We start from the raw sequence: 144,179 nt of genomic DNA, 5'->3' as shown, positions 1-144,179 counted from the left end.
CAGCGACCGCATTGGTGAGAGGCTTCTGGGTCACTCCGCTGCGCTAGCGCGCTAACCGACTGAGCCACGGAGGCCCCACACGGCAGATTGAAGATATCCCGCTAAGATAGCATGGATTCAAATTCACTTCTTTACCGGGACGTCTCAACAATAGTAAAATCGGAGAGCCACGAGAAATGTTATTGCCGTATCAACGAGGGCAGTATGGTACAGGAGAATACATTATATGTAGGACCTGTCTGACGTCGCACGTCATTGGAATAGCGAAAGCCTTTAACATAAAACTTGATGGCCATGCATTAGACTTTGTATGGAAAGGAAATCTTAACCGCGCATTTATCCTGTGCGGGATTTAATGCAGGATAACAACACAAAGACATTAGAGTGCGGCCACTTAGCAAATTGACGCCGCTAAGAAAACCAAGTTAAGTTAAGCACAGTGGGTCAAGAAAATACTAGGCCTTCCATTCTGAGAGAGCGATGATTAGGTCCATATTTACCTATGCTCACTAACTAAATGTACAAGATTGAAACTAAATCTCCTCAACAAACAGCAAGCTCTTATTCGGTATAAGTTTTGCTAGCATATCCTTAATTCGAATAAAAGCTGACTGTTGTTCCAACGCTCCGGAAAATCACGGAATAGTTCATATTAACATCATGTCATAACGAATTCGACGTTGTGAATTTTCTTCTTGGGATGTTAGCCTGTATATCGATAAATGATTTATCTCTATCAAAAAATGATTTATCGATATCAATAAAGGATTTCGCTATATCGGTAAGTGGTACCGATTTATCGATATCGTTAATTCATTTATCGGTGTCAATAAATGGTTTATTGATATCGATAAATGAAATAGAGATATTAATAAATATTTTCCGATTTCGTGATATCTATAAATAGTGTTTATTGTTGGTGTCAATGAAAATGCTCCCTCTACGATGTTAAGAAAGACAGGCAGAGAAAAACGTATTTACATTTACAACGGCCGACGTAACATGGTCAGCCATCGAAGAAGTAAGGCAACAGAATCAGGGCCGTCTGACCTACGTCGGTGATTTGATGCAGCAGACTGCGCAGTTCTAACGACAGACACACCGCAGCATGAGGGATACAGGTATTTTGTTATAATACCTGTAAAAATTGGCAAATTTCATTCGTTTTACTCGGTTCTACTAAAAATTTTCGGTTAAAAAAATCACAACATGTCAGAAAGAGCAGCAGAAAGCAAACAAAGCGGAATAATCGATATCGATAAATAGTGGTGTATATCGATATTTATTTAGCGGTTTCGCTGATTTGTTTAACGATACCGCTAATTTATTTATTGCTATCGATAATTCATTTATCATATATCGATGTCATTAAATCATTTATGCATATAGATTCATTTCTATCGATAGCGAGAAATGATTTGTCGATACAAATAATTCTCCATTAAATGTTAATTTGACCCCTCATGAGGACGAGCTAATTGATATCAGTAATATTTTAATCGGGAAAAGTGCCTTTATGTAAAAAGATGATTTTCCTCACCTTTTTAATGTCTCCCGAGTCCTGTTCCCAAAATAATGAAAAACACTTGTGGAACAGAAATCGAATTTTAAACAAAATTGTGTCTTGATGAAGAAGTAAAATGCCAATCACTCAGAATTCCAGCGTCCCTGAGAAGCGGTAGTGCAATGAATTGCAAAGATTATCATGCGATGCTTAGCGCATCTAGAACATCCCCTGAGATATGAAGCTTTCACCAGACGACGTGGAACAAGTAACAGTTCACTGACCACCAGTTAAATTATCTCAGTCTCCTGTGATAAAGCGAAGAGATCCCCCCTATACTAAGAACATAACAATATTCATAACTGTTGGACACGCCAATAGAATGCAAAGGTTATGACAGTATGTATAGCAGTAGCTGGAGTCTTTCTATTTTGCGTGAAATAGAGGAAATTAAACACAACCGCAAACGACAAATCGAGCGTGGATCTGCTAGTCTGTGGCGTCTTGTTTACATCAACAGCTGGTCTTCTCCTTCCCATCTATAATACCCGTCAGTCTAACAGAGGTTTTGTTTGTCATTTTTCATCCATTTTGTTTTTCTCAATTTTACGCAATACTCTTGTCACTTTGGGAAAAACATGTCCCACAACATTAAGCTGACGTAAAATATCGTCTCAGGGAGCAATAGTAACATTGTGGAAATGATAGTTTCTGCAGTTGTTCTTGTCGACTGAGAGATGGATACTTCTGCCGTGTTGTATGTTATTCATGAACTACTGTAACACAAGCTGAATATGTCGAGGTATGAGATCAACATCATCTTTGACAATGAGGTAAAACTTTTAACTACCACACAGTCGTTGCCGCTCTGGTTGTACTCCATGGGCTGTAGCTTTTAGGTGCGTTGAGATTCCACTTTTGTTTGTTCTCTTTTGAGGTTTGCAGAGGCATTAGCAGGATTCACGGAATAAATATGTTCTCCCGTGATCTCGCATGATTATCGCGTGATTTTCGGTGGGTCAAAATCTTGTCTAGCTAGCACAGATTTTGATGTAGCCAGTAGCAAGGATATATTGCGACTGGTCGAGTGCCATGCAGTTTATTTAACGCAAATGTTAATTACACGGTAGCAATCAGAATCCATGGGTGAGGCATTGTCCTCTCCACACCCACCTGTCACACGTACAATTAACGGTGACTATTAAGAGGGGCGTGGTTACCCAGGTTGTGTTCACTGGGGGAAAACGATCCCGTGGATTTCAATGTCTTGTCCTTTTGTCTGACGAAGTAACAATACCTGAACATCAAATCATAGGCACTCAAGAAATTATTATCAAAATTTAGCTGCCTTAATATGGATTCCAGCGGAAATGTAAGTGAGACTCATGACTCAGGACAATGAAGACTGAGGAGACTCAGGTTAATGGAGCCTCATGACTCAGGACAATGGAGACTGAGGACTCAGGACAATGGAGACTGAGGAGACTCAGGATAATGGAGACTCATGACTCAGGACAATGGAGACTGAGGAGACTCAGGATAATGGAGACTCATGACTCAGGGCAATGACTGGAGTGTAAGTCAATACCACGGTAGCTACTTACGCTTAGTCTGTTCGGACTACAGTGGCAATGTAACATTGGAAGGGAGAACAGTTGTTGTTATTGCTGTTATCCAAAATGTGCACATGGTTAACTATTTTTTCTTCAAGGTATTCCGGTATCCACACTATGAAACTCTCAGCCATCGTATAAGTCAGAAAAAATGATTTTTTTTTTTTTGGATTGGTGTTTTACGCCGTACTCAAGAATATTTCACTTATACGACGGCGGCCAGCATTATGGTGGGTGGAAACCGGGCACAGCCCGGGGAAAACCCACGACCATCCGCAGGTTGCCGGCAAACCTTCCCACGTACGGCCGGAGAGGAAGCCAGCATGAGCTGTTCTTGAACTCATAGCGACCGCATTGGTGAGAGGCTTCTGGGGGACTCCGCTGCGCTAGCGCGCTAACCGACTGAGCCACGGAGGCCCCCAGAAAAAAAAATGAAGAGTACATCATAAAACACCATCGTGTTAATCAATAAGTCAATCAATTAGTCAAGAACAAAAAACAACATGATGTTGGCAATGGCTCGTCATAACAGTCATGTTTACACTGACCCCGACCCTGAAATTGACAAAGCCATCAGGTTTGAGGGTTGCAATTCTGTGGCCACAAATAGAGTTTCATTAAGGAAGATGGGTCCTTCGGGAGATTTATATTCGGAACGTATCAGGGAGTACTAAACTGACTCAGGTCGTGCTATTCTTGGCTTGTCACTAATCTAGCCGTACTGAGTAAAGTATGTTGTGCTAAGATACATGTATATAACGTATATTCCAGTGTATTGGTGCTTTTGTTATTCATATCGGTGCACATCTGCTTCTCACAGACATTCAAATCATTGACTGGATAGACATTAATTTTGGACAGTTCAATCATTCATAATAATTGGTGCTTTTGTTATTCAGATCGGTGCACATCTGCTTCTCACAGACATTCAAATCATTGACTGGATATACATTAATTTTGAACAGTTCAATCATTCATAAGAATTGGTGCTTTTGTTATTCAGATCGGTGCACATCTGCTTCTCACAGACATTCATATCATTGACTGGATAGACATTAATTTTGGACAGTTCAATCATTCATAATAATTGGTGCTTTTGTTATTCAGATCGGTGCACATCTGCTTCTCACAGACATTCAAATCATTGACTGGATAGACATTAATTTTGGACAGTTCCATCATTCATAATAATTGGTGCTTTTGTTATTCAGATTGGTGCACATCTGCTTCTCACAGACGTTCAAATCATTTACTGGATAGACATTAATTTTGGACAGTTCAATCATTCATAATAATAGATTTATTCTTGATACGTGGATCAATCTACATCTATATTATACTGTCACTTAGTCCCAACATCCCAAGGTCTCTGACTGTAAGTGGGAAGGTCTGTCAGTAATCTTCGGATGGTCGTTTCCCCTGAGTTCTTTCCGGTTTCCCCCCACCATAATGCTGGCCACGGTCGTATAAATGAAATATTCTTGAGTACGGCGTAAAACACCAATCCAATAAATAAATACATAAATAAACATCCCAAGGAGTTAAATACACAAGACAGACGGTCACCCAAACACCCCAACACATACTCAAGAAATAAAACGTAGTTTGAGCATGGTAAACTACGTTTTATGTTTGTTCTAACATGCTATTATGAAATAATGGAGCCATTAGGAGGAAAAATAACACCTAAACCAACCGCTCTCTTCTTTTTGTTAATATGTAACGTTCTAGATTGTTTTGTTATGACTTTGGGCAAGTCCATGCCAATGGAATGGGTGGGGAATAAATCATCCAATTAAAGCGAGGTATGTGACAGTTATTGACTAAAAAATGCACATTTTCCGCCAGCACCTCTCCATGTCAGTTTGAGCTCTATATATGGACATAGTAGTTTTGTGGCTACAGAGGAATGATGATTTTAAGTCAAACTAATCAAAAAACTGTCAGAAGTGAGCAAATTATTTCGTGGAGAAACTTGTAGCTTCAGCTGAAGCTTAAATGGAAAGTGCTGCCTGCTGTGGTAGCATTGCCGAGAATTTGATGATCATGTGGAGCCAATTTCGGCAGGCTGACTTCTTCAACTCGGGTCACACTTTGTCTGTGTCTGGGTGACGGTAGCTATGGGTCCAGAAGCGCCAACACAAGTACAGGGGCATCCAGCGACTGGGAGGAAACAACAGTTGAGTGTAGCACACTGCTCAAAGAGCGGCGTTGTTCTTCAGACGGCCTCAAGCTGTATGTAACTCCTCAGGCTTGGCTTGATCCTGTGGCCAGTTACGGACATTACCTCCTCTGTTCCCACACCAGCGTGGCTCTGAACAGTGGCTGCAGTGGCGTGGAGACAGTGGTTTGAGTATCGCCGACTGAGTCCTGCATCACGGGAGATGTCTGCCACCATCGAGCACAAACTGTTCACTCCCATCGCTTGCTTGTAATAGCACTAATCCAAATCCAATAGTATTTGGTGGATTTTCAAATAAATAAATGTTGAAAAAAAGGCATCGTTGCCCATTTGCATTTACCCAGATATACTAGATGCTTGTTGTTTGATACCACCTCTGTATCTCATACACGGGATAAGTGCCTATTGGCCACATATACTAGATGCTTGTTGTTCGACACCACCTCTATATATCTCATACACGGGATAAGTGCCTATTGGCCAGATATACTAGATGCTTGTTGTTTGATACCACCTCTACATATCTCATACACGGGATAAGTGCCTATTGGCCAGATATACTAGATGCTTGTTGTTTGATACCACCTCTACATATCTCATACACGGGGTAAGTGCCTATTACCCAGATATACTAGATGCTTGTTGTTTGCTACCACCTCTACATATCTCATACACGGGATAAGTGCCTATTGGCCAGATATACTAGATGCTTGTTGTTTGACACCACCTCTACATATCTCATACACGGGATAAGTGCCTATTGGCCAGATATACTAGATGCTTGTTGTTTGACACCACCTCTATATCTCTCATACACGGGGTAAGTGCCTATTGGCCAGATATACTAGATGCTTGTTGTTTGACACCACCTCTATATATCTCATACACGGGATAAGTGCCTATTGGCCAGATATACTAGATGCTTGTTGTCTGATACCACCTCTATATATCTCATACACGGGGTAAGTACCTACTGGCCAGATATACTAGATGCTTGTTGTTTGCTATCACCTCTACATATCTCATACACGGGATAAGTGCCTATTGGCCAGATATACTAGATGCTTGTTGTTTGATACCACCTCTACATATCTCATACACGGGATAAGTGCCTATTGGCCAGATATACTAGATACTGGTTGTTTGGTACCACCTCTACATATCTCATACACGGGATAAGTGCCTATTGGCCAGATATACTATATGCTTGTTGTTTGCTACCACCTCTACATATCTCATACACGGGATAAGTGCCTATTGACCAGATATACTAGATGGTTGCTGTTTGATACCACCTCTACATATCTCATACACGGGATAAGTGCCTATTGGCCAGATATACTAGATGCTTGTTGTTTGATACCACCTCTACATATCTCATACACGGGATAAGTGCCTATTGACCAGATATACTAGATTGTTGCTGTTTGATACCACCTCTACATATCTCATACACGGGATAAGTGCCTACTGGCCAGACATACTAGATGCTTGTTGTTTGCTACCACCTCTACATATATCATACACGGGATAAGTGCCTATTGGCCACATGTTAGGGTAAAGGTAAATAATTCACTTTAAACCTGACTGCCTGGCCAGTTATATGTAAATTCATTTTGCCTTTGTCCTGGGAAAATGGGAGCTGTCAAATTGTGAACAAAAAAGACTTTCCGACAGCACAACCAAGCCTCCGCCCCCTGTTTTTTTTTTTAGCGAAATGGAACAGTCCCAGCGCCCATGACGAGGACGGCAACTGTGTATAGATTGTCAATTTTAGCACACTTCGCTCACCATTCCTTTTTGGTGTCAGAGTTTTTGGAGGTATGTCAGAATTAGTCATTTATGTATGACCTGGGGTAATTTAACAAAACAGTCTATAGCGGGTCGTCAGTGAGGTGTCACTTACCCTGTTCATTAGGTGCAAGCTTCATATCCCAGGGGATATTCTGGTCGGGTTAATAGTAAGCATAAGCATAAACATAATAGCCTTATCACCTCATTACGCTGCCGCATATCATGTACACTGGAATGTTCTGTCATTGGCATTTTTCTTCTTTATCAAGACACAGTTTTGTTTAAAATTCGATTTCTATTCTACAAATGTTTTCCCGTATTTTGCAAACACGACCTGTGAGACACTCAAAAGGCGACGAAAATAATCTTTTTTAAACAAAAGCAATCAGTTTAGCACAACAGAAATATTACTTAAAATAATGAGCCCATATACTTCTTCAATAAAGTTTCCTTGGCAATATTAGCTTCAAAAGTTTTCTTCATTTGAAAAAAAAATACCTAATTTTCATGGTTTGTTAAAAATCTTTCCGCCGTTTATTTATCAGATTGCTGTATTGTATGAAGAAGCTCTTCTTTATAGAATGGAAAGATTGATGAGTTCGTTGAAGTGTTCTAGGAAAACTTAAGTGTCAAATTTTGAAATTCTTTCTTCAAAAAGTGACATAAGTATGACGGTTTTTTTAAGACATAGTTAAATGTTTTCTTTAAATGCGTCTTGAATGCAATGGCAGTTTACAAATAATTCTTTAATTTCTCCTAAATTCTGAAGAATTTTGGTGACGGGAAGCCCTATTCTTCTTCTAATTCTAATTTATAATGTTAAACTCGATAAGCCTTGTTTCGACACCAAGAAGTAACTGTCTTAGGTGACGTCATAATTATTCAGAAACCAGTGTCATGCTGGACACTGCGCGGGGTCCTGTATGTATTGACGAAAGGCGACGCAAGTTACCTAAACTGATATCGATTTTGATTTAAATTCTGCCCCTGACACTAAATATTTGGCATTTTGCGCATGTTTTAATATAATATAACCTACATAAATGAATTATATTTGATCTCTTGTAGTATATGATCTCACAGCAGTATGGTTTTAGAGGTGCCGGTTGGGAAATTCTGTTAAAAGGAAAAGTATAGTCTATTCGCCAAGTCTATTCGTGTAGCTGTGTTACTGCGTGGAGTTTGTTCTAACTGCACCTTATATTCGTGTAGCTGTGTTACCGCGTGGAGTTTGTTCTAACTGCACCTTATATTCGTGTAGCTGTGTTACTGCGTGGAGTTCGTTCTAACTGCACCTTATATTCGTGTAGCTGTGTTACTGCGTGGAGTTTGTTCTAACTGCACCTTATATTCGTGTAGCTGTGTTACTGCGTGGAGTTTGTTCTAACTGCACCTTATATTCGTGTAGCTGTGTTACTGCGTGGAGTTTGTTCTAACTGCACCTTAGTGCAGCCATTGTAAAACAAAACTCTCGACGTCCATTGCCCAGGATGCCACTTGTTTTTGAATAATTGCAAAGTCACCTAAGGGAATGGGTTTTTGGTGTTGAAACTAGGCTTTTTGGAGTTTAACATTATAAATTAGAAAAAATATTCCAATTGCATTTTTTGCAATAATATGAACATAACGTAGATCATAACAATGTTCAGAGTTCCTGTTGTTACCTACGTGTTACTAACGAAAGGCAATATTGGTCGCGAGTATGAATGATTGCTGAATATAGGCGACTTGCTAAAAGAATCGGGCTACAGTATATATGACAGCTCAACTCAGTGTCTTGATGCTGTGGCGTTGGTCTCAGTGGTGAGGGACTGTAATGTAGCTCACATAAGGCACATTGATACCTCTCATCACCAGATTTCACTTAAAACTCCAAGTCTGCATTAATTATTCACCAGATATTTAAAGCATTACAAATGTACTTATAGCGAAGAAGCACTATCACTGTTGGGGGGTTTTGTTCCACCTTCGTGTTCAAAAGGAACAAAGAATGAATGAAACAGGACAAAACAATATAGGTGTTCCTATCTTTTAAATTAAAGGAATGTTGGTTCTAGAGCAATGAGGAGTACGTTCAGTAAAAGCGTTACGTGCATTGTATATACATGTGAATGTCTTGATAGCTTTGTATGTGCTGAAAGATCAGAAGCTTTTCATCGCCAGTCGAAGCTGACCAGACATTAACTTAAATCCATTCTTGTTTGCACAGAGCTTGTCATTTTTGAGAGATGCGCCAAATTCAAATGGGAACGATTTACCTCATTTCTCAAAAGAAATTTTCATATGCCGAATTCGTGATGATACGTTATTAATCAAAGCTCTTTCATGATTTACTATGGCATTGGAACAACAATCAGCTTTTATCTCAATCAAGTAGGTGCCTGTAAAAAATCCCATTCCGTATAAGAGTCTTGTCTGTTTCTTGAGGAGAGTTAACTTCACTTCTGTATACCCAGCTGGTGACCGTAAGTATTACCATATTCATCAGTTTCTGACAATGGACCATCTAGAGTTTTCTTCACCCACTGTTTTCACCTTCACTTGGTTTCCATAGAGGTGTCCATTTACTAATGTCTTCGTGGTGCTTCGCATGCTTCGTTTTCTCTAATCACAAATACATTTCTGCCAACGACAGAAATCAAACGTGATTAAATGAATAAAGTATATTCTATTTCACAGTCTTTCCTTCTCTACTTCGCTTTTTGATGATCGTTGTTGTCAGACATACTCCTTACAGCGCATGCGTCGCTTTCTACATTTGCTTTACATCAGTGCCACCACTAGCAAAACTTGTACAGAAATGTTGCACAACTCCGAGGTCATTGGGGTCACGGTGATGAGGCAGGAAGTGACGTCTGAAAAACAGAAAGACTATCTCAACCGTTGTTTTTAATAATACTTTATACACATGCATTCTTTTCATCTAAAGTGTATACAGCATGACAACAGCTGAAAAAATGTAATTGGTAAATACTGGTTAAATAGTTCAGTCCGAGGGCATCAGTGATGAGACTATGTCGACGCAAGCCTGTGTGCGTCTAACAGGCTCCAAAAGGTCACGTGTGTTTGGTGCTGGCAGTGATTTTAAACGAGCGTAGTGAGTGGTACATTCGCTGTAAGGGTATGGTTGTCAGTCTGACTAACATCATCCTAGCGACACTTAATGGCCACGTCAGTCGTTTTAGTGGGGGGAAAACCTATGCAGAACATGCAGCCCGTGGTCACTTGGTCGTAGGGGAGATCCGACCTACGCCAACTCATTCCTTCTGTTCATAGTTGTCACGTTGTCATCTCAGTAGATAAAACGCTCAGCCTCTATCAATAATGTGTACATCAGTATCAAGTGTCAGCTTGCCTAGAGCCCCCGTATTTCTCTGACCAAAGTGTTCAGACCGCTATCATTGCACTATGTGTGGTTGTCTTTCGTCTTCTGAGAGTCACAGCGAATATGCAAGGACATTTGCACGTCAGCATCCGAGCGGTCAACAGGCAGGCATGGTGATCTCCCACATCGTCCTCAGTGGGTATAGTATTCGTCCAAAAAATCATCTGCACAAACAGCACACCGCACATCAGAATCGTTAACAATTTAAGCTTCGGATTTTGCTTTTATGTTCATAAGCAGGAGCCTATAGTGTTGAAGTTAGAGTTCAAGCATTGAGATACTTATACGAACGTTCTTAATGAAAATCTTAAAGCATGTTACAAATAGTGCGAACAAAATAACCAGTAATTCTCAGTGCTCCGAACCTTTGTTGCGTGAAATCACTGGAATCGAAAATGTATAAATAGCAATTACCGGTTAAGAATAAAATTCTCCTGAGTAATAGGTCGTGAAATTGACCGGAAATCAAAGTGTTGGATTCACAGGGGAAAATTTGAGGGAGACAGCTGCTGCAATCAATCCAGAAATCACTGAAGTTTTCCGGTACAGGATCCTTGACAGCAAATAACATGTTTAAAATCCAACATTCTTAACACAGCCTACACACCGATACGTCCATCTTGCAGCAGATGTCTTCCTGGATTTGGTCGCCTGAAACAGTATTATGTCTACTGTGTACTGTATACACCACTATATACAGTACTCAGTACACATGTCATAGCTATAACACCCACCCCATATCTGGAAAGAGGACAGCCAAGGCACACCTTTACCATATTTGGATGCTGTATGGCCACACACACACACATTTTGTTCACGGTATGAGGTTTAGTATAATGAGGTATAGCTAACTTGTAACCCTGATGTTAATGTTGCATGCTACAATAGTTATGTCATAAGATTATTGCCTTGTAACGGGATGCCTAAAGCATGACACAGAACGTCCTGTCCGTCGTAGTATAGCGACATACAAAAGCAGACAGAACGTCCCGTCGGTCGTAGTATAGCGACACACTAAGGCAGACAGAACCTCTCGTCGGTCGCAGTATAGCGACACACTAAGGCAGACAGAACATCCAGCCGGTCGTAGTATAGCGATAAAGTAAGGCAGACAGAACGTCCCGCTGGTCGTAGTATAGCGACAGACTGAGGCAGGCAAGGTTTTCTCCCCTTACACAACATCTGGCGGTGAATTACTACAGTTGCCAGTGTCTTTACCGCACTCAGGAATAAACCCAGCTTTTGCCGTCCCAATAAAACAGCCTTTTCGGCAGTTGTCATTTTCAGACCAGCTGAACAATACCCATGTTTCGGGCTAAAGAAGGTCGACATCGGCGTCACTAATATTCCAAGGTACCAGACTAAACTTGGACGTAATTGACACTAATTCTAAAGAGCGCCACCTCCATCAAGAGGTAAGTTAACCCTATGCCGACCACGTAATGCGATAAGTGGAAACAGAAATCGGATTATGATTGGTGACTGTCATGTATTATTATTAATAAGTCATGCAAGTCTGGATATGCGGACACTGATTTACCACATACGTCCAGGACGGAAGCGGTCCACAGCAGCGGTTAAGTAGGTCACAACAAAGACTCCTACTTACTGTAGATAGACCGTGCACCACTTTCATTTTCTCCAAATAATTTTGAATAGACATACTATATATAGGATGTACGCTACAAAAACATGTTTTCTTCCACATTATGAAGTAATTATGCATTAATATCGCAATACATTTTGTAATTAATGAAGACCATTACGTCAAAATTTATATTCATATATAAATCATCACAACTTCGCCTGCCGCCATTTCAAATCACATGATAGGCTTACCGTCATGAATGTTTGCTGCCCAACGCCCGAGTCGGCTATACTTGATAACGTCCAGAAAACAGAATATCACGGAGATCAATTTAGAACTGACTGTTTCATTTATGCATTGGTGTTCTGGTGTTTATTTTTCACGAGTAACTAGGCCATATGATGTCAAATTTACTGTAGGATTAACGGAAACATGTTTTTGTAGAGTACACTTTTGATAAGCTGAGGACAGCACACCCAAAAAACAGAGTTCCAGGTCAGCGAATGGAGTACAGACTTTGGAGTATCACCTTCAGTTATTCTTTTAATAATACGCAGATATAATAATAATAATAATAATAATAATAATAATAATAATAATAATAATAATAACAGCCTGTGTAAAAGACTAAAATTAATTTTTGACAAAAAGCCGGGGCCAGCCGAAGAACCTGTTCACCTAATTTGTAATGGTGCACAACAATGTTTGCATGCCGAAGAGGAGACGTGTATTAACGGCTATCAGGTTTCACACTTTGAGGACAACAAAGCTGTGAGATTTGGGTGAGTTAATTTCTACTATTCAGAGCGGTTAATATGGAATCCGGCCAGCCAAGCGAGCCCATGGTGTAGTCTAAAACATATGCTTCATACCGATGATGTATCCCTTTTGTTTTTCAAAGAAATGCCCACTTCTCTCGACATGTACTGAAAGCTGAGTTTATCAACTTGGTCTACAATAAGATGACAATGGACACATCATTTCATATTTATAAATGCACAGTTGAACTAACGTTTTGTTGGATTCTACAGAATGGTAAAACAAATAGAAGTGAATAGCACACTGCGACAGACTCCTATGGCAGCATGTTTTCTGCATGTGTGTGATAGTGGGTGCGGTGGTGAGGTGGGGGGAGTGGGGGGTCATTTGCTTTTGATTCAGCATTTACATGAACAATTAGAATAAAATCCTAACTGTCGTACATTAATAAGGCCGTACTTCACCGGCTACGTATGACCATTTACCTACTGTATCAGTATATAGCGTTGCTGATCTGGTTTTGCTCCCTGTGCTGTCAGACTTTTATTATATTCTAATGGCAAGAAGGTTATAAATGTCGACGTTAAACTTTCGCCGACTCAAGTCATACTTAGAAATTTAACCATAATCTGAAGTGGTGAGATTGCTTTTTCTTAACAATTTTCTTAACAATTTTAAGGTGTCAGGTAAATAAGATGACACAAGATGTCCAGGAGGAGAGAACTGATTGCACTTTTATTAGGCGAAGTTGTCGAAATAAAACGGTCTTCTTTGGAGATTATACCCGCATTTCTTTGTCAGTGGTATTGGGTTTTACGATAATAATAAATGGTAATTCAGGCTCTAAATTTATTGTGAGGGCACAAAGGTCTACGAGAAAAGCTTGTGTAATGTTCGTCAGTAAACAAACAAGAACGCATGTAAGTAATTTGCCTTTTTAAGAATAGTTTGTTTGTTAATCTGCAATAAACAAACTAACTATGACATGATATACTTTCTGTGCTAATAGTGAGAAGCTATTTATCTCGTTGCTGTTAGAATCAATGCAAACTCTTTAAACCACTTTATACATACACTGATTTCGTTGCTAAGGAAGAAAAAGTATGTTAAAACTCCTAAAGATCCTGTGGATATATAAATGAATTCCAATTGATCTATATAGCCATGTTAACGCCTTGACTTATACATGTATCTTGCTGACGGACGTGTGCTTGTTTGTATCCACTAGTAGTGTGCTTCTTTTAACCTGTATTCTGCCCATACTCGCTACCGAAATGCTTTTCCTCACTGACATCTTACACCACATGCTCTACACATCGACATGTTTGAATGAGGGTTAAACAGCCATGAACATCCAAATATTCCTCAGCCAACACTCAATGTACTCGGACTAAATATCAGTTTGTAAGTTAGGTGTCTTGGTGTTGCGTGTCATTGACTAAAGGCAATTTTGATAATCAGAAGGAGTGCTTTTAACAGAGAGCTGAAGATACAGAGAGCTTTTCCTACCCTGAAACCACATAACATGGTTCTCCGTTCCCCGTGAAGGATGGTGCAGTGGTGTACGTCAACCTCTTCCTTCCGTTACTGTATTTCAAAATAATTGATGCTTTCAACTTCCACGTATGCAATTATATAACTGTAAAGGAGATAAACACAGCCGTGCCAGATTGGCCAGCAAAACAAAACACTTGTTCCAGCAAAATTTGCTGCCTGTAGTAGAACTTTATTAGCATTGTCACCCTGTTGCTATCAGTAACAGATGTTCAGCCACTAGAAGAATTCTGTCACTGCTACCAAAAGTAATATCGGCTGCCCCAATGGAGACATTTGCATTAATTAAATTTTAGGGGATATTTGGATTCACCAAATAGGCGATATGCTGTTGAGGATGAAGAATACCTTTTTAAAGAATGCACACTGTCTCCCAACATATGCTTATGTGTGTGTTAATTTAGAAGGCAGTGATGTTCGTCAGAAGCTCTGGGAATAGGTGGCTTAGTCTTTAAATAGATCACATCTTGTGCCAAAGAGGCAACCGTGTCTAAAGCTCAGGATAATTAGGTGTTTTGGATATCAGCATACTAAAGTCAGTGTGGGCGACTTCTGAATGTATGGTAGGAAACTCACCACGTATAATCTTACACGATTAACAGAGAATGATTGAGATTTAAAAAATACACATTATTCAGAATGCAGTGCTTTAGGTTTATGAGCTTTAAAGAAGTTGTGTTAACAGCTATTGCATGCTTATGCATGGACTTCCAGCCAAGATGAAACACGTGCCAATGGCATGTTTACTATCGATGAGGGGCGCAGAGGTTTCCATTAATAATGATGTTCGTATCTCCATAGTACGTGTCATGTAAAACTTCTCAAAGAAAAAAGTACCACGTGAGAAAGCTACTGAATAACAATAATTGCATACCAACAATTAAAACCAGCCATAAATGTTAAAGATCACAGCGAATTGTGAATATAACACAGTCTCCTTCACCACCACGTTGACGCTGAACACAGTTTTCACACATAGGGCTAATAGCGTTGTGTCATTATTTCAAGTCCGTTAACTGAAATGTTTTGTTTGTATTCTTTTGGCTGCGACAAGACGCCCGTAGCATCGATTAATAGATGTAGTAATACCAAGAAATTACGTGTGGCATAATTACTCTTTAAAAATGCCTTATATTCCAACTAAAAAAGGATTATCTTAATTATTATATAACATAGCATTAATTATTATATCACGATTTTATACCGATTTGTTAGCAGTACGTAAAAATGGAAGCTTCGTCATTCAGCTATGCAGCATTTCAAACATATCACTGGTTTCTAATCTATCACTTGTTAGTCTGTTTAGAAGACGCTTATGTAAATTATCAGCCACTTAAGATCTGATCGCTGATCTGAGAGTTGTTTCTCACCTTTTACTCTCGGATAGTGGTACACTTATAATGTCTTCACCTCCGGTTTAGAAATTGAAAAGGTCACCACATCCTTCTGCCCCTCTCCCTACCTTTCGCATCATTATTCAGTTGGTCTTCGATTGGAGATTACCACTGAGAAGCAACGACTGTAGTTATTTACAGAAGAACGTGGTACAGAAAGCTTTGGGGTACTGTGACGACAGCAACAAACTGTTTGGCTTCCAGCAACAAAGCCTCTCTCGTAACTATGAGCAATGATTTATTTATGCTTCTGATTATTTTTTAAAACTATAGTCACGGATTTTTCACTTATACATGTACGATGAAAATAGATAGTGTAATTCAGAATTTAAATAGTGAGGGATACTTCGTTGCTAACACACACCCACGCCCACGTATAGGCCATCTTGGGGCTGAGAGGTTAGAGCAAGGAGCCATGACTGGTTTGCCCGGTGTCAGTATAATGTGAAAGGGTTATGTGTCATGTCTGGTGTGTCTTCGGCGTGATTCTTCAGTGGCGGCAGCACATTGGCCACATGGCGTTGCCCTACCACAAGAAGACACAGTATATCTACACATACCTATTGAGTGAATATCAGTTAACGCCACATCGGCATTATTTCAGTCATATCGTGGCGATACATACCTAATGACTCGTCGCCATAGGACTGAAAAATTCTTGGGTTAAAGCCAAAGCATGCATGCATGCATGCATGCATGCATGCATGCATGCATGCATCCATGCATACATACATACATACATACATACATACATACATACATACATACATACATACATACATACATACATACATACATACATACATACATACATACATACATACATACATACATACATACATACATACATACATACATACATACATACATACATACATACATACATACATACATACATACATACATACATACATACATACATACATACATACATACATACATACATACATACATACATACATACATACATACATACATACATACATACATACATACATACATACATACATACATACATACATACATACATACATACATACATACATACATACATACATACATACATACATACATACATACATACATACATACATACATACATACATACATACATACATACATACATACATACATACATACATACATACATACATACATACATACATACATACATACATACATACATACATACATACATACATACATACATACATACATACATACATACATACATACATACATACATACATACATACATACATACATACATACATACATACATACATACATACATACATACATACATACATACATACATACATACATACATACATACATACATACATACATACATACATACATACATACATACATACATACATACATACATACATACATACATACATACATACATACATACATACATACATACATACATACATACATACATACATACATACATACATACATACATACATACATACATACATACATACATACATACATACATACATACATACATACATACATACATACATACATACATACATACATACATACATACATACATACATACATACATACATACATACATACATACATACATACATACATACATACATACATACATACATACATACATACATACATACATACATACATACATACATACATACATACATACATACATACATACATACATACATACATACATACATACATACATACATACATACATACATACATACATACATACATACATACATACATACATACATACATACATACATACATACATACATACATACATACATACATACATACATACATACATACATACATACATACATACATACATACATACATACATACATACATACATACATACATACATACATACATACATACATACATACATACATACATACATACATACATACATACATACATACATACATACATACATACATACATACATACATACATACATACATACATACATACATACACGCACGCACGCACGCATAGACATACATGTACATACATTACCTACAAACGCCAACATACACAAAATGCTTCTGCTTAGCAGATGTACCCAGTTGACCGCTGCTACACAGTAAACCCTCGATCACCGCGTGGCGCATCCAGTATCCCGCTCGTGAGGTAGACACAGTAAACGCTCAACCGCGGCATGGTTTATCCAGTATCCCGCTCGCGAGGCCGACACAGTAAACGCTCGGCCACAGCATGGCCACATGTTGATATAGTCCCTTTCATTCATCAGTCAGAAAACTATTTCATCACTAATGAAGTCAAGGCTAATATTATTGAACCCTCGGAACAACTATGAGTCTTAAGCATTATAACTATTTTATCTATACTCGGTCAAAAAGTTATTGTGTATCAAAGTTAGCAGTATTTTAAAAACGTCTGAAGGAATAAGATTGTACAAGAATGTACATCCTACATTAGTATTCGTTATAGGCAGCCCGGAAAACGCATTCACAGAATCCATTACGCGTTAAATGAAACACACGCGTTTTGACTTGCCAGTCTAGTGTCACAGGACAGTCACACTTAAGCCGTTGCAAACGTTCACCCATTCAGTTTGAAAGGCATTACGACGTCATGACAAGACTGACCTGAAACGAAAATAATCAGGCGGTTTGTATGCTTGCCGCTGGATTAAGGCAACATGAGGTCGTGAGGGGGATGCATTGCCACAGAAACAACATATTAGCGCTCGACTAACACCACAGAATTTTCAGGACGTCCACGGGTCCTGCGAAAGATCGGTGGATTCGTTTTTGAAACCGTTCAGATCATTCCAAACATTCGTTGCATAAACCCACAAACCGTGAGAAATCTCCTGCGGGAAATTGGGTTGCGCGTATGACACGTCACGTCGTTGACGCTACAACATCGTAAAGCAGAGGTGCAGATAGCACGTCAAGTGCCCGGCACACTGGTGGCCAAATGTACTGTATATGGACATATAACGTTTCCACCTTTCCCATTCAGATGGGCGTAAACGCGTGTATTGTCGTCGGGTTGAGCGCCGCTATGACGCCGGTGCTATCTAGAGAATGTTGCCAATGATGGTGTGGGGAAGGTTTTCACATTTCGCCACAGTACTCTTCTTATCGTTATTGACGGTGACTTGAATGCTGTAGGTTACCCAGACCAGATCCTTCAGCTCGTTGTTCTCCATTTTCCAGAAGCATCACGGCCTCGGGATCAAAACAATGCAAAACAATGCTGGCAGTGACGCCAGCGCCATATCGCTGACGCAATGGCTAGAGAACTAGGAAATTGGTGGAGATTCATCAAGCATTTCTTGCCTGTGTGGTGACTGCGGTGAGGCGGCGATGCACAGAAACCATCGACGCTCCTGTTGGACACAACCGTTATTGAATCTGCCAACCTTCGTTTGACCCTTCGAATGCGTGACTTGAACGTGACTTGAATAACAATTCATTAGGATTATCTGTTACCTCTTGACATCCGATGAGAATGTTCTGGTAAATTTCCTCAATTCAAGCAGACGATTTTTGTCTGGGCCATCTGCCCCTGGGTGACCGTTCTTACATGTACATAAGTGAGAGTGACAACCATGGTAAGCCCACTGGTCGGAGCGGTGCTCCTAACTCTAGAGAAGCCTCGGTTAACGGAAGACAAATCGGTATGTCGGACCTCTTGCGGAGACAGTGATTAAAATGAGAGAGATATGCTTGCTCTGAGAGAGCCAAATATTGTCCGTTCGGCTCGTGACAGGTTGGTCTCTGCGGAGGGACTGGCAGTCGACAGTTTTCTGTATCGTAAGTGTTTGAAAATGTCAACCACTTCACTGTAAATTTGTATAAAGAGGTTCTATCTGTACTCCATGGATTTCATACTTTGGTGTACGTGGCTAAAAGTAAAACGGTGTGTGTGGATGCAGACGCCCGTGTGACAGAGAGCAGCTCCTGCATCGAGTTTACAGTCCCTTCAGGAAATGGAACATTTCAGACGAAACATAATGCACCGCTCTGATTTAATATGGACCGATTATGCTTTTTCCACCCGCAATAATTTCGATTAGACGTGCAAGCCAACACCAGCAATGCTGCCACGTCTGAAATAGAGACGTGTGGAGATTTTTCTGTGTTTCGGCACTCGCTGGGTCTGTAATGTTATTGTAACTGTCACACAACGAATGGTTAATTTCTCACTTATAGGATGTCATACACTGTTTAATGTCCAGCAAGAGATAATGTTTTACGCGTGAATGCGGCAACTCCAGATACAGATATCTGATCGTGATAAATGCCTCACTCACCGATTGTTTGACCTGGTGACTCAGTCCTGATAACATGGTCATAGCAACAACTACACCTCTATACACCTAGTCATGCATATCTTCTATTATTAGTCTGTCAGCATAGCCTTTTTTTCAACTACTGTCTAGTCATAAAAGCACGTCAGTTCTATCATTGTTATTTTAATGAGAGATTACTTGCATGTGTAACAATTGGTTAAGGTTTTAGCTTTGTGGCCAATTCACAACAGAGCTTATCAACTGAATTACAGATTCTTCGGAATAAATTTTACACCCGTATTCTCATACGAAATAAGGTCTGCGCTGTCTCGAATCCAACTGTGCGTTTGCCCGCAGTTGAGTAGCATGGTGAGGTTTAGTCGTTTAGATGTTCTAAACATACAACTTAATGAACCGCTTGGTAGCCTTTGGCAGTTTTACGGTAAACTCAGCAACGTTGAGTTACGTTTTAACTGTTCACTTGGCGTGAAGCGTGAATCGTGGCACTTTAAACGTGGCAACGTTTAAAGTGCTACTTTAGTTCTAAGAGAAGCTAGGCGGAAATATTAAACCGACATGAGGGATACCTCAGGGGAGAGAGCAAACAGCAGGGTTCAAAAACATTTACGATGGATAACACTGTATAACCCGTATGAGTCTTCAAAAGCAAAATCTTCGGCAATTTCCGTAAAAATTTCCTGATGTGACGTCATAATGTTCCTTATGTGGCGATGAGTGAAGCAGAAGTGACGCCATGTAAGGCACTTATGCTGGAATGACGTCATGCGCGTTTGAAAGTGTGATGTCATTTCTTGCTATACGTCAAAGATAGTGGCGCCAAGTGTTCTTGGACGTCACAAATGGCAAAATTTGAAACGACAGAAAATTTTAGTTTCCACACTATTCTCCGAAATTAGGGACAGTGATTTTAATCCATTGCTATTTTTAACAATTTAGAAAAGCAATTCAGACAATCTCAATTCTTTAATTTTTATACGTCTTTTTAAGATCTTCAGATCTCCACACTGCAGTATCTCCTTAAATATGTACCAGCTACCTTAACTTACTGGCAATGGCTGTAATCAGTAAGACATTCTCATTTATAAGATGTACGGCTTTCTTCTGTGTACATTTGCACTTCTAGGACAAGCTGTTCTCTGTCAGACAAAAGCAATGTGAATGTTGGCTTGGAATGAAGATTTTGCTCTTAAGCAGAATGTGAAAATGGATTCGGATATCATAATTTAAGACTTGAAACGTTTTCACGATCGTAGCCCTTCCCATTGTATACAGGACCTTCGATGAGTGTACTTGGTGTTGTGACGTAATATGATGTAGGTTCTCAGCTCTCAGTTTACGAGTATATACTAGAGAGCAAAGTTATGAGAAAATACCGAATATATATAGATTATAAGCGTCATATCAAGAACAATATTTAATAAAACTAACGCTCGATAATATGTTCCGACACTCCTATAGTGTACAGTTATATCTGTGCATTTACATGCACAGTTAGAATAAATCCCTGACTGAGGTAAACTGACAAGAGGCCGTATTTCACCCGCTGAGTGTGACCATTTGTCAACTATCTCGTTGTCGTCGTTGCTCTGCTTTTACTCCCCATGCTAATAGTCTGGCTGCATTCTGCAGCTCGATGTTCAGTCCAGTTTGTGAGGTCGATCTCAACGGTCTGTGTCACCTGTTTTATATTCAGACGGATTGTGAAACTCGTCTCGATCCATCATATTCCGATATTTCCCAATCCGTTCCAATCTGCGAGACGACTTGCCGTCCACTCCATTTAGTTGCCACCTCTGATGGAATTCATAGTATAGCTCCACGCCTGTTCTTATCATTCTTTGATTTACTAAATTAAGTCTTGATGAACCCATTGAACTGAATAAACCACGTGATTTTCCCTTCCATCCACTTATACCTTAAAAAGCACACCAAAGAAATGAATACACGGAGTAATAAGCGACTGGTAACCTTTACTGCCTTAGGCTTTTTCAACGTACGACTAGAAAAGACAACACCTTATTCGTAATAGTAATACTATAATTTATTCTCATGCCAGACAACATTAAGCTGAAGGCAGGTTTCAATGGAGAGCACATGCCTGTGCGCTGGGAAGATAATTAAATTGGTAACTTGTTTGTCTCAGATTTAACAAAATCATTATTTCGAGAAGATGGCTCATCAACTGTAATAGATCTTTTAATTAATTCATTTTAAGTTGAAGAGCTTTTACTACATTGTAATTCAAACCATACTCTGAATTTGTATCCATATATAAAAATGACTTCCTTCTGCCCAATGCGAAATGCAGGCAATAAAGCACATAATGACTTAGGCCTACATCCCCTACAATGTCTGAGTGACATACATATTATTGGTTGCTTATGGTGTAATTAAGGCTGGTTTTACAGTTTATAGCTTTCAAACCCATGAACAAACAAATCGTTTGCTTTCAATCATTTCAACATAAAAAAGCATATTTTCAAGGATTGATCGGTAAATGTTTGTAGTCATAGTTTGTAAATTTAATGTACAGCCAGATAATAACTCTCTTGTTTACATGGCGGGCATGGTGAGGACAGGTCAAGCTAGAATATATATTCTGATATTGATCCTATAGACAAACTAATTTTAGTGAATGTAAGCGACAGGTAGGAATGCTCCAGCCTGAAGCCTGGGTCTGATTAACAATGGCTCCTTGTCTTCTCATCTCTAATACTTGTAATATGAGATTTTTCAACTTTTCACACATTTGTCTTTTTCCAAATTTACATAATGCTCGTCAACTTGCAAGAAACATGTCACACAACATTAAGCTGGCGTAAAATATTGTGGCAGGGAAGAATGGTAACAATGTGGAAATGATGGTTTCTGCATTTGTTCTTGTTGATGCACACTGATGGCCTGCCATTTTGCCATCTGGAAACAGAACTGAGAAATGAAAATTTCTGTTGTGCTGTGTGTTATTTATCAGCTGCTGTAACCCGCGGCAAACGAACAGTCCATGTGGAGCTTCTCGCCAGAGAATAAATCAAGGTTATTGGATCATTTCCGCCTTTGGCAGATTATACAGCCGGGTGGCACGACTCCTGTGATTTCATAACGCCTAGGACTATCGCCAGTTCTGAAGGGCCTGATTTAGTGCATTAGGCAATGTCTAGAAAATGGAAATTATTTTCATTTTGATGTTAGCCTTGATAAGGAGAATATCGGGTCAATACGTTTGCCAAAGGAGAAAATGCATTAAATATCCCGCTATTGTCAACAAAGAATTGACTCATGGAACAGATTTACATTCAAGCAGCAAAGATGCTGATGTTTCCTTCCTGACTATGCCGTCAGATATGGTATTCCTTTACCGTCAGTTAACCATTAAATGACCTATCCGGCTAAATACCATGAGAGATGAAATGCGACAATTAAAGGACAAGTGCGAGTTAGGGGTATATTTGCTGCGTTTCAGATAGTGATAAAGCAATGTACCGGTACATTCACAGAAGAGACGTAAACATGTGTAGGTATACGGAGATCATATTTTAGCCTGGACATGATCAGCTTCTTGTTGTTTGAAACTGAGTTAAAATGGCTCGGATATTACTCAAAGCACAGTTTAAGTCACTGTAAAAATATCTACAATTTACGGGTGGAATTTCCATCGTTAAAATACAGCTCCAGGAATCACAATCGTTTTAAGTGTTTTCAAATAAAATTTCTTTCTCTCAGCAAATTATTACTTTGCTCCCAGGAGTTATATCTGCAAACGATAGAACAAATTATCAACTGCCAATAATATCTGTTGCGACGTGTTGTGTAGTGGATACCGTGATTTTCAGTGTACCAAATCATCGTTTATATAGTTTTCATATCTGTGAGAGCAAGAGTCAGTTTGCCTTACGTCATTGTTATTTACACAGTATCTCACACCTTGGGGATGTAATACTTTTATGTTACCATCTTTTGACGTAAGAAAGTGTAAGTAAATAAAGGACTCGAAGCAGCGCCTCCTTTCAGACACTCTATTCCACTCACTTCATCACCTTCAGCAGTCCCGCAGTATCTTACTTACGTATTATTGGCCAATCGCTATGCTGCAACGTCATGAATATTTATATAGGGGAGCTGATCATGTGATGTAAACATACACATGTGCTATGATGTAAACAAATGCACGTGACAAACTATGACAATATCACAGGGGACAATGACATTCTCCTCTCCACGCCCACCCGTCACAAGGACAATATATAGTAGCTATTGAGTGAGTGAGGGAGTGAGTGCTTGGGGTTTAACGTCGTACTTAACAATTTTTCAGCCATATGACGAAGGAATCCTTAGGGTGTATGTAATGTGCTCTTGTCGCAGGACGTCTTTACACCGCTCTTTTATCACCGAGACGACTTATCGAAGGTAAGTAAACCGCCCCTGTCTATAGCTACTACCGGCCCGGATAGCACAGTTGGTAGAGCGGTAGATCCAGGGTCAGTCCTTGGTCGAGTTCTACCTAAGACTTTAAAAGAGGAAGCTGTAGCTTTGGCGTTCAGCGTGAAGGAGACAGAGCAAAGACTGGTTGACCCGTATTAGTATAATGCTCGTATTTGTAGCCAAAAGAACCGTTTAATACCACTGTCTGGAAATCCTATGTGGTGGAGAAACTGACGCTACTCACTTTTGATATCATCCATGAAGTCCTGTGCATGCCGCAGTCGTAAGTGGGACGGTATGCAAGCAACCTATGGATGGTTGCGGCTTTCTTCGGGCTCTGTCTGGTTTTCTCCCACTATATAAGGCTGTCCGGTCTGGTATAGGCGGACGTGTGAAATATTCTTGGGTACGACGTAAAATCTCCAATTAATGTTTTGTCATCCTAAATTAGATCATCTTCATGCTCAAACTTAGCCGCCGTTGATCCATTTGTGTGGATGGCTGATACACCATTCCCATGTTGGAGAATGCCTGACCAATAAGTCAGTTCTGCGGTACTGAGATACACTATATTTTACAGTTCTCAAGTATTTTCCGTCTTCCTGTCAGATTTACTGATTAAGCAATACTAGGTATACGACAGAGGATGGTGGAAACTTCATGGAAGTCAACAAACACAATACATCTTTGATCGGAAGAACGAATGGGTGGGAAAATGTATTCCATTGTTTCCGGGGAAATTCATCTTGGAGCACACAAATAATACGTCAGTAACAGACCGTTATCGGAACGGTCTCCAGTATGGGTAGATTTGTCCTCTTATACAAGGATAATCGTCAGTTTATGGCTTACACTAGCAGAACTGGAGAGAAACATTGCTGATTTACGGTTCACATGTCCGTTTACCGAGTTATCTCCACGTTGGCATTTCCAATCTTTCCATAACCACACTGACAGAGTCGATGGAGGACATAGGAGTAATTCATTCAGTGACCCTCCACTTGATCTCGATTTGATAAATTCCTCACTTCACTGGAGTCAAACGGCGATGGCAGCAGGGCGATATTTTGACGCCAATATGCTTTAGGCGGCAAACTGTACAAGATTTGGACGTTTTGAGTCTATCGATAAAGGAGAAGACAGTTACACACGGAGATTGATGTGCTATACTTTCTTCTTGAGGTGCCCATTGCTAATATACTTGATAAAATGACCGGATGTAGCAGCGTTGGGTCGCAGTCATGATATATGGACATGATCAGTTATGCAACACAGGAGACGGACCTTTTTGGTTAGATGTTTTCCTCTCTTACAAAAAATACTGAGCATACTATCACATTCTAAAAATTTTGAGATGCAGATCACTAACAGTTTTTTTGAAATAAAATGCGACGGAATCATATTCAAAATACAAACTCAAAAAGTTGATACATTTACCTGAGTACAGTTTGTTTTACGGTTGATTTCATTACCACACACCAACGGTTTGGATACAACGGCACCTAAATCAAATTACTGATTACAGAATGATTACAAATTACTGATTCTGTCGTGAATAAAATTCAAAATATTCAAGATTTTAAAGAATGGTGATGCAAAAGGCACACCTAGTGTTCGGTATCCAACACAAGCGAAGATTCAGTCCTCTGACACGAGTTTCTGACAATTTCTGCAATTGGTCGTGAGAATGTAAATACGGGAGTTTACACAATTCACATTTGGACAGAATAGGACGTTCGCTTCATATGGCCACGAGAGGATGTAAAGATGTTTGCCAACTGATAAGTACATAAATAACTGGACATGCGCAGAGAATACAACTCAACCATATATGTACATAAATATCTGCACATAAACCATCGAAGTGGAAATAGGTAGGACAATTAAGGAGCACGCGACCTTCATTTGAATGGGGAAATTGTCAAGACACTCTCGGAACCTCTAGACACGTGAGCCAAATGTTGTGATATTAATGAGAACTTCTTCCCACCAGAATTCCTATCATGTCATAACTGTCTACGAGGTTGACGAAATATAACGGTAACTTTGCCGGGTGAAGCAGACAATTAACAATTCATTCAACAGTCATTCTTCATAAGAAGTTATTGTAAATGTCAAGTTCTGCTGAAATTGTTGAGGGGTGTGGCCGGGAGAGACGACTGATATCACTGACCGTCCGTGTGTGGGCGAAACGGCTAGGGAGAAGAAATGAAACAGCTGGTCGATGTTGGATAAGTAGGATGATGATGCGGGGCGGAGTTAAGTAGGTTTCTATGCAATGTATAGCGCCGCAACAACCAAGCCATTTGACCGTAACATAGGTAAGATACCACTCCCTCCGATTGACTAATTTCCATATATGCTTAATCTCACACCTCATCCACTTTGACATTTTTCTTCTTCATCACCGCACAATTTTGTTTAAAATTCGATTTGTTCCAAAAATATTTTTCGTTATTTTGCAAACAGAAAGTGTGAGACACTGAAAAAGCAAGGAAAACCCTCTTTTTATATAAAAGCAATCACTTCTCCCAATTAAAAATATTACATAAAGAAATAAGCTTGTCCTTATTTTTCTTCAATTAGGTTTACTAATTTTTTTTAAATTTTTTTTTCTTCATTTTAAAAAAACACATAATTTTCTTAAGTTTTCAAAAAAACTCTCTGCCGTTAATTCAGTGGATTGCTCTGTTGTCTTATGCCGTGACATAATCAATCGGTATTCTTCTTAGAATGGACGCGTCACACCTAAGACCTTAAAAGAGGAAGTTGTAACTTCCTCGCTTAGTGTTCAGCATAAAGTGGATAGTGCAACGGCTGCTTGACCCGTATCAGTATAATGGCTCGGGGCTGCTTACCTGCCTTGGGTAAGTCGTCTCAGTGAAGCGGCACTAGATAAAAGAGCGGTGGAAATCCGCCCTGCAACAAGGAGGCACATTACATTCTCTCTAAGGATTCCTTCGTCGTCATATGACTGAAAAATTGTTAAGTACGACGTTAAACGCCAAGCACTCACTCACGCTTAGAATAGAAAGACTTGTTCGTTAAATTTTCTCGGAAAACTTAAGCATCCGATCTGTGAAATTCTCGTTTGCGCAAAACATGGCACAAGTGTGGAAAGTTTTCGTTATAAGACATAGCCATTTTTTTTCCTCATATGCTTCTTGAATTAAATGCCAACTTACAAAAGACACCTTTTTTCGGTAATTTTAAATTCTTCAGATGCTAAAGAAAAACTCTAAGTTATATCTATGAATGTTGTAATGGAGATCTCTAAGAAAAATCGCCTCCTAATTGGTTATTAGAATTGTGTTGTTGAGAAAGGACTTTTTCCACACGACACGATTCCATAAAAACTCAATTTGAAGAAAACCATATTCCAAAATCCTGTTTTGAAAACATATTTTAAGAAGTCGTTATAGTTTTCTCCATGACTTATGCACAAGAACCCGCATGGTACTCTCTAATATCTCATCTATAAGGTACACGTACACACTATACACACGTCGCCCTATCACTCATATCCACTGTATATCGCTTCACTATCACTACGCTCTAAAAATATTTTGTATTTTGTCCCTGTGGTCAAATGATCCCTAAAGAGAGGTGTTAGCGTTGTCGCTACATAAAGCGACAACGTGGCGTCAGTTTCCAGAGGCATCCGACAATTATTCCTGTATTACCCCCCTCCGCTCAGTTGGGAGCACCAAAAGATTCAGATAGACTTGATTAATTCAGATCCGACTGGCCGTGTATATCTCTACCAGCTTAGTACACATGGACACGACCTTAACTCTGGCTGTATTCCACAGCTCCAATAACTCAAAGGAAAATCCACTATACGGTCATCACTTTATATTATCCCCGACAAGCTGACTTCAGCATATAGCACCCATAGGAGCTCTGCCTGGGAGCACCCATAGGAGCTCTGCATAATGTGGCCGTATCTGTGTTAGAGGCTATATCTGATGTATTGACAGTCCTGTTTCCACAACACTGTCGAAGGTGTTTAGTGTTCACTAGAAGCATTGATCACTGTTATACCATAGCTCAACTGGCTGTCTTCGTGTTGTGTGATATGATGACATGCGCTCTAGCGTTGGATATCAACTGTGCGTGGCTTCAGTGAAGTTGTATTGTAATGTAGCTGGTTATGGGCACATTTATTCCGCCCATCACCAGTTTTCATATGAAAACCGAAATATTACTTCCTGTGTTTGTAACAATATAAAATTGTTCAGATAAACCTTGGCGTAAAATCCCTTAATTTCCTTTATATTCCGTAATTCGCTGCCAGAGATTGCAAGCATTGAACGTAAAACATTGACAAAAATATTAACAATACTGGCACAAGTAGGTTTACTAGAAGTAAGTTTATCCTCGTTTAATACATAAAAGTGAACGAAGACTGAAACGATGAAAGAGGATGAAATAAACTTTGCTAGGAGGTGTTACCCAGATAAAAGGCAATAAGTAATCTTGTATGCAGGAAAGACAGTTCCAGTACTATATTTTACGGCGCACGCTCACTGAAAGCCTCACTTACATTGTATATACATGTAAAGGTCATTTTTCTTTATATCGTAAAGGTCAGCAGCACGTAAGTATATATGAATGCCCGATAATTTTATTCTGATATACTTTTAGAGGTTTTGAAAAGATGCTTTTCCTGAACAAAACCTTAATTTTATTCCAGTCATTTGTTCCCAGCTTTTCGTTTTTTTATTAATGCGCCATTTCTAAGTGGAAGATGAATACTTTTTCCCCAAGAATTTGTGATATCTGTTTAATGAGTTGTACATAGACAGACTTCAGACAAACGTAAACGCCCTGTTTAAATGGAATGTCTAGGTTACCTTGCAGGTAAAAAATGTGCAAAATGCCGAATTCGTGATGACATGTTATCAATCAGAGCCCTTTCGTGATTTCACGAGGCACAAGAAAAACAATCAACCGTAATCAGAATTAAGCAGGTGTTGGTAAAACTTATTCCGGATAAGAGCCTTGAGGAGAAATACTTTCGCTCCTGCGCAACTGGCTACAGTGACTGTGAGCATTAACAAATATGGACCTATTCATTGATTTCTTCAAATGGAAGCTCTTTCGTTTTTCTTGACCCACTGTTTTGAGCCTTCGCTGGGTTTCCTTAGCGGCGTCAATTTGCTAAGTGGTCAAACTGTAACAGTTTTTTGGTGTTATCTCCAGTATTTAATCCAGAATAAATACAGGCTGTTCCTTTCCTTCACGCACAAACTCTAATGAATGGTTGTAAGGGTTGGTAATAAAGAACTCAATGCACGTAGTTCGATTTCTTGGCATGTACTGATATAATTTTGGGCTACATTCTGTCCGTCAATGCTCGGCGTTTAGTACGTGATACAGTCAGTATGTGATACTTTCAGTATGTGATTGTAAACAAAATAAACGACAACATTTTACATGTCAGCTTTACATCACACATTCTCCGTTATGACAAACAAGAAACAGTAGAATTTGCGCAAGTACTTATATGTTATTCACATACATGATCAGTTACATAAATTAAACCAAAACAGATAAAGTAAAAACGAAGAAAGGATATTGACAGAATGGCTCGAGAATATTCGCACTTCACTGCGCACGTTTAACGCTGTTTTTATCACACTCAAATGTACCTCGCATAAAGTGGAACAACTCGGGGTTAAACAAAGCCAGCAAGGCGGAAATGCAGTGCACAGTTAGGCGAGAGCGAGCCGTATCAACGAAGAAAACTATATACTTTAACCCAGGAAAGTTACGCCGCTCATTGACACAAAATACATGCGACTTGTACACAGAAATGCACATGTAAATATTTGCATGTTCCATTAAGACAATAATAAACTGCATACCGTTTTGGGGGCTTCATTACGTTCTTCCGTTTTCACGCTGTCTGAGTTAGGGATTCGCCATGTTTGTGTCTAACATTCCCACGTTCAAACAGACGCAAGCGACACCTAAGGAGATAGCCTCCCTTAGCCAGCTAACTGAGGATACGTGAAATAGCATGCACTAAAGCAAAACACAACACGTCACTTTAACAAACATAAAAAAGGCATTTCGGCCATTACAATGGTTCTCGAGTTCCCTGATACTCTCCAGTTTCACCGATGAGGAGAAGTCCCAGAAAAAGAGTGAATTTGAATCAATGGTATCTTGGCGAGATATCTTCAATCCGCCGTATGGAAGAGCACCCGCTTCAAAAGTGGTAGATCCAGGATCAATCCTGGGTCGAGTCATACCTAAGACTTTAAAAGAGGAAGTTATAACTTCCTCGCTTGGCGTTCAGCATGAAGGGGATAATGCAACGACTTCTTGACCCGTATCAGTATAATGGCTCGGGCGGTGCGGTTTACTTGCCTTAGGTAAGTCGTCTCAGTGAAGCAGCACTAGATGAAAGAGCGGTGGAAATCCGTCGTGCAACAAGGAGGTACATTACACACACCCTAAGGATTCCTTCGTCGTCAAATGACTGAAAAATTGTTGAGCACGACGTTAAACCCCAAGCACTCACTCATTCACTCAATCCACCGTATCTTGTTGAACGGCGCATTAGTTGAAAGTTATTTTGTGAAACACTAGCTAATATATTACTGCCACACGTAGAGAAATTAAACGTAACTAAACGAATTCAAGAAAAAGTAGATATTATTTTGCTCTCTTTCCTTCTTGATGTGCACTGTTTATCAAAGGCTAACATTATTCTATAAATGTACTAATATGCTGATGTTTATCACATGGCTTAAAGCAACTATATAGTACAAACAAAATAACAAAAAATCCCGGCAACCCAAACCTTCGTTGCGTGAATACATTGGAATCGATAATGTATGAATAACAATATCTTGTCTACGAAAAAAATTCTCCTGGGTGATAGGTCGTGAAATTGATCAGAAATCAAAGTGTCACATTGGGGAAATCTGATCTGGACAGTTGTTGCGATAAATCCAGAAATCAGTGAGTTTCCCGGTGCATCACCCATGAACAGCAATTAACATGCCTGAAGTCCAGCATTCTTAACACAGCCTACGCACAGTAACGCTTATCTGACAACAGACGTCTCGCTGCGTTTGGCCTTGTGAAACAGTATTATGTGTACAGTATACACAACACAGTACACAAAAACACACAGTTGGTCTGAGGTGTAACAGACAGCGCGAAAGACAAAAATTATACAGTTCTATATGTCTTAATTTTGGAACGAACGCCGAGTCCAGCGTAGAAACCGAGTCACGTGATCCGTAATGAGAGCTGACGAGTGTTGCATATTGCCAGACCCAAATATCGCGCTGGATAGATTTTTATCAGCGTTACAGTTGATTTGAGTCACAAAGCACCACGTTGAAGTCAGAACTACTTTACGCCTAAAAGTAACCTGTGAATGTGTCTAAAAACCTTCACAGTTGGAGGAGAGAAAAGCTGAAACAGGTCAGTTAAATCAACGATTTAGAACGGTTATTGCGGAATGTCTGATAGGCGGACTACATATGGACAATTTCTATGTTAAAAAAATGACCATCTGTAGTCCGACTTATTAAACAGTTGAGCTTAAAACCTGAAATGAAATGAAAAAAAAAACCAACATTAAACTTCTCATGTATCCTCCCATTTTCGGGTAACAGAGAGTTGACTTTAACATTTCTTTGCTTTGATCATATTTATACATATACCTATGAATAATACACAGATCATGAAAACGTGTTGAATTTTGTAGGTCGGTAAAACAGTGGAAGTCAGTGACTGCATGTTGTTTTATCACAAAGCGATAGACTTCTACAGCAGCATGTTCATGAAATAATAATGAACATGCTGAAACTCTTTTGACGACTTGTAATCTCCTCATCCTCTTCAGCGCATGTCTTTGTACATGTAGTTTCACGAACGACGTATAAATGCCCCCTTCTATCCATCGTCGACCCATGTCATTTCTGCAAACATAACCAAATCAGAAGATTGTGGGTTTTTTTCACCGTTTCCTTACCATTTCTCATGCAGTCGAGTAAACAGGACGACAATTTGTCCAGAAGGAAGCGGTTTTTTATTTCTTTGAGTGAGCTTTTATAGGGGAGCCCTTTAAAGCTCCTACAGTGAAGTGGTCTTTTATTGGAGATTATCTGGATTATTTGCCAATGGTAGTGGGCTTTACGATGATTAAAAGGAGCAATTCACTCCCCAAATTCCTGGTGCGCAAAGGAGAGCTGTTAAAACCGTACTCATCAAGTCCGGTTTAATACTTCTCGGGAATTTCACCAGCAAACAGTACAGTGTCAACATTAACTGCTGGAGGGCGGGTTGCTGATAGGTATTTGTGTATTGGAGCATTGGATGTTGAGTTTTTCATTTAGAAAAAATTAACCAGAGCACACGCAATGAAATAAACGTGTTTGCAATTAGTGTAATACATCCAATGTAAAATGTCTTCATCTAAGAATGTGAGCAACTGGAATTTTCAAGACTAGCTTGTGAATTCCTCTACATTAAAGAAATAAAACAGAAGAACGCATTAGACATCATTTCTGTTCTAGAAGTTAAAAGCCATTCAAATTATTCTTGTTGGAATAATGTCTAAATATAATTAAAGACTACAGCATAGAGAGTAAAACCAGAGAAGCGACGGTTGTGTGATAGCTGGCAAATGGACATATTTAAGGGGTGAAATACGGCTTCTTGTCAGTTTATCTGAATCAGGCTTTTATTCTAACTGTTCACGTAAAAGTATAAATGGAAGCAATTTACACTCCTTCTAGCATCATGGTTTAAGCAGAATTGGGTAAAAAAAAGCGCAGTGATGTTAATCGCAATTTTGTATTAACGCACGCAGTTCAATGACACATCTGAGGCAGTCCGCCCAGCAAGAAAAGTACTACCTTCTTGAAACTCGTTCGCGACATGTGTCAGTTGAATGTTTTCATCTCCAGACTTTTGTGTTGTTGAGAATGCAGAATACACGTGTTTAAAGAATACTTACCGATTCCCACTGTGGTTTCACAAGAAGCTCGCAGCGGTTTTTGTCTTCATTTATAAGCTTATGATGTTCGTTAGAAGTTCTTGGAAAAGTTGGGTTTGTGTCTAATTAGACAGTAAATTTGAGCCAAAGACAGACAGACGTATTTTAGACCTGGTATACTAGTTAGGGTTTAGACAATTTCAGACTTCTGAGTATATGATAAAAAAACTCGCCATTTGTAATCACACCTGATTAACTGAGTAAATAAGTTGTCACTTAATAATGAAGGTCTGATCTTTATCGTATCTAATATCTAAAGTATATTGTAAATAAAGTGTAGTAATTGAAAAAAATCTACTTTATATAAAAACGGTTCCATACAAAAAATTAAAAATAGCAGTCGAAGTTATAAAATCACAAATCCTGTAATTACCAAACTTTCTCATTCATCACCATTTTTGGCTTGAACAGCTTTCAGGCATTTTAGGCCCGCAGCGTTTTGTCATTTTTCGTTATCATTTAATTAACTAAACTGTTTTCCTGCACGCAGTAGCTATATTCTTTATTTATGGGTTTGTGGCATAATAACTGTTTATATATGCGTTCATATAGCAAAATAAAAACGACACTCATGATAAATAAATGATAATGATAATAAATGACTAAACAACAAGTCACATACCCTTACCCGAGAGACAGCATGTTCTAGTCATACGTGTACCTATAGCAGGTTGCTGGCAACGTGGCCATCAACGGGAAACTAATTATCTGCAGATGCTGCGGCACAACACACCATTCACACTTCATCGGTAAAGAATATTTCATCAACTTTTCTGTGCGTTCTTTGCATAGAAAGGAGATCTAAATTAGACTTTCCCGATTTAAATTCATTTGGAAAAAGGCCAAAACTTGAAAGTGAAAGTGCAACACCAGTGTAGGCAAAAACATTTATAGCGCACACAATCCTCAGTATCGAGTCCCATGTTTAACTAATTTTAACGATCTGCCTGTTATAAATTCTGCCTACTTGCATATTTTTCTTGATTTATCTCTCTGAAAATAACTTGTTTATAAAAAGTTTGGAAAGATGTCCTCACCTCTGGTTTTGAACAGAGAAAAATCCCCACTTCCACCCGCAACTCCTCCTCCCTCACCTCCCCTACCGTTTTGCAGTGTCATTTTTTGTCACGCATGCGCCCTCATAGACGAGTAACTGGAAGCTCGAAGTTTTCGTTAGTTTCGCACAGTATGACACATTGCACACTTGACATAAGATATCAGACGCCATAGATATTTACTATCGCAGCGGAAATTACAACGAAGCAAAGCCAAGAAAGTTGACAATTAATACACGAAAGGTTAATCTGCTTACAGCATTGGATTTGTCACGTCTGGTGTGCGCCTTTCTTAATAAAGTATATACACGATCAGTCAGTGATATATCGGGTGGGCATAAAAAATAGGCCGTACTTTTGACACCCAATATCTCCGAAACCCTCTTATGTCAGCTTCAAAAATACATGTTTCAAATGATGTTGTACCTTGTTTTACTTGAAAAGGTGATCAATTCCTTGTCCGTCAAGAATCATCTTGATTCAGCAAAACTTGTACCTATCTGGCAGAAGGGTTTCTCTGACACTAGAGCCAGACAATTTTTCCAGACGACACTTGATTGACGCGTGCACACAGGTGCAGCGCGCTCTCAACTCATGACACCTGAAAGGTGATGCAATGTGGGTCACCGGAACTTGTGTTTAGGAGGATATGTTTGCATTTTAACCCTGTGTACAGACTACTCACGCTGTGACCTTGAAAACTGGCCAGTGTATTAACAAAATCATGCCATTAAGTGAATGTCTAAAGTTTGCAAGGGTTTCACAAAAGGATAATGGAGAAATACAGCATCAAAGTAGGGGGAGACATTATTGTAATTTATGTATCATAATCAGCAAATCTACCTGGTCGTCTGACTACTCTATCCTGTGAAGTTCGTACTACGGGTTGATTTTGTACAGGGGAGTAAGCACGTTGTGACAAAAGTGGGTCAATGTCCTTGTCAGGTGCTTTGTCTGAAGAATGTACTGGAATAAACTCATCACTACCAGCTTTCCTATCAGCTAGCTTCTCTGGCACACTCTTAACAGTCTCTGGTTTCAGTAACTTAGCTGAAGATGGTAACAGTGTTATCGTACGACGACCAAACAGTCTTTGGACAGGAGAACTACCTGCGCCTTCTGTTGGTACATTCCTCATTTCAAGCAAAGCTAGGAACGGGCCGCATTTAGCAGTAAGACATTTCTCCATCAAACATTTCTCAATGTTTTCACTGCACTTTCAGCCTTTCCATTCGACTAGGGGTAACGAGGAGAGGATGTTACATGGTCATTGTCATAAGTACTTGTGAACCTTCTGAAGTGAGATGAGTTGAAAGGAGGGCCATTATCAGAAATCATTTGGAAATTATGTCTGGCAAACTGAGCTTTCAATGTTTTGAAACTCAAACAAATCACATCCAACCACTTCCCATGGACGAGAAGGAATTTCGTAACTGATAGGTGTCTCCTTAGACTGACTGTGCTGAATAGTGTTGCAAACTTCACACTGCTGCACAAGTTCGGCTAGTTCTTTTGTCATATTAGGCCAATACACCAACTCTCGGGCTGTATGGAGGCACGCTTGTAAGCCGATATGTCAGGAGTGCAGACGAGTGAGAATTTCTGGTCACAAGTTCAGGGGAAGGACCACCCTTTCGCCTTTAAAGACGATGCCATTTTGGGGGGAAAGTTCATCCCGAAATGGAAAATACATCAGGACAGAGTTTGGTAGTTGCTCTTTTTTCTCTGACCAGCCCTGCTGAATCACAATCTTCAAGTCTGTCATAGTTGGGTCTGTTTCTGGTGCATTCTGTATCTGGCTTTCTCTCTTTTCTGAGATAGCCAAATGTTCAATCATATTTATGGACTCGATTTCATTCTCTGTAAAAGATCGGGTGTCAATTGTCATCACATGGCCTGTTGAACCTGTAATGGGTCCACAATGGGGTAAGTACGTTCGACTCAACGTGTCAGCCAAGAACATCTCCTTACCTTTCTTGTAGACAACTTTGTAGTCAAACTTCTGCAGCCTTAAGAACTTACGTTGCGATCTCTTGGGTGAGCTGTGGAGACTTGTACAGACGATGGCTTCAAGAGGCTTATGATCTGTTTCAATCGTCATCTTCTTGCTATATACATACTGCTCGAATCTCTCCATACGTAGAACATCTCACGTTCTATCTGAGCATACTTCTTCTCGGCAGAAGTTAGTGAACGAGAAGCATATGCTACAGGTTGTCCGTCCTGCATCAGACAGGCACCAAGTCCACTCTGGGATGCATCACATTGCAACACAGTCGCACATTTGTCATTAAAATACTTCAGGACTGGTGGACTTGAGAGCATCTGTTTCACATCGTGAAGACATTTACCATGGAGGGGTTCGTCCCAAACAAAATGCGTTTGTACCTCAACCTTAGACTGATCCACTTTAAGTCGAGACGATGTCAAGGTGTGTCCCATGAAATTAACGGCATTTAAACTTGAACGTCTGAATTCAACTTCATGTTCTTCTCTGAACATCTGTCGAGGAAGGATCTCAGTTTCTTGTCGTGGTCCAGGTCCGCTTCATCATCATTGTCACCAACACCATAGATAAGTACATCGTCGTGTAGTGCACGGACACGATTCAGTCCTTCCAAGGCCACATTTATGCGCCGTTGAAATTCCTCGGGGGCAGGTGAAATACCGAAGGGCATGAGCCGCCAGCGATACCTCCCCCAGTGGGTTTCAAAGGTAGTCAGCAGGCTACTTTCTTCATTCAGCTGTACATGCTAGAAACCGTTTTTGGCATCTGCATGACTGAAGACTCTGGCCTTACTCAAGTCTAGGAGCAGGTCATCCATAGTTGGAATCGGGTAGTGATTCCTCTTCAAAGCCTCGTTCAAAGGTTTTGGGTCGATATACAATCGTAAACGTCCATCGGGCTTTGATACCACCACCAGAGCAGAAATCCAAACGGTAGGCTCTGAAACATGAGCTATAATGCCTTTTTGGGTCATTAGATCTACCTCTTCCTTTAATTTCGGTTGAAGAGCAGCCGGTACTATTCTACAGGGTAGTTTAACAGGAGGTACAGTCTTGTCTAATTCTGAATGGAGTAGGCCATCTAGTTTCCCATCGCTACGGAAAACATTTTTGTAGGTAGAGATACCATCATTCCAGGAGTTCAGTTTATCTGAGCTTGCAACAGCATACGAGCAAAGATTCTCTTCGGATACCTTCAGGACTTAACATGAGAAGAGTATTCCTTGGAATTCACAACCATCACAAATTCTTCTTCTGACGATTCACTATCAGTATCTAACTGTTGGACTTTCTGTTTATCAGTTCCTTTATTCGGGCATTTTGCAACAAAATGGTTGGTTTTCTGGCATCTGGTGCATGTCTTACCCCAAGCTGGACACTTTTCCTTAATGAACTCATGCTGTTTTCCACATAAAAACAGCTTATTGGTCTGGAACCTCTTTGCTTATTTGCAGGTTTTCCAGCAGTAACCTTAGACTTTTATCACGCACAGCCTGAACTTCTTCTGTTAAAGCCATGCTTTTGATTTGATGAGCAGCACTCTCATGGGCCCTACACACATCTATGCATGTCTTCAAGGTTAACTTTTGTGTTATACAAACACGCATACAAACCTATCTTTTTTTTCAAATCTGCCTTATTTGCCTGACCAATTTTCCGAAAAACTTAGTTTCAGTTCAGTATTAAATTTTAACATTTCACTTGTCCGGCAAACACTAGGAGTCATGCCGACAGAGCTTTCAAACGGATAACATAACGTCAAACGTCATATAATATCATATGTGTGGATTTTCTCAGTCTCCCAGGCATTTTGTCCATTTGATTGGCTCTCTCTGATAACTGGGGCACGAAGCTGTTTTAACAAAGAATGAAACTATATCAGTGGACGATCGAGTCAAGAACGATGACTGTGCCACTGTGAGACATTGGAGCCTGCCAGGCTGACACAGTAATCTCTCGTCCATGGAATGTCGCATCCAGCCGTCATTGATAGTTACAAAATTACGAGAATTAAATATTTTATTGTTATCTAAAGTCGAAAACGTTTATGTTTATTAATCGCTAGGAGTGAAGAGCAGAGTGTTTTTGCAGTTTGTTCTGTTGTGCAAGGAGTATTAAAGGATTTGTCTCAGCCGTTGGATATTTCCCTCTGAAATCAACGGAGGACGCTTGTATTAAGTTCCTCAATTCAAGCAGGCGATTTTTGTCTGGGTCATCTGCCCATGGGTGACTGTTCTCAAATGTACATAAGTGAGAATGACAAACACAATTGGTTAATTCGCGGGCTTCGTTAGCCGAGGAGCCCCGGCTAACGAAAGACGAAGCGGTATGTCGGACCTCGTGCGGCGACAGTGATTAAATTAATGAGATATGCTTGGTCTGAGAGAGCCAATTATTGTCGACTCGGCGCTGTTTAACTGTTTTCTACATTGCCAGAGCCTGAGCATCTCGTGTTAACTATAAATTTGTACAAAAGGGTTGTCTCTATGTGTCTTAGATTTCGTACTTTGATTGTGCACTGTTTAAATTGGAACTATATAAATGGATGTGAGCGCCCGTCGAGTCCTACAGAACAGCTCGTGCATTAAGTTTATAGTCCCTTCCGGAAATGGAATATTTCAAAGGAAACATAGTACACCTTTATGATCTAATATAGACCGTGTATATGTGTTTGCCACCCGCCATAATTTAGCTCAGACGTTTATGCCACCATCTGCAATGCTGCAATGCTCGAATTAAAGACTCGGGGTAATTTTCCTCTATTGCTGCACTCGCTGGGTCTTTGGTGTTACTGCAATTATCACTCGGTGGAGTGGTTCACTTCTCACTTATATGATGTCACGGTATATTCGCTCCGTCAATAATGTGTTACGTGTGAATGAGGCAGCTCTAGATAGATATCTGATCCTGATAAATGCTTCACTCACAGACTGACTGACAGGGGCTACATTTACATACCCGTTCACTCAGCCCTGATAACATGTTCGTTACTACATCTTCCCTATACAGCCTCCAGTTATGCTATATGTTTATCTTCAACTATTTCCCTGTCATAACCCATAGATGATCTTCAATCACAAACTAGCTTCAAAGCACATCAATTTTTCATTGAACCATTATCTTCTGATGCAACGATATGGCGTACAAAAACAGACCTATATTCTTTGACCAAATAAGGTCGGCTCTGGTTCGAATCCAACTCCAGTTGACATTGACAAACGACTTGATGATCTGTCTGGTAGCCAGCTTTACAGTCCTGCAGCAACGCTGATACTATTTAACTGTTCCACCGGTATGAAGCTACTATTGTCAGCTTATTAATATGTACATAGCTGCCTTAACTGAAATGCTGAGGTATCATTTTTACCGTGGGCAAGGTTAAGTATTTATGTTCAACAGAGACGGGAGCTGAAGGCTTTCCTCTGCGTTATGTGTTTGTATCTCTGGGACAAGCCTTTCTGTTTCAGAAAAAAATACTATAAATACTGCCGGGTTTGGAATGGAAATTTCGCTGCACTTAAAGGTTATACTAAAATGAAGTACCGTAGATATCAGATGAAAGCTCAGTAAACTTTGTCCACTTAAACGTTTTAATGTATTTTTTTTAGGACTTTTCAAACCGAGTAAAATGGTTTTAAAGCAGCAGATGTTAACGTGTTCTATAGTGACCAACAGGATATCAGTGACGTTACATCCCTTGTTGGGTTTGTTCGTTTCAAAATCCCTTCGGTGAGTTGATTCATAGATCTATATGTATATGCATTTAGAATGATGAATTCTATCAGTTCATTTGTGTTCAATGATAAAAAAAAGTGATGTGACGTCACTGATCCCATTTTATTCAGAAAGGGCCACCAGAAAGTCTCAAGCTTCAAATCCATCTATATTGAGTTTAAAAATTCTAAAAAATAAATCAAACTATTTTTATGGACGGCGTTTAATGGTTTTTCACCTGACATATACTTGAGGCTATAGTGTTTTCTTCGCCTTTCAGCAGAATAATGCGGATAGATTCAGACATTATATGTCAAACACGAAACATTTTCATTTACTTCCCTTTGTTTGTAAGCATATGCATACAGTGGGAATGTACATTACAATGTGACTTGGTAGCATACGAGTTCTCAGCCCCCAGTCAAAGCAATATGGGTGTAAATTACAGAGGCAATACCATTAATTTGTACAATATTAACGCCTTATCGAGAATAATACTTTATAATATCAACGCCCTATATATAAATAAAAGGATCGACACTGCTACATATACAATAAACTGGGTTAGTCCTGATATGGGAGTCTATCACGTTCTAATCGTCTGGCAATACTCTGAAAAGCAGCTCGATATTCGGTCCATTTTGTGATTCCGCCTAGCCGAAGGCTAAAACTCAGAGTGGTCTGTATCAGCCGTTGTATATTCAAACGGACTGTGAAATTCCTTTCGATCCATCATATTCCGACGCCGTCATTTTTTTACCAATCCCTTCCATCCTGCTAGTCGACTTGCTATCCACTCGATTTAGTGGCCGACTGTGATCGAATTGATCTGATAGATCCACGCCTTTTCTTATCAATGTTTGAACATTCTAGGTAAACCCTTTGAACTAAACAAACCATAAGACTTATATTGCGTCAATACACATGAAGGCACAAGTACATCAAGGCAATGGATACAAGGAGTATAAATGTTGCTTCTTTGGCTAAATGATGATATTTCGTTAAATATAAGCGTCAAGTCCGACATTCCTATACCATTCGTAGTCGGTAGAGGGCGTTCCAAGTCGATAATCGCAAGATCCATTTCCACAACAACGTTTAACACTAACTCCCGAAGACAAAGGTATGTAAGAAATTATACAAATAAGAAATAAGGCCGGTAACACACAAGAGAGAAGCGGTCATCAGTTTTCAATGATGCCGGGCAGACAATGAATATTCCAGGCATGAATTCCATATCATTCAAATTGAATTCAAATTCTTAGTCCGTGAATGAGTTCCATGTCAAATAACAGCTAAACAAGTATCTCAGTCGCGCTTTAATTGCAACTGTTCCTAAAGGCATCATGCTGATGTAATTAGCATGGTTACCTTTACGGCCTCTAGCCCCAGGTTAAGCGGTATTAGATACAGTTTGAAAATGACGAGCGTTACAGACCCTAACCGATCAGATTATGATTCAAAAGTAACGGACGATTACGTCTTTCCTATTAATATGTAAAGATCTCATGCTACAAGAGGCGCCATCTATGATGTTACACATGACATACAAGATAGACGGTTGCACTGGGCAACCAGCGCCATCTATGTTGTTAAATGCCATGTACGTAATAGATATGTACATAGGGATAACAACGCCGTCTATGTGGTTGATCACAATGCAGATCGCCAGAGATTCTGAACGCTCTGTCCATACCTGCCAACGAGAGTGTTATACTCATTGTAAAATTTGAGAAACTTAGAATGAAGGTGTTTGATGGAGTATCCTTGACAAACTAGTTTCTGATGAGCAACTTGTGACGCAGATTAAAGTCATCACAATTAACGCAAGATCTGACAAATGCTACAAGGCGAGATATGTATACGCCATATGCAGGACCCTTTGGTATATTGCCATCTAAATAAGGATAATTTACAATATCAAAATTGAAATTATCCGTTTTGTCGTAAAGGCGGCGTGAAAAGAGACCTTGTCCGTCTTTGTACAGATATAGATCCAAATAAGATGTACCATCAGGACTATCTCTTGTCTCCTTTAAATCCAATGAAGTCGGATAGATTTCCTTCACCGCTTCAGCGATATGGGGATTATTTAACGCGAGTAGATCATCAATATACCGCTTGGTAAATGAAAAGAATCGAGCTTAAAGATATTACTTTTAAGTAATTTCTGCATATAGTCGTATTCATATGAAAACAGGTATAGCTCTGCCAAAAGAGGCACACAATTGGTACCCACTGGAATACCTATGCACTGTTGGTACATGGTATCTCCGAATTTCACATAGGCCTAGATGTTATTAATGAGAAATTCAAGTATTTCAATAAATAATGTAACATCCCATGAGTGGTAACCTTTATAAAGAGTAGAACTAAAGAAAGCCTTATTGCTTCTGACGTTAATGTAACGGTGACCTGTTGTAGTAAATACCGAGACAATTAACGACGATATTCTATCAATAAGATCTTTGTGAGGAATCGTAGTATAGAGAGTAGAGAAATCCCATGTGGATACGTCTTTGTACGGTATATGCATATGAGCATCGACTTCTTCTGTAAGACGTTTGGAGTTGTTAAGAATCCACATGCAGTCGACACCTGAATTTTTTGTTGTTAACACCTAATGTATTGTGTTGGTGTGTTGATGCAATAATTTTTCAGTGACGTACCGAATCATTGACTGATTGTTGGTTGTTTATAATTTCTTTCATGAGTTGGCCCTAACTGACTGACTGTTTCATAATCTGGTAGAAAGAAACTAATAGGAATCTGAACATAAAGCACATGGTTTTTAGGGACTTTTCTCGCTTACTAAGGAGGCATCTGAGATACAGAGGAGCACAATAGATAATAAGAGAAATACATAGATGTAGAGACGTACAGGTATGTTGCCTATGTTAATAGTTCACGTGACCCTATACTTGTTTCAGCGGTATAAATGGCCGCTTAATCAGTGTTACCAATGTCATTGCAAGTTATGATCAGTCATACGGCGTCTGATGTAGATGAAAGTTGACACCAAACTATATACCGGCTCAAAGTGTGTTTCTTGGTCTGATAGCTAGGGCTGATTTATTATGTCCAGGTTGCGCGCGTTTGTTTCATCGTGACACCCAGTTCCGGCGTGACATACCAATCAAGTCATTAAACACATTCTGCAATAGTTTTATGCCATTTTCTTTGTATAATTGTACACCTCAGCGCATCGTGGTGAGTTCGATTATAATAGAAATAGCCTAAGGAGCAAGATTAGAGGTAACACAAAAATTTACATTGGACGATTGTTTCCCTTGAATTTGTACTTTCAAAGCTAAAAGATTTTTCGTCGAATGAATTGTGGTTTTCCTGGTCAAAGTTTTCTGTGCAGAGTGAACGTGTGGTTGCAATTAAACCATTATTTTTATATTGACAAAAAATACATGTTGTAAACTTTCCCCAGAACTTATTACACAGAAAAACCTAAGTTTTCGAAGTTATAAGTACAAGTATCTTTCCATTTTGAAATTTACCAGTTGAATGTTAATGCCAAATCAATTTAACAAATGTTATATACACGAACATTGGATGGTTGTGGCGCGACATCCTGTATATAGACGCGATGGCAATGACTGATGCTTATCTCCGCACCAACACAGATATAGATATGGTAAGCTTTATTAACACGGCAGTAATAGGTTTGTTATACTTGGCAAGAACAGTCGAACAAGCCTACAAAGGCCTGTCGCAATGATTACAGGTATCTCCGCTCAGATTAGGTCAGGATGACATGTCGTGTACAAGAATTAGACATTAGAGCTATATGCTTTAAATGATACACGAAAAGGTACTATAAAACGAGTAGTGTGGTTGAAGAGAAAAGAGGAGGGGAGGAAAACAACAACAAAACAAATGTCAGTGGTTGAAAATATTGAGAAATGACGTCATTGATGTATACTTGGAACCCGGGACCAACTTTCCATTCCCAATTAGGGCTCCCCCTGCAACAAAATTGTTTTGACAGCTATCATCGTTAACGTCCTCTCAGCAGGCTACTTAATTTCCAGACTGACCGCTGGGGCCTTTTTTAAAGCCACGTTTAAGCCCCAATAAGACAGCTGAAAAGCTTTTCTTTACTGCTATATGCTCGGCCATTTCATAAATTCCGTATTGAGAAATGCATACTCAGCGCTCCATGTATCCTTTAAATTATGAGAAAAGCTTCTAAGGATTAAGTCATATTAATTTTGTCCCTTAATCTAGAAAAATAGATAACTACATGTTAGCTGCACGGTCGGAGATAACAAGAGATCTTATGAGATACCTGTACCTACCAGTCAACATTAGGCGGTGCTTGGTTTCGGGGTATTTACCCCACCATGATAACTTTCATTTTAATTATCGAACGTGTAACTTTCGGATATGTAAATATTTCAATACTAACAATTCACGGCAACCCAACTGCGCCATTGTTTTTGTCTGCTTTCTTTAATTTCTGACACTTGTCAGACTTAATATGGTTAATTACCCCTTGTGGTGTCTGTAGCTATGATACTTAGCCAGTCCATTATGAAGAGAGGAGTTAAATAGACACCTAAATGGGCCAATGTAGGCCCATGCGATTACCCAGTTTTGTCAGTGTCTCATCATCTAAAGTAAAGCAGACTTAAAACGAAATTGGTTGAATTTCCCCGGACACCTGCTTAGGATACGCACAACCTCGGTGGGTGAACTGAAATTGTTAACGTTTCTCAGAAATACACGGCCACCCAGTGCCATCCAAATGCGTATGTGCCAAGGGAAAGAACTGCACCATTCTATATCTGTGCATATAAGTGCTGACTGACATTGTCTACCTTGATTATATCAATTCTGTCTCGATTGTGTGATTGATTTATTTATTTATTTGATTGATGTTTCACGCCATACTCAAGAATATTTCACATATAGCATTATGGTAGGAGGAAGCCGGGTTGATTGTTTGACTTACGATACCCTGCCATCATCCTCATTAACCCGAGTTTACCAGGAGAATATAGCCTACAACATAAACCAAAATCTCATGATACAAATGAAAATCAAACCGTGGAATATTCAAATGTAAGAAAGCGGTAACAAATAACATATGTCAGTATTTAATTAGGCCGTAGTATTGTTTTTATTTTACTCTTTGATATTAATTTATTTGTACATTTATATATTAATATCTGATTTATTCTGGCTATTGCAAAATCTAGTACTTTAATGTTAGCTTCATGTATGTTGATTTAAATATTTAACACGGTATTTAACACAATATTTCCCACGTGCATTTTATGCACCGTCACAAGATTATACAGACAGCTCTTTATTGATTTTATTATACTTCAAATAGTGATTCTTGGTTTCCACTAGTCAGTAAAAGGTCACAACAGATTCCGGAAAATACAATGTACAACAATCTCGCGCTCAAGCAAAGCAACGCCACGCTCACAAAGTAATATACCGAGTTCACGAGGCAATAGCCAACGACCTCGTGCTTATACCCAACGATCACGTGCGTTACTCCTACTGCAGTCACCGCCCTTTGGTGTCTTTAACTCTCTGACCACTGCTTGTTTTGTAACGTAAACAACCCGACAATGAATCTAGTTGCGCTATTGAGGTACACATTCAGCGATTTAAAGCAGCAGCTGAGCAAGTATCCTGTTCTTTTTTTTTTTTTTGTCGTACGGTACAATAAAACATATAAAATGCACAACGGTCATGGGATATCGGGAATTGCCAGCTCTCGTGAAGTTATATTCAACGAGTGGAAAGCATCCTTCAACATGCACTACTTACATATCAATACACATTCATGTACCGTTACAGAAATGAAACATATCCGGTACCTGTTATTACCATGAACAGACTTAAAAGTTATCTTTGTTTAGTAAAAAGTACTGAGTCTGCCTTATTCACCTCATTTGTGAATTGTTATGGTGCAGTGTTGAATTGTTTTTTTTTGCTTTTATCGTTTCAAAGACTCTGTCATGAAGTGTCATATTAATCGGTTGCTTTCACCTGCTTCATTGTTTAATTACACGTGTGCAAGGCCTACATTTATGCTTGTGAATTTACATGGAGGTGATTAATACTGTACATACACTGTAGAATTGTGACGCAATGCGCTGTATGATCCATCTCTCCCGCGGTGTTAAAATTCAGTCGCGATCACATATCTTGAGTTTCATTGTTCGTGAACAATCAAAAACAAGATGTTTCCCTGCGAGAGTAAGTTTGCTTAGGCCTTAAGTACATATTTACCTCCATTACTAGTCCAAAAATCCGGTCTTATGCGCGAACCATCGCCCAGACGACGCGTGCACCCGATTATTACATTGTAGGCTCCGCTATCTGTAGGCCTATTGGCTACCCCAACGCCAAAGCTCGCTGTGTTCGCAATACTTAACGTCCAAATCCGCTTAATGCATGGTCTGTTGGCAAGATAAGACATGTATGCGCCTTTTGCAGCCATTGACAATGACCTTTACTGGATATTTCCTCAGAAAATCTCAATTGAACTGAAATCAAAGAGGTCTATTTTGAGCTACTCGCCGCGTGACCCCCTGTTTATTTATTTAGTATATATATATATGTTTGATTGATGTTTCACACCGTACTCAAGAATATTTCACCTATACGAGGGCGGCCAGCATTATGGCGGAAGGAAACCGGACAGAGCCCCGCGGAAACCCATGACCATCCGCAGGTTGCTGCAAGGCCGTCCCACGTACAGCCAAAGAGGAAGACAGCATGAGCTGAACACACAGCGAAGGCTTCCACACCATGTTTAACCGATTCACCTCAAAAAACAATAGATACACGTGTAAAACGACGATGTCGTGATATTTGTGTTTATGGCACAAAGCTAGATACTATGGAATGACATCTCGTACGCGCCACGGAATGAGATAAAAAATTTCGTGAAGATCACGAAACCGTCTGCGAGTGCACCTCAATTTTTTCCATGACACGCGTGTAAGTTTCGATTTTCGTATTCCGCGAAAGGCTGTGTTCCCTTACCCACTTTTGTTCTTTTTTTTCTTACTATGGACAACTTCTTGACTGTGAACTATAGACTTTACCTAATATTAAAAATCCACAGCCTATTTCTTGGCTACCTCCGTTACACGTGTATGTGTTGACAAGGCTTCAACAGATCATAAAATTAATTTAAAAAAGTAGACCCGATTAGGCCTACACTGTATACCATTTTAAGAATTTTGGACTAGGCCTACCAATAAATCATGAATAGTGTTTTACTAAACATACTGATATTATCTGGCACATCTTTAACACAATAAGACAGTTGATAAAGCGTACTGTGTAGGATCTAAGTGCAGTTATGTGCGTTTAGGAAACTTTTTAATTTTTAATTATCATAGAGTTTTCGATTTTTAACACTACTTTATGGTGCATTTATCTTATTGATCACATGGATCAAACCCAACTTTTTATATTTCTGGAATATTAGTCATAAAAGCTATATGTACCATTGTATGTCGTCTATATTTAATAGGCTCGTAACGAGGCGTTGTGTGTCTTAATCATGTCAAGGACTGCATGCCGAATAACGGATTCTTACGACTTCTGTTTGTTTATATTTTCCCTGTTCTTTGGATATAATAAAAGCAGGTATGATATCACAAATTATGTCTCAAGGGTGTATAGGTCTTTTGGACTGTATAGCCATGTTTGCAAAAAATGGCAATTCCTTTTCTGTGCACTTTTCTTTTCTGAATTACCTTACAGTGCGGTACATTATTTCTATTTGCATTATTTAAGAGCCATTGTCGAAGATAATTCAAAGAGGTTAATAGCTCCAAAAGTGTCTCTTTTCGGGAGGGTGGCTGATGTCTGTTATGTGTGTGTCGGGGGGGGGGGATGTTGTCTCTTTTCCTCGTAGGCCGACCGTTGCATGATCAGTCACGAGTGAAGCGAGCCCACACGTGAGTGAACTTGTCAGAAAATCGGAACCTGCTAAGAGTTATCCGCCCCTGACTCAGACAGCAGTCTCGCGTCACAACATTCGCGCACGCACATGTACCGCCAAAATGGACACGAACAACGAAATGTTATCTGATGTCTCATCCGATTTATCAATATCTCGCGGTGTCGAACCAGAAAAACCAGAGATTGACCTGAATTCTGTGCGAAACGCCGTAGTTTATGATGAACTAGGAAACAAAATAAGATTTGGAGATATCTACAAGAAACAGAAAACAATAATTTGCTTCGTGCGGGTAAGCATGTTGTTGTTGTTGTTTTGTTGCTATGGTAAATAAAGCCGTGTACTTGCACATGTATCTGTTTTCTTAGTTGTTTCTTTACCATCCAGTGTTATAGCTAAATTATTTTTGATGATTTTGTAGTTTAACTTTGAAGGTGGTATGGTAGTAATGGTATGAAAACTGACCACGTATTTTTTTTTGTTTTTTTTTCAGCATTTCTTAGACTACACGTGCAAAGAATATGTGGAGGGTAAGTATAATCTAGCTACAGTCAAATGTATATGACGGAGAGGCAGTTGTGGGAGTGGGGGTTGGGGGGGGGGAGTGTTTCATGTCATCTTGGAGTAGCATACATCGTGGTTACCGAATGAGTCCCTGTGTGGGTGTCAAATCTGAACATTGAGATCCAGTCTGAGAAAGCTTTGCCAAAGAAAAAAAAACAGCCTTTGGTGGTGTAATGGTTATAGCGTGTCCACCTCAAAGTTGGGAGACCTGGGTCAGGTCATACCAAAGACATAGCAAATGGTAGTTGTTGCTGCCTTGCTTGGCACTCAGCACCAAGAGATTAGAGCAAAAAATAGGATCGGTTGTCTAGGTGTCAGTATAATATGACTGGGTGGGTGCCATGTCTGGTGTCTTCAGCATGATACTTCAGTGGCAGCAGCGCCCTGTCATCACTTAGCCACAAGAAGACACAATAACAGTATTTGTACATGCATGTAATGAGTCCTCGTTGTCATACGTATATGACTAAAAAGTGTTAAATATGACGTAGAAACCTAAGCATGTATATACATACTTTGGCAAGATGTTAAAGTTTGAACCATTCGAAAGATGTAAGTGGGCTCCTGTCTAATTGCCCTCAGGTTAGCCCCTTTGATTCAGAATCAAGGAAATTGGCAGATAAATACATCTGTGTTGCATATGTACTTTTTTCTCAAATACTTTGAAAATTGTCGTACACAATGAGCTGGGTTTTAGAAAGTTGGTTTGACTACCCCTTAGTTAGTCAGATACTGCTCAGATGTTTGGTTTGGCAAAATTTTGTTCACACTAAGATAGCCCCAAAATCATTGTTAGCACTTGCTCCATCATACATAAACCTGATGCAGTTACCTGACATTGGTGATATGATTGTAGGTAACTTACAGTTATCAATCTTTGTGCAGATATATTCACTTATGAATGAAATTGATATTCAACATGATACGTGTGTGTAAAGATTTGAGAATAACTACTAAACAAACTGAACCAGTCACTCTTCTTGTGATACAATATTTTCTTGTAAGTTTGGATGCAAGATCATGCCATTTGACTAAAGTTGACACCTCTGAATATATCATACACAGAGGGTTCACTATTAAGTTATAAAGCTATGTATTCATTTGAATTCACATGCATGTATTCAAAATGTTTATTCAAGATTTGTTTTTCACTATTTTCAGACTTGGCCAAGATTCCTTTAGAATATCTACAGGTAGATAGCTTGTCATATTATTCTGTTAGATATGTGTGTGTTCAACTGCGTATAACTTACATGTATGCAAGTACAGTTTGTGTAAAATTAAATATATCTTAACATGCTAGAAAGATGTGAAAAAGCATTTGCTTAATCCTTGGAAGTATACTGTGTTCCCTCAGAAATCTTGAGCCTTCTCAAACCAAGATTTCAGAAGTGAAATGGTGCTTCAAGGCATTAAAAAGATGGTGAAAGGAGTGACAGGACCTGTCTGCTGACAGTATACAGTGACCGGGTGGGGCATCTTGTCTGCTGACAGTGTTCTGTGACTGGATTGAGTGTCATGTCTGCTGACAGTGTTCTGTGACTGGTTGGGGTATCATGGCATGATTGTATACTGTGACTGGGTGGGGTATCATGTCTGCTGACTGTATACTGTGACTGTTTGGTGTATCATATCTGCTGACAGTGTTCTGTGACTGGATGGAGTGTCATGTCTGCTGACAGTGTTCTGTGACTGGGTGAAGTATCATTTCTGCTGACAGTGTTCTGTGACTGGGTGAAGCGTCATTTCTGCTGACAGTATACAGTGACTGGGTGAAGCGTCATGTCTGCTGACAGTATACTGGGACTGGGTGGGGCATCTTGTCTGCTGACAGTGTTTTGTGACTGGTTGGGGTATCATGGCATTCTGTGACTGGGTGAAGCGTCATTTCTGCTGACAGTATACAGTGACTGGGTGAAGCGTCATGTCTGCTGACAGTATACTGTGACTGGGTGGGGCATCTTGTCTGCTGATAGTGTTTTGTGACTGGTTGGGGTATCATGGTAGTCTATGACTGGGTGAAGCGTCATTTCTGCTGACAGTGGTTCTGTGACTGGGTGGGGTATCTTGTCTGCTGACAGTGGTTCTGTGACTGGGTGGGGTATCTTGTCTGCTGACAGTGGTGGGGTATCATGCCGTGATTGTATACTGTGACCGGGTGGGGTATCATGTCTGCTGACTGTATACTGTGACTGTTTGGTGTATCATATCTGCTGACAATGTTCTGGTTGGGGCATCTTGTCTTCTGACTATATATACTGTGACTGGTTGGGTATCTTGTCTTTTGTCAGTATACTGTGACTGGGCAGGGCATCATGTCTGCTGTCTGTATACTTTTATTAGGTGTGGTATCTATTTTGCTGGTATAAAAAACATATGTCAGCAATATTGCATTTAAACTGATGACATATTTTACATTCTTCATTTATCAATTTTCAGGAAGCAGGTGTGAGATTGGTTGTGTTGGGCCCGGCACCATACAAGTTCATCCAAGTAAGTGAATATAATTAATGTCCATAAATAACTTGTCATATATATTCTAAAATATGGCTGTATGTGTCTTAGACTTCCCGCTGGCCATAGGGTCAAATGGCTCCTTTTCCTAACCTTTTTGCCGGCCCTGATAGCACAGTTGGTAGAGCATCCGCTTCAGGAGCGGTAGATTCCGGGTCGTACAACAATTCACACAGTAAAGTGTTCATTACCTGTCATAACTGGTTGGCAGCATGGAGGACAACAATTCACACAGTAAAGTGTTCATTACCTGTCATAACTGGTTGGCAGCATGGAGGACAACAATTCACACAGTAAAGTGTTCATTACCTGTCATAACTGGTTGGCAGCATGGGGGACAACAATTCACACAGTAAAGTGTTCATTACCTGTCATACCTGGTCGGCAGCATGGAGGACAACAATTCACACAGTAAAGTGTTCATTACCTGTCATAACTGGTCGGCAGCATGGAGGACAACAATTCACACAGTAAAGTGTTCATTACCTGTCATAACTGGTTGGCAGCATGGAGGACAACAATTCACACAGTAAAGTGTTCATTACCTGTCATAAGTGGTTGGCAGCATGGAGGACAACAATTCACACAGTAAAGTGTTCATTACCTGTCATAACTGGTTGGCAGCATGGAGGACAACAATTCACACAGTAAAGTGTTCATTACCTGTCATAACTGGTCAGTAGTATGGAGGACAACAATTCACACAGTAAAGTGTTCATTACCTGTCATAACTGGTTGGCAGCATGGAGGACAACAATTCACACAGTAAAGTGTTCATTACCTGTCATAACTGGTCAGTAGTATGGAGGACAACAATTCACACAGTAAAGTGTTCATTACCTGTCATACACAGTCATTAGCATGGAGGACAACAATTCACACAGTAAAGTGCTCATTACCTGTCATAACTGGTTGGCAGCATGGAGGACAACAATTCACACAGTAAAGTGTTCATTACCTGTCATAACTGGTCAGTAGTATGGAGGACAACAATTCACACAGTAAAGTGTTCATTAACTGTCATAACTGGTCGGTAGCATGGAGGACAACAATTCACACAGTAAAGTGTTCATTACCTGTCATAACTGGTTGGCAGCATGGAGGACAACAATTCACACAGTAAAGTATTCAGTACCTGTCATACCTGGTCAGTAGTATGGAGGATAACAATTCACACAGTGAAGTGTTCATTACCTGTCATACACAGTCATTAGCATGGAAGACAACAATTCACACAGTGAAGTCTTCATTACCTGTCATACACAGTCATTAGCATGGAGGACAACAATTCACACAGTAAAGTGCTCATTACCTGTCATACACAGTCATTAGCATGGAGGACAACAATTCACACAGTGAAGTGTTCATTACCTGTCATACCTGGTCAGTAGTATGGAGGACAACAATTCACACAGTGAAGTGTTCATTACCTGTCATACACAGTCATTAGCATGGAGGACAACAATTCCCACAGTGAAGTCTTCATTACCTGCCATACACAGTCATTAGCATGGAGGACAACAATTCACACAGTGAAGTGTTCATTGCCTGTCATACACAGTCATTAGCATGGAGGACAACAATTCACACAGTGAAGTGTTCATTACCTGTCATACCTGGTCAGTAGTATGGAGGATAACAATTCACACAGTGAAGTCTTCATTACCTGTCATACACAGTCATTAGCATGGAGGACAACAATTCACACAGTGAAGTGTTCATTACCTGTCATACACAGTCATTAGCATGGAGGACAACAATTCACACAGTGAAGTGTTCATTGCCTGTCATACACAGTCATTAGCATGGAAGACAACAATTCACTCAGTGAAGTGTTCATTACCTGTCATACACAGTCATTAGCATGGAAGACAACAATTCACTCAGTGAAGTGTTCATTACCTGTCATACACAGTCATTAGCATGGAGGACAACAATTCACACAGTAAAGTGTTCATTACCTGTCATACACAGTCATTAGCATGGAGGACAACAATTCACACAGCATTATGTGATTCTTTACTCATTCTCCTTTCCAGAACACAGGAAGTTTATGATACTGTACATGTATATTCTACTCAATTTTATGACAAAATTGGAAATTTTAAAAATTGAAACAATTTACATGTATGCATGCCTCAGTACAAATTCTCTGACCTTCAAGTTTAATTAGATCACTACACCTATAAACTTTTGATATTTTGAACAAATGCTCTATTAGAGATTTAGAGTCAAAAATTGAATAGCACAAATCAGTTGAATTCTTATTTTTATTCTAGAATAGCACAAATAATTATCAAAAGTAATTCACAAAATACCAGCCTTGTCTGTGCACGTTACTGTTCATAATCGATGATAAAGTTGCTAAAATTGATAAAGTTGATCACATTATGACTTTCTAAAACTTTAGAATCCTTTGAACGCTATAATTAGTACAGGTACAAATCTGAAAGGCTGACAAATTTAGCTTTAAATTTACTGAAAAGCAATAATTTAAGTGATTCTTGGTAAATAAAGAAACTTTGATATGAGTAGTGAATATGGATTTTGTGCCAAAAATCTGAGGTATAGCCTTTGCTTTAATTACTGATATACCGTCTTTGTTGTTTCAGGGTTTTAAAAAGTTGACAGGATATCAGTACACTCTCTACTGCGATCCTGAGCAATTAGTGTACAAGGCCTTCAACTGTGTGGTAAAGCTAGACCATGGCAACCCTTACAGTAAGACTGTTTTCCCTATTGTACGTCTGTGTGGTTCATAGAGTGCTTTTGGACACCACAGAAGAAACTTCCTGCCAAACTTCTCCATTAATCCTCATGTCTAAATTTATTTATTTATTTATTTATTTATTTGATTAGTGTTTTACGCCGTACTTAAGAATATTTCACTTATACGACGGCGGCCAGCATTATAGTGGAAGGAAACCAGGCGGAGCCCGGGGGAAACCCACAACCATTCGCAGGTTGCTGACAGACCTTCCCACTTGTGGCCGGAGAGGAAGCCAGCATGAGCTGTCATGTGGCCAGACTGTTGTTAAGACTGAAGTTTATAACATCATACGAGTTCATAAAGCATGCGTATACAGTAAGTCTGCCTTGGTGGAAGGGCTGTGATGTTGACCAGTAAGTGTGGTTTGGAAACAGGTGCTAGAGCGCTAGAAATAGGCAACAAATCACAAATCCAGCCCTTCTGTGAAGCAAGTTTCGTCCTACAACACAAATGAGTATGCGGAAAGGTCTACCAGCAGGCTGCAGGTTGTGGGTTTCCCCCGAGTTTCCTCTCACCATAGTGCTAGCTACTGTCATATAAGTAAAATATTGTTGAGTACAGCATAAAACACCAATCAATTAAATAAATAACTGAATGAAATAAAATCTTAAGGGTATGAATGTACTGTATAGAATAAAGATATTTTAAGCTGGGTATATTGTGACTCTTACAGAAAGTAAGCATATCAAATCTGGTGTGCTCATGGGTGTACTGTCCAGTACATGGAGAGCTATGAGGTCCCCCAATGAGTTCCAGGGAGATGTGAAGCAGCAGGGAGGAGCCTTTATACTGGGACCTGGTATGTGTGGATACACTTAGACAGTGTTCTCACACTGACACAACAGACACAGGCATATACATGAAACAAGAGGAATAAACCTTTATACCGGGGTCTGGTATGTATGGATACACTTAGACAGTGTTCTCACACTGCCAAAATAGACACAAGCATATACATGAAACAACAGGAAGGAACCTTATACTGGTGTCTGGTATGTATGGATACACTTAGACAGTGTTCTCACACTGACACAACAGACACAGGCATATACATGAAACAAGAGGAATAAACCTTTATACCGGGGTCTGGTATGTATGGATACACTTAGACAGTGTTCTCACACTGACAAAATAGACACAAGCATATACATGAAACAAGAGGAATAAACCTTTATACTGGGGTCTGATATGTATGGATACACTTAGACAGTACTCTCACACTGAGATATAAGATGCACTTGACTTTTTAACCTGGAAATATTTTTTATGTTCCAGGTGATGTGTTACATTTTGCTCATCACGATCAGTCGTCATCAGATCACATGCCAATCAACAACTTGCTAACGAAAGCAGGTGTGCAGCAGGTCAGCTTCCAGAAAGATCCACGCATACAAGTTTTGTGACAGATCATATCTTTGTCATCCTCCTTCCATTTGCTACCATTAATCCTGTGTTATCATCTATCAGATCATCCTTGTGTTACTGTATTGGGTTCTGTTGGATGTCCTTGACACTTGTGTGATGTCATTGGGATTTAAGTCAAGGTTCAGGAAGCCTTGATTTTGCAGAGAGAAATTAAACAGGTGCTTCTGTGTCTTCATTTAACCAATTGAGTCCCTGATTGGGCTTCTGCTTTCCTCTGTGGCTGGGTTTATGTCTGATGTTCAAGTTACATTGGCTACGTTGGTGGTCATCTAATGGTTTGCCTTCATGTAAGACAGCACCAACATTACTACTGTCAGATTGTCTGTCAACCGCTGAGGTAACATGGACCTGACATACGTCCATGGCCATATTATCCTATCAGTTTATGTTCATGATGATCATTGTTCACATTCAGCAATGAATGAGGACTTGACTAAAACTCATTCAGTTCACATCTTTCTAAATAAGTTTCTGTTCAGGCTGCTGCCTTATACAGTACCCCTCTGAGTGACTGCCAATACGTGGCACTAGCGTGTGGTGATAGGTGATCAAACAGTTACTAGAGTAACTCCTAACATACAGGTACAAGTGGATTGAAATATAAAAAACAGAGTTATGTCCCTTTGTGGCCTCTAGCAGAGCATAGTTTTAAGTAACCGCGCTATTCTTTTTATCATCGCACACTGTATGTGTAGAAAAGCATTTTATACATCATCTCTATTTTTACATGTAACAGCAAAATGAAAGTTTCAGAAAGTTGGTTATGATTTTATTTTATTTATTTATTTGATTATTTAAGACTATAGCTTTGTCATTCTGTATAAGTCTAGTTGAATTCAAGCTGCATTCGCATTCTTTTGCAATCATCAGTATTCTTGTTCGTGTAAGCTCTGCGTGTATGTGGCAAAAGTGGTTTCATGTGAAAGTAATAATTTAAATGGATACAGAAGTGTGAGTTCGTACACTCCAAAATGAACTTAGTCCGTAATCATTAGAGATATCTTTGTATTTAAATTGGTTTGTTGTAGCTATTGATTCCTCTCGTTATGCAACCTTCTTATGTAAATATATTTGTGGTTTGATAGTTATTGTGAGAAGCATAGTTGTTTAATTTTTTTTTATTTGAAGACGTTTCTGGAGATTTGAATTGAGTCACAATTTTTAAAATAGCCCCTGTCCAATAACGTACTACATATGCACACTGTACACACTGCATGTTTTTCATTATTGTGCAATGAAGAGAGTTGCATGACAATAAGTGGAGTAAAATGTATGCTGTATAAATGTTTTATTACCCTCTTTCATATCATGCATACTTCATATATTACCTGTCCAGTTATTACTTTAATGTTTTTCACTTCTGATATATCCAATAAATGAGCAAAAAATGTATGAAATATTTATACTCAATTTGTCAGTGTTGTATTTCTCTGCAAGTGGTGTTTTGAATTGGTATGCCTTGTATTTCACATATTAGTTCAGTTATTAATAGTTTGAGGGTTTGAAGACAGAACTTGCTTGAGAACAAGACCTTTCATATCTGCCATAATGCACTACAGGGGAGTTTCTGTATATATCAGCCTCAGGCATGACTGGTTAATTTTCTTTAATTAGATCAAATTTTATCAGTGACAAAGACATTGGATGACAGAGACGTTGGATGAAGGACATGAAATTTCAGTCATTAATTACCAGTCAGTTGTGCAGAAACGGACACTGCCTCAGTAGAAGTCCACCTGTACGACATGCAAAGCGTCTGCATGGTGTATTGTTAACATTTAATATCATGACACGTGAACAGTTTAATCATATCCCTCGTCCATTCATATTATTTTATGTGAATTTTTATGTTATTATTTTAATCATGTTTTGGAGAAATTTCGGCACGGAATGGAATGTTCTCTACATTTTTAAAATAGTTGAAAGGCGGTATTTTAACATTTTTAACAGAGTACAACATAGGCTACACGCGTAATTACTCTGAAACACAAAGAACAAAGTTCCTGTTATAATAAAAACTGCACGTCATCGCCTATACACTCCTGTGATGTACAACCTAAGTGTGTCAATACTTAATCAAATCATCCATTAGTCCTCAACTGAGGCAATCAATAGAGCTTTGCTACACGAGATCAAGACTTGGGGGCCTACAGTGTGCATGGCTCCTGCGTGTTTAATCACTAACGCAGGTAGGCGTATGTAGGGACTCATACTAGAGATGTGTAGCCTACATGGGTATTAACATGCATGAAGCATTATTCATTGCTACTTAGTTAAAGCTGAAAATATAAGTGACATATGTGTCTTCTTGAGTATCACGTGTATCAGCAACCAAATAAAGTAAGAAATCAGATATTTACTTTGAGGTTTAAGCCTCTATGTCTTTATTAAAGACGGGCCTGCATAACCTTTTTTTTTACACCGTGTACACTTTGACGACACATATATACATCGGATGAATGGAAAAATGACGAAGAGAGGATATGTCTTCTTTAAACATGACGGTGCAGTACCGGTAGGGAAAAGTGGATAAAATTTATTGAAATTATTCAACCAAGTTACTAATTAATAGGACGTATGCTACATGACCTGGTCGTGTAGAAATTTTACACATACATACAGCTTCACACCGCATATGGTGTAAAACTGAACGAAAAACAGAGGGCGAACATCGTCTATATGACTTTTAGTACCGTTATAAATACCTTTCTAAAAACGATCTGTTTGATTTTTAACGAACGATTTAAAGTGAGTGAGTGAGCGCTTGGGGTTTAACGTCGTTCTCAACAATTTTTCAGTCATATGACGACGAAGGAATCATTAGGGTGCATGTACGTGCAATGTGCCTCCTTGTTGCAGGACTGATTTCCACCGCTCTTTTATTTAGTGCTGCCTCACTGAGACAACTTACCGAAGGCAAGCAAGCCGCCCCGCCCGAGCCATTATACTGATACGGGTCAACCAGTCGTTGCACTATCCTCTTCATGCTGAACGCCAAGCGAGGAAGTTACAACTTCCTCTTTTAAAGTCTTAGGTGTGACTCGATCAAGGATTGATCCTGGATCTACCGGTCCCGAAGCGGAAGCTCTACCGACTGTGCTATCCGGGCCGGTACGATTTAAAGCGTTGTCGGCCAAGACCCATATACATGCATGTACATGTACAGATTCACAATGAATCAAAGTCGGGAGACCTGCATCGGATCGTTATAACCCGGTCGGGCCCGGTGTAAGTAGGCCCCTATAATGTGACGGAGTGGAGTGTCATGTGTGTTGTCTCTGGCATGATACTTTAGTGGCGGCAGCACCTTGGCGATATGGATTCGCCCGACAAATTGCTAAGCACGACATAAAACCCAAAGTATGTATACATGCATACATATAGCCTGGTTTGCCCGGGGGGGGGGGAGGGGGGAGTTGAGTTGGAACAGATCACTTTTGAAAACAAACATTCTTAATGCAAGTTTTGTCAGGTTTGTTGGCATTTGATATTGATCATTAAATATGGTTATGATAGCTTATTTTCCACATCGTTAAACAAGCCAAACGATACACTGGTATTTGTGGGCCAAAGGCGGGCATTGTAACGTTAGACGTTCAACGGAAGAAGGGTGTACTGGCAGGTATAGCACTTGTTCAACTTCAGATATGTGTGACTGTAAAATCTGCCGCGTTTGTCCCAAAGGTATTCAACAATGTCCTTGTCAGAAAAGCTTACATTTCGGATTGGAAACTTTCCTTTCAATATCAAAACAGGGACAATATCATCGACAACATTATTAAACACCCGGGAGGATGGTATATTTAATATGGTTAATGTCGTATGGTATGGAAAATAAACTGAGATGATGACGACTGTCCCAGTGAAAAGATAACGCTATGTAGCATTAATCTTTGATATCCAATATATATACATTTGATATATCAGAAACATGGTATATTTCCCATGCATTATTTCAAGTTGTGATACATTTGGATGCTACACTCCACCAAAATGTTTTAAGTTCACGCTTGTTTAAATGTCTGTGTCAGTCTTTATGCAACAGGAATGCGAACTTTTCCATGGTATATAATTTGTTTATGCGTGTGTATACATGTGTTTTTATTTTCAGGATAGTTCAGTGTATTGAAAGTCAATCAAACAAGACAGCTTAATGTGCCTTTAAGATTATTTGTTTATTTCAGTGGTGGTTAACACAGTGTTTACGAATTTTGCACTTAGATGACGGTGGCGTGGTTTAGAGGTGGAGGAAACGGGGGTGCCTGCTCGGAGTGAACCGTAAAGGAATAATTATACAGGTATATAGGTATATTCACTTTTTTCTTGTTGACAGTTTACCATTTGAACACTTACATACAAAAAGAAAAAGAAAAAAATATATAATTTATATTTTAACTCACATTACAATTGAACTAAATAATGCACAAAGGTAAAGTGCGTATTATATCAAGCGTAATGGTATAAACAGAAAATGGGGAGATAACTCTCTTTTTACTTTGCTTGCAACGTATGACACCTCAAATATCGCCAACGTAAATAACGTAATGCACACGAAGAATTCAGAAGCGTCCCTTGTATTCGAAAATATCGATACTCCGTGTTGTTCTTTAATAATTCCAAAATCAAGTCAGGTATCTACATTAAACCGGGTGCTAAAAAATTCGAACCCACTGTTCGGGTATTCTACCGCGCCGAACGGCGGTTCGAAGCTGTGAATTTTGCACATTGAGCACAAGGCCATGTCTTTTCTAAAGCCACACCGAGCAAAAGAGAAGACAACTCCATTTCGTGAGTTAAAGAGTTATTCCCCTGTAGTTTGGGAATTGTTTTAAGGTAAGCTTTTAATGTAGGTCTACATCTAGGCCTACTTTGTGCTAAGTTACGGATGACACACTTTAGGTAGATAACAGAGAAACAAGAAATCTGTATACCTGTAACCAAGTGGCAATATATGTATAATTAAGCAGACAGAAATGTCATATTTTTCTGACGTTTTTTTTCTGTTTTGTCGATCTACTAAGGCCTATATATACCGGTACCGGTATACAGTAAACTTTTAATACAGGTATAGGCCTATATGTGTCTTTTCCCTAATAATAGCTCTTAAAGAGAACTTGCATGTAAATAAATACCTTAAAATTTAAATGAAAAGTGTGCATCTATTATATGTTCCATTCGTTTGACCATGTGCACGAATATGCCTACTTAATTGGATAACGGTACTATGCAAATGTGTACATGCTCGACTTGAAACATTAGCCTACTTTCCTCAAGGATTAATTTTAGGTCCTCGGTGTCTTTTATTTTGTACATCAACTGCATGTGGCTAATTTCTCAGATATCACCAGTTTGTTTGCTTGTTTTGGACAACTGTTAGATGACTTTGACATCAAACGTGTAATTGAACTTGATTTAACATCTTGAACAGATTTTAACAACCATGTCGACACTGTTTTATACGAGGCCGTAAAAGTGACATGGTGAAACTAAAATTTTTGAAAGAGCAAAAAAAAATCTTTTTGGAAGATGAAAGAACATGACACGTTGAAAAAAATTTGGGAAGAGAGAAGTTTTTTTTAATCTAAAAGAACATTTTGGGAATGAGAAAGTATAATTTGAAAGCGACAAAGTTATTTTGCACAAGCATAATGGCGCTGACGATCAGGCAGTAGCCCACTATATATAGATGGGATTATAGCGTAACCCTTATCACTGGTATGCTATGTCGAGACCCAACTTTTAAACTCTGGGGTCAAAAAACATTTTCTCTTCATCAAAATTTTGTTTCGCCGTGTCACTTTTACCGCTCCGTAATTTTAAAATGATTGGTTTATATAAAGCTTATATAATTGTAATGATTTTAACTCGGCTGACTTTCTTAAACGCACACACATTTAGCTGTATGTAGGCCGATTTAAGGTTAGGCCCTAATTTCTGTCAATTAAAACTGGAATGTATAGGCCGCATCTGTTGTACGGTCTCTTGTACAAAAAAGTCTTATAAAATAGGTGTACCATGCTTGCATGCAGCACTTGTATACATTGGTATTAGTACCAATAATGATTTTAACACACTTGGATCCGCAGGCCCTCGTAAGCATTTTTCCATAGACGTTTTAATTATGGGGAAACAATTAAAATTACAGCTTTCTTTTTTACATGTTATTGTAGAAACAATTCGATTTTATGCTAGCATATGCCCTTTGAGAAGACGTATTTATTACTACATTATTCTAAAACATTCATTTTTACATACAGCCTGGACCGGTCTTGTATAACAGTACAATAAATAAAAAACCAAAATAAGTGAATAAGTAACAAAACATACAAGAATAAACCACAATCCTGATGTCCGAAATATATCGCTCTTTCATTCACCAACATTTCGAAGAATATAAAAGAAATAAAACTATAAGAAAACACTTGTCAGGACGTTACGTTGTTCAATTTGGCTTCATGTCGATTTATTTATGGTCCATTCTTGGTATGCATTGATTGCTGTACACACAAGAACACTTGTGTCGTATGAACACAGACTTGTGTTCTTTCCAACAAAAGTCTTGTGTCGTATTAGAACAACTCTATCTGGTGCTGAATTAACACAAGTTCTTGTTTGTGTTTTATTACTTTGTAACACTCCATATTTATTTAACACATACAAGATCGTGTTGAGATAACACATTTCCGTGTTGAATGAAACAACACAAGTTAATTGTTGTGTTACATTGTGTGTTTTTTTTTTTGAGTGTACTGGTACATTATTACACCATGTAACCGTATGGGGTAACTATAAAAGTAAAAATTATAATCAGACCATCGTCACTAGTAAGCATGTAGATGTTTAGGTGATATAAAAGGTACACACAAAGTTTCAGGGATGACAGGAGTTGCATCAACAAAATGTAGTCTACGTGTACATGTACATGAAAATCCATTATTGCATCATGCACCTGACCAGAAATAATTATGAAAATAATTACCCGATTGTAATTAAACTTAAGCATGCACAAGTTTAGATGATAGGAAGACGTATACTATAAGTTTCAAGGCAATCGGTTCAATACTTCACGAAGAGTTGCATGGACAAAATCTGAATACATGGAAAAGCATTATTAGGCAATGTTCTAAAAAGGGATAATTGATCACCCGATTACCATTAAACTTAAAGAGGAGATGCGTGCTAGATAAAATCGTGTCTACAAACAGACCGACAGGGTGACCCCCCCCCCCCCCCCCCCCTCCCACTCTCCCAACTTCATTGAGGGGGGCATAATAAATAAACCACTTTTCCCACCCACGCACAGTCCAAATTTCATTTCGGCCACACAAAGTTATGAAAGAGATAAAATAAATAAATAAATAAATAAATTTACCTGGTCAGAGCTAATTGTATCAAAGTCTTTACGTCAAACATAGAAGTGCAAAAAAGTTTTATAAGATGTATAGGGGCCTATACCAGTAGGCCCCTACCTATATATTTTAAGGGCAATATTGATTTTAACACACTTTGATGCCGTCCGATGTCGCTTGTAAGCATTTTCCTATAGACGTTGAATAAGGGGGACAAAACTGTACTTGTCCTTTTACATGTCATTGTTAATGAAGTGTTTTTAATTCAGCAGATTTTTTTATCTAAAATTCAATTTTATGCAAAGGGGTCAGCAACATTTGCTTAATACCTTGAGGACGTCGCATTAATTACCGTATTATTCTAAAATATTCAATTTTACATATAACCTGAGCTGGTCTTGTAACGGTACAAAAAATAAAATAAAAACAAGTTAATAAATAAAGCAATAAATAAATCCATTAATACATAAAAAAAAGTTCAAGCTGCCACGTTTGTTCCGTCTCCACCAACGCCACACCATTATGTTAGGCCTCGTTACAATATTTCATTTCGGCCACACAACTACCTAGATATTTCCTATCGGGGGAGTTCCAACTGAGGTTGTTGATCCGGTTTGGTGATTATCGGCTAATTATCGCCCCATGTTCACCTTTTAATTCGTATCATTAAGCCCACAATGTGACGTTTCCAAAGTCAAGGTAAATACTGTAGTAAAATGATTGTGTTACTATTTGATGAAGGAACGAGTTCTGATTGGCTCACTGCTGGATTGTCATGGCTACCATTGTCGTCGCGTGCTGGATTGGTCAGAAGGTCGTCACGTGACCACCGTCTCCGTCTCTCTCGTTTTCAAACATGGCTGTGGACGTTAACAACTCATCTCAAGACACCACCTGATTTCGCCAATTTCTCACTTATGTTGTCAAAACTCGGCTCCGATCCTTTGTTATACAGCCACGACAGTGTCGGAAACAAACTGGACGATTTGAAGAAAGCACCACGCGCTCTTTGTCAAGTCGTAGAAGCCTGTGTACGAGAGATTTGGAAGAAATTCCGGCAGTATCGGTCAGTTTTCGAAGCCGCAGTTTTCAACATTCAAGCCGCCGCAAAAACAGTTCAAATTATGGCCGATGACAACGATGTAATCGGCAGTGCATCGGAGTATATTCGAGGTGAGTTAGTTTTAAAGGAGTGTATTAATGCATGTAACAGTCCAAGACTTATGTCTGCTGCACATGGAAGAAAATGTCAAAGTTTGGCACTAGAACTTGCCCAGACGTGATTTTTCCCCCTGTGCGGCCTATAGATCACCAAGATCACGTACATAACCTTACAGTATTAAAATTCTCATATCTACACAATCAGTTTGGCATTTGTCATATTATGGTGTATTATTTGTATCATTGAACGGACACTTTTTAGTTTTATAATTTGTTCTCGGTATGGTACATAGAGAACAAGTTTTGTACACGTTACATATAAATATAAAATTTAATGTTATCAGTCAGTGACACAGTTATATGAAATCAGCTGACTATTTACTTAGTAATATTTAGAATGGAAGGCCTAATTCAGTAAGTGAGAAGAATATTAGACATAAATAGCTGAAAAGCAGTAATGATTATTTTTTGTGTGTGTGCTTATGACATCATTATGAATTTGGAAAGTTGCTGTAGGCCTATATTTAAAAAAAAAAATGGGTGGGTCTTAATATCATTTTTCCTACACATATATGTCATCTGATCGTTCAGTGACATTAGTAGGCTTATTTTACTACTCAGGGGCCTCCGTGGCTCAGTTGATTAGTGCACAAGCACAGCGTAAAGACCCAAGGGCCTCTCTCCAATGCAGTCGCTGTGAGTTCATGTCCAGCTCATGCTGACTTCCTCTCCGGCCACAAGTGGGAAGGCCTGCCAGCAACCTGTGGATGGTCGTGGGTTTCCCCCGGGCCCTGCCCAGTTTCCTCCCACCATAATGCTGACTGCCGTCGTATAAGTGAAATATTCTTGAGTATGGCATAAAACACCATTCAAATCAAATAAATAAATAAATGTTACCACCCTTTAGCTCCCTGTATCATGTATAGGCTTGTGACATTAATTTTAGTAAGTTAAATAATCAGAATTGTTTCTTCATGTATGTGAAGTAATTATTTCTATAGTCATTCATGGAAATAAGGGAATATTCACGAACTCCTGGTTTTATTATTTTCTTTCAGATCGACTGTATTTTGCTACGCTAAGGACAAAACCGCGCTCGACGGCTCACACACATTACTTTTGTATCGATGATGAACTAGTGTATGAAAAGTAAGTGGCCTATTCTTGATTGCCCATCTTTAAAAAACAGTTTTAATTACTGTATTTCGGCATGTATGTGTTTATTTTATAATATTCTAAACTGTAACCTTTTTTCTTTCAGTTTCTATGCAGACTTTGGGCCTCTCAACTTGGCTATGCTATACAGATATTGCTGTAAATTAAACAAAAAACTGAAGGTAAGCATACCTCATACACATTTCCCCAAAACAACAGTAATATACAAGTATATACAAAAACAGTTAATTCCTGTTGAAAAGTAGTTATAACTGAAACTTAATTAGGACCTCTGACACCATGTGAACAGTGATGATACAGTCATGTTCTACTGTGTAACATTGTTTTTGTACTCCTTCCATCAATGGCTTCTCTAGTAATAGAGGAGTGATTCAATTTCAGCTACTACTGTAGCAGCATTTATTGACATGCTATGGTATGTGTGGTCCTTAATCCAGGTTAATATGCACACTGTGTCAACATTCCACGCGAAAAACATGTGCATGAACTTGATGGAAGTCAGGTGTACAAAGTGAAACTAGATTTGGTATTGTACCGTGTAAATGTGTAAGATACAGCACATACATGTATTTACATGTAGTGCTCTAAATTTGAAGCAAGTGGTGTACTGGCCTACTACACACATGTTACTAGAAGTAATTAAAACCAGGTGGAAGACGCTGTGGTTGAAATCTGATGGCTACATGTACAGGTACTATACCCAAAGTGTAATATTCACAGGAGCGTGACTTACAACCCCAGAGGCTTTCTGTCAGAACTAGGTCAGAGGGAAGAATTTTCATCAGGTAGTCAGTTACCTGTTTTAATGAGGATCCTGTTACTGTCAGCTGTCAAAACCAGCTTGTTTTTGTGGGTCAGTACGAACTACAGGGGTAAAGTGTACACGGCCCACATGAACTGCTAGTAGGGGCAAGGAAGGTTGATATTTTAGTGTGTAATGAAAGGAGTGAAATAGTTAAAGTTACAGCAACATGTATGCCGTTTGGCTTATTCTAACCTCTCAGTCTTTGTGAGCCTTTGTTGACTGGCATACTCCTTAATTTGATGAAAATGAAGGGCGACAGGAGACTCATCAGAAAGTAGACTGAAATTAGTGAATATTAAATTAAGCCTTCCAGAAAAAAAATGACACCATTGACAAGAATAACTGAAGAATTCTCATCCAAAACGAAATGTTCAGATGTTTTTGTACAATGATCTTTTTGTGAAGTGAACTTACTGTATTTTTGCTATGATTTATGGAATAAATCATTTATGACTTGTGACTTGTGTAGAAGAGAGAAAAAAAAAAATATTGCTTCTGAACCAGCATGGAGACTTCCTTCTGAAAATGGTTTATGCTTGTGTTTCCCATAATCCACACCTCCTCACTTCCTTATCTGTCAACCCTTGTTTTAAAGTACAAAACCCCTTAGAAATAGAGATACACAGTAGCTCTTTAAAAGTAGTTTTCAGAATGCTTCTTTGTCAAAAATTTGTTTTGTTTTTGTGTGGTATTGTTTTGCATAGGCAGACCTATTTTATTTATGCTGAATTAAATTAAACACATGAAATACAAGCAAAGAATTCCCATCAGTTAGCACATAATGTTGTTTTAAATTTTTCCCAATTGATGTACATGTAAGCCCAGCATATAGTGCCAGATTTACATGTAATCTCATAGGAAAGATATAGAAAAAAGAGAAACTTGCTGGGGCATTATGAAGGGAAATTTGCTCAGTACTAGTAATTAATTTACTAATACTAATAATTACAGTATTTGCCCTGTAAAATCTCAGGGTAAGTTTTTGAACTGTAAATTTTTCCAGTAGGATATCACCCTGCCTTCCTAACAAAGTTCAACCCACCTTTCTAAGATTAATAGAACTGGCTGTATAGAATCATGTGTAACTTGGTATTTGATTAAGTTTTAGGTCAAACACAGTATCATATTAATCTACAGGCAGCTACAAAATGGGAAGACTGTCAGTGTGAAACTGTTACCTGGTGTGTGTTAAGTGGTTTGTTTGTGGGCTGTGACACATGGACATGCATGTAGGTGTGAGTTATGCAAGTCTAGTCAATCTCTATGAACAGATGTTACTGGTATCTGTGGTTGATAGTGGGGTTTATCTGGGTCAGGCTCTGTATGCTCTGACCTATTTCCTAGCCTACAGAAAGGCCTGTGCTGAGCATTTGTTTGTAAACAACTGTTAGGAGGTAGTCATTGTGGAAAGGGATGCTTTGGCAGTGGAACTCTGAAAGGAAAACCCACAAACTGGTTCTGACAGTCTGTTGTTCCTGTGGTGGTAACACATGAATACACACTGCATCCTAATTAAAAATAAGTGTGCACAGAATTGCTGGTGGCTGTGTCATAACATATGGACGTGTGTGTAGTGTTACAGCAAATGTCATGTCATGTTCACAGTACAGACGTGTGTCATGTACATTTATGTATGGATCTCATCTGTAAAGAAACTTGAAACATTTATTAAATTTATTTGGTCTGCATATCTTAATTTTTTACCTGGGCACTTTATGTGCATGTACATGTAGATAACCTTTATCATCTCCCTTGATATCATCTCTCCTCCAGTATATGTATGTGAAGCAGTTTCAGTTAGCCTTCTCTACAATTCAAGGGCTGAATACAAGAACATTTTGATACTTTTTATAGGTGTCAAAATTTTAGCGTACAGGAAAAAAAACCCAAGTTATGGAGAATATTGCCTGATCAATTTAACTTCACTATTTGGAAACAAATTCTTTATAATTTTATTGATGTAAATTGTTTGTACAATGATTTAGAAGCAACATAAATTACATTGACACTGTAATTACAGTTCTCAGTATTACTAAATTATTAAAGTTATGGTTTCTTTATCATTAATGTCTGAAAATAATTTAGCCCAAATTAACCTTACCTGTTAGAACTGTGCCCAAATTGAAAAGCTGTATTTGGCTCTGAATGAATTATATGGTACATGTATGCATGTGTGTGATGATCACCGTTCATGCAGTGGTCTGTGACCATTGTAGTGGTGAAGTCCCTACCTTGTGAATAAGCAGTAGGACAAGGACATTGTTACCTATTGTGCATCATTGTGGTGTCAATTAAATCTGAACGTATTTGCTGATGTGATTTTAGACTGATAAATTCACTCTGATTGCAGTCTTAAGTATTTTTTTTTTTTTTGGCAGTCTTTCTCCTTAGCAAAGAAAAGAATAGTGCATTACACAAGTTTTGATGCCAGAAAGCGAGCGAATGCAGCCTTTTTGATAGCTTCTTATGCGGTAAGTGTTACAATTTCTGTACTGTTATATACATGTAGTTGTGACATTTTAAAACATATGGTAGCTGATGTAGAAAGTTTCAGAAAATTATCCGTAATCCAATGCAGAATACATTGTATTTAGAGCAAGCAGTCATATACTTTCATCATGATGTATACAAGAAGTGTCTCTCCACCCCCAATCCACCCCCACCCTGAGTTTTGCGCTAAAACATGTATCATGTCTTGATTCTGTACAGCAAACAAGGAAACTTTTAATTAATTTCCTTTATTTTTGTAACTCCCTGTCAGATTTAAGGATATGTAGGATTTTTATATCTATTGTATTGTCAGCTTTCTTAATGTTTAGATCATATATTTAAAGAAGACCCCAGAAGAAGCATACAGGCCTCTTGTTGCTGGCTGTAACCCCCCATTCCTTCCCTTCAGGTAAGAAATAATTCATAGCATACAGGTACATGTGTGGCTTTAGCAAGTGTTTCAGCTAAGTGCCTTTCTCATACATTGTACTTTAATTTTGTTGGAATATAGTGTATTAAAGACACAGAGACAGTTCGCTGGCTAAGAGGAATAAACATTACCTTATGGCTGAACAGTCTGCCACAGACATTGTCCACGTGCATCAAAACATAAACTGTCGATAATGATATCATGCAAAAGATTTAGTGGAAAACAATGCATGTACATGAGTCAACATGATATTTTATTTTTTGCCTTACATTTGAAAAGATTTTTTACACAAGCATGGTACATACTTGTACCTGCACATCACCCCTGTCAAAATACAGTTCGTCATAAGAGTATCATATGGAATTAGTGTACAATAGAATGTGGAAGTAACTGAATGCTGCTGTATATCCATGTATAACCCAAACAAAGCTGGAGGCCAACGGTCTATCTTGACCTTGTTGAAAATTTCATTATTTACTTCAACACACATTAGTCATTTGAGTAATATAAAACCTGATGTATACATGCAAATGTCAGGTAAAATGATTGCACCATTGAGACACTCTGGTGTGGATGTCCAAACTGTGTCACATCACAGCACTAGCCCTTGACAACTGTGGTCACTGGTTCAGATCCCATTCTTGCTGGCTTTTTATGTACCGATCATGCCAATATCAGGACCCGATTTCAAGAAGCATGTTCAAGTCAGAGCATGTCTCAGCTGAAAACTAGGTTTCCTCTGTATTATACATGTATGGTGAAAGTAGAGTTGATTTACCACGCTTGGACAAAACTTAGGGTTTTTACCTGGAGTATTGAGGAAAAGGTGGTTTGCCAGGTAGCTGAGCAGATTTCTTTTTTCCTTAAACCACTGTACTGTGACATGGTCATATTTGTGAAGTGTTCTCACCACCATGTATGGTATAAACACCAAAGGAACAAAGAAAGGCAGTCCAGACTTAGTATTTGCTGAGTGAGAAAAAATGATAGGTGTCTGAGATTGTGCAGTGAATGCTGAGTGACAAGAATATGTATTAAAGTCATAACACAGGATTTATGTTTTATGATGTGTATTGTGTGTATTTAAATTCCATTTTCTGTATAGTTTGTACATTGTAATACAGGTATGTTTATACATGTCTGTCGTGTACACTGTTTCGTCCAGTAAACTGACCGTTTTGACTTTACTGAGGGTGATTTTCAGGCTACACTTCTTTTTTCTTTTCACTGAACACTTGGGTTTGTTGTTGTTTAGAGCTGATTATGGTATATCAGGTCACATGTGGATTTGTTGAATCCGAGATAGCTGGATGTGCGTCTAGTTTGTGTGGACACGTAAGTGACATACACAGTACATGTACACGTACACGTCTTTCCTTGTACATGTACGTGCACAGGTTTTGGCTGACAGTTACACCCCATTGCTTATATTGTTTTATGCTTCAGTGGTTTTGCACATGTTTTGGAATATAATCTGCAAACCATTACCATCGAACCAAGTTAATGCAGTTTTACCTTCAAGTAATTGTCCAGAGGTACTGTGTATATATATATATATATATATATATACTATTGAATGTAGACCTTTAGACCTTGATTACTTGACTAACCACCCTATGATACATCGCACTTCTCCATTGTTGTAGCAGTGCTTCAACTCCTTACACAGCTCTGAAAGTAAGCAAAGATATAGCAGGCTTTTAAGTGGTGTCCATTTCACAAGTTATGTAAGATTGTTAAGACCAGCATATATCACTAGGGGAAACCTTTGGCTGGAATAGTTGTGGAAGGAATGCCCATGACCCCAATAACCCAGTCATACCGCATCATACCTCTAGACCATAAATTACTGCATATGTACAACATGTTCTGTAGTGTGTTATAAAGTTTGCTACATTAATAATTGTACATTCACTAGTGAAAACTAGTCTCCTAAAACAATTAGTATTGAGAGTACAGACTTGCATGCAAACAGGTTTCACATAACATAGGTTGTAGCACTTGTAGGAATTGGGTGCTAAGTTGTCAGATTTCTCCTGGTGAGGATTACATGCTACCTCAGGCTTTGAGGAAGTTTTCTGCTGGCAGTCGCATTGGCATGCAGCCAAAAATAGAAAGTATTACCTGCTTATTGAACCATAAGCTGAGAGTGAGGCTTGCTAGGGTACACCTTCACGTTTATGCACGTTTCTTAAGATCTTAGTTAACGTACACCAACATCTGTACCATACCGTAAGACTTCACAGGTGTGTTCAGGATTACAACTTTTCAAATGTTCGGCCTGCCAGTGATATTGTCGGAGAATACAGTCTGAACACGATTTACCTTCACCTCTCTTCAACGGAGAAAATATGTTTGACAGTGCCGACAGTCATTGTTAGAAAATGCCCTTGCAGTTTTGTAGCCCCATTATTGGTTGTGTTTACTTACACTTGTGGTTTGACCTTGAACATGGTGTACACCTTCATTGTCTGTAAACATGCTTACATCACTAAGTTAGATTATAGACCTGTTTAGAATTAGCGAGCACATGTAACTAACACATACCAGCATAACTAACACCAGAAATCAGTGGAATAGAATTGTTCAGTTGACAACAGCTACTGAGAATCGGTGAACAGAAACACCGGTTTGATACACAGTTTGTGTTTTTTACCTGAAGGAATATATTAATTTTAAGTGTCATGATGAGAAATAGCCTTAATGACCATACATTTCGCCCATAAATAACTTGCCCATTTTTCCTGACTCTGAGAGTACAGTCGATTTTAGAAAGGTGTTTTGAGATTTGCTTGGAACATGGGATCATATTGTACTGGAAAAAGTTTCAGTATCCAATATTTGGTGACATTTTTATGCCTCTAAAAATGCACTTTTCGGGGCCAATTTTCAGGCTACTTTGGGTAGTCACCATCACTTATGGTTACATGTTTGTCACTGAAAAAAATGATGTTCTTTTTGTTTGGGATGTTTGGATTCCTACAGACAAATAGTTTACTGTGTTGTTGACCAGTATTTCACAAATCTTGCCGTCTGTTAGGTCACTACTTATTTACAAGAATCTTCTTTCATGTTAATCATCGTTGTGATGTAATAATCACTTCATTCAGTGAACATAACATCTGACATTTTGTGTTGTAACATTTGTTAAAGACTACTTATCTTCCACAATTATGGTGTGAATATATCTACAGTTAATATGTCAGTCACAAGTGGGAAACTTTGTCAGGAAAGTTTGTCAGGAAACTTGAGAAAAGTTGATCATTTATCTGCCAATAGCATACATGTATGTGAAAAATTAAAACATGTTGAACAACAAACAAGTTTTGTTCATTGCTTTAAATGACTTAAATGACTGAGGACAGGTTATATGTATGTGTACATCTATTGATGAAAGTATGAGTATGGAAATATAGTCATTCCTGCCCATTAGATACATTTCCCAGGGTCATTGTTATATTTCACCTTAAGTTTGACCTGTAAAAAACACATTTGGAGACACATAAACACCTTAAGTTTGACCTGTAAAAAAACGCATTTGGAGGCACATAAACACCTTAAGGATGAAACTTTTAACACCAATGTGTTCTTGATGAAAAAATCATTTAAACTTCACAAAAACTCACCCTGGAATGGATGAGGTTGAACAAAAATAGGATGGCTCACCAAGGAAAAGTTAAGTTTTCATACAGATTTCTTTAATTTACAGACTTAAGCCCTTAGAAATCATCATATTGAGTTGTATTTTATGAAATTTCTTTTTTTGCACAGTTACAATGCCACCTTTAAAGTTGGGGAGCAGGACCATCTGTTTTTCATCTTGATATGGCCCTGTCTGAATTAGTAATGGCAGACTTCAAAAAGCCTGTGCACATTGTAGCCTTTATGATATACCCCATACACTGGAGCCTCACTACACTGACTGTACTCTGTAAAGGCTGTGGTTGGAGATTGTTTTCCTGAAGGTGTTGGCTTGTAGCTACACACACTGTACTCCATAAGGACACAAGTGTCAATTATGGGAACTTTGAAAGCTGGCAGCCAGTTGAAGAGGTTTTGTCAGTTTCAGGCATTACCTACCTGTAAATCTTGACACCTTGACAACTACGTTTACATGGACATACAGTCACCCTAAACCTGCACCCAAGAAACTTCAGTGAATATACATGTAAATGAAGTTAAAGCTCTAGGTCACATATGTGGAAGCACTATACAAAGAGACTCCAAAAGATGAATGAACTGTCACTTATTGGAGACAAGTTGTCCATCAGCCAGTATACATCAGCATGTCATGATGTGCGTTTAATGCTGGCCCCAAAGCCTGACTGACCTGGTCATATATTTTATCTGAGGTCAAGTCAGCGTGTCATGGCCCTGATCTCTGTGTAGATTGAACAGGTAAAATGTATATCAGGGAAGCCTTATTTACATGTACGTGTAGGTAGATTATCATCTGCGTGTTGTTGCAGTGCCGAAGCAATGTGACTGGACACTTACATGTACGTCTGAAAAGTCACATGGTACACTCAAAATCTGTACGAGTAGATGATGTTGAAAGAATTGAACAGTGGTTTTTTTTTAAAAACATTTTTTTTTAAATATATGCTAATTGAAGACTTTGTGGGGTCTGCCCCTACATTGTCATTCTCAGGAAATATACAAAATACAGTGATACTTTTCATTCTCTCATACATGCACTTGTATATGGTTTGAAGTTTCCTGTAAATGTACTTCATACATTGGCCTTAGTAGTATACAGTTATAACATGTCTGTGTATTTTTGTTTGTTTTAGAGATGCATCCTTCGGTGCTTGCTGCTACAATCTTACCTTGCTTGATTGTCTCCACGGATTAAACAAGGTAAGTCCAGGTTGTAACAGAAACCAGGTGACTTACATACATACATATATGTACAAGTACCCAGCCATGTCCATCTAAATATGTTAATTAGTTAATGAAATGTACATGTGCATGTATTTAGGTACATTCATGACAGTAATTTCTACTGGAGTAGTGTCAGTGACAATATAGAGTGAAGACAAAATAGGGTGAATGCATTCAAAAATAAAGGGAGTAGCAGCTACAAAATAGCAATCAAAGAATAATCAAATATTTAACATTACAAGTGGAAGTAAGAGTATAGGTATGGCTGTTACATGTAACAACATAGTAAAGACAGAGTGAAGACATACATCGTCACCATAGTATCTAGCAATGTGCTTTATTGTGTCCCTGTGATCCTTGTGTACATGCTTTATATTTCTTTGTTTTAGTTAACATTTACAAAAAAATTTTTTTGAGGAGTGGCACTTTAGAGTTGTGAATGCTGATGTGTGTGTCTTATAATGTCCTCCATTGGGTGTATTTGTAACAGGCCTTGGCGAATGGCTTCTTCAACTTTGACACGTTTGATGTGGATGAGTATGAGCATTATGAGGTAAGTAATGGATCATGTGACATACATATGCATGTTTCTGCAGAGAAGAGTGCTACATACAAGGTACAAGTAGCTGTAGAAGTGATGATAATCCATCAAAGTGATGACAACAATTAAACTTCCCATTTGTACTTGTACTGCATAAATTTGACACACTTTTATAGCCTGGTCTGTGCAGTGACCTTCACATACATGTGGCAGTTCTACAAACCAATCAAGTTTTGACTTTCAGTAGAATTTTTATTAAGGATGATATTTGAACAAATTGTTGCTCACTACTAGTGTTATGTGCATATACATGTATGTATATACACATCTAAATGTGAGTTTAATGAAGGTGTGTTTAGATTCCAGGGATCTACTGTGTGATTGTAATTTTTGCAAAAACACTGATGTCTTCCACCCACAAGTGCACTGATGTGAGAATGTATTTAATGGCTGTGTTCTTATTGCAGAAAGTAGAAAATGGTGACTTCAACTGGATTATTCCTAATAAATTTCTGGCATTTTGTGGACCTCATCCAAAAACAAGGATAGATAATGGTATGACATTCGGATAGGCATGCATTGTTTTAGAATGTGAAATACTTAGTTAGAATTTATGCATGTTACGATGTTCTGGATTTTCCAGTTCACCCAGTCGTGATGGAGATCACATGGGGCAGTGCACAAGTTTGTATTGACAGGGCCACATCTAGAGTCTCTTTGGTTCCTGAAAACGTTTGGACTCCGAAACTGTTCCCCGCCCAACCTAAATAAGCTTTATTAAAACCAAGACATAAATTAAACAAATATGTGATGGTTTACTATAAAAAGTTTAGTTTTCATACAAATTTCTTTTAATTCATAGAGTTAAAAGCTCTTAGAAAGCATCATTTTGAGTTGCATTTTGAAAATTTATTTAAGCACAATCACAATGTCACCATTAAAGTTTGGGATCAGAACATTTAATGTTTTTTTTTTTAAGTATGGCCCTGGTTGAAACACACACAATTTTGAAATCAAATCCTCTACAAGAACTTGTTATCCCTACTGGTTATTTTAGGCATTTGACCATTTTATAAACATGTTCTGCCTTATCCCTCTCCATCACGAATGGTTTTGAAAGCATGTTATTCTTATGTTGGTTAGCAATGCACTAATACCCACAGGCCTTCTTGTCTCTCCTTTTTGACAGTGTGTAGAAAATGGGGATTTAAACTGGATAGTACCAGGCAAACTGATGGCCTTTAGTGGCCCACACCCCAAGAGCAAGATTGACATGGGTAATAGGGTGTGCATGGCTGTTCTTGTCACCTTTGGCTTCCTTCTTATGTGTGGCGTTGGCTGGATAAAATACTGACCCATTGATTGGAGAAGGATAATGCATCAGTGTGTGTAAAATGCATTCACATTAGAACTGCTGGTTTCAGTTGTGTTTTTGTCCAATTCAGTATGATCATTTTTGGCCATTCTTGCTTTTTATAAAGTTAACAATTGGTTTTTATTCCAGTTGTATGTAAAACTTGTAACTGTCAAGCATATTAAGGGACATTAAGCACTGATACATGTCCATTTGCTCAATGGCCTTCTCACATTGCTGTAGTTTTTATGTGCTGTATGTGGTATGTGCTCAGCTTTTTCCAAGTATATTCCTGCAATTGCTTCATTATGGCTTTGTAATTTGGGGTTGCAAATCTTATCTGTATATGCTTTGTGCTGCAAAATCTGTTTGGTATCACAAAAAGTACTGATTTGTTGCGACAGAGCTTACATCAATCAGGTGAGCGGTATGAGTGGTAGGCTGAAGATGAATCAATGTACACGTTCACGTGCATGCCTCATCCCTTTTCACATGTTTCTCCATACATAGATATCCATACATAGATCCATGCATATCTGGTTTTCTAAACCATACCCATAGCCAAATGCATCTTAATTTGTTGTGTACATTTGAGTTCGATAATTTGGGATTAAATCGAAAAATTGTTTTAATTGGACATTTTTGGCTTTTGGCTGAATATTGGGGAAGAAAGGAAGATAATTTATTTTGATGATGTAATTTTTTTTGTTTTTGTTTTGATGAACGTGCAAACTATGGGTGTAATTTCACATCTGAATGTGTGAATATTTTTTTTTCTCTTTTTTGTCTTACAGTTCAAAGATATGGACTTAAATATATGTTTGATTATCCATGAATACTTGTTATCCAACAGGTTATCCGCTCCATGCACCCGAGGCTTACTTCCCTTACTTCAGGAAACACAACGTCACCACCATTGTTCGTCTCAATAAGAAGATTTATGATGCCAAGCGCTTCACAGACGCGGGCTTTGACCACTACGACTTGTTCTTCACGGATGGTAGTGTTCCCAGCGACAGTATAGTTCGGCAGTTTTTGGAATTGTCAGAGCTAGCTGATGGGGGAGTAGCTGTCCATTGTAAAGGTTAATAACCAAGTTTTATTTTATGCTTTTAGATTCTACAGAACATGTAACTTAATATTTCTAGTTTTAGATCCTAGGTAAAAAGGAACAAGAAGCAGATCACATCCAGAGCTCCATTTTTGTACACTTTATTCTTTATCCTGAAACAAATTCAAAACCTCAGCAATATAAACAGTGGAAAAACATTCCTTTATGAGAGTACAGTTGGAATAGTTCCTTTGTTATTTTGTTTGAAGATTAATACTAGTAGCTGTAAACCCCCAATCTGTACTTTTTTGGTTAGTTTAATTGGTATTTACATATAAATATTTCTCTAGTGTAAAACATATTAAATCAGTTAGCACGCTAGCACAGCGTAATGACCCAGGAGTCTCTCACCAATGCAGTCGCTGTGAGTTCAAGTCCAGCTCATGCTGGATTCCTCTCCGGCCGTACGTGGGAAGGTCTGCCAGCAACCTGTGGATGGTCGTGGGTTTTCCCCGGGCTCTGCCTGGTTTCCTCCCACCATAATGCTGGCCGCCGTCGTATAAGTGAAATATTCTTGAGTACGGCGTAAAACACCAATCAAATAAATAAATTAACAAAATGTATTAGACATGCCAAGCACAAAATATACAAAAAGACATGTACATGTATTGAATTGTGAAGACAAGGAGAGAAAATGAGAAGACTAACTTTCTTGTCAAGCACAAAATTTTATAAACATGTTCTGCCTTATCCCTCTCCATCACAAATGGTTTTGAAAGCATGTTATTCTTATATTGGTTAGCAATGCACTAATACCCTCTAATACCGATTCTTGTCTCAAAATATAGAGAGAGACATGTACATGTATTGAATTGTGAAGACAAGGAGAGAAAATGAGAAGACTAACTTTCCTACATCTTGTGATAGGTAGTTTGGCTATTTAGACGTACATGTGTCCTCTTTTTCTGGCAGCGGGTCTTGGCAGAACAGGGACATTGATAGCATGCTACATGATGAAGCACTACAAGTTCACAGCAGCGGAGTGTATAGCCTGGTGCAGGATTGCTAGGCCAGGCTCCATCATTGGCCCTCAGCAAAACTTTCTCGAGGAGTAAGTGTGGGAAACTACCAGAAATATACCTGATTGAGTGGTACCGCTAAGGTTCAAAAGTTGGAGGTTTTCTAAATCACTGGTAAAAGTTCATTTACATTCTTTGCCCTTTGAGTTTATCTCCATTATTAACTCCTCTCAAGACAATAAGATACAGAATTGACAGCTGCGTCTGTATTGGGTTATGAGGTGGAGTGGGTAGATCTTGTCTCATTTGCACTAAACGTCCAGTACCCCACCCACTCCCTTTCTAATCCCCTTCTATAAACATCATAGCGTAGATTATATATGTCCTTGATGCATCAAACAGAAATCTTAAGATAACACCCCCCCCACCCCACAACAGAAAAGAAGAAGAATCCAATCATTACAGTGTGTTCCGTTTTTTGTTTGTCAGTAAACAGGCCTGGTGCTGGATGCAGGGAGACTTGCACCGGGCTAAGCAAAAGGACCGTTACAGGGAGAGACAGACTAGTGTCTCCAAAATCCTCTCTGGGGTAGATGACATGAGGATACAGGATCTGGACAATGGGCGCTTCAGGTCAAATAAGCTTACCTCCGACGACATCATTGATAACAATGAGGATGAGGTATGTGGACTGCCTGTATGTGCTTGCCAGGGTTAGTACAGGTCTTCACTAGGTCTATGAAAGCCTTGAATGTAAGAAACAGCTTGGCATACTATGGGCTGATCTATAAACAGGCTACAGAACCAACCTAAGCTTAGACAATACGTTCCTGTACATGTCAGGGTTATATCCAGGAAAGTTGTGTCCTTGTTTGAACCTGGAGGTTAGTGCCTCAAATAAGATAAAACCCACTGTTCAGATGACTATTATCAAACAGTGTTCATGTAAAAAAAATGTTAGACATCACCGTAATATTGAGCTTTGCAGCACGTTTAATTTCTGGATGAATTTGAGTGGTTTGTTCTAGTTTTGGTGACACAACCCCAAAGACATTAGCAAAAACACAATCTATTATAGCCACCTGTGATAGATGTTCATAAGCGAATATTCGTAGCTCTTAGACGCATATATGACCAACCCAGTGGTCCAGTGGTTTCTGTCAGATTCTCACTGGAGAAGTCTGCTCTGCTGCCGGATACTGTTGCTTCTGGACTGGTATCTGGTGTTTCATCTCGCCTTGTAGGCTGAATTTTCTTAAACAACGAATATAGCGTCTGATTATTGTCCTCTTTCAGCTTTTGTACATATCCGCATGTTGCAGTCTTGCCACTGCCCAGCCTAGCCCCACCTTTTTACGCCATTCGTTCAAAGCAGCATACTCTTGTCACCAGTTTTTACACATTATTTCCACGGTTAACATCTGCATGGAAATTTTAGCAGTACCACTAGGTGGACAAAGCTTCTTGTTATTGTGGCGTTACCTCTCCTACTTTGGCGAGAAATGACGAACTCCGTGATTGATAAATATGAAAGATAAAGCCCCCAAGTTCAAGTGCTTTGGTTTTAAAAAAAAAAACATTCCATTGATTTTTTTTTTTAAGCGTCTATTTTACGGACATAGATTGGCCCTAGATCTAACCCTGCATGCAGTATGCCCGCTCAGTATGCTGATTTTCTTGTGGAGAAATTTGTTTTCTGACATTTTGATATATCAGGGTTCATTGCTGTGTTCATAACTAATGACATTGTATTAAATTACTTGAGCGGGGCCTCCATGGCTCATTTGGTTAGCGCGCTAGCCCAGCGTAAGGACCCAGGAGTCTCCCACCAATGCCGTCGCTGTGAGTTCAAGTCCAGCTCATGCTGGCTTCCTCTCAACCTGCGGATGGTCGTGGGTTTCCTCTGGGCTCTGCCCAGTTTCCACCAACCATAATGCTGGCCGCCATAGTATAAGTGAAATATATTTGAGTACAGCGTAAAACATCAATCAAATAAATAAATAAATAAATTACTTGAGGATTTTGTGCATGTAACTCTAAAGTTTTTGTTCCAAGTAGCCTGGTAAATATAAATATTGGACCTGCATTTTTTAAAATCGTGTAGACAGTTTTACGGCACTTTAGCCTTTGTCCACATGATAGCTGTAAACATGACACGATGTATCTCCAGTTTGCTTACCTGGTTAGGCAGGCGTGGTGACAGGTATATTCAATATCTCTTTCTTGAGCTGACAATTCTTGATATCCCATCCCTCATGGACTATCTGAATAATGTAATCAAACTATACCTGACAAGATGAATTTTGTTGATGCAAGGTAGTGGTAATGTTACTGGTATATGTTGTAGGTTTACTCGGGGCCAGTGACTCGCAGCAGGGAAACACAAGGAGATAAACTGAACCAGCTGAAGCTGTTAAGGAAACACCCTCGCTCAGCTACTACAGGAACTATAAGGTATGCTTTGAAATTTCAGCTGTTAAGTGACTGTATTTGAGGCAAGTTTCATGATGAAGTATATTTACTATTTTTCCATCACATACAAGTTTCTGTTCAGGTGTTTAGTGTAAACAGTTAAACTTGTACCTTGCAGTACTGAGATATTACATGTATTCAGTTATTACATAACTTGTTTGTTTGAAAATGAGCTCATCACAAAATGACTGCAATAAATTCTGTTGCTGACGGACAGTTTTGAGGATGGTAAAGTCCACAGGCGCTCCACGACCCAGCCCCTGAGGATGTCTGGCTCTAAAAGTGCCCAGGCTGTATCGCCTCTCAAGTCCTCCAAAATCTTCTCCCTGGCAGCACAAAACCAAGCTAACTCGACAACGAAACGCTCCACGCGTCATTCATCTAGCTCCTCCCCCAGTGCCAAAAGGTAAGCTCTTTGACATTGCTAAGGAAGATAGAGGTTCAGATCTTCCAGTCAGTCCACTTTGATTCAGGGACTTTCTTGTTAGGTCAGGTACGTGTAGATGTAGGTCTACACACATTTAAGAAGTATAACAAACGTTAGGAGTAACACCAGTACCTGTGTATTGCTGTAAGGTGCTTTGTGAGACCAGAAACCAGATCAGAATCAGCGTTTGTACCATTTTTTTATTGAAGGGGACATTGATCATATCATTCATTTTAAGAAAAAATTGATTCTGGTTAGCATATCAAGGTTATCAGGGTTTAGAGATGATGTGATGAGAAGACCCACACATACTGCCATTGTGGTTACATGAGCAGAAGGCTTCGTGAGTGCAACAGGACTTGTCAGGGTACAGGCATATCAGGGTACAGGCATATCAGGGGAGACTGATAAGTCTTCTTTTAACTCCTTGTTAAGGGTTTAGAAAGATGACTGCAGCATTACCTGTTGGTTTGGTAGACACTTTTATCACAAAATCTTGGTCAAATTCCTCAGCCATGACTCACAAGCCATCCATACATCACTGAGTTGATCATTCATGTACATGTGTTTGCTTTGATGATTGTTCTTCACAAAACATCTGTATATTGTGTATACACACACCAGCACGTCCCCACTCACAAGTTATTAGTCCCTTATGTGATGGGACTGTACATGTGTCGGGTTACACCTCTTGTGGAAGTCTACCAATGTGTCATAAGTCCATTTCTTGGCCTTGTTTTCAAAGTAAGAGGTCATATTGAATTGGAACATCAGCACGATACATGTGATCGGGGGACATATGCCACAATTCAGGTGGCCGGCAAACATTTGTTGAAGACCACTTGTCTTACATCAATATGATGTGCATATGTGCATCACATCATCATATGGGAAAGTTTGTCAGTAACTAGACTATTAAGGATCGATGGTTTAGACCGGGCACTCTGGTTTCCTCCTCCACAGAACATGAAATCATTAGTTGACTAGCATTGCTTTCGCAATACAACCAACACACTTATCACATCAGTCAGTACCATACAGATTTGGAACAACATGTAAGCCGAACTGTGTAGCAGACATTTAACCAATAGTAGACCTGAAGGAATGTTTTGAGAGTGTGCAGTCTTACCTTATTAAGCTGGGAAATTACGACTGTAGGCAGTGATTACAAAACAAAGATTGCCATGCGTAGTTTACATGTAGGTGTCAGCATGTTCATTTACTACAGGCCTCTGACAATGAACATGGAATTTGTACTTGTACATGTAGATGCTTTAAAAGAATGTTTTCCACATAGCCTGTCATAAGCTACATGTGCAAGCTACATGTAGTGCTCTGTCTGCAAAGTAACCCAGTAGTTGTTTTACTAACAGCATGGCACCATTAACTGCTACCTTTCTTAGGTGCAATGCCAAAGGAGAGTATTTTATAAGAGCAAGAATGTACATGTATGTGTGAAATGTAAACAGGTGGAAATACATGTAGATGGAGTACGTTTCTGACTAGTCTTTATTAAAAGCTCTTGCCCAAATTTATAGTCACATGATTGATCGTAGCATTTGCTAGATTATAGTGAATGGTCTCTCTTCCACCTAATGAGTTATGGTGAAAGAAGAAATCAAATAATAAAACTGAATTTTCCACTATGACATAAGTGAAAAGCATACAGTAACCCAATTTTGTTATCCCATAAGTATTTGCATTAGAACTGCATACATGTCCATGTACTTTGCACATGTAGTACAAGAAATGACTAAGAAAAGACTAATGCACTCCCAGAAGTGTGATATACACAGAGGAAAATAATGACTGTAAACAGTATGATCTTTGAAGTCAGTGTACATGTATTGTCATTGTTCTAACATTGACAGCTCTGTGTGCTTTGGGAGTATAGTTTCTCTAGTCATGTGATGTACAGACTGTCTTGTTAGATTTGGGGACAGAGGGTGTTTGATCCAGTTAAGGTACTGTACTTGTATGTGCAGTGACCTGATGTGATAGGGTTTTAAGGCTTTCAATGTCTGTAATTGTGATGTAAGTAGTGTCAATGAGCCCTGCACTGGAAAAGTCATGGGTTTATAAGTAGCATTAATGTTGCATTAACACTGTTGCACTCACATGTGCTAAGATAAAGACATGTCAGTGCCACATTTTCATGGTTCGAAAATGAAGCAACTTTGAGACTACGCTGTATAAAGTGTAAGTAAGGTTGAACAGGGCTTATTGTTGATATTAAAGCAGTAATGTGACATGGGGATTGTCATGGTTACTGATGTTGTCTTGCAGAGCCCACTATTCCTTTAGGAGACTCATGAGGACAGACATGTAATTATACCTGGTCTTTACTTAGCTCTATCTGTTGTCTCGACTACTGTGCTGTGTGTGAAATGACCCTCTTTTGTTTGGCATGTAACCACTTGTGGTCCTGCAGCTTCATTGACAAGGTACATGCAGCTGGAATATATGAGCACCATGCATAAACCATTGCACCTTGGACAATTTCCTTTTATATTAAACTGCAATTGCTACTATAGTTTTGACAGCTTCGTGATGTCCCCTTGGTCCATAGCATCTTCTAATGATAATTAAGATGCAAGGTCAGCACCCAAGAAATTTGCACACAGATTAACTTGTAGGAGTATGGTGGTGAAGTGTCTTGAGGCACTACACCTATGGTACACGTGTCTAGTATTTAAGGGCATTTGTGGACATTACATGTAGGCACCAACATTGGGTATAAAGAAAGGGCTCTTTGCTGTTGTCAGTTGTAGCCCCTCTGCTTTCTGATTTGTCACGCACTACATGTAGAAAGTTCCAAATGCCTCCAACCTGTCTGATCATCCGTTTTTGCATCAAGAGGTCAAACTTACACATGATAGAAGCCAGTCAAATTGTCACCACTAAGTTGGTGCATGAAGTTGGTACATCCAGTCTTCACTTTCTCTCAAGAAGGAAGCAAAATGGCTGCGTGTGTATTCTGGATTATGATCCAGATCATGACAGAGCACCGGGATTAGTTTAGATAATGGAGACATGCTATCTGTTGTGAACAACTGTTACTTCACCCAAGATGATCCTGGCTGATAGACCATAGTGCTTATGAAGCGAAATCATGGTACAATGGGACACCACCCTGCTGTCACAAACTGAAAACTCACACCTTCCATTTTATTTTTATTTCTTTTTGTTGCTCTTTTGTGCTATGCAGAATGTTGCACTTGGGTGCCTGCTGGTGTAGCCTTCCCCCAAAGTTTTCTTGGCTGATTTAGCATGATTATTTAGTTGTGCTGTTCTACACAAGTATCTCAGTATATGTATGTACAAGTAGTTAAACAATCAAACAGCCGCAGTACCTGAGAAAGTCTTATTGCTAATGTGGATGACCTCTGCATGCTGCCTGTGTGCTGCCTTCTGAACTGTACAGCTACTAATTAATAAGGAAGTACCTTTACATGGTACATGTAGGAACCCTCAGATGCATGTATTTTCAGCTGGTAACAGCCAGTAAATTCATATTTATGATCATGTTACATGCACATGAGGGAAAGATACAGTGTACCGAGCTTTCGTGTATGCTATTGGATCTTCCCAACGAAACTCTAGTCACATTAGGGTGTAAGTGGACGAGCATGGTTGGCATGGTATAGATGTGATTAGATTCATATTTCAAGCCAAAAAATAGTCCCCACATTATTCTTACGTGCCTGGAATATCATTGAAAATCATGGAATTGGCCTGGTATTGAATAGTTGGTCTGTCTAAATCTCAGCAATGCAAATGGGCCTGTCAGCCTTTTACTACATGCTCATGTAAATTTTCTATACCAAGTGTATGAGTATGAAGTACTTGGTGACATCTTGCATTCTGTAGGTCTTAGTAAGATCTAATGGGGCACATGCAGATTTTCCTGTTGCGTGCTGCGGTTTCATCTGTGACAAATTTGGTCTACTCACTTTGACGTCGTGCTATTGACGCTGCAGTGGAATATCCACCATCACTGAATGACCTAATACATCCCATTTCGAACCCCTACCGGTATCCCATTATGAACATGTGTTGTTTGGATTTGGTAAATGCAACATAGTCTTTTTTATGCCTATAGAATGTTGAGGAATATCTAATTATGTCACAGTGAGACTTAATGTCTTGTGCTGGTTGCATGGGTAAAACAGACCTTTCCTCATTGTGCAGTCAACACGATGCAGTGTGCACAACCTTATTTTTCTTTTAATTCCTTTACCTTTAGTCTTCACGTCACATTCTATTGCACTAGCCACATATTTGTTTAGATCAGTTTCGGTACTAAGTAAATAAAGGTGACATACATTTCATTATTTTTTTTTTCAATTCCTTTGTGTAAAGAAAATTAAACAAAAGAGTACATGATGTTTAAGTTTTCGTCCTGTGTTTAGTAGAATGATGAGTTTTCTTTCTGAGGTGCCTGTGTACATGTAGAAAGCACATTATTTATGTAGTGTTAACATTAACTGCTGCATACATGTGTACTAGATTTGGAGCATGAGAGGGATGTATGTAACAGTGGTCTCCATGTACATGTATTCATCATGCAAAGCTCTATCAAGAGAGGACACATTTTATGCTAACTTAGATATTCTGCATTGTTGTTTATTTCTTATGGATGCTCATGTTACTGTAATTTGTCAATATTTGTGTTTTTTGTTTTTTTTTCTTAATTTCTTACCTCTAGCAGTGGTAATGTAGGTGTTGCATATGAGTCTGACTACCTCGATAGAAAAGGAAAGAGCTCAAAACCCGATATCTATAAATCAGGGGAGGACATTGGGCCTTCGTGGCCTTACAAATATCAGTATCGGTCCAGTGTGACAGTAAGTTATGGTTTTACACACAATAGTCATTTCTGTTCACTCATTTTATATGTACACAATATTTGTTATGGTCTTTGTGCACTTTTTGTTGTTCATCTGTTTCCTCTAGTATTTATGTACATTTTCTCTGCACTATGTAATAATGTACATGTATTTATAGCCAAGAATATGGAATATTTCTGAACACACTATGTACAAGTATCAAAACCTATATGTAAACCTGTGAACTGTACAAGTTTTGTTGCTGTCACATATCTTGCTGTTTGTTGAACCTTTGGGTTTTTGTTGAGAAGATGCAGATTTTGAAAGTGCTGCGCTTAAGGTGAAAACTCCAGGAGGTTGCAAACCAAGTTTTTGTTTTGGGGCTAAATAAAAATAAAAAAAATATAATGTTTGGGCGAATGAATAAGCTATTGCATACACACTTAGCAAGCATTTCTAATACATGTATGGAAAAACGTTGCGGCGTGTTCATGCATATTGTTTTTAGTTTACTTACATATATCTACATGTAACTTCTATATATTTAGGATAGACGTTTGATATAGACACACTGTCTGTAGTGTTTAGTATATGTAGCTGTGTTGTGTTTACTGATATTGTCCATAATGCTGCTCCACCATTTTCTTCAGATCACAGAAGGGTAAAGTAGAAATGGACACTTTGTGATTGATGTAGGTATCCAGCATGGGGCTGCCTAGCTATAGACTCAAATACACAGGCCACTGTCATCATAAAACTTGCTACGAAACTTTTCTCTGTATATATTCACAACCTGAATCGGCAGGAAAAGTTACGTATATGAGTTATTGAGAGTGACCTCAGGGCTGTACATGTATTTGTGAAGTAACCAATGTTGCTGTGAGGAATAACATTGTGTGTGCTAACAGGCTAACATGGCAAATTTTCTTTTAATGTTGCAGTGGGCTTTTTAACTTTCAATCACTTCATCATACTAACACCATATATGTGTGTGTATTTCATAAGCTCATAGTAATAAAAAAAAGAACAAAAACATCCGTTCGCACATTTTTTGTGTAAAAGTACATGTATGAAAGGAAGTGTGAGAATTAGTTAAGATTTACAACCTGTTTGCGTAGTTTAAAAAAACTTTAGGGATGCAAGACTGGTTGTCATGTGACTCTTGCATGGACTGGATTTGTCCTAAATTTTCAGAATATAAACACTTCCACCGTTTATGTTCATCTTTGAGACCCAGCCTGCATGTACAGTAGGTGAATCCATGCTGGATTCATTTGTGAAGGAATAACTAACTGCATGTCATCAGGATGTAACCAAACCAAAACTTTTCTTCTGTTTACATGTAGGTGTTTAAACCTGTATTATAGTGTTTGATATTGCACACACAGCCGAACTGTCGCAGTGGATCTAGTATGAAAGTATAAGCCATCACGTAATGAAGACTGGTATTGGCTAGGTCTAAACAATTAAGCAGTTTAGTATTGTAATGTTTTGCAGTACGTTATCTGTTTTGTCAACTGGTAATCGCAAGCGTATATACATAATTGTGCAGTCATCAGAACTCTGTAGTCAGATCCTTAATCAGGGCCATTAGCTTGGGGATGGCTAGTTCAGGCTAGTACACATATGTTATCACAGTGTGAAATCTCCGTTTAACAAAGTGGGCCCGCAACTACTATGACAACATATTGAAGAGATCACTAAGTGTACTTAATTAAAGTAAGCTTTGTGTGACTCAACACCATTTTCATGAGGCACACTTAGCATCAAGTAGCCCAAAGCTATGTGCACTTCATGTCTGTACAACATTCGTTGTTATGGTAGATGAGGGCTTACTTAGCTTAGTGTTTTCCTTGAAAACAAGGGGCAGATTCCACAAAGTCAATTCTGATTTAAGTCAAAATTTAAAATAAAATCTTAGAGCTTATTATTCAGTTTTAGAAATTAATATTGTGCCCACCTGATCAATGTTATCTTTAGACAGATTTGTCCAAATTTCAACTTCCGGTAACAAAATCTAAGCATTATGAAGAGGTCTTAAATTTTGACATGTCAGAAATGACTTGTCGAATCAGCCTCAGGGCCTAGAGGTGGTTTCATGAAGCTCACCTAGCTAAGTTTGCCCTTTACTACTATGGCTACATCATTTGAAGTGCACTTAGCTAAAGGCTACTTAACACCAAGTATACTTCATGAAACTAGACCCTACTCTAAGTATGCTTTAACTGCCTGGGCATTATATGTCATTGAGATATAAAGTACACTTAGCATTAAGTATGCTTGATGAAAACCAGGGCCAGATTGTGTGGTGAACATCAATCAGGGTGATTGGGTTAAGGTTGGTATCAGTGCACCATACAGTCAAATTAGGGCTTGTTCGTCACCACTGCGTGAAGTCACAAGAATAGGGAGACCTGTCAGTGTCATGAATTATTTCAGTCTTTGTGGGATGGTTTATCATTAAACCATAGAAGTAGATGGAGGGTATTTTGCTCATGTGACTTTCCATGTTATTTCACCCAAAGCCTTGTGTGTACAATGAAGGATGACTGATGTGATTACACAAAGTGCTCATGTACAAAACAAAAAAGATCTTATATATGAGTTAATTGTGATCTAACAATTGAGGTGATTGGTAATGGCAGATGTTTAATGTGTACTTTGCTCTCATTGTTTTCATAACCCATGTTGTGTCACACTGCATGAATCACTGTCACTGCCCTTTATTGTGCACTATGATACAGTTGTGTATGCTGTACTAAACTGTATGCTGTACAACACCATGCCTCTTAAATGTACATTCTTCATGTCCAATTTGCTTACTGTCATTAACCATGCTCATAGCAGGCTTGCACAATTTTGTATTTTGTAGTCGTTTTGTGTTGCATGAGCACTTGAGTAGTTTGTATCATAAAATACATATAGAGGTGTGTTGTATAGTATGGTCTGGTGTGTCACACAAGATAGTATAATCATTCAGGTGGTACAGTGCCGAGGATGTGGGAAATGTGGCTGTTATGTGCTCATGTAGGTAGTTTTTGTGGTGGCTTGTTTTGGATTTGGACACCATTCATGGTGTGGAGATTCAGTCACTTAGACATGACAATTAAATGATGTAAACAATTTTACCTAGATTACTTAGATATTTGTACATACAATTGTTCCTGTGGACAGTAGATATGAGCACAGTCTGAAGCAGAATGTAAGATGTTCAGAATGTATTATTTCAGTGATCTCGTTCTATCCTGGGATGACACTCTCCATTCATTTAAATCATCTGTAATAAAAATTGTTCTCATAAATGCCTTAAAATGATGTACTTTTGTTGTTCAGATCGAAATTTTTAAAAGAAAGAAAATTCATTTCTTTTGTCCAAGGCATAACTATTTAATGTTGTTCCTTTTTTTGTTTTGACAGGTCAACAGCGCATACTCGTTCTACTAGAGCCTCTCTTCTGCGATGAGTTTAAAGAGAGATAACTCTGTCACCTTGTGATACCGAAGCTTTATTGGTGTGCCTTCAGCGCTTCAAAGAAGACTGGTTCTGCCCTGCATTTTTTATAGTAAACTTAGACACCAGTACCATGAGTAACATACCAACATTTTATTATAGCACTGACGTATGCAGCCAGAAATCCTGCCTTGAAACTGCAACACTTACATTGTACATTTATTCACACTTTCAGTAACTTTGCTCCAGAAGTAAAAATCATAAAGCAGTATTTTTGCAACCCTGCGTGCCACTAATCATGTTTGTGATGAAGTTATATAAGTAGTTTGCAACAATCTCACTTTTGAATACACTTTACAGTGTAAAGCTTTTTTATTTCAAGTTGTATAGTGCACATACTCTGGGCTCTTTTAGAACTATTTATTAATCACACTTTATGCATGCTGGCATAGCATCTATCTATAGCATTCTATTTATCTATGTTACAATAATAACTTGTCTCCCAATAAACAGTAATTTCTCGAATTTTATATAATTTTAATGCTGGGGTATGTTGTAAGGATAATTTGCTGTTGAAGTGTTAATATTTGAGGTACCGGTATTATAGTCAGTAGTGTTCAGCATAAATTGCAGCCATTGTTGGGATATATATTGTATTTGTTTCCATTTTTCTATATACTATACTTATAATTGCAGTGCATGTTATTATTTAAAATGTTAGAGACATGCAAGTATGGCCCAGAGTCATTGTAATACCTTTTTTATATAACACTTGGACTCAATACTGATTGCTGTTTGTTGAAATTAATTACATTTGATAATGGTGTTTCAGTCATGTCTCGCACGTTTGCTGTTACATTGTGACATTTTTGTCAGACTGCAACAAACAATGTTGCGTTGTTTTCTAATGATACAATGGACTCTGTTTTAGAATAATTGTCTTTTGTGGTCAGTGTAGTTTTTCTTTTTAAAACCATTTCTCCCTGTCACCGTATGCTTTTTAATATACAAATTTTGGTGTGGAGTGTTATACAAACGAATTTTGGTCGAAAACTTTTATTAAGGCTAAATGTACATAATAACAGATGACTCTTACATGAAGTGTGTGACAGAATTTAGTGCTTGCCCTCATGGATGATATATATGTGTAGATGTATCTTGCTCTGGTCATGTTCATCACAGCTACTTGTTACATATATCTATGCATTATTTGTAGAAACACATATTTATAAATTTGAATGGTGTGTAAATATGTTTAAGAATAATAATTGTACAAAATGTGTACAGATTTGAACATTTTACATCCCACGTATACCCCTATTGTAAGAAAATAATGTTTGTATACAAAAAGTGTATTCAGATTTTAAAGAAGAAAATCCATGATTAGCTGTTGTTGTTGTTGTTTTAGTAATAGTAGGTGATACTTGTACGTTAGTCCCTTGTGTTATGTCTTAGGGAGTTTTGGGTGTTTTATAAATGATTGTTGAGGCACAAGGCTTACAGTAATTGCCTTGTGTCATGTTATTATTGTACAGGTTTGCCAGTAATTTATATATGGCCCATCCAACAAGTGTTGTAATGCATAGAGCAGTTATTGCTGCATATTTTTATAATTAATTAAAGAAACCGGTACATGAAATTATATATGTAGTCGTTAGTTGTTTTTATGCGAAGGTTCTTGTGGGAAAGGGAGGGGTGTGGGGTGCACTGGAATCACCCTTATAGCCGCCATTAGGGTGTGCACATATAGGGGATGTTTCTCAATGGTGGTCGCAATGTTACGCCGGTCGCAAATACAAAGGCGGCAAATGCCGTCAATATGCGTCATCATGGTGATTTGAGAAACCAGGCCCTGTAGCGTACGACGCACGTGGGAAAGTTCATCAGTAACTTGTCATTGGTTGACTACAGGTACTCCAGTTTCCTTCACCTATGAAACTAAGCGGCGTCGTGTCAATGATAAATTCTTCTTCTGAATGGCATTAAACTATACAATCATTATTCTTATACTATGATGGACCTAATCGAAAGATCAATTTTCAAATCACCTAAGAAAGTGTGTAAAGTAAGAAATTAGGACGGAGATACTGATGTTTTTAAGTTCTAGAAATCGGTGTTGCTATGTCGACTTCCAACATTCTTTTATAGTGTACGAATGTTAGATGATGTGAAGAGAAGAACCTAACGGTTTTCCATCAATGATATGGGAACGACGAAAACAGTTGTCTAGGCGTGTATTCAGTATGGAGGTCGTGTCTACCATGCATGTGACTCATACATGTAGTTTAAACATTAAATACAGTCCTTTGAATGACGCAAAACTATGAAACACAGCGCTAGAGAGGCTTAAAACTTTATTGGCAGGAGAATTCTACTTATGATAGGAGGTGAGGCAGGGATTTGGGCCATAGCTGATATATCAAAATGGTCGAAAAATAGTATTTTCTTAGAGTTTTTATTTTTATAACTTTAAACCATACAGTATGCACGAGTGTATGATTATGTATTCGTATAAGTGCCAGTTTTGGTCTTTTATCGATGCTGCAGCTGATGTCTGAGTTCATTTTCGGTCAGTCAGATGTGGTTTTGGACCCTTTTATGTTCTGATTTAGGGACAAAGGAACTTGTTCCCCAGACCACAAATTACACAGGATTTGCATCTCAGTGCTTATATCACCTAAAATATGTTTCAAGGCATGGCTTTAACCTTCATTGATGAAACAACTTTGTCTTTTGTTTTACAAGAACTATTTGAAACACCGAAAAAATAACTTCTGTGCTTGACCTGAGTTGCGACTGTAGTGTAGTATATGTAGGTACTGAGTATATCCACCCGGTTTTTTCCTGAGTTTTGTCTTGAGGCCTTAATCTCGGGTAGTTTATTTCCATGCTGTGTTTTCTTAATGGATAATTTAAAACGTATCAGATAATTTTTTTTTTTTTTTTAATATGCCGATGTTGGCCAGCTAAGTTTCAGCGATGCGCGAAATCCTCGTCTTACGGCTTCATCCCGTTTTTAGTGATGAAGTTTGAGCCACTTATGTCTATGGTAATAACTTGTGTCATTGGTTAAAATTACTACCCAGGCTGCTTTGGTATTTGTTTTAAAGTTATACACATGCATGTGCAAAAAGAATTATATGTGCAAGTATTTTGTACATTTTGAAGTTTCGGTTTATTTATACATATGTGCAGAACTTTATTACTTATGTAGGTCCAATAATTCTTTAAAATATATTTTTGGGGTATATATGTAAAATATACATGTAAAACATTTATTTATTTGGACATACTTGCAAACTATTTTTATATACAGTATGGGCAGAAAGAATTATTTTTACATATTGCAGAAAAAAGTTTACTAGATATATGTACAATTCCTTTGTACATATGAGTAAAGATAAAATTATTTTACGTTTATGTATGCGCAAAGGAATCACAAAGGAATATGTTACATAGTTTCTGTCTATATCCAGAAGAAAGGCCTGTGCCAAGGCTAGCCTTACAGGAGCGCTATCGTAAATGGCATATGGCATGTACCCTTTGGTATATTGTCATATCCGTGTATACTAAAGACAGTTACTAGATGTCAAGGACTGAAACTGTTCCTTTCGTTGTACCATTGTCTGTATACAGGTATATGTACAATATGATCAGCCCATGCCTTTACAACATGAAAATTACAAACTCTGTACTAGAGATTGGCTATATAGGTACTATTTCCAGCCAAACACAAACTTCAAAAGTACATGTACTTATTTCTGTAGAAAAAGTCTCAGCGTGACGACAGGTTGGAAAGAACCATTGAAGCCACGCGCCATGTGTTGCATACATTGATTCACATTTCCTTGTTTCGCTTACCGGAAGACAAGGCTGCGTGCCATTGTTCAAGAGTCAATCATTCTTTCAAGTCGGATAGAGTTCATCATGAAATATTTGAGTTATAAAAGTGACGGAGATTGCTACGTTACGTCAGAAAAACGGAAATTTTCTCGACTCAGTTGCTCCTCTTTAATAACATTTTGATCAAAAGGCATGGTGTCGAAACGATATTTTTAATAGTTTGCATCCAAGAAAATATGTGACAACCGTAATAGATGAACTCGAAAGAAATATATTCAGGTAGTTTGCTTGGAAAGCTACTAATAAGAGAACAACGAAAGAAAAGCTAGGTAGTCAACTTCCGTTATACGGTGGGGCTGTATTTATGCGTACAATACAGTGTATTCAGGGTGGATTTTATTGCCCATAATCAAAGAATTAAAATCCATTTACTTATCCATATATATATATATATATATATATATATATATATATATATATATATATATATATATATATATATATATATCCTTTGCATATTTATAAACCTTTTAATTGCTTCCGGTCAGTAGAACATGACAATGCTGGTGCTGAATTCAAAAAGTCAAACTTGTACTTTTATGACTTCACCCTTGGCTGAACGCATACATATGTCTTATGTAGTTGTAAGCTTTAGCGTTGTTTCTCAGCAGTCCTGAAAAGACGACATTACTTTACATAGACCCGTAGGTCAAAAGCGCCTGCCTATTGAGAACTGCCCCCATGTTGTGTTGTGTTATTGTGTAAGCTCAGATGAAACGTTGTGGTACTGAATGCGGGTTTAAATGGCATGGCAGTGTCCTGAACGGGTGTTAACACGTGTTAGAATTCGTCCTGTTATTGACACCGACAATCAGGACGTTGTCAGAAAACCTCTAGTGCAGACTTGCGCGTACATGTTGTGTATGCAGTGAAAGTATATATACGGACTTCACGCACATACAACCAGCGCCAGATGTTACCTTCAGCGAAAAGGTAAAGATGATACAAATGGGAACAGTACAATTGTCAGCTGTGACTATTGGTTTAGACGTTGCTCGTCTGTTGTGAATTTAAGCACTGTCCTTACTGAATGAGAACCAACATTCCGGTGCTAAAATAAAGTAAGCTGAAGCAGAATGTTTGAAGTGTGCTGATGAGAGATGATTGACAAACAGCATCCAAGTTTTGAAGCGCTGATTCGACGTCCATGTGTTTAATCCGAGGATCTAAATGCCTGTACCTTCGGATAGAAAAGGCGATAAAACGCTCTGGGTAATCAAGGTGAGTAAGTGAAAACCCTGAAGGTGACGAATCTGAAATCTGAATAACTTGTCTCTGGTGAATTGGAGGACTTAAATATCCTGTCCAGGGTGAATCGAGCCTGTGTGTGACGTATATGAAGGAACAAATACCTTGAGGACGTGATACATATTGTGTGTCATATCTGATGACGTGAACACCCTGTCTGCAGTAAATCTGAAAACGTGAATAAACTGGCAGTGGTAAATCAGAAGACATCAGTAACCTGTCTGCGGTAAATCTGAAGACGTGAATAATCTGGCCGTGGTAAATCAGAAGACATCAGTAAACTGTCTGCAGTAAATCTGAAAACGTGAATAAACTGGCCGTGGTAAATCAGAAGACATCAGTACCCTGTCTGCGGTAAATCTGAAGACGTGAATAATCCGACCGTGGTAAATCAGCAGACATCGGTACCCTGTCTGTGGTTGATCCGAAGACGGGAATAATCCGACCGTGGTAAATCAGCAGACATCAGTACCCTGTCTGCGGTAAATACGAAGACGTGAATAATCTGGCCGTGGTAAATCAGAAGACATCAGAACCCTGTCTGCGGTAAATCTGAAGACGTGAATAATCTGGCCGTGGTAAATCAGAATACACCATTACCCTGTCTGTGGTAAATCAGAAGACGTGAATAATCCGACCGTGGTAAATCAGAAGACATCAGTACCCTGTCTGCGGTAAATCTGAAGACGTGAATAATCTGGCTGTGGTAAATCAGAAGACATCAGTAACCTGTCTGCAGTAAATCTGAAAACGTGAATAATCCGACCGTGGTAAATCAGCAGACATCAGTACCCTGTCTGCGGTAAATACGAAGACGTGAATAATCTGGCCGTGGTAAATCAGAAGACATCAGTACCCTGTCTGTGGTTGATCCGAAGACGTGAATAATCTGGCCGTGGTAAATCAGAAAACATCGGTACCCTGTCTGTGGTAAATCTGAAGACGTGAATAATCTGGCCGTGGTAAATCAGAAAACATCAGTACCCTGTCTGTGGTAAATCTGAAGACGTGAATAATCTGGTCGTGGTAAATCAGAAAACATCGGTACCCTGTCTGTGGTAAATCCCGAAAACGTGAATAATCTGGCCGTGGTAAATCAGAAGACATCAGTACCCTGTCTGCGGTAAAGCTGAAGACGTGAATAATCTGGCCGTGGTAAATCAGAAGACATCAGTACCCTGTCTGCGGTAAATCTGAAGACGTGAATAATCTGGCCGTGGTAAATCAGAAGACATCAGTACCCTGTCTGCGGTAAATACGAAGACGTGAATAATCCGACCGTGGTAAATCAGAAGACATCAGTACCCTGTCTGTGGTAAATACGAAGACGTGAATAATCTGGCCGTGGTAAATTCAGAAGACATCGGTACCCTGTCTGTGGTAAATCAGAAGACGTGAATAATCTGGCCGTGGTAAATCAGAAGACATCAGTACCCTGTCTGTGGTAAATCCCGAAAACGTGAATAATCTGGCCGTGGTAAATCAGAATACACCATTACCCTGTCTGTGGTAAATCAGAATACGTGAATAATCTGGCCGTGGTAAATCAGAATACACCATTACCCTGTCTGTGGTAAATACGAAGACGTGAATAATCCGGTCGTGGTAAATCAGAAGACATCAGTACCCTGTCTGTGGTAAATACGAAGACGTGAATAATCTGGTCGTGGTAAGTCAGAAGACATCAGTACCCTGTCTGTGGTAAATCTGAAGACGTGAATAATCCGGTCGTGGTAAATCAGAAGACATCAGTACCCTGTCTGTGGTAAATCAGAAGACGTGAATAATCCGACCGTGGTAAATCAGAAGACATCAGTACCCTGTCTGTGGTAAATCAGAAGACGTGAATAATCTGGCCGTGGTAAATCAGAAAACATCGGTACCCTGTCTGTGGTAAATCCCGAAAACGTGAATAATCTGGCCGTGGTAAATCAGAAGACATCAGTAACCTGTCTGTGGTAAATCCCGAAAACGTGAATAATCTGGCCGTGGTAAATCAGAAGACATCAGTACCCTGTCTGTGGTAAATCTGAAGACGTGAATAATCCGGTCGTGGTAAATCAGAAGACATCAGTACCCTGTCTGTGGTAAATACGAAGACGTGAATAATCTGGCCGTGGTAAATCAGAAAACATCGGTACCCTGTCTGTGGTAAATCCCGAAAACGTGAATAATCTGGCCGTGGTAAATCAGAAGACATCAGTAACCTGTCTGTGGTAAATCTGAAGATATGAATACTCTGTGCTAAATCTGAAAACGTGAATAATATGGCCGTAGTGAATCTTTATGCGAATACTGAAGGTGTGTATCTGATAATATTCCACTGGAGCCAGAACAGAGAATCTGGAGCATTTTGATTTTGATCACATTTGTGTCCTATTTGACCGGCCTTAAGTTATAATGGATCGACTTTTTCAGAATGGAACTAGTTCATTAGCGACGATGAGGAGCGCATCCCCTGGTGACAAGGGGGGTGATTACGACTACACCGGGGCCATGTACTTCACTGTAGCAGTTGTGATGGTCTATGGTTTATCTATCGTTGCTCTGATCGCCACCCACATGAAAGGCAGGAATGGTGAGACCAAGGAGGAATCGAAGCAGGTGTCACGGTATATACAAAACCAGGCCAGCATAAAAAGACGGGGGGAAAACGAGCAGCTATTGTGGTTACAAAGGGAACTGATAGGTGTCGAACGCCAGAGACCCACAAGCAGCCACCACCAGGGCTTCAGAGTGTCAGAAAGTAATAACCCAAGGTGGCACTCAACGGCCTTACACGAAGGTGGGTCAAAATATGGGTGTAGCCACATAACGTCCGAACCTTTTTGTTCCAGCACCTGTCACCATACTCCCACCATACCAGAAGAGCTCCCGTTAGATTCACATACTGCTGAATACAGACAGTGGATTCACGAAATGTATTCACCTGGTCAGTCGACACTCTCCTTGATCAGAGGCCAGAGTCAAAACCAGGATGAATATTGTGAAGATACAGCTAAAGAATCTATGCATCAGGTCAACCGGAAGCTTGCTCATTTAGTGAAGGATGCAGATACGAAGCGACCCTGTAGTCAGGTGGCTGGGAATTCCTCACCGCCCTCTGAAGGTTCGTTCCCTTGGCCACGCTGTACGAGACAAGAGTTGAAGTCGCCAGGACGCTCAACCAGTGGACCGGAATATTGCGCAAAGATGAATACCAGTACTGCAGATGTTTGGATGCGAAGAACTGAGACTGTTTGACCTTTTGTTCCGGATCAACCTGAAGTCACCAGGAATTTTAATTAGTAGACCGTTAAGTTTAATGTCTATATTCAAACGACGTTTAATGCCGATAACATGACTTTTTCATCCATATAGGCCTATAAGCGATATGGTGATGGGGTTTAGAAGAATTGGTTAATTATTCACAATCTGTTTATTCCTGTTTAAAAATCTTTGTGAATAATATATAGTGAGATGTTTTGTAAATAACGCAAAAATTCATTTTTTGGCATTTATTATCTATTTCAAGAGCACACTTCAGTAGGCAGATATCGTTTTAATTTATGGCGTCTGGCCATTTGACTGCACGGCGTTGATGAGTTTGCCAAATGCGCATTGAACTGCATCGGAAAACTTTGATATACTATGTAAGAAAGGAAAGGAAAAACGAAAACACCACCAGAGATTTACTGACAAATAGTTCTGTGAAAACGACCGAGTACAAGTTTGCATACCCACAATGGCAAAGTGTGTACCACTGATTCACAGTTGTCATTGAGGACATTGAATCCTTAGGTTGCATGTAACGTGCCTCCTTGTTGCAGGCTGGATTCCCGCCGCTCTTTTATCTAGTGCAGCTTCGCTGAGACGCCTTACCAAAGGCAAGTAAGCCGCACGGGTATGTTCGGGCATGTAAGGGAAATGAAAAGTAAGTGTATTGAAAAATTTCATCATGAAGATCTCACGTCCGTCATTAATTATCAATTAAGATTACCCTAAAACGCACCTGTATTTATTTATTTATTTATTTATTTATTTGTTTGTTTGACTGATGTTTTACAGAATATACTGGAGAATATTTCACTTGTACGTGAAACCGGGCAACCCACGGCCATCTTCACACATACGAGGAAGCCAGAATGAGCTGGACTTGATCATATGGGAAGGTCGTCCGCTTTTGACTCTGCCTGAGGTAATCTTTGGCGATCCAGACATGCTTACGTGAAATGAGGCCTAGGTTTGGTGGCTCATTGCGCGCATTTTTGACCGCCACCTTCGTAACCCAACACAAGAATGGGATGGCGCGGAGGTAGCAGAACTGACCCTTGTGCCTCTTCCACGCCGTTGTTCCGCGTGGGGCGTTAAAACCACGCCTTACTCGGCCAGGGAGACCCGTGAAACCAAGCGTACGTTATATAGCCAGCTGAATCAGACCTATCACGCTTTATTTTGCTACGGCAATCCCATGGATTTTCAAATCTCATGCGGAGTAAAAGTTAAGCGGAACAAGCACTTCGAGTATTCTGCTTTAACCAAATAGATGTGCCAATTCGTCCACAAGGGTGGGATCTCTGACTTCCAAGGGCTTAATATGAATGACCACATTTGTTTTGCGAAAAAAATTGCAAATTATTGTCATTTTAAAGTGACAAAACCTTTGTGTTTGCGAGGCCGGAATAAACCTACCAAGCCTTTTTCGTTTATTCCAATCACAACTGACGTACACTGTTCCATCCAAACCCGTCATGGCTGTGTAGAAATAAAAGAACACGCTCTTTTTTTCAAAATACATTTATCTCTAGGTATAGGTAAGTGGCAACAAAACGACAAAGGCGATAAAATGATGACATGAGAACGGGTACAGTTATTTCAGTGCAGTATCTATAGTCAGAAAGTAATGTCATGAAATTTTACGTCTTGCTGACTCTATATGTGAAGTTCGCAATCGTCGACATTTTGCTATAAGAGATGTAATTGTGAATCTTTCTACAGGGAATAAAGCCATTCCAAGGTACATGGGACTTAATCCTGTGTTTGTCACAAGCTCTACACCGTTGTACGTCCGTTTTCGCTCAGTCCAGACCTATTCTGCTCTCTGAAAGTCCATTCTACTGGACGTTCTTCGTCAGCAAAACGAATCGGCCCCCTGGTGTGTATGATGCCTTGACCACACAAGACCAGGTCTAACATTCCACTATAGGAACATATTTTCCTTGTCACTATTTCGCGCTCTTACAATACCGACTCATACTCAACAACAATAACCTCTGCCAATAGCCCCCCAGTTTCTTCGTTGGTAGATGAAATTGTATTTCCTTCCCTGCTAGCGTTTGATATTTTCCTGTGGTACTGCTTTTGAGACTTTTTGAAATTTTTGTCTTTTATCCGGGCTTGGGTAACTATTGATTCAGGCGATATGAGGTCACTGTCCTCACCTGTTACTGGAGAATAGCGCTCCGACGCTTTGGACGTTGACGTTGCAGACGGGCTTGTTCTGTGTTGTTTGTAAAGGTGGCTGGAGTATTCCACTCGGTCCTCGTGTAACAGGGCAGCTGTTCTGAATCCTCTCTTTGCAGACGACTCAACAGGCAAACTTTCCGGAAGATTGGATGAGCTTTTGTCCGAGACATGTATGATTGGCACCTGCTGACAAGAGGAGCTGGTACTGTCACCAGTTCTTTCAATCTCTTTCCCGCTGGAGAAAATGTTAGCTTTGCTTGCCCCGCAGTTGCCGATCGCGGCATTAGACTGGTGGGTGACGTTGTTCCCGCCTCCTCGTGATTTCATTCCAATGCTGGCGATGAGATAATTTGCCACGTGACTCTGAAGGCGGGGGACGTGCTCATGCGAAAGATCTGTTCTTAATTCATTGAGTCGTTTCGTGAATGCCGATTTCCTGGACTTGATTTCCAGCTGCCGTTGACGAACCTCCACTTCTTTCAGCCATCTGTTAGCTTGCTTATCGAAGTCTTCCATTTGCTCGCCTTTACCATTGTAGAAACCAAGCATGCCGATGACTGCCACTCCGTAGACCACAATAACGGCGATGATGAACAGCATTGCACCGTAACTGTCGTAGGGGTTCTCTGCTGACAAACTTGTGGCGTTCCCAGTCTGTGTAGAATTGGTAATGTCCACAATAATGGTGGACGATGCGGCCATGTTAACGCACACCTTGTTAACTGTTTGTTTATGTAGTATTTACGATGTACTGACCTCCCATGTGAGCTAGCAGAAATCAAACAGAACTGCCTACAAACTACAGGTTTGCCTTACATGCTCGGTGAATAGCGTGTTGCTCACTACTCCCGCTTTACGACAACTCTATTTGAAGACGGATTTAAAAGTCATAACCTTTTGAGCCGGGGCATTTCTAAAGATTTGCTTTCCTGGTCATTTCATACCTGTTCGTCGAAGTCGGACAACTTTGTCCACCTCGGCTCGTGAAGTTGTTACACTCTGTAGTGGCCATTCAGAAGGGCCATTGTAACGCTGTCAATCGTCCGGAATATCACTATAGGTAATTACAGTTAATATGAACAGGGCAAATGTTTACTGCACCCCGTACGCTGCATGAGCTCATATCTCGACCTAGGTCACCCTCTCCTCCACTCCCTTTCAATGATTTGGCCATGGCAGAAGCTCTACAAGTACTATATAAATACGCTCATAACGATAAAATCGGATTAAAACTGACTGTTTATGTTGGTATATTGAACTGTGCGCTTTCTGCATCAATATAACGATCATGCATTGTGAGTGAATCGGCCTAGCTTATTTTCTGTGAAGCGTGAGAAATTTTTATATTTACATCTAGTGGGTATTCATACATCCACATAAGGTAGGTTGTAGTTCATTGCTGTGGACAAGCCACTGCCTATCAGAATAACTAATTAGAAGATGATTCACTGTAATTTATCAATGCATGGGAAAGGACCAGTACAAATCGAACTTTGTCACAAAACACTGCTCCAGTGCTATCAATATTTTTTTCCATGACATGATCTCTGTTACAAAGAGTGTATACTTGAGGGGTGCTTCATAATTTTAAAATTTGATTGTTGTTAAAAATTATCCCATCAACTCTAACGGCGTTAAAAATGTGGTCTAATGTACGAAGGCTGAAATACTGACCAGTCCCTAAAATTGAACGATGTCCTAGTGAAGGGGAATGCAATGCGCTAGATACGCAACTTATACTTTCTCTTGACAGTTCTACCACTGTGACAAAAACTCGCCATGTAGCTTAGGAAGGCCGCTGTACCATAGTAAGTATTCACAAACTGCATTTCCAGCTGTGCTGCGTACTGAATGCCAAACATTGATCATCATCCTGGAAAATAAATGGACATCTTACTTATACAGATTAAGGTAAATCATGTCTGCATCTGTATTTATTATTCTGATTGCGTTTGTCGCCACATAGGGGGATCTGATAAAGAATAACAGTATTACATATACATAGTCACCTTCTCACAGAGTATCTACATAAAGTGTCCCTGACAGAAAGGATTGTGCGTGAAATGTTCATTATGCACAAGGAAAACGATCTCTGCGGATACCTCCACCCATAAAACTGAAATTTTTATTATAATAAAAAAAATAATAAAAAATATACAAACGTAAATTTGTATAAAAATGTACAAGGAAATATATTAGGTTACTGAAATGGCAAAGGACAAGATATTTTAATGTGATTTCTAGTCAGTTTGAGATCATAAGTATACGTCTTTATAGAATGGACGTATTCATCCCCGATGGCGTATTGTTGAAATTCTTGAAACGGAATATTGGGGAAAACTACAACAATATCGAAAGCTTTATGCAAATCTAGTAATGTACTTACTTACAATGTCAGCAATTAATTTATTCTGTAAGGCATTAGGAGCAGAAATCGTGGAATTTTCATCATGTTAGCCTGAGACGTAATAATCCTGTTGACGACACAATAAACAAATTGCCTTAATCCGCCGTCATAGTATGAAAATGTTCACGTAATATCCTAAGGAAGATTTTGTTTTTAGGCCATTTCAGTCCAGCTGAATCGTACATTGCAGAAGTTTTTAAACATCTGCAAAGCCACATTGTAAATCTCCAACCTTTTCAACTACTAGAACACTTTTATCACTGAAATTATTGCATAAAATTATTGAGAAAATTATGCTATAAGAATTTGTTTGTGTTATTAAATAGGGAAGTTTCATAAAACTGTGCTCATTATATCTCTACACCTTATAGATCTCTCAGAATGTTTTAAAGTATTGATTACAGAGGCGGTTGAAAAGGTTGAAGAAATAGGGTAGTTTTAAGTTAAGTTTCTAAAAGAACCAGAGTAGATCATTAGCAAAATATGTTCTCCCATCGTTCAGTGTGCACATGCATGGAGGTGGATCCCTCAAAGGCGATATGTCCACGTTAGACACAGTTTATTACGATACCTCATCGTGTGATTTTTGGTTTGGGCTGGTTAATTGGAATCTGCAAAACTTGATATCCGGCAAGAAGTGATTCATTCCTAGCGATGTCCCACTGGACATAACTTTTAAACTAGTTATCTCCCCTCCTCTGTTTTTTGTCTGTTACTTCAGGAACATTGAAGCATACGACTTTTTCTGTGAATGTGTAAATAAGGGACACTTGTAAGACTGCGTTAGTAATTTATCCTCTTGAGGATTAAGCTGCTAGTTTTAATCCAGTGAGGCAACACCTTGCTAACCGAGTGACATGTACATGTTAGATTTAAATGTCAACTGGTTTATGAATATAATAAGAACACAGATCTTGTAGGAATGAGATATCAGGAGAATTTCACCCTTGGGCTAGAGATCCTCAGTTCACTTTCCCTTTTCGAGGACATGCTGTCATATCCCTGACAAATGCAAGCAATATCTGTTCAATATTTAGTGCGTACTGGTAAAATTGGTAAATCTGGCTAAAACAGCTAAAATATGTGCTAATGGAAAAACTAAGCATAAAGGAGTGCGAAAAATAATTTCAATTTTTTTTTTAAGTTCTCTTTAATTCGTTTAAAACTTAGTAGAGGAAATATAGCTATGGTTCAAAAAACACCCAGCTGTAAGTTCTGTCTGTTTTTGGCGTGACAAGTGCAAAGTGGGTTAACAAGGGATGTAAATATAATTTTAAAAGCTGCAACATAGTACACGAGTTACTTCCCGTGAGTGATCAATAGCTCGAAGCGATCTGATGCAACTTACAATATGTTGAGTGAGTGATGACCACGACAGATGCATACATCCTGGCATCTGGAAGTATGAGTGAAAGTTGTTTTTAATTCAGCTTAACCCGAACGTAGGGGATATATAAGCATTCGTGTTTACTTCACCCACATGGATGATATCTGAACAGTTGCAATCAAAGCCTGACCGAAATATCATAAATATTTTGTATTCGACCCGGAAATTATTCATAGACTAGGGTTTCAAATTTGAATTGATTGTCATATCTAGAATGCCAACTGTCTGTCCAACATTTGTGAAAACGTTGACTGCTTCTGTCTTACATGTTGCCAGCTTTATTTGCTATTTATGTATTATTTCTCATATATTCTTTCGGGAAGTCGTGTGTTAGGTTTTTGTGTTAATAGGTCAGTTATCCACTTCGAATGCTTATGATTTAGTTGTGTTCGAATGTTGGACTTACAGCTTAGATAAACAGAGTTTGTAGTACGAGTAAAATCGACACAGGCTTTTCTCACCCGAAGATCATGTTCTTATGATCATACTGCTCCTCCTGGTCGACACTGTGTGATAAGAGGGCAATGCATTGCACCAGTGGGTACCCAGGGTTAATGATCACATTACTATGCAGACTGATTCGGGCACCATTGGGAGAATGCCTTAGTGTTGTAAGAGTCAACTTTCCTCCATCACAGAATCTCGGTTAGTCACAAAGCCTCAAGCAGAGAGCTAAAGACTCCAAACTCTATACAAATGACTTATGTGATCAAGACATATACTGAGTATGCCCAAATTTGGAAAACATGTTTTATAAAACCCTAGAGTGTTGTTGATAACACAGAATCGCTGACACATCATGTTCATGTTCGTTTGCATGTGCTGCAACACTTCCTGTTGGTTAAGTTGCAACAAGTATTGTGCACGTAATTCAATTACGTAATTGAAATCAAATTTCTTGGTATTAAACTTTATTTGATATGTATGTATGTATGCTGGGGATGAAACGTCGTACTTATCATATGATGGCAAGGTGTCATTGGGTATGTGTACATATACTGTGTCTTCTTGTCTTTTATGTCGTACCAAAGAATAAGTGACGGCGGTCAGCATTTTGGTGTGAGTGAAAAAAGGTTGTTGGGAGACTTCCCCGCGTACGACCTCGAGCCAGAACCGTGCGTGAGTTGGATGGGAAATCAGAGCGACCACACTGAATGGTTAGAGGTTGCTGAGGCTTCGGCCTCGGCCTTGGGTACAAATTGTCGCTTTCTTTTTTGAAGACCTGTATCTGTTCTCATATGCATGAACACAATTCTCTGCAGGAGCTGTTAAGGGGTAATCTTTATCTAGATTAACCCTTCTCATTTACCAGACGGTGTAATGATGATCTGTTATACAAATATGGCATATGTGGGATTGACTCAGAGCGAAATGTATCAACCGTAACTAGGCTTAAAGGAAACAAAATACCGTCCAGATGATACATGTACATGTACATCTTGCTTATGCATCGATAAATGATTTATCGATATCAATAAATAAATTATCGATAATACTAAATGAATTATCAATATCAATAAATAAATTATTGGTATCGATAAATGATAAATATTACTATTTCCATTACACAACTACTTCAGCTGCTACTCTGTGGTTTGAGCATGCTACATGTACTTTGGCCATTTTAAATAAAGACATGTTCTTCCAGTCACTTCCACTGAATCCAAACCCAAACCCTATTTATTAATAATTCATTTATTGACATCGATAATTCATTTACCCATATCGATACATCATTTATCGATATTGATAAATTGATACCAATAAATCCATGCCAGTTCTCCATATCGATAATTTATTTATTTATATCGATAAATAAATTAGTAATGTCAATAAATCATTGATGGATAGCAATAAATCATTTACCGGTATCGATAAATAAATTATCTGTGTCGGTAATTATTTATCTGTATAAATATCTATAGCGATAACACATTCAACGATATCGATAATTCTTGATTAAACGTTAATTTGACACCATATACTGTAAGGGACATTGTTTCAAGATTAACTTGGAGAATTGGCCATCTTTGAATAGCAAGAAACTGAAGGGTTTTGCATATTGTGTGTGCATATCTTGCTTTGTGGTGTATGTTAGATGTAGCAGTTTTACCCACTTCTGCTTGAGCCATGGCTTTTGGGGCAAGTGGATTGGTACTATTTAAGCCTTTACATTAGCAGTTAGAATAAAACCCCAACTGAGATAAACTAACACGACGCTGGGTTTGATCGGTTACATGTTACCATTTGCGAGCAACCACTGCCGTGGCTGCTCTGTTCTATGTAATAATTACAATCAACCCCACAAGGTATAACTTCTGAAATCAGGGTGTCAAAGATATGCCATCAAAAACGTTAACCCTATAAGTTTCTTTTTTGACACTGTGTATATATATTCTCATATGAGTAAATAAGGTATGAGTGTCCAGAATCTGTAGTGTTCTATCTGATATTGGTGACCAACTCCGCTACCCAGAGCTAACAAACTTATACGCATCGTGCTGAATAAAATCATCATGTAAGACGTATGAACAGTTGCAATAAAAATCATAGTACATAGTCTTGATGAACAACAACTTACAAAATAGCATCGTACACAGTTTGGAGAGTGGTTGAATTTTAGCGCCGAAAACACCCTTTGAATCTTTGTGACATCATTGAAAAGTGTTTTCTGCTTTTGTCTTCCTGACCCTTTTCCCCATTTCTTACTTTGTATTGATCATTAGTCCTCCTGTAATTTGTGTTGAACGTGTTTTGGAATCTGGCTTTGCGATTATAACTAGAATGTCCGTTATGGCGGGCAATTAGTATAGGGAGGTCCGTTTTATACGACGGTTGTATTCAGACCAGTGGAAAGCATGCGACTAATTTGCATTTAAAAGTGTTTTATTTCACAGACTGGTTTTCAAAAGCATTCGTATTTTACAACAAAGCGCCACCAGCGCATTGACCAGATAAAACAAGGTTGTACAGCAGCAGAAGTACGAGGAGAGCACTGATATTGGCTTTCTCTCAAATGCAACACTTAATATTTCCACTAGAACCATTTTATGTTCAGCTGGGTAAACTGTTCTTCGTGCATTATTCTTCATAACGATGTTGTGGATTGTTCTGAAAGTTAAACGGTTGTTTCATAACAGCAAAATATGTACAGTTCGTCCCTCGCCAACATACTTCATCATAGGTGTCTTTCTCAATTCAAAACATGACGCCCTAGTTTCACAATTTAATCATTTTTAATTCGCCTGTATAAAGTAGAGGTTTCCAATAATACAGACAGCAATGTTAAAGAAAATGGTAGGGGTGTTAAAAAGTACTGCAGGTATTGAGCTTAGGGTTAGCACACATGTAGAGCACAATAGCACGAGAGGGATATTTAATCCCTGATTGGATAGATGCATATTAAGTACTGTAAATTACTGAAATCCTGAGGTAATGTATTGTGTATAAGAATCAATGTTAAACGAAGTGTTAAGAGTACTTTCTCGAAAAGCACTACATGTACTGACGTCAGAGATTGCATACAAGTAGAGCAGATCAGCACGAGAGGGATATTCCGTCGTTGTTTCGGTGTGTACATATTAAGTAGTGTAAATTACTGAATTCTTGACTCAATGTGTTATGTATTAGAATCACTGTTAAACAAAATGTAAGGTTGGTATCTTAAAAAGTGTTGTATGTATTGACCTGAAGTCTGATATGCATATAAAGCACAATGACGGATGGTAGATGTTTCACCGCTGATGCTTCGTGAGCGTATTAAATACCGTAAAGAGAATCACGATTTCAGTTCTTTATGCATTGACCTTTTTTCACTTCATATTCATATGTCTCATACCATTAGGGATTATCGAGTTTAGACATATACAAATTGTTTTCAATTTACTGTTTCTGGATAAACAAAGTTTTTGTAACTTGCGTTTGCATCTATGGTTTTGGGTTAAATCTATTACCTGTCTGTTTAGCGTGTATAACACTATCTGAATAATTCAACTGGCAAGATGACCATTCGCAGAGCACAAGTATGGACTTGTGTATTCATGTCGACTGGGACGTATTTCACCGCGTGAACATTTGCCAAGCACCACGCTGTGGTCGCTGATCTGGTTTTGGTGTGTATTCTGCAGTCTTTTCTACTAAATAATTACAAAAATAATGTACGTGTTTATGAGCCCAAGTGGCTCATCTTGATGAACAGTATTGTTCAACTGTTATACAAATGAGTTAATTCAGCACAGAATCATGTGACCAGATCAACTGAGTCATGAAACTCATCTGGTTATATTGATAACTCACTTGGTTAGTCGGAAAACTCACAGATGGTTTTCATGACTCCGCTGATCTCCTCCAACAAACTTTATAACATTATTAACTTTATGTAAGCCTATAAACTTGCATAGAGTTCTTCGTAACCTTCAAGTATTTTTAAGATTAACTGAAGGCCTTGGTTAAGGTAAAGAAATACTGGATGTTATACGCTTTTTTGATTTTGATTTGATTTGATTTATTCACCAGAAAGAAAGTAGAAAAGGAAGAACATCTCAATACCTCTCTGTACCTAAACCTCTTGTATCCGCACGGTTATATATAAATATATCTACCCACACATACACACATACATATACATACATATACATACACACCCGCAAACACACAGGCACACACATATGTATGTACATGTACGTATATTCATACAAATACATCTTAAATATTATCGTAATGTGCACAGTATAAGTAGGCCTATATAATAATCGACAACCCCTTTGTATTCAATACATTTATCAGTATTGATGTCATAGTTTTGTTCTCCGAAAGAAAAAGCCCATCAACCCAAGAATTGTCTTTGTTACTAATTGTCAATGATTAAACGAAGAATTCAACTAAACCAACAAATAATAATTAAAAATACAAATCGCGCGAGAAATAGAATGCCATATTAATAGTAAATGCCATGAATGCGAAGGCATGAGCGTGTTGTTTACAAAATGGATTCCATTCATAAATACTACAATTAGCCAGTCAAAGGAGGTTGTGTTTCTAGAATAGCCTCCGGCAACAAGGCTGGTCAGGTATTACCTTTTGTCATCAATAAGGAAGTTATTTTCTGTTGCATTTGCCGGCACAGTATTTCTCAGTTGTGATGATTTATCAGTGTTTATATATTAATATTTGTAGCGATACGGCTGAGATGTATTGATACACTGAGTTTCCTGTATGATTAGCGTTTACTATTAGACAGACATAGAGTTCATCTGGCACTAAGCTGCAGCCATCAATTACAACGCACTGGTTCTGTTATATATCCCCGCAAAATAATCCCTCGCAAATTGCTACCGGCATGAGGTATTGGCTCTTTGCCATGGAGAGGTAATTATGATTATTTAGTATTTAATTAAGCCTCAAAGCTGCCCCCTGATACCGGTCTGGCTATAGCCATAAATTACTCCCCTTTTGTTCTTCTATACGTCATTCCGTGAATGATTCGCCCTCCCTCCTTCTCAATTCACTCGATTTGTACACATGTTTTGCTGCAGGACTCAACTGGCATATCCACCTGTAAATAACTCTGCGGTGCGGCCTGGGACCGAATAAACATATAATTTCGACGTATAGATGAACCGTGGCATTACACGAACCGTAAATGTGCCAGCAATGACGAGGCATTGTAAGAAAAGTGTTTTAACAACGTGAACGCATATCTGAGCATGGCTTCATCGACAACCCCTCCAACAGGGGATATTGATTTTTAGACGGCCAGCCAGCCTGGATACCAGCAGGCCGCCAGCCTCAGTTTTGTGATTACGAGCAAACGGAACGGCATAGTGATGCGTATACAGGCGGATCGAGCTGGAAATATCCTGTAATTTGTGCAAGTTTCACGGCTGCGTTCAATCTCGCGCAAAGACCGTCGCGTTTTCCATTGCCACATCTCTTTCTAAACTGATGAGTCCGAAGGGTGCTTGGGATGAATTAGTGTTCTAGTTAAATAAGACAAGTTCTGTGAACCTGACGAACTCGTGGTCGTGATCATCGTCAAAACGACCACGGATTAATGGATAGATGATACACTATACTACAGAACACAGCAGATGGCTCTGTGCCCGTGGGCTGCACCTGTCAGAACGGCGGTATACCACCAGGTAGTTCAGCATCTCGTTGTTATGTGATATGGTTTTCGGTTTGCTGATATGTTACTGTCGCTGTCAGGTGGACTGACGGCAACATATGTGACATAAGCCACGTGTTTGTTATAAGCACATGATCGTGTCCAGGCGACACGGCTAAGCTATATAAAATCCTGGAAGATCAGGGGCATGTGCCGAGACAGTCTTGCGACTCGGGATTGCCGAAGGTTGGAACTCTGATCCCATCAGATGATTGGAACGATATCTTAGGTAGACCTGCGACAGTTATACCCATTAGCCAGGCGACATGGTGAGCTTAAACACTCCCAATAATAATACTGTGGAAATCTACGTGGCTGACAGGCTGCTTAACATTAAGAATGGTACGCTTATCTACTTTAAGACACAAGGCAAATACCAGGATAATGAACTAAACGAACTGCTGTACGTGGTCGTCGTGATCATGTTCTACGCCACTGCGCTGATGGTGCTGATCGCTACCCAGATTAAGCGGTCTAAGAGGGAAGGTCAGGAAGTGGATTATTACGACGAGTACCTCCAGCGCAATTCCGCCATGTACCAAAAGAAGCAGATGCAGCAACAAATGATGCAGCGGGTGCAGGAGAAAACCGGAAGTTCTGCCCCGGGTGCAACTGCCCCGGGTCCAAGCCTCCCGCCGTCACAGGTGCTGGCACAGAACCAAGGTAGACCTAATGGTGTTCATCTAGAAAGGATTCCGGATGAGGAGGTATGATTGTTGGATTATAAGGCTCTACAGAAACAATACTAGATCTTGTCTGTTTGTTTGTGACTAAAACAATTGTGACCAGACAATAACCGGTGCTGGGAAATCATTTTCCATCCATACACACTCTGGTGGCTGAATAGTTGTGGACGTATTGAGGATGGGTTTAAAACCACAAATATTGTAGTCACCCACTTATTTGTAGGAACATAAACCAGATTTAAGATGGGACAGCTCCACTGTGCCAAGTTGCTTCAAGCAGTTTTGATGCGAGGATGACCATGTGTAGCCTAGTGCAAAATGAATACGTTAGCGTGACTCAGAGATCACAGATCAGAGGAAAAATGGACCTATGTTCAAATAGAACAGATCGAATGCGAATGCACGACTCTGGTGGCGTGATATAAGCTGACAATACCACGAGACGTTGACGGTCAACAGGCTCTGATGAACTGTTAATTTTCAATGTTGTCGGACACACTGTCCTGGTTGTTCTCCGAAGTAACGATTCTATGATAAAACTGTCCATTTTCGGTCGAAAATTGGCCGTCTGTACACGTGATGTAATATGGTTCAATATTCAACGGTAAATGAAATGTTTAATTCTAACCAGATATTTTTATGATATTTGTGGTATATTTACCAAATGTCATTGTGCATACAAATTATTACACCCCAATAGTGGGAGCTATGTACCGGTATGAGATGTTTTCCGTTGAAGTATAGGAATCAAAAAGATTCTATATCTGTTTTATATTTATGTACATGTATTTTATATTTCATTATCAAGTCCATATATATTGCCCATGAGTATGTTTCAGTATTAAAATAATCACTGACCAACATCTTATCCAAAGGTTAATTGTTTTGTGGTCATAGTGTGACAGCACAAAGCGATGGTTGTGACGACGACATACTGTGCGTTCTTATATGTCGTCCATAACTTAACAGCAATCACATCTGTCAACCTGAACTACGCAATGCCAAAACCAATGCAGATGTGAGTGTATGTTAAATGTGATGACAACACAGCATTTCTAGTAATTCTGGACCAGTAAAGTCTAATAATTTGCAGTTAACATCACTGCCTTTTTTGACCTAATTCTGCTTAAGCCATCGTGCTAGGGAACGAGTAATTTGCTACTATTTATGCATTTACATAAATAGTTAGAATAAAACCCTGACCGAGGTAAATTGATAAGAGGCGGTATTTTCATCCCGGTTGCCAGCTATCACACTGTCGTCGATGCTCTGGTTTTACTCTCTGTGCTGTACGTCTTTAATTGTATTATATATACGAGCTATATACACTGCTGGATTATCAATTCCAATATCGTTAGTCAATATTTACTTAGCCTGCTTTCTCCAGTATGTTTTGTAGTTTCACAAAGTACTATCTCTGTTTCCTTCAGGATTTAACAGACATGATCTATTACACATTTGACCATAACTCGCAATGGTGATCAATCGTTTAACATGGATATTGTGTCTGTAGCCAGCACGATCAATGCACTCTGGGTATAGTCAAGCTTTATGAGCTTTGTCGCTGGAGATGACGGAAAAATGGCTAAGTACGAGGTAAAACAAGAAGAACGCACACATAAAATACATGTACGTCAGGCGCGTGTAGTGTGGTTGCGTGCTGAAGCTTATAATATACTTGCTTTTTCCACCTTCACTGCAAACGGTTGACTGATTCTGTTTGCCTGAATCCTTCGTAATTTCTTTGTTCTTTAGTGGGGTGTGTTGAACGTGGGTTTGGAAATTCATCGTGCGATTGCTGATCCGGCTGGTATATGGATATCTGTTTCGTCTCCTATAGATTCAAGAATTTTGCCGTCAGATGCGTGTGGCATGCTCACATACTTCGTTCACTGCATGTTATCAGGAACTTTTTGACAGACGGTGTGTACACTATAGGATGTCAACATACTTTGATCACTTATAAGTGATTATGGACTTTGTATTATGTCTATACAAATGCCTTTTTTTACATGATGTTATCATGAGCCTTGGGTCAAGCCCGTGTATATTTAATGTGTGTTGTCCCAATTTTTAAATTTACGTTTTTGTGGCCATTTACTCAAATTTGGATGAACTAAAATAATTCCAAGCCAACTTCAAATACGACGTTTGACGACGTCTCCTGCAGGTGAATAAGCTGGAGGATGACTGCTGTCAGCCGGATGCCCGTTTCGCAGACTTGGCACGGCGAGCTGCTCATACATCAGTAGTTTCCAGACAAGACATATCTGCAAAAGAACCAGTTTTCCTCGCAGAAATTGCGTAGGTGTGAGCGCTCAATAATGTCGAAATAAAGAACGACCATAATAATCTGAGGTTTGGTGTAATAGGAATCCACGGAGGACAGTGTTAGTGCATTTGGACTGCGTGCCAATGTGCAGGGCTCAAGCTGCCAAAGCAATGAAGTCGTGAAAAAATATATAGAACTGGAAATAAAGGCTGAAATAAAGTGTCTTATAATATAAATGACAACAGTGATAAGCCTAAAACCAGAGTGAGGACTACAATGTGATAGCTGGCAAATGGCCACACGTAAACGGTTTGCTTTAACGTTTGTTTAAATTTTTAATGGTAGCAACTTGTACATCCTTTAGCGCCTTGATATAGTTCGAATCGGGTAAAACAGTGCAGTGCCATTAATTGCAATTTTTTAGATGAATTGCTCAAATGTTGCTTTATCATCCCATTTATCAACCAATGATATGACAACAGTGCAGTTAGGAGCATCACAGATCGGAGCTACAAGTAATTTGAGGTTTCCTTGTATACAGCTGCCTTAGGAGAATTAAGGTCAAACTATTCACGGCGTTGTTTCCCATGGTTCTGTCTTGGATGCATTGTACTGCGGAGAAAGCTATTAAGGCTTGACTCTGGCACGTATGAAATGCTACTGATTAAAAAAAAAAAAAAACACGCCGGAAATTTTCAGAAGGGCTATGTAACCTTTGCTAGAACAATTTGTGTTTATCAGGACGAATATCCAAAGCCTTGATTTGTTTAGATGACTGACTACAAATGCTCTGCCAAGAACGAGGCTGTTGGTGCCTGTATAAACCCATCATGTAGTAACATTCAATGGAATTAGGGCCCAGCAATTTCTCACCAATGCAGTAAATGTGAGCTGAAGTCTCATGCTGGCGTCCTCTCTGGTCATACGTGGGAAGATCTGAAGGAAACCTGCGAATGGTCATAGTTTTCCTCCGAATTCTGCCCGGTTTCCTCCCACCATAATGCTGGTCTCCGTCGTATAAGTGAAATATTTTTTAAGTTATGCGTAAAACACCAATAAAAATAAATAAATAAATCAAAGAACTTCGTAAATCTCTATACCTCTATGTCCATCACATTCTTCTTTGCTTGGTTATAACGGAGCTCAAGACTATAATAAGAGGGTGCTTCTCTGAAGCAGAACCACAACCTCACACTTGGCTTGTTACTGTCCACAAGTACGACGCATACAAACAGTGTTTGCCGAAATGATTTTACACTGATCAAACATCTTTAGGCTTAGCTTGTTTGTACAGCAAACTTCAACTCCTCTGAAAACAGCAAAGCCGCTGGTGCTATTTTAAAACTTCACCCGCCTTTGTACCTGCGAATTACAAGATAACTTTTTCTATACAGGTTAAGATGTAATTAGCTACCCGATTTACAATGAAAGTGAGAAAGAAATGACGACAAACTGTTGTAATTAAAGCCTTTTTTGAGGTAACTGTCAGCAGAATGGGACAGTGGCTTCACACCCCATGCAAGGAACAGAAACACCAATTGGTTGATAATGATGGCCCACCTCACCACAGGCCACCCGAAAACGAAGCAAGTGGGCTGTCTTTAATATTAATTGATTAATGTTTTAAATTATATAAGATATTATTTCATCTACCGTGCAGACAACGGCAATGTTTTGATGGATGAAATGGGTCAAATTCACTAGCCAATGATTGCGCGTGATTGGACAGACTGCAAACCTTGCTGCGCGTTGTCCTGTTTAAACCACGCAGTAGGAGCTGGGGTCGTCAGGCTACTCGTGCACTTTGTCCTTATTCAGCTTGTTTATAGGTTAGATTAAACTGCGCGTTATATAAACGTGATATGACCAGCTTACAGAGCGGACATATCGAGGAATCCGAAGGTAGCATTTCGGTTCATTTCAGTAGGTCATCACCAATATATTAATGTCATAGGTTGTAAAGACCCATTAACATGCGATACGATGCGTTTGTCTGCACACCATTCCTCGTGGCCATAAAACCCGTGTACAGCACAAAATTTATGTGGGTGTTAGTCTATCTCAGAAGAAAACTGATCGTAGTCATGTAAGTTCTTGTAACTGAGGACATGATTGACGCCAATTCTGATGATAGGTATCATCAGGCGGTGACTTTACTCCGTTGACTCACTGGGGTTAAATTACGCTGCTGTCATTACGAGGCTACTCCATCACTTTGTGTATACGTTGGCTGAACAACTGCCTGTTGCCTAATTTCCCTTAAGCCACGAAAACATTGTAAGAGTCGGTATGTGGTAACAGATTACTGGCAAAATATACGATCGCATTACATTTTACCTGGGAGCAATTGGTTCATATCGTTCATGAAAGCGATATAAATTACTTCTTGATTTAAATACAAACGAAATTCATTATAAATAGGATAAGCACACATAAATCCCACAATATAGGGAACACAGAATTTCACACACAGCCTGTATTTACAATGAATAGAGCTCCTCGAACACAAGCGAAATGTTAAGAATCCTGCGTACACGTTCGTGAAAACGGTGTGCATAGTTTTCGGGGAAGTAAACTTACGGCGGGAGGCAGGGAGATGGCATGAACAGAAAACGACAGCGATTTTAATGTCAGCAGTGAAAAGAAAAACAAAACAAATAATATGTTTATCTACTCTATATTAGTCACTGTTTTAACCAGAATGAAATAAAGAGATACGTGGCCATAAGTCTTCTATGCCAAATGTTTTTGGTTAGCACTTTATCTTGAGCATTTGCTTGCTCAAACCATAATATTTGTTAGATCCTGAGTGTTACGTGACGATTTCAATCAACGTCACAAGTTATTACTGCAAAAAGTTAAGGTTATTTTATCAAAAGCCTTCACTTCAAGTTTCATGACTTTTACAATAAGTATAATCTCTTGTAAATAAATATGGACAGAGCATCCAGAATCTGTAGCTCTCTGTTTCATGATTGTGTCTAATTCCGCTTAATCCGGGCCTATGGGAAGTACATTCGTCGTGTTGAATTAGATCACCAAGAATATATGAACAGTTATGATTAAAGACGATTGTCGTGAGAATGTTTGTTTGGATGACAGATGAAGCTTTTTGTCAGCACTAAGTCATAGATTGATGTGTAGCACTATGCTCCACCATGGCTGAGACAAGCAGTAGTGATAATACATACAGATTGCTTGGTGTGTAACACTATGCTCCACCATGGCTGAGACAAGCAGTAGTGATAATACATACAGATAGCTTGGTGTGTAGCACTATGCTGCACCATGGCTGAGACAAGCTGTAGTGATAATACATACAGATAGCTTGGTGTGTAGCACTATGCTCCACCATGGCTGAGACAAGCAGTAGTCTGGTGTGTAGCACTATGCTCCACCATGGCTGAGACAAGCAGTAGTGATATTACATACAGATAGCTTGGTGTGTATCACTATGCTCCACCATGGCTGAGACAAGCAGTAGTGATATTACATACAGATAGCTTGGTGTGTAACACTATGCTCCACCATGGCTGAGACAAGCAGTAGTGATAATACATACGGATAGATTGGTGTGTAGCACTATGCTCCACCATGGCTGAGACAAGCAGTAGTGATAATACATACAGATAGCTTGGTGTGTAGCACTATGCTCCACCATGGCTGAGACAAGCAGTAGTGATAATACATACAGACAGCTTGGTGTGTAACACTATGCTCTACCATGGCTGAGACAAGCAGTAGTGATATTACATATAGACAGCTTGGTGTGTAGCACTATGCTGCACCATGGCTGAGACAAGCAGTAGTGATAATACATACAGATAGCTTGGTGTGTAGCACTATGCTCCACCATGGCTGAGACAAGCAGTAGTGTTAATACATACAGATAGCTTGGTGTGTAACACTATCCTCCACCATGGCTGAGACAAGCAGTAGTGATAATACATACAGATAGCTTGGTGTGTAACACTATGCTCCACCATGGCTGAGACAAGCAGTAGTGATAATACATACAGATAGCTTGGTGTGTAGCACTATGCTCCACCATGGCTGAGACAAGCAGTAGTAATAACACATAGAGATAGATTAGTGTGTAGCATTATGCTCCACCATGGCTGAGACAAGCAGTAGTGATAATACATACAGATAGGTTGGTGTGTAGCACTATGCTCCACCATGACTGAGATACGCAGTAGTGATAACACAAAGAAAAAGACTGATGTTAGGCACTATGCACTACCATGGCTATGGCACACAGCGGTTATCACACAGAAATAAATTAGTGTTTAGCACTATTCACTACCGGGTCCCTTGGCTGAGACACACAATGGTGATGAAACAAACAATAAGACTACTCTCTGCCATGGCTGAGACACACAGTGGTGATAACACATAGATATATATTTGTGCTTAGCACTATGCACTACCATAGTTGAGACACACAGTGGTGATAACACAAAGAAGTAGATTGATGTTTATCACTATGCTCTAACATGGCTGAGACACACAGGGTTGATATTACATAGAGATAGATTGGTGTTTCGCACTTTGCATTACCATAGTTGAGACGCGCTGTTGTGGTAACACATAGAGATACATGTAGATTGGTGTTTAGCACTTTGCACCACCATTTCTGAGACAGGCAGTTGTGATAGCACACAGAGATGGATTGGTGTTTAGCACTATATTGTACGATTGCTGAGACATACAGGGGTGATAACACATAGAGATAGATTGGTGTTTATCACTATACTCTACAATTGCTGAGACACACAGGGGTGATAAAACAAAGAGATAGATTGGTGTTTAGCACTATACTTTGCCATGACTATGTCACAGAGTGGTGATAACAAAAAGAAATAAATACAGTGTTGTTCTAGCTACCATTACATAATACTCATCGCTATTGCGACTGAACCGTTGAGACTTGATTTCATTGATAAATGTCATACCAAGACACCAAGATACCAAGATACCAAGATACCAAGACACCAAGATACCAAGACACCAAGATACCAAGATACCAAGAGATCATAAAATACAAAGCATCATGTCAACAGCAGTGAACGACCTATTACAGTAGTAGGCGATCATTTTTGCCATGTTTGAGATAGACGTGACATTTTGGCGTGATATCAGCCTTGCTAACAGCCAGGTGATATACCAAGACAATGACATATCGTTATTTCTGTGAAACTGATCTTATTAACACATTTACCTGCGTTACATTTGCATGTAGGCGTAGTACATATCAAACATTTCAATTTTATGACAGTTTGAATTCATGTGAGACTTTAATGATGTATTAAAGAGCAGCCATTTTGCTTTAGTTTACATGGTAATGCTAACATTATTTGGTATATATCAATGCATATCTGTTCTAGACCCGTGTGTTCGGGCGAATCACGAATCACGTGACCAATTTTGCAGATTCTCCAGCATAAACAACTTTTGGAGATTGTGGTAGAAAAATGAGCTGTGAAGTGATTTAGATCTCTTATGGCTTCCAGATAGGTTTTGCGAACGGTTGCCGAGTAACGGGCTGTTGATCAGATGCCACAGGCCTGCAACAGAACGTCTGTGTAATTTGTTACAATCCAGCTGAAACCTGGATAAATTTGTTCGACAGCACTTTCTAAATAGAACTGGTTTACGACGCCTGTAGTTCCGTTGGACATTATCGAGCAGCTGTTCTCTGTCCCACACCTCACATTCTGTGTAATGTACTCCCAGACGTTATAGCCCTAAACCAGCGGTATGTTAGTATAAAGACGGCGATAAACTATGACTAAGCTTATATGTAGGCGTTCCTTCCATGACGGCTCAGGCAGTCACGACTTCCGTAGGTGTATCCCCAGACAGTTTTTGGATGTATTCTCACAAATGTGACGTTTTGTGATGTATTCTCATACACACGGCGTTCGGGGATGTATTCTCTCACATATGACGATTTGGGATGTATTCTCACAAATACGACGTTCCTGGATGTATTCTCACAAAATACGACGCCAGTAATCCCTGACCTATTGCGTGACCAGATGTACCGTCGCATAAGTGAAACACTCTTTAGTATGACAAAGACATCAATTAAATAAATAAATAAATATATACACATAATAGATATACCACGTGAACAGATGTATACTCAGACATGTGACCTGAATGGCAGTATTTCACAGACGGGCGACGTTTTCATGATGCAATCTCCTTGGGAAACTTGTTTTGGGATACTATTCCACGTGTATGGTAGTATTTCCCAGGCTTGCGACGTTTTGGGAAGTATTCCCAGATCCTACCTGAATGGCAATATTGCCCAAACGTACGACATTTTGGGAAGTATTCTTGGATACATCGTGAATGGCAGTATTTCCCAGGTTTACGACGTTTTTGGGATGTAGTTTTAGATACTTCGTGGAATGGCAGTATTTCCCAGGCTTACAAGCTTTCCCAGGCTGTGGTATGATCTTAATTTCAGCAGTATACCCTCGCTACGTCCAGAACACACTGAAAACGTGTACATGAGAATGATATGGGATGACATGAGAATCTCCGCATTCAGGTTTTAGCACTTTTTCACCACAGGTTAGAACAACTTAGAAACACCGAAAGGGAAACCCCATCGACTGATCACAACTTTGGCTTACGGAATGTTTGCGTCTTTAAAACGGGGGTACGGCGTAAAACACCAATCAAATAAATAATTAAATCTTTAAAACGTTATATGCAACTTAGAAAAATAAATCTTTGTCAATAAATTTAACACAATTATCCGTTGGCAAATTTTTGTGTATCATTTTTGTTTAACAGCTGGATAATTGAGTCCATAAAATGTACAGTCAGCTGACGAATTTAATGTCAGATTAACGGCATGAGACTGAGCAATGAAATTTTTTCGAGAATTGGAAGTTCAGAGCAGCGGTGCACCTCCATTTTTCAGAGGTAAGTGAAACAAATCGATTACAAACACGTGGCTTGCAGGCTGCACAAATCCACATGTCAATATTGTGTGTAAACGAGGCTTTTAGACAGCCGTGTGTACGTAAGAACAGTGTAAAGTTACGTAACATGGCTAAATATTGGCGAAAAGTTTAGCACTCATAGATGACCGTTAATCTGTTTGTGGTTTACTTAAGCATTAGGGGCTTGAATTGTTAAGCTTGTCAATTTGTCAGTTTAGATCACACACAGCCTATACTTTCTAACGGCCCCTATTATAGAGTTTTTCTTTCCATCACACCCAAATCAAACAGTTCTCAGTGTGAATAAGAAAAACACACTGGAATTTCAATCACGGAGGTGAAAAGGAAATGTCTTTTACTCAGCCAGTTCACTATAAAATGAATTAAACTTAGGGCCTGAAAGTCCACAAAAGTCTTGTATTTCCCAGGCTTACGACGTTTTGGGAAGTATTCCCAGATCCTACCTGAATGGTAATATTGCCCAAACTTACGACATTTTGGGAAGTATTCTCGGATACTTCGTGAATGGCAGTATTTCCCGGGTTTACGATGTTTCTGTATGTATGCACAAAACTTTATAACAGAGACACATTCTTCAGCAATTCCACATGTCTCAAAGTATTGTCATTAACATGTAATATGGTATTAAAACCCTTGTTTCATAGTTGTGAAGGCACAGAGAAATAGAGTGCTTCAAATGACACATGAACACACAAATCCACTAACTCAATTTGGAAGTCACGCGAATAGTAGGGTGATATTTAACAAAAAGTCATTGTCTTGTTTTAAGGAATGTCTTAATTCTCTGCAGAGTTTTTTGACACGACTCTTTCTGGAAGCTTATTTCGGATTTATGCAAGTTACATTGAGAACATAACTTGCCTTACACACTCTGCTTCTCTGAAGAATGACAATCCTCAGACATTGAAACCTGTGATACAAAAGCCTTTGTAATCTCCATGAATGTGAATAGAATACCATGTTTTGGTTCTCATCAGATGAAAAACCCGGACAATATCGACATCTGCAAATATATACGGACAGACATTGCTCCGACCGTTTTGGGTTTTCATAAAAAGCGTTCATATTTCGACCGACGCATCACCGTTGTATCGAATTTTTGTCATTTTTACCCGCTGTGGTTGATCAAATTGTGGCACTGGGCCGTATTGAAGGATTTTGCAGATCTACATCTTGACCGGATGACAGACAACCGTCAACAGGAAATCTAAGCTGCTGTACTGACCGTCCGAACATATTTACATTTAAACACCCAGACTCGTCGGTCAGTTCGAATTCCAAAGTAAAGAAAGCGACCAGATATATCCACACTTAAATCGACCGCAAACCGGCTCACAAGGAGAAGGTTAGAGCGTGCTAAACACAACCTGTAAACAAGTGCCAACAAAATTGTAATTTTAATGCAGCAATCCTGAGTTCAACCCTGAGTCGGGTCATACCAACAAAGTTAACTCATTGTCTTTCTTCTCCTTGGTGCTAAGCACCGGTGATAGACAGCAGCGCAACAATGGTCTGGTCTGTACAGAGCCGTAAAAGGGATACGGCGGTGTTCTCTTTTTAGCTGTGCGTTTTTTTCTATTTTTGCAACCTTAGTCTTTCTCTTTTTAAAGCCGGCACAAAAACAGAAAAACTCCCAGAAAAAGATTTTTTCACCCTCTTCCGAAATAGCTATAATATTTGTTGCGCCAATCTGGGCCAATCATGGTCAAATCCTTCCCATGTTTGTGATAAATTACGAATCACAAAAACATCAGAATGACGTTTAAGAAAAAAACCCAATTTACACCGATTACGCAGAAGCGAATGACCCCTCTGAATACCTGGGTACAAATTGCAATTGACCTCTTTGAGTTTATCAATATTATTTACTTTATAAACGCCGTGCTAAAGAAGTTTTTTTTACTTTTTATCGCCGGTTAGGTGAAGGAATCAGAGTGATGGGAGTATACTACCGACCACTGATAGTTAACTTACAAACCTCTTGATTTAAAGCTACATCCAGAACTGTGAATTTGGATTCAGAGAAGGACCTGGCAGTCACAGTGTGCCAGCGCTGAGATATTGACGACAAGGTCTGCATTTGCAAATGTCAGCACTTCTATATGTTGAGATGAAACACGATGTTAATAATGGAACATGCAAGAGCACCTAAAGGCCTCATGTTATCTTATGTTATGCTATAATGCGTAGATGCTGACGGACTAATTCGCCCAAGGCAATAAAGACCTGTTTTAATTTGAACAATAACATACCAAGTAGTGTAAGTATTTTGCGCAGTGTTATATTTCAAACAATTTTGAAAGTGTTAAACTAACGTTATAAATGCATTCTCTTCTCCAGCACTGCCAGAGTACGGGATTTAACATTATTAGAATTGTATAGTGCTATATCATTTCCTTTTTCGAAGAGTACGTTATAGAGTGAAAAAAAATGATGTTCCATTTGTTTTGTCGAATATTTACAGTTTCAGGTTTTCTCTTTAGTACTTTAGAATTGTGATGCTATCGAAGACAATGGAAAAGCATTCCTGAATATCCTATGTCTAATAAATACATTATGGTTATTATCACACTGAGTAGCACGAGCAATATTGTCATGACAACGCACGACAAAACTTGGTGGATTGTTTTCCATACGCACAGTGGAGAGATGCCACAAATTTGAATCGACCTATAGGAGCGCACTGAGAATGTCCTCAGGTGTACAATTATGTGATATGTGCACGCGCAGATAGGTGGATGTGATATAAGTACAACTAAGATAGATGGGTCTATGTGTACGTCCATAATAGATGATGTGTTTAGTGAACACTCTTGATAGATGAGATCAGAGAGTCACACTACAGGGATACACAGTGTGAGCAGACATCAGAGAGTCACACTATAGTGATACAGAGACCACCCATGTTGCTTACTACGCAGTTCCACAGCACCCACAATGCAGGGTCTACCCTCTGGTATGTTCATGAGTTTCCATGGAAATTGTGAATAAACGTCCTAGTTTATACTGCATGGGTCACATCAACCGTTTTCTGTGGCTGGCGCATGTAGCAAACCAGCTGATCATCGCCAGGTATCGACGCGTGCTCTAACAAATCACGCGGTCCCCTCAATCGTATGAAATGATTCTGCGGTGTATTTGCTAAAAAGTAGGCTTGACTATTTTGTGCAAAATCCGAGGCTGAATCCAAGTCAACCCCGTATCGCTCCTTTCACAACACAGTCGCACACATACATACACGCCTTTCTATTGGACAACATGTATTGTGATTGGAATCCGCAATGTCCTGAGCGAGTGAGCGAGTGAGTGAGTGAATGCTTGGGGTTTAACGTTATACTTTACAATTTTTCAGTCATATGACGACAAAGGAGTCCTTAGAGTGGATGTACGTGTAATGTGCCTCCTTGTTGATTTCTACCGCTCTTTTATTTATTGCTGCTTCACTGAGACGCTTAACCGAAGGAAGGTAAGCCGCCCCGCCCGAGCCATTATACTGATACCGGTCAAGTAGTCATTGCACTATCCCATTCATGCTGAACGCCAAGCGAGGAAGTTACAGCTTCCTCTTTTAAGGTCTTATGTGTGACCCGATCCAGGATTGACCCTGGATCAACCGCCCTCCAAGCGGACCAACAAAGCCATCGGGGCCGATCAGTGTAATGAGTGAACAGACTCTGTAATGCCTCGAATGAGTGGACTCGGGGTGTCCTGAGTGAGTGGACTGCGCAATGTCGGAGTGCAATAAGAGGGGTACGCAATGTCATTAGTAAGTTTACCCCATAATGTCGTCAAATAAGTGGGCTACGCAACGTGATTATTCCACTCCACATTGTCATGAGTGAGTGGGTTATGCAACATCATGAGTGAGTGTATGAACTCCACAATATCCTGAGTGAGTGTGATACGCAATGTCACCAGGGAGAGGACTTTAGCATGTCCTGAGTCAGCGGGCTGCGTAAAGAAATTAGCCACTGTACTCCACAATGTCTTGAATGAGTGGGCTACTTAACCTAGTTAGTGACATTATTTAGGCATTTAGTTCTCTCACGACATTATTTAGTGCTGAGCCAGTGGACAACGTAATGTCATTAGTGAGTGGACTCCACAATGTCCTCAAATGAGTGAGCTACACAACGTCATTATTCCACTCCACAATGTTATGAGTGAGTCCTGACTCAGGACTATATAATGACGTGAGAGAGTGACTGCCATGAACTCTCTATTTTACCATCGGGATAATTCAGGTCATAAAGGCTAATACACTAGATGACAAATGTGGAGCTACAAGTTCTAAAAACTAGTCTACCCATCGGTAGTAATATAACCTGTATATGTGAAATGAATGTGTTGCGATAAATGTTTGTGTATATCACACTCATGCGGTAGACGGAGAGCTCAAATAGTGGACACCTCTCGTTTATGCGTGATACATAGACCTCAGAAGAATTATACAAACCATTTCATGTCATTTTATTTATTTGTGGGTTCAGTATCCTTTATGTTTCCCATGCAGATTTACACTGCAGCCCCAAGTGTACTGATATTGTCACATACTGAGTTTATGACATCAGGGAAACTGCCCATTTCTGTTTACCCCCGATATATTATGAACACTGATGAGTTTATATAACATACTTTAAGTAAAAGGCATTTAGACCTATATGAATTGAAGCGTATAACATTTCTCTTTACGATAATGGTTTTCTGGGCAAACCGTAGCGAGCTTTGTTTCATTCAATGTTCCTGTAATGAACTGGCCAGTATTGTCTGTCACCTTTTGCAGCAATTTGTGCTTTTTCAATCTCTTCCACTATAGTAGGGCTAGTACGAACAGAGTCACCGCCCCTGAATATATTCGCTGAAAATATCAGAGGCTGGGGCTCTCATTTCCTTGAAATGGACAACATCCAGCAAATTTTTTCGATATAGTCATAGCCACACTCTGTTCTCACTGGTGGCATTGTTTCATCTGTTCAGTTACAATGGGGTCATCGGACTGGGTGTAGGCGTACTTATTTTGCTACACCTAGACCAAAGAAGTAAGAAAGTATATAAAGTACGAAAATAGGACGAAATCGCATAAAGAGAAGCAGTCACCGTTTTCATTGATGTAGGAAAGACGCAAGATATGTTCTAGGCGACTTAGGGAAATCATTATTCAAACCATGCACCATGATAGAATATCAATTGTTTATAATAACATATGTATCTCAGTTGCGCTTTGGTTGCAACTCTTCATATATCCAACGTGCCGATCTAGTTCAACACTTTGAATATCCAGCCTCTAGCCCTAGGTTAAGCGGAAGTAAACACAATCATGAAGTAGAACATTATACTCACTGTACTCATTATACGCGTAAGAAACTTTGAGGGAGGCAGTTCGATGAAATAACCGTCACACACAAGTTTTTGCAGTGATAGCTTGTGAAGTTGACTGATCCACGCCTGTATTAGATGTAAAAACCAACGAAGCTTTAAATAAAGGGCAGTAACTCCTAGGAACATCCACCAAAATTGATCAATCGAATTTCGTCGCAGTTATTCTCTTTCGTATGTGTGTAGGTATGCTTGGCTTTTTCAGTCTTTCGTATGACCCGACTCGGGTTTGATCCTGGGTCAACCAACTGGCGCTGTAGTCATTAGGCCACCGAAGTGGTACGTTCTCTTTTTGAATAGGAAAACACGTACGCTTCATTAAATATTCGGAAACCGTTACCATTACCATTTAGGTAATTACCATTATTATTTAGGCGTATATCAAAATCTCAGTTATATACACCCTTCTCCATATATAAGGACGACATATACAAAGTAAATTAATCCATAAACCGTTCTAATCTGGTTACATAATAATAAAGGTAACTCGACGAATGGTGGTCATGTTATCCCCGATCTGGAATGCCAGCTTTGACTTCTGACGGCAAATTTACCTCATTAATGATTGAAGGCTATTATCTGTATGTAATTAATTATCGACTTTACAGCATTGCTATCTATACACATATTACGCGCACAGGGCGGAACCACAGCTGTTGTAATCTGATACGGCCTGATCAGCTGTGCATTATGTAAGAAGAATGTAACTCCTATACAGGAATATGGGAGGCAAACAAGGTGATTAAACCATGACAGTGATCACATATCTTGTTTTCCAATTTGTTTTTTCTTGCTTTGTATTTTTGTATGGCAGGAATCGACTATTCCCTATCAATATTATTCTCTGGCGATGCCGGATTTTTACAATCACCGGTTATGTATTTTTCGTGACATTTTTGTTACTTTTTCTGCATAAAGGGTGAATGAAAGAGATAAAATTTGAAATAAAACTGCACCCATTTAAAACTGCATCCGATCCAGCGGTAGTTCGATTCAAACACGCTACCATAATAAAAGGACGATCTTCCAGCTACATTCTGGCCTGTCTTCAATGTAAGAGAGTAGTTCGGATTCCAGTCTTGTGTTCTTCAGTGTAATGTACAGGATCAGAGTGGACTCTGAAAATATGACACATTATAGCCATGTACATAAACAGCAAGACTATTCAGAGAAGCAATGTACGAGTCCATAGACGATATACATGTATCATTTCCCTGTGGAAAATTGAACTGGTCTGTCATATATATATAAATATGTTTGTCAAAAAGGAAGCGATAGTGTGAAAGAGGAAAAAAGCGTCTGTGTAATGATTTAGTTTTTGACTGACGTGACGTTCTGACGAGAAACGATACCGGATTGTGTCAACCACACTAACAATTTATATGCACGATGTATAGGATATTGCATTGTGAAGGTTGAATATCATAAATATTTTTCGAGTGAAAGGTGAAAATGATAGCCCATGAGACGTAAATCGTCGAGTGGGTTTTCATTTCCACCTTTCACAAGAAAAATATTTATGAAATTCAACCTTCACTGTGCAATATTCTCTCTAGTATTCATATTTTGACGGGATATTTAGTGGACTTTGTGTATTTGAACAAGTTTCAGCAATGTTTTCGGACCTACACGGACTAGTGTACACATCGTGACGTCGAACGTCACGTCTTGCATGAATGTCGTGTCTGGTTGCCTGGCGTAAGAAATTTAAAAGTTCGCTGAACTTGTATTATGACGTCATTCTGCTGAGCTCGGATTGGAATGTCATAAAACAAGGTGTGTCATTGTGGCATCGAGGTGTGTAATAACAATAGTGGTATCTAACTCTAGCCGCTGAGATATCAGCTTTATCAGTGATGGAAATCTTGACATTTTCCCTTTACACAAATAATAAAAACTAAATACTCGACATTGTCCTCAGCCGCACACAGTCAACACACATTTGCACACAGCCGCACACAGTCAGTGCACACTTGCACACAGCCTCACACAGTCAGTACACACTTGCACACGACCCCACACAATCAGTACATATTTGCACGCAGCGTCACACTCAGAACACACATGCACACAGCGTCTTACTCAGTACGCACTAACACACAACCCCACACTATCAGTACATACTTGCACACAGCCCCACGCAGTCAATGCCTACTTGCTCACAATCTCACATAGCCAGTACCCACTTGCCTACAACCCCAGTGATAAAATTTGGTCTTTTCAGCTAACAAATGAGGTCAACCTGAATTTTGATCGTATTTATATTTTGATATATTCATAAATATTATCATAATTAAAATTAAACCCATGTTTTCAGATGTAAACAGTAAATTTATATCTTGAAATAAATTTATAATTAATTATTTATTTACCCACGATACAAAATATTTTCAAATACACCCTCTCCGGAAAGAAACAAAGCGGAGAAAAAATATTATAATCACCTGACGAGACCCTCAGATTATATTGACAGAGTAGATATAAACATTCATATAGGCTTGTTTAAAAAGAGTGGTTATATTCCATTCCTTCAGAGTTATTTGGCTTGGCTGTGCACACGAAAACTACGACATGAAAAACGTTTCTACTGAAAGCTGAATCCCCCTCCCTCAAAGCGACACCGACATACAGGAAATACGCACAACATACGACAATTCCAGGTTTACAGCTATCACGCATGCGTCTCAATCGTTCACATGATTTACTCCAGCTAAATAAGGCAGTTACAGTCGACAGGCATGAAGTCGGGAGATAATTTATAGTACTGAAGACAGTGGCTTCAAGCAGCGCCACTTGGAGTGGTTATGAAATATTGACTTTGTCTGGAAAACGTGCCGCCATGGGAGCAACATCGCGCCGTTTACAGGAGAATGCTCTATGGAGTGGAAAAGAATGGCACACCAAAACGGCTCCTTGTCAGCCTAGATGACAGTAATCCAGTCCAAAGGAGATGTTTTCTGCTGTGTGCAGAGGAATAACGCCTTTATAACTAAGCGAGATTTTTATTTGTGCTCTGTTGTGTGTGGAAGGAATAAAAACCGAGTTTGCCGCCATGTCGTTAAGTGCGTCACTCATCGGAAGATTAGTATTGTCCATTAACATACTCTGTGTACGTTGAAATCATGACACGGTGGTAGAAGGCCGCCAGCGTCGTCTCAAGCAGACAGAAACACGGCCCCGGGCAACTGATTGAATGTGTCAGTCGTCGATAATAGCGGGTCTGTAGAACTCCATCGACCATGTGTCAACATGCCGAGAACGACAGGTTAGTTGTTATTCAACACAAAACCGAACGTTATTCCCGGATCATGGTGAAGAACCTGGTAAGGCGGAGAATCGGCGTCGCAGAGGCGCAATAAGAAAGTGCAAATTTCAAAATCCCAGCACAGCTCTGTAAATTCCCAGATCAGAAGTATAAAACTTGGTGGAATAACCCATAAAAGTTATGTGACCATAAAGGAGTGGATTGCCTAGTAATAACTCGCCAAAAATACACTCTCGATCGAAAACGCAAATTTTTCGTTCAAACGAGACACTGTCTTTAATTTACAGTATGAAGATGAACGTTAACCAGCAAAAATATATTTACTGAAAGTTTCATGGATGTATTTCTATGTTGTGTCAAAATTTCGTTTTGGGTAACGTTTGGTTTTCATATATAAAAAATAAGCTTAAAAACGTGGTCAGTTTTGTCATATTTTTTGGCAAGTTTGAAATCCGTATTATCATGAATTACAGTGGATAATAAATAAGCCATGATATTACGTAACGTGTGGCAACTAAGGCTAAATCAGGTGAATCACGTGAATCCTGGTTGAGAGCACACGTGGTCCTCTAGCTACCATTACTATGACATGCGTAACGGAAGTATAAGGCTGAAAATTTGTTATATATATATATAATTTGCTTGGTGCATAACTGCGTGCTCAAGAAATTTTCAGTAAGTTACATTTGTGGTGCAGTGACTTTCCTCATTCTACAGTGTATGGTGCATAGAAAGACATTTCAGTGTGACTGGAGTAGTCTACCATTTTCGATTTTATGACCTATAGTTTGCTTCGGTGCATGTTTGGAGCTTCATAAATCACATGCTTATCATATAACAGGAAAAGAAGAGTAAAACAGAACTGAAACAGAAGTTGCCTCAGGAGTGTGGCTGGAGCTGTCACTCACAGCTAGTCAGTTTCGCTTCTTGAGGTGCGAAGTTTTTTCACACTCTGGCCGATTCCCCGCGTTACCAACTAGGTCCTTTTCAATTCATGTGGTTGTAAAAATTCGTTTTATCGAGGCATTGAAAAAATTTTGTTTTTTTGTTTTGCACAATTTGTTTTGCACTCTTTTCTTTAATTTATGCTTTTGTTTAGCCTGTAACTTTAACGTTGGTATGGTAGTTTTTGGCAACAGTCCTCAGCAATTCTTTAAAAACAACGGCTATACGTGCATGCTTTAAATCCGAATGTATATCGTTTATTGTGGATAAATACATTTTTGCTAATCTGCCCGATTAACAAAAGAAACAACCAGGGGGATTTTGGTAAGCTGAAGCAGTTTCGTTCATAGCAATAAAAAGAAAGATTGCAAAGATCAATCTATTCATTGCATCGATATTCACACATTTAATATCAGCAATTGTTAGATTTGATTTCAAAAATTAAATGGGAAACTCGCACTTTATGCATTTTTTTAGATTTAATAACGTTTGTGAATATAAAATACAGCCATGGTTTGACATTAACAGTGGAAAACGACAGGAAGGCGTCAATTTGACGGCCCTCAGGAAAGTTTTAAACCGTAGATAGACAACGTCAGCCAGCAGACAGATCGGACAAGAAACTCCGGTAGGTCTATATGTCAGCAGTCCGACTCTCCAACCGGAGGAGCACGTAGTTGCCGTCAGTTTACGTCGGCACGAAAGCCGATCACAATGTCCGGTAAAAGCCAGACGGCATTAGTAAGGAATGCTACACGAATGACCATTCTAATGTGTTCAAAAGCGCGCCAGGCAATAAGACAGGGAGAACAACAGGGCATGTGAAATGTCGAGACAGGCAAATGCTAGTCGGATCGGAAAGGCACAGTGACAAGACAGTGATCACGATAGCCACTAGGATACTGTGGCCGTTGTTAGTCAAGTAACACGTCGGAAACCCCGCTAGGTACGTGGGGTTTCATGACGGACAAATGGTGTCCTTTGTTTTGTACCAGTGATGAGATGAATCATCCTTTTGTCTAGGAGATTCCGATACTTAAATAAAGCGCTCGAATGGACTCACACTGATTTGTTGATGGCCTTGTGAGTGTGTGGCGTTACGATACATGTTTATTTGACAAGAATGAACGTCTTAGCTGTGTATCCTCACAATGGCGGAAACAAGAGAACGTCCTCTTCAATATACATTAGCAGCTTTGTTTTCAAAGACCGATCGATATATTGAATGAAGATGCCACCATAAGCACTAGAGTCAAATTGAAACACATGCTTTTTATGCTGCCAATGTTTTACAAAATGCAAAAATAGTAATTAATCAGTTGTAAAAATAATATAGCTTAAAGATATTATATTGGCCATCTTCTAACACGTGATATAGTGAATCTCTGTGTGCATAGGTTTACTGTTGTCAGTCAGAACTGTATATGTTTATGTGATCAGGTTTGAAATTTAAAAAGGACAACGTTCCTTTGTATATTCAAAATGTGAACAATATGTTAGTAGGTTATATAATACACCGTAATGTTCTTCATATATTACCATATATGTATTATATATATATATATATATATATATATATATATATATATATATATATATATATATATATATATATGTCGTGAGATCAATACTGGCTTAGGCCAGAGGTTTTGTGGAATCAATATTGTGCTGTTCATAGGGGTTTGGTGCAAATAAGCGATCGAGGATGGCTAGTGTGGCCGTCTACACGATTTAATCTTTGTTGTCGATCACATGACTCCGAGAAATAAATTATGTAATTTTGCACATCACACATGGGAAAGCAACTTGCTAATTGCCAGTGGAAATTCCGGAGTTTGGACTTACACAGCAATGGGATCAGTCAATCAATCAACAATCAATGAGTGAGTCCTTTACCCAGAAATGATAAGAATTATTATATCACGTGATATGCAACTTGATTTAATACAGAGTACACCGCAGATTATGATGCACGATGGGAAATTGGCTGGTTTGATGACTGGAATTCAAAGTTTGCTAGATTGAAGCAAAGCAGGAAAACCGAGGTACTGTTTCTCCTACCATATGTGATAACCTTCTTCAAGTCATGCTGGTGTGATTTATCACCTGTGTTATGTGCACAACTGCCGTCAGCTTCTAATTTTAGCTTGCCACTGTTTACATATACCGAGTTCAGGGCCTGCTGTCTGCCTCTGCCTTAGAATGTTCCAGAATACGCTCAGTTCGGGGCGTGTTTGTTTACAACAAGTGTTCAAGAATTTTCTGACTGTAGAAAATTCCACCAGTCTATATAAGACCTATGAAAGCAGGTCAAAGGCGGAGAAAGGAGAATTATTGAGAGTTTTGGATGCTTTCGCTGTGTGTTACTTTAGTAGGCCTTTTGTGCTGAATTTTGGTGTCTTTATAGCCTCTGGCTTTGTTATATCCTATCTCCACCGAGCACTTGTTCACTCTGAACTTGTATATTTAATTTGTGCTCTTGTGTACACAGTGGTTATTAGTACACGGACCCTGTCAGTGGAATTTTGTGTATATTTCGTCATACACTTAGTTATACTGTGGATTTTCCCTCTTATGAATATTGCCTCTGTGTATTTATGCCTGTATGGTTTTCAGCATTGTCGAATATATGCGTCCGTTTGGATTGACATCGTTGTACATGTAAGTACTTTAGTATTTGTATAGATACTGCTATCCTTTCTTGTTAAACTTAAGTACTTTAGTATTTGTAAAAGTCTTGTTATCTGTTCTTGTTAAACCTAATAAATTGTTGTAAAATAAAATCTGCTGGTTTTGGTTACTTTTTTGTGCGGCTAAACTGTCCTGTATTTCGAACAAGCCATCTCTTTATAATACAGACAATTTGAGTCGTAACACGTGTGTTTACATATGAAGCCAATAACACTGTATACATACCCAAACAGTGCATTACATAATAAATAAACCAGTAAAAGTGGAAAAGAGTTGTTTTTACCGCACTCATACACATATGTATGGGAAACTAAATTTTGATAAGGAGGATGAGAAACCAGAAGAAAAGCCTGCAAATCGCAAAATCGCATATTTCCTCTTATATGCTGGACATATCAAGCAAAAACATTCGCCAAACACCCACTAACTGCACTTATGTCATCTGTGAACAGCGGGACCCCCTTTTCTGTGGCTTTATTACATTATAATTCGATACGTATACATGATCAACGTCCTTCTCAGGTTAGGTAGCAATACCAGTAGGTCAGGAGCAAAGCTCTAGCGGCCAAAGTGGATTTACCCATCAATGTATAGTAGAAGAAGAAGTACACCACAAACGGATAATTTTTGCATCCAAACAGAATGGTAACAGAGAACATGACAAATGTGAGATTACTGTGGTTGACTTAAGAGGATCGAAAGAGGATTCTGTTTATCCTCATACTCAAAACATTAATCTGTTAAATTAAACAGAAAGTCGTAGTGATGCTAGAATGTTTTCTGTTAAAATAACACAACATTGTGTCATATTCAACATAATACCCTGTTAGTTGATTGGAATCGTTATGTTGAATTAAAAAACTATGTGTGTTATATTTAAGAGAATAATCTGCAGATTGCAGACTGCATTTTTGCAATATTCAGAAAAGTATTTCTGTAAAATTTAACAGATTATTTTTTTGGAGAGCATAAAGTGGCATTTTCATGGCATGCTATACAGATACCATATACATACCCGTTTGTTTCCGAAATATCCTATTTCTTTGCACAAATGGATGTGATATGCACTGTTGAAGAGAGTTGTTCGTGCTTAGTACCTGTAAGGAAAAGCTATGCAGTATGTAGAAAACAGGATGAAGTCATATTGTCTGAAGAGGCCGACACCGACACCGACACGCGAATCTTTGTCCAAGAAAAGTTGCCAAAAAGCTTTAGTTCCATTGGAACCTGCAAAAAAGTAGCCATTCCGGGTTGGTAATAGCGCATAGCACATGCAACATCTGTTCCTAAAAATTTAGATATCTGTGTTATTACAGTTAAATAAAACAATTACAGTCGACAGTCAGAAGATAATTTATTTTGTGAAGACAGTAGCTTCAAGCGGAGCCATTTGAAATAGTTCTGCAATATTGACTTTGGTTGAAAAAGAAAAAAAAGTACCGCCTGGAGACCAACATTGAACCGTTTTTGATTCAAAGTGTGGCGCACCAGAGAGGCTCCTTGTCAGCTGAGATGACAGTAATCTGAAATAACCTGCGTCATTGCCCTCTGTGGAAAGCTAAAACGTCTGCAATAAAGCCATAATTTTTTTTTAACTTTTTCATGTTTGTAGAGCGAATAAATACTAAGTATACGGTGGAATCTCTACCTTCTAAAGCCACTAGAAGATAAATTATGCCCTTTAACATATATACACAGATATACTGACCATTATTCGAGATCTGTTTTTACCGGCAATCATTTGTGGTAGATGTAGTGTCCCTGGATCAATCACACAACGTTTTGTTTTTCCGTCGTTTTGTGCAGTTTTCTGTAAAGATAAATACATGTATAGATTTTCAGTTGAATGGCTGAGGAGTGGCGTGTGAATGTCAGTCATTTTAGCTGAGTTTATTGTCCTTGTGTGCGTTGAAAAACGTTCTATTGCACCGGGTACGTTTATTAAAACTATGCCACCGAGTAGAGAGAAAAAAGAGCTGTCGAACTCTTTACTGAATACAACGTATGGCGTTTGAATCGAGGAAGCGTCAAGACGCAAGAAAAATTTGATCACAAGTGAAAGAGTATAAAACAAGGCATTAGACCGATGATTGAATGTTTCTATGGTTGATAACGGCAAGTCTGCGGAATTTCATCCACCAAGTGTCAACATATCTTCAGATCATAACCTGAGGAGTGTACCAATGATATGTTGGCTGAAATTCAGCACGAGACGCAACAGTGTTCCATTGGCTCGATAACATTGTCCTAGACAAGAATTGCACTACTCGTCTGCTAAGGTTATCGATTCCAGCAAATTAACAAATTACTTTTTATCCCGAGTTTACGGTTGTGTGAGGCGATTTGTTTTACTCTTTTTTTCCTTTCATTTTTCGATCCTGCATGTATTTTGCTGCGTATTGATATGGAACTTTCAATTTTTTCTGAAAAGCTAAAGTTTGAACATTTCTCTTTGAGATCTATATTAGGTTTTTGCTCTCAGTAAGAAAAACATCTTTTGCAAAGTGTGTTTCTTGTAAAGTTTTTACTATCAAAGCTTTCTTGATTGATTCATTTAACACAGCGAAATTCATTTTCGAGTAGTCATGAGTAAATGGTTTCACGAACAGAGTGCTCTGTGCACTTCAGATCAAAATATTTGTCATTTATTGCAGATGAATAACTTTTCTGTCTCATATTACCTGAATTATCTGACCTGGTAATGAACAAAACTGCAATGGAGACATTTTTATGCTAGTATTATCACATTTATGTAAATATACATAGTCGTTTCAGATATATTATATCTATAAAACAGTGGGGTTGATTGGAGGCAATCTGACACAACCATAATAAATGAAAGACATTTCTCTTTGAAGAGTATCTCCACACCCAGTGCCACCCTGCGTAATATGGTACTAAAAAGGTTTATTCGGATGTGTGAGATTGTGGTCTTTAAAAGAATGTTGTTCATGACCAAAAGTACATTTTGAAACGTTTCAGCATCGCCATTGACACTCAGAATTACATCACAGAAAAAAACGCTTGGGAATTTAGGTGTAAAATTTCAAGAAATAACATTTTCAAAGGTATTGGAAGAAGTGTGAGTTAATATAAAATTGTTAACCGCGTATCTGGCGATTGTCGCTTCTTATTGTACGTTGGCAGCCCCTATCGAAATGCGGGGGAATAGTTCCATCCATGTCTAGAGTCGATAGGTGCTGTTAAGCAAACATCTGTTCCTGAATATTCATATATTCTTTTAGTCACCTAAATCCAAGCGGGAGAAGACTGTTAGTGTCCTCCCCCCCCCTCCCCCCCACCTCCCCGGAAAGAGTTTATACATATGTAAATCCTGTAATGCTATGAAAACATATCTCGGCTGTTATCCAAGGTAGCGTATTTGACAGGATCTATCTGCGCTATGTCATGGAAATATGACGGAAGCTTCCTTCAGCTTATTAAATATTTATCCTGAAAAGAATATGAGGCCAACTTCTGCCACAAAAGAAGCCTTTTTATCTTTGTTGACGATTTTAACTCTGCGTTTTACACGTCGCTTGGTGTCATTGTTTTAATTTAATGTGCCTTTCCACAGCCAATATAATTATTCTAGAGAGATTAACCACATCTCGCAAATTGTGTTAAAAATTAACATTTTTTTAACATTAGTACCAGTAAATAAATGCAACGCTTTCCTTTGGAGAAAACAAGCTTATATTGGAGAAAGGTCAACCAGTGTCCATTCTTTCCACTTTTGAAATGCAAGCGCCAACGCTCCCCTCACGCGTACCGCTCCTACCGAAATGCTGGGAATAGTTCCATCCATTGTCTGGAGATGATTGGCGCGCATAAGCAAACATCTGTTCCTGAATATTCATATATCTGGATAAACGCCAGGTAAATAGCAATATTAGAGACGACAGATATGAAGCTTGAAGATAATTTATTTCTCACGGGGAAGACAGCAGGGTCATTCCGAGTTATAATGAGCGGTTATGAAATACGGAGTTTGGCTACAAAACGTGTCGCCTTGGGAGTTAAATCGCAATCGTTTTACTTGTGAAGACTCTGTCGAGCGGCACAGAAAGGCACACCAGAACGGTTACTTGTCAGCCTAAATGACAGTAATCTGGCCCAAAGCAGCGACTTTCGGATGTGTGCAAAAGTTACCTCTTGCATTGCTAAGCCTTGTCCACCATGTTCTTAAGGCCTTCAATGGTTAAATCGATAATTATCATATATCCATGAATTCAGCCAACACTATTCAAGAATCGTTTTTCCAAATTAGTTGATAAAAAAATACATACGGAACAAAATTTACAACGAAAACAAAGAACCAATTCCACTGATAGGCAAATACGCCTTTTATGGCAAGAACTATCTGTTGTCTAGCACAAAGTACAGGTTGTTCGTTATATCCATCCAGACATTGTGTGGTACCATTTCCGGACCATTCGCACACTATGTTGCGGTACCACGGTTTTGACAAATTGAACGGTTTTCTGGATATAGGTCGCACGTGTTGTCAGTTTTTATTTTATTCGCTAGGAAATGGCGTCCGAATGTCTAAACGTATTTAGTCTCTTTTGATTCTTTCTACGTCAGTAGGCAGCTACTGCATCGATTTATTAGATACATTTATTAAAATATACGTCACTATAGCAATAAAAGAAAAAATGTCTTTCTATTGAAATCTGGGTATGACGGAAGAACGAAGAAATCCGCAACCTTCCGGCAACCAGCGGACGGCTGTGAGTTTTCCCTGGGCTCTTCCCGGTTTCCTCCCATCATAATGCTGGCCACCGCCGTATAAGTGAAATACTATTTAGTATGGTATAAAACACCAATTAAATAAATGAATAAATATTAACTGATAAGAAACTGCAAACACGGCATTAGTAGACTGAATCTTTCTATCGTTGGTAACAGAATGTCTGAGGAACGCCATCGTGGAAATGTCATGATGTCTTCTGACCATACAGTGCATGAACGAAATGCAGGTTGTGACCCATTACAAAACCTAACGGTTTTCCAGTGGCGCAGCCAAAATGTTCCCGGAGCAGGATAAACCTTGTATTTACTCTAAGGTCTCACACTTGTTCAAAAAGGGAGGCTCAAAGTTGCACAAGGCTTCAGCCTTGCTCACGATACCAGGTGATTTGCAGATAAACCCTGTATTTACTCTAAGGTCTCATACTTGTTCAAAAAGGGAGGCTCAAAGCTGCACAAGGCTTCAGCATTGCTCACAACGCCAGGTGATTTGCAGCTGCACAAAGCTTCAGTCTCGTTCACGACACCGGGAGGCTTGCAGCTGTACAAGGCAGCAGTCTAGCTCACAACGCCGGAGCAGCAGCACAAGGTCTCATACTTGTTCATGACGGGATGTCTGCAGTTGCGCAGCGCCTCAGTTAAGTTCACCACCGGCAAAGCTGCAGTTGCACAATTCTCAGTTAAGTTCACGACACAGGATAGTGTGCAGCTCCGCATTGCCTCATGTTCGTCACAACACCCAGCTGTCCGCAGCAGTACAAGGTCTCACAATTGTTCGCGACGCGAGGTTCGCTTACCTGCATTACCCAGCATTGTGTTGTCTTCATTAGTTTTCACACTCATTCATAACTTCGGCTTGGCTGCAGTTGCTCCAGGCTCAAGGATCCAGGATCCTGGCTCGTTTACGACTTCGAGTGGTGTGCGGCTCCACAAGGATTCAGGCTTATTCACGACATTGAATTGTCTGCAGCTGCATAAAGCCTCAAACTCTTTCATAACATCGAGCTGTCCCGTGATGTCCTTAATCATAATCCTTACAGCGCATGCGTCGCTCTCTACCTTTCCCTGTACATCACTGCCACTAATAGCAAACTTTGTGCAAGAATACTGAATAACGCCAAGGTCACTGGGGTCACGATGATGAGACAGGAGGTGATGTTAAAAAATACAAACAATCCGTCTAAACCTTTGTCTCTAGTAAAGCGAAAGGTAGCGAGCGACACATGCGCTGTAAGGAGTATGACCCTAAGATTGTGAGGGCATTGCTGATTAGCTCACGACACCGGGAGGTCGGCAGCTGCACAAGGCCTCAGTCTAGCTCATGACACCGGGAGGCCTGCAGCAACAGGAGTATCGCAGCTGCCCAAGGTCCCAGGTTCGCTTACGGCATTGCGTTGTGTTCACTAGTTGGTGAGCGGCTGCACAAGGATTCAGGCTAATTCACCGCATTGAATCCTCGGCAGTTGCATAAAGCCTCAGACTCTTTCACACCATTGAGCTGTCCCACTCCTTACAGCTCATGCGCTGTAAGGAGTATGATCCTTAGCCTGTTATAAAGCATCCATTTTCTCGTTGTCAGTTGTTCTCAAAGAAAGACGATAACATGAAATCATCCTCATCATTCACACTACCGAGAAATCCATTTAAAATGCACGCATCTTTAGTTTATCACACTGCTGCCAATCATGCAAACTGTATATATCGAGTATATTGTTTATTAACTTTATACGTGCGCAAATGGATGCCGGGTTTGAAGATTTTACAGATCCCAACAACTTGGGTTAGATTTACCCCGCGGCAGTATTTGTTTATCTATTTATCACTTTGCTGTTTTACGACTTCCACAATTTTATTTATTTATTTGACTGGTGTTTTGCGCCTTACTCCAGAATATTTCACTTATACGACGGCGACCAACATTATGGCGGGAGGAAACCGGACAGAGCCCGGGGAAACTGACGTAGGCCGAAGAGGATGCCAGCATGGGCTAGACTTGAACTCACAGCGACCAAGCTGGTGAGAGGCTTCCGAGACGGGACACAAACTACCTAAAAATGGGTTTGAAAGTGTCCATCACCAATCAAAGGCGTAATTGATAAACTGGTATAAAACCAGTATCTAACACTTAGTAAAGTCACTGCACTAAAGAAGGTTAATCTGTTAATTTGACTAGAAAGTCTGTTGTCTGAGTGGTGCTAGAATGTATCCTGTTGTCTGAAGACAGTACTTTGTCATATTCAGCATAACATCCTGTTAATGTAATAGAATCTTTGCTGTGAAGTAATACAACTTGTGTGTTATATTTGACAGAATAATGTGTTGCAATAACAGAATACATTCTAACATCACTCAGACAACAGATTTTCTGTTAAAACTAACAGATTAATTTTTCTGTGTGTCTTCTTGTGCGATTAAATTCGTTTTTATTCTCTTTATTTATATTGGCCGAGATGCTAGCGCTCCAGTGGGGTGTATATGGCCCAGAAGCCTCTCACCGGTCGCTGTGAGTTCAAGTCCAGCTCATGCTGGCTTCCTCTCTGACCGTACGTGAGAATTTCTGCAAGCAATGTGCGGAAGGTCGTGGATTTACCTCCGGCTCTGTCCGGTTTTCTCCCTCCAAAATGCTGGCCACCTGTCATATTAGTGAAATAATTTTGAATATAAATATAAATAAATACAATGCCCCGTGATACAAAATTTTGCAAATTTTATAATTCGACGAAAACCTCAACAGCAGAACCGATATAAAATATCTGACCGACCTTGACGCAAGTACAGGCGTGTACATTCTTTTCTCTGCTGTATCCAGCTGTTCTTGAAATAATGGGCCTAGTGGTAAGTGTCAGAATGGACTTAGTGGTTTTATTCTTTCACGATTTCATGTATTTGGCTTGATGAGTGTTTTTAACACCTTTGAGAGCAAACTGCAGTGGAAGCCGTATAGACGTTTGATTGTGGTTCTCTCGCCGGCTTGAAACGAGAGGAACAGATGTCAGCTATTTGTTAGGTGATTACTACAAGCTAACCAAAACCGGAGACTTTGAACGCCACGTCAGTGTGAACCTGCAAGGCAAATAAATCATTAGTCTGAGTACAGTGAGCAGTAGGTTGAGAAATATTTGGATACACCATAGCCACGGCTGTTCAACCTCTAATCAGGCACCACACTATTCGCGTCAACGTCAATGACGTTCACCATTATCATTATCATTACTTACCACAATTAATTTAGCGACGGATCAAGTATTATTTGTCAAGGAAAAGCCTCAGGCTGTGTGGTTTCGCAGTATTTAGAAAGCTCCAAGCAACTAAACGGGTAAATATAGTTTTGGGAAAGTGTCCATAAGCTGATACCGGTAGAGTTTTTCTAATCAAAAAGTTAGTTTTAGTTTTTTTTTTGATTACTTTTGCAATACAATTTTGGATTTGTGGGGATCTGGGTTAATTACAGCATTAAAATTTCGCAATGTCAAAAGCAGCCAAGTACTGAGTATAGAGTTCGACTGCAAAGTGGCTGACGATTCTAGTGTTCACGTGATACATCTAAATCAAGCGTGAAGTGGTTTCTTCAAAACACCTGGCTGCTTTTGTCTTAGAAATGATACTTTGTCGGTTTACCATTAAAAAATTATATCTGGCGATGGGTATAGGAAATGTTACATGCATCTGATAATCTGTGGGCTTTTGGAATATTTATTTGCGCTGCAATCTGTTCACGGACACTACCAAGCCCTCTTGCTGTCAATCCATCATTAGTTTTATATAGGAAATGTTTTGACGTCACATGATGCAAGTTTCACGGAAACCGCTGAAGGAGGACGCTTCAACTGTACGAATTAAATAGTGTAAATAGTGTATTAGTAAATTATCTTGAGCCATAACTTTGGCAATTACAGGATTTTCTTTGTATCACGTTGATAAATGTATATATTTCCATTTCGCTCCATTTGTAACTGAAGAAGCGTGTACTTTCAAGGAGATATCACATTGAGTATGCATGTAGAGTAAGTATTAGCGGTATGGATTTCCCAGGCGATACATATATTTAATATCCGTGTCGCCGGCATCCTGGATGTGACTCTGACCAGCAATAATTAAAGACCGTCGGTGTATTGCGTTTACCAAGCTTGCATAAATGTTTGACTATTTTAAGGTGTTGTATTTGATAAAATCATTTTCTTTTCTCATCATTACAGAATTATGCTGCATTTACTGATAGACTGGTTTATTATTATTATTATTATTATTATTATATACCTGACAAAAACGATCTGGCTGAATGTCGCAACTGATGTAGCGAGAGCGTGATGCAAGCCAGCGCATCTATGCAGAAGCAAATGTGTTACACCGGACACCTAGAGACTGGCCACTCAGGCATCAAATGAGTACTAGGGGCCTCCGTGGCTCAGTCGGTTAGCGCGCTAGCGCAGCGTAATGACCCAGAAGCCTCTCACCAATGCGGTCGCTGTGAGTTCAAGTCCGGCTCATGCAGGCTTTCTCTCCGGCCGTAAGTGGGAAGGTCTGCCAGCAACCTGCGGATGGTCGTGTGTTTCCCCCGGCCTCTACCCGGTTTCCTCCCACCTTAATACTGGCCGCCGTCGTATAAGTGAAATATTCGTGAGTACGGCGTAAAAGACCAATCAAATAAATAAATTGATTACTTATTATTGTTACATGTTACGTTAATGCTATTATGCCCCGTTTGATCTAGTTCATATATCTTCAACTGAGAGTTTTAACAAGGTACATTTTGCTGTGCACTTTATATTCAGTGAGATCTCTCAAATCATCAGACAAAGACAAGACACGATACTAAACGATACATCACTGACATAAGATTCGAGTATATATCCATGTCGATCTGTCAGAAATGCTCATATATAAGTTTCATTAGCCTCGGCAGAAATTGGATGCTGTCGATATGTTCGACAGTTACCTTGGCGACAGGAAATATCATTGCATATAATTAGCTTGATTCAATATTTCGGAAAACCAAGTGCCCTGTAGATGTTGAATTATGTAATATAGCTGAAGGGCATGTCTTGTATTGTGGATAGGGTTGTATGTCATCGTCTGTGAGTCGAGGAATGACGATACAGTTGACGTATAATGTTTTTTCCTGGTAATCTTAAGGGTCTGGGCATTGGCAGACCTTCATGCTTGCAGATGTAATGGGCTAGTTGTAGTGGTATAGATATATACCACAGCCAACCGGGGAGGTAAACTTTTGATTTATTTGCTTATCTTATTGCTGGTTAACGCCATACTAAAAAAATCACCAGAACGCTGGCGGTCAGTTTTATGAATGAAGGAAAACAATGGTGCTCGAGGCAAACCACCGATGTTCGGCAAATCATAGGTTGTTCCTGTTACGGTTGTTATAAGAAGGACTTCATGCCATTTTATCTTTATATGTTAGGGCCTGCCATTATATCCTGATGTGAGGGCATGCCAATATATCCTGGTGTGAGGGCATGCCATTATATCCTGGTGTGAGGGCATGCCATTACATCCTGGTGTGAGAGCATGCCATTACAACCTGGTGTGAGGGCATGCCATTACATCCTGGTGTGAAAGCATGCCATTATATCCTGGTGTGAGGGCCTGCCATTATATCCTGGTGTGAGGGCCTGCCATTATATCCTGCTGTTAGGGCCTGCCATTGTATCCTGGTGTGAGAGTCTGCCATTATATCCTGCTGTTAGGGCATGCCATTATATCCTGCTGTTAGGGCCTGCCATTATATCCTGGTGTGAGGGCATGCCATTATATCCTCATGTGAGGGCATGCCACTATATCCTGGTGTGAGGGCATGACATTACATCCTACTGTAAGGGCATGCCATTATATCCTGGTGTGAGAGCATGCCATTACATCCTGATGTGAGGGCATGGCATTATATCCTGATGTGAGAGCATGCCATTATATCCTGATGTGAGGGCATGCCATTATATCCTGATGTGACGGCTTGCCATTACACCCTGATGTGAGGGAATGCCATTATATCCTGGTGTGAAGGCATGTCATTATATCCTGCTGTTAGGGCCTGACATTATATCCTGCTGTTAGGGCCTGCCATAATATCCTGCTGTTGGGGCCTGCCATTATATCCTGGTGTGAGGGCATGCCATTATATCCTGGTGTGAGGGCATGTCATTATATCCTGATGTGACGGCTTGCCATTATATTCTGATGTGAGGGCATCCCACTATATCCTGATGTGAGGGCATGCCATTACATCCTGGTGTGAGGACATGCCATTATATCTTGGTGTGACGGCCTGCCCCTATATCTTGGTGTGATGGCCTGCCATTATATCCTGGTGTGAGGGCATGTCATTATATACTGATGTGAGGGCTTGCCATTATATCCTGATTTGAGGGCATGCCATTATATCCTGCTGTGAGGGCATGTCATTATATACTGATGTGACGGCTTGCCATTATATCCTGCTGTTAGGGCCAGCCATTATATCCTGCTGTGAGGGCATGTCATTATATTCTGGTGTGAGGGCCTGCCATTATCTCCTGATGTTAGGGCATGCCATTATATCCTGCTGTGAGGGCGTGCCACTATATCCTGCTGTGAGGGCATGCCATCACATCCTGGTGTGAGAGCATGCCATTACATCCTGATGTGAGAGCATGCCATTACATCCTGGTGTGAGGGCATGCCATTATATCCTAGTGTGAGATTATGCCATTACATCCTGATGTTAGGACATGCCATTATATCCTGATGTGAGGGCATGTCATTATATCTTGCTGTTAGGGCCTGCCATTATATCCTGGTGTGAGGGCATGTCATTATATCCTGATGTGAGGGCATGCCATTATATCCTGCTGTAAGGGCCTGCCATTTTATCCTGGTGTGAGGGCATGTCATTATATCCTGATGTGACGGCTTGCCATTATATCCTGGTGTGAGAGCATGACATTACATCCTGATGTGAGGACATGACATTACATCCTGATGTGAGGGCATGCCATTATATCCTGGTGTGAGGCCCTGCCATTATATCCTGATGTAAAAGCATGCCACTACATCCTGGCGTGAGAGCATGCCATTACATCCTGATGTGAGGGAATGCCATTATATCCTGCTGTTAGGGCCTGCCATTATATCCTGGTGTGAGAGCATGCCATTATATCCTGCTATTAGGGCATGCCATTATTTCCTGCTGTTAGGGCCTGCCATTATATCCTGCTGTTGTGGCGTGTCATTATATCCTGGCGTGAAGGCATGTCATTATATACTGATGTGACGGCTTGCCATTATATCCTGATGTGAGGGCATGCCATTATATCCTGGTGTGAGGGCATGTCATTATATACTGATGTGACGGCTTGCCATTATATCCTGGTGTTAGGGCCTGCCATTTTATCCTGGTGTGAGGGCATGTCATTATATCCTGGTGTTAGGGCCTGCCATTGTATCCTGCTGTTAGGGCCTGCCATAATATCCTGCTGTTGGGGCCTGCCATTATATCCTGGTGTGAGGGCATGCCATTATATCCTGGTGTTAGGGCATGCCATTATATTCTGGTGTGAGGGCATGTCATTATATCCTGATGTGACGGCTTGCCATTATATTCTGATGTGAGGGCATGCCACTATATCCTGATGTGAGGGCATGCCATTACATCCTGGTGTGAGGGCATGCCATTATATCTTGGTGTGA

The 144,179-nt window shown here is 39.3% G+C and overlaps 2 protein-coding genes across 9 annotated transcripts; both read left to right on the top strand.

Moving 5' to 3' along the window:
- Positions 1-48,366: 48,366 nt before the first annotated feature.
- Positions 48,367-56,355, top strand: LOC135471596 (peroxiredoxin-like 2C). Its single transcript, XM_064750885.1, has 7 exons — positions 48,367-48,554; positions 48,756-48,792; positions 49,988-50,019; positions 51,266-51,319; positions 53,953-54,061; positions 54,784-54,909; positions 55,386-56,355. Exons 1-7 carry the CDS (start codon positions 48,384-48,386, stop codon positions 55,511-55,513), a joined length of 657 nt encoding a protein of 218 aa, XP_064606955.1. The 5' UTR covers positions 48,367-48,383; the 3' UTR covers positions 55,514-56,355.
- A 7,380-nt stretch (positions 56,356-63,735) lies between these two features.
- On the top strand, positions 63,736-90,615 carry LOC135471885 (dual specificity protein phosphatase CDC14AB-like). Of its 8 annotated transcripts, none has more exons than XM_064751298.1 (17): positions 63,736-64,057; positions 65,104-65,194; positions 65,307-65,382; positions 68,405-68,497; positions 68,846-68,925; positions 73,740-73,806; positions 74,321-74,383; positions 74,839-74,926; positions 76,579-76,809; positions 77,749-77,887; positions 78,285-78,477; positions 80,143-80,249; positions 80,485-80,673; positions 82,981-83,019; positions 85,406-85,541; positions 86,174-86,215; positions 88,941-90,615. In XM_064751298.1, exons 1-16 carry the CDS (start codon positions 63,802-63,804, stop codon positions 86,186-86,188), a joined length of 1,863 nt encoding a protein of 620 aa, XP_064607368.1. In that variant the 5' UTR covers positions 63,736-63,801; the 3' UTR covers positions 86,189-86,215; positions 88,941-90,615. The 8 variants fall into 8 exon arrangements, with proteins under 8 accessions (XP_064607368.1, XP_064607367.1, XP_064607370.1 ...); XM_064751297.1 differs by having other exon boundaries at positions 85,403-85,541; XM_064751300.1 differs by lacking the exon at positions 82,981-83,019.
- Positions 90,616-144,179: the final 53,564 nt, after the last annotated feature.

The sequence above is a fragment of the Liolophura sinensis genome, chromosome 7, assembly GCF_032854445.1.
Source record: "Liolophura sinensis isolate JHLJ2023 chromosome 7, CUHK_Ljap_v2, whole genome shotgun sequence".
Taxonomy (NCBI): Eukaryota; Metazoa; Mollusca; class Polyplacophora; order Chitonida; family Chitonidae; genus Liolophura; species Liolophura sinensis.
The sequence above is the reverse complement of the archived record's forward strand: the minus strand, read 5'-3'. Positions and strand labels throughout refer to the sequence as shown.

Coding starts and splice junctions, on each gene's coding strand:
- LOC135471596 (XM_064750885.1), top strand. CDS start 48,384: ATGTTATCTGATGTCTCATCCGATTTATCAATATCTCGCGGTGTCGAA. Junction 54,062..54,783: donor AGACCATGGCAACCCTTACA/GTAAGACTGTTT, acceptor TGACTCTTACAG/AAAGTAAGCATATCAAATCT. Junction 54,910..55,385: donor AGCCTTTATACTGGGACCTG/GTATGTGTGGAT, acceptor TTTATGTTCCAG/GTGATGTGTTACATTTTGCT.
- LOC135471885 (XM_064751297.1), top strand. CDS start 63,802: ATGTTGTCAAAACTCGGCTCCGATCCTTTGTTATACAGCCACGACAGT. Junction 73,807..74,320: donor GTCTCCACGGATTAAACAAG/GTAAGTCCAGGT, acceptor TATTTGTAACAG/GCCTTGGCGAATGGCTTCTT. Junction 76,810..77,748: donor AGTAGCTGTCCATTGTAAAG/GTTAATAACCAA, acceptor TTTTTCTGGCAG/CGGGTCTTGGCAGAACAGGG.